Consider the following 144,179-nt stretch of genomic DNA (forward strand, 5'->3'; position numbering starts at 1 on the left):
ATTAAGACTTATATTAATATCGTTTAACCAATTTTTAGCATTTATATCGAAGAATGACATGGTGCCCAATCGTGTTAAAATCTGGGATGTGAACCCTTTGACAAAAAAAAGGGTCCAGGTCCGGGTGCAGGACTAAAATCTAAAAAGGACCCGGGTCCAGGGTTCGGGGAACATAAAAATAATGACTCAAAATAAGATTTCTTTTCATTCATTTATTATTATACTTCAATATATACATATTCATAATTTACAAATTAAATAATTTATATTTTAAAGGTTTAATTCATTCGCACAATCTTAATATCTTCTAAAATATCATCCTTGAAATTTCCACATAAATTAGACAATATAAATTTCAAAGATGAAAATTCAAGTTCTACCCTTACCTAAAATAGTTATCTTATTGTACCTGTGTCGCCGGTACATCCATGAAGATTCTAGATAAGATATATAATTCTGAATATATTAAAGAATTTTCTTCCCAGAATTTTAAAATATTTGTATCCTTATTTATTCTCTTAACTTCTAAAAGCATTTCTATTAAAGATGCAATAGGCATTTTTTGATCCTCCTTTCTATCTGATGATAATTTGATTTTTTTTTCTCTATCTAAAAGTAAAATTTCAAGATAATCAATGTTGCTTCATTATTATTATTATCTAGATGGTCTTTAGCCATTTATTTTGCTCAATACTCAATAAAACTTAATATCGAAGGCCTAAATATATAGAAGCATATATAACACTATTTTGCAAATATTGTTGCTCTCGAATTTTCATGTTTTCTAATATTTCGTATAAAAGGGACTGTAAACTTTCTTAATCTAATCGGCACTTAATCCATATGCCATAAAAATCAAATTAATCTTAATATTGTATTTTTAAAGGAACTAATACACTAGTAGGGTCCTTTATTTGCCACCAATCATCTTCCGACAAAATGACTTCACATGTTCCTATAATGAAATCATTACAGATATCTTTCAAACTTAATAATCGTTCTAGCATCATACAAATTGAGGACCAACGTGTTGTGCATAATCATTTAAATTAAAATATTAATCAAAGTATTTCTAGGAATGTGTTTTGATACTGCTTAAACAATATTAGCATATTAATAAATTTACATAATAAAATATTATTACCTACACTATAAAAAAATTTATATCAATTTCTAAATAAAAATGGAACTTCAGGAAGAAAATTGAAAGAAAAACTCGAAGATAATAAATGATTACACAAAAAAAGTTAATAAAATATATATTTTTTGCTCTCAATTTCATTAAAACCATAGGAAAAGAAATAAGATAGATCTCATGGTACCCCAATGAAGGATTTTACCTTCTTCAGCAGATTTTCGGAAATCTGCCGGTCCTATTTTTTAAGCATTCACTCATCTCTAGGGTGATATGTACCTTTTTTTTAAATAATTTTTTTTCTTCTCAGTTCTTTTTTATGTTATAGATTTATACATATATGTTTTTTTAAATTTATTTTTAATATATGCTTATTTGTTTTTTTAATATATATTTAAATTTAATAAAATTGAATTCCTAAAAAAAATATTTTTATAAAAATTTTTGACACCTAGAACCCTCCACTTTTAAAAAGGGTCTAGGTCAGTGTTCGGGTACAACCAAAATATGAGGGTTCAAGGTCTGGGTTCACATCCCTGGTTAAAATATTGAAATGTCAGTTAAAAAACGTTGTTTAGAAAACTTTTAATAAATTATTATGTGATATTCTTCATTATGATTAAATTTAGAAAGTTTTAAACGAAAAATCATCCTAAAAGCACTTTCCGTGTGTAATTATATTTTGATTTTTTTCATTCACATATGCCGTTTTTGTTAATAAACGGTCTTTTTCTAAATTATAAATGTTAAGATCAGATTAAATAGTTTGGCATTTTTTAAACATATTAAGGATATATAATCTTCGCAAAATTCCAGCGAAAGTTAGACTTTATATAAATATTTTATTTAGAATTCAACCCTTGAGTGATAAGGTGAAAAATAAATAATGCAAGTGGTTGTGTGTATATTTTAGCTCCATTTTAAAACTTCTATATCTGATTCAAACTCTATTAAGCTTTGATTAGACATTTATATTAAACTTAAATAAATTATAAATACTGTAATGAGATCCGATGAGCCATAATGATAGAACCGTAATCTTTCTGATAAGTTTTAAAATAAAATATGGTAATGTTAGAAATCGTGTAAACCGGACCAAAAATTAGGCCTTTCATGTTACTAGGGATATTATTCAGAAAGCCCAAAGATATGCGATTAATGGATCCAAGGGGTGTTGAAGGTTTTGACAAATGTACTATTAACGCCTTTAATCAAAAGATACTTGATCAGCATTATAACTAAATGATTTGTCTCTTACTTTCCGGTAAAACATGCATCTTTTAACAAGGAGGCACCATTTACTAGAAAGAAAGAATATATCTCGACATGTCATTTATAATATGTTATATATTTAAGTAAATATATTTAATGTGATAAATTTTTTTTAGAGAATTGGACTAAAAATGGATCTAATAAAAAGATTAAACCTAATTAAAACTTAAGGAATATCATTGAAAGAGATACGCCCTATTACTACGATATAATATGGAATCTTATTAATAGTCGAATTCTGTGGAGTTGTCATAAATTCAATGCGTAACAGAATAAAAGCTGTTATTAGTGCGAAAAGGGATGCAAGCAAATAATAAAATAATGATCAACATAAATTGCAAATCATAAAAAAAATAGGACAAAAATTATGAAATATTTTATTTAATTTTCTTACAAAGTTTTAATAAATAAAAATAATTCTTTCAAATTAAATTTTATTGTAATTTAAAATTCATCCAAAAATCATCAATGGGGGAATATTATAATAATGGGTAATATAATAACCTTTTAGACCATAACAACCCTTTGCTAATTTATAGAACATTTAAAACTACCCTCAATGCGTTCTTTAATAAAAATGACGTGATCTCTTATAGAGCCTAACTTCAAACAGCCATAGTAAAACGGGAATATTGATAAATCCTATGAAAATGACAATAAATAGCTTTAAAGCTTGAGTGTTAATAATTATAAGAATTATCCATATATAATATTTTTATATCATTATCACTGTAAACATAATTTTCATAGAAATTTAACTAAATCATCTTCATTTTTTTTATATAAAAGATAAATAAAAAAGTAAACAAGGTTAAAATAGTATAAATTAAGTATGAATCAAGTTCAATTTTTCAGGAAATCTTTGATTTTCAAAAATCTTCGAACTGCGTTAGTGTGCCCGTCTTTGTAAAGATAGTTGACTCCTCTAGGGAAATTAAATTCTTGTTTCTTGACTTCTAAAATTATATGGTAATAATAAAAGCAAGTCGGAAAAAACAGTTTAATATAATTTTAAATGGCTTTTATTTATTTCTCCAGCATTTAATTCGAAATTTCCACCATTTAAAAAAATATTTCAGTATAATAACAATTTTTTTAGTATTTTTTTAATTTTACCAATTTAAAAATAATCTCAGTATCTTCGGGTTAAGACGAACGCGAGACAAGGAGAATGTGACCCCCCCCCCTCCCCATGAAAATGTTTTCATCATACTTTTTATATTGATATCCAGACGAAATCGGCTTTCATTTCTTTTAAATTGATAAAACCTTCCTTCTGGAAGTAAAATAAACGAATTGTTTTGTCGTTATCATAAAACATGAAGAAACATCATTTTCTATTTTATTTTTTATAGCGCGGTCCAGTTCAGTGTTTAAAAAAATAAATTTTAGATGGGGCTCGAGCCGATTTGAAAGATTTCATTACTAACTTAAGCCAAATGGTTCATAACCCCCCCCCTCCTACCGTCATGTACACTACAATTTTTTAAAGAACTAAAAAATAAGTTAAGGATTATTAATAAAATACATTTATATTTCAATGGTGTTAAAATATAAGCAGTGCTTAAACGTGAGGAAATATTAGGGGCCTGTCGATCCATAAATTTTTCATCAATTTGATCTGATACCGATATTTTATTGGTTTTTATTTAATATCTATTATTTTCGAACCAATATCATAAAAATATCAATATTTTCTATTTTTAAAAAAAATCAACAAACTTTCACAAACGATTAAATTATGTTTTTTAATCTTCAGAAGTTAATATTTGCAATGTTTATGAGTCAATGTAATGATGTTAAACAGCTCCATTTAGCGATTTTTAAAAAGGGCCAAATCAAGATTTTGCCAATATATCATTACCTAAGCCTCTAAGTTCGCCAATAGAAGTTCAAACCTTTCTTTTATCTATGGACAAAATCAATAAACTTGGGTGTTTTACTTTTGGCCAAATTCTTGAGTTAATTATTTTTAAAAAGGCAAATCGAGCTATTTAACACTCTGAATGCGACTCGTTAGATATTTTAAAATCCTTTACTTGTTGCGGATAATATAACAAAGAGTAGTACAACATTTTTAACTACCTTTTTAAACAATACTACAAAAAAATTTATTTTTGTTACTTTCATAATTTATTATTAATAACCTAAAACCAAAAAAATATCGGATCGGATAGGTTTTTTAAAAAATGTTGTCCCGTATCTTTTTATAAAAGCTAAATATCGGGGCCGCAAATATTTAATATAGGCATAGCCCTAGAAAATATTAGTATCAAGGATTTCTGCAAACCAATTCCCAGCGATAATATTTATTAAGATTTAATTTTATTAAAACGGAATTTTTTTTATTTTGCATTCAATCTAGTGGTTATGGAGTGAGTGGAAAGTTTTAGTTATGTGAACCAAGCAGATTTTTTATTTTATTACAAAAAGGTTAAATGAAAAGATATGTATAAAAAATATGAAAAGTTTTGTTCCTTTAATAAGTTAAACTCTAATCCAATATTATCATTTTCATTGGTGATGTTTTATGTTCAGCCATATGATGAGATGAGAATTCTAAATCTATTACAATGATATTTATATATTATTTAGCTTCTAGTGGAAATAAATGTGAAGACAATACTGTATTGGACTAACTATTCTTTTATTTTACCTAACCGTTTACTGTATAATTCATCTCACTTTCTGAATTTATTGATTTAATATAAGTATCTTAATATTTACCATCCCATCGATGCATAAACAAAAGGTTAAAACTGAGTCGAAAGTAGATTAAAAAACACTGCCATTTAAAATATTTAAACGTTAGCCTATTTTTAAGAGGGGGTGCCTACTCATAGTAGGGGGTCTCCGCGCCATTAGTTCAGGGAGAATGGGAGCACTGTACCCAATATCTAACTTATATTACCGTAATAAGCAAAGGCCTTATTCCGTAATTTAGGAAACGAAAAACATTATTAATTATTATTATTCTAACCCTAACCCACATCCTGTCTTAGTTTGCGATGCATTCAAATATTTTTGCGGTACTCAGTAAGCGGTAATACATATACATTCAATATTTCACAGTAATGCAATGCGCAAACACATAACCTCTGTATTAAAAAAAATTTTAGCCGGAAAAAGAAAAATATTAGATATCTCAGTTAACACACACGGTATGGATAAAATATTAATATACCTTTTTTGTTTAATAAAGTATCCACATTTTTCGATTGGCAATTTTCTTTAGCTTTCTTACCAATTTTAGTGAAAAAATTGTCAAAGGTATTCTTGAAGAAATAAAAATTATCATAATATATACAATTGAAAATCTCATATTTAGTGAGATGTAGAGGATAGAGGAAAGTAAAAGAAATGGAATACTGAGGGTGATTTGTTGTAAAACATTTCAACAATGGACAAAAGCATGAGATCTCAACATATTTATACAATAATTGTTGAATGGAAAATAATTTTATACTATTTTGTCCATTGTTGAAATATATTACAACAAATCGTACACGCACTTTAAATAACTTTATAAGATAAGCCGCCAAAATATTAAAATAGATTAAATTGGTTTTATTGTATGATTTAAAAAAATTTAAAGATTACAAATGGAGTAAATTTTTAAACTAAATTCAGGATCTTATTAATATGAAAAATTGAGATATTACTTAAATAAATAAAGACTAACCCCCTTCCCCCTTTATAAGAGAATTATAAATTAATTACTATATTTCTTGGTAATGGAAAAAAATCTCAACGGAAAAAAGGCTGCGTAGACAAAATGTGAAGAAAAATATCTGTAAGAAATGTCTTTGGAAAATAAATCTACAGGGTGGTCCGATTTAAGTGACACCTTTTTTCCCATCAGTATTTAAGATTTTTCGTCAAATTTTACAAAATGATAAAATAACTCGTTTTTAAAAATGGTGCAAAGTTTTATAAATTTTTCTTAATAGGTTAAGAAAACATGCAACTTTATTTAAAAATAATTTAAAAAACTAATTATTTAGATACCAAAAAAAATGGTATTTGATAAAGATTATTTAAGTTTAAACTCTAAGACACTACATTATGGTGCTAAACAATTATTTCAGGAATTCCCAAATAAAAATTGGTCTCTTCCACGACTCAATCGGCTCATTAGCAAAATTGATACCATGTGATCAGCAGAGAAAGGGTATGACGGGAAGTGCTAAAACTAGAACAAATATTAAATTTGTTGATACCCTTGTAACGAGTATGAAGACCAACCGGGTACTCACAAGACGATTTTTCAAATGTCTAGAAATTGGTTATCACAAGCTTCAGTGAATCAAATTATTAGTAAACATTAGCGGCTAAAATGTTTATAAGGAAAAATGTCTATCTTACAACTGCGAATAAATTTGCTCGTTTGATTTCTGCTAATAAAATTTTGGGTAAATTCAATCCAGGGTTGATTCATTTTATTTAGTTTGCCAATGAAAAGCTATTTACTGCGACTTCACCCTTTCATTTGTAGAATGATAGGTTTATGTTACATCTGCCACAAGAAAGAGAAGTCAGTGCTACTCGAGTACTCAAGTGGCATTCAAGCTTTTCAAAATCTGTCACGATTTCGATTTGTGTTTCATATTTTAGTAGCACTCAAATTTTTGTATTGATCTAGGTGTTAAGATAAACTGATCTTGTAACTGAGATATCTTATTTATCGCCCACATTAAAAAAATTGTCTTACGAGATATTTCAGCTGGATTAAGCACCCTTAAACCCATAATTTGCTAGAACACGAGACATCGGACTTGATTCGTCCATCGTCATGGCCTCCAAACAGCTCTGACTTCAACAGTGAATTATGTTATTTAGGGTATTCTGGAGGAACGTGTGTACCATACCACAATTATTGATACTAACCACCTTAAGGCAAAACCGGAATGGAAAATTTTCGATCTTGCTATTAAGGATCTGTAAAAGTAGGCCCGGCCCGTACCCGTCCTAAGGGCTTCGGTTAGATCGGGCCAAATATTTTTTAAAAAATTCGGGCCGGGTCTGGTTGGGCCTTAGAATTTTTTTAAATATATCTAAATTTATCAATTTTATGTTGAATTTTTTATTTAAAATAGAAATATGTGATTTTATTTATAGAAGCTGTAAACATTTCTAAAAAAACGAACGCGTTCGCGTTCAACGTTTATAGACAAAAATCGAACGCATTCACTTTCAAAAAAGGAACGCGTTACGTTCGTTCAAAATTTTATGATAAATTTTTTTTTATATTTAATTAAATTATTTTAACACAATATATTAGCCATGTTAAAAAATAATAGTTTTATTTTGATAATATAATTATAAATATAATATAATAAAGTGAATAAAAAGATATTTTTATTTATAAAAAATTTTTCTTATAAAATTTTAATAACAATTGTTTTTCAAAATTTTCATCTGATAGGCAAACACTTAGCAGTTAATACGACACCTAGCTATACTAAAAACGCACTCTACATGGGCAGATGAGAGGATTGCAGTATTATACTTAATAAACAACTCTTTTAACGTGGGAAAACATTTATTACTTTGTCCTTGCTTCAAAAAATTGAGATAAGTTATCCTCCTCCAATCCATCTTTTACTTACTCGAAATTAATTGCATTATCATTTCTAGGGTTGTCAATGCATTTTTTCATCAATAACGCTATAAGTTTATTTTTTATATGTTCGTTCTGAGGAAGTTTTATCTATGGTCATTGAAGCTTGAATATTGGATGTATGTTGCAGAAAGAACATATTGTTTTTCGTATATATGTTCAAATCTTTAAAAAAAATACAATATATGCAATTAATTTGATAGTAATAGGTTTAATATTTTTATTAATCCCACTTAAGCGTCTATCAATAGTTGACCATAATTTAGGCCACTAATTTTTTTAAATTTTAAAATAACTATATCGTTATAGTTGGGGTCAAATAACCTAAATGCATTTTTTTTTAATTTAATAATTTACTTATATTATATAAAATAATTAATATTACAATCAAATGTCGTTTTAAATTGGAACTTGAAGATTTTGAAACTATATAATACTTTTTGGGCACATTTTACATTTGGTTAGTATTGAATTAGTTCCTTCAATATAGGATGTTACTGTAAAATATTTATCATATTTGGGCCATGATAAGGTTAATTCATCTAATTTTGAATTTTCAGAATCAGATAATGAAATAATAATCCCATGCTTATAAAAATCGAAAATTAAAATATAAACAATAATATTCAAATTAATTAACTATAATAATGGTGTGTTAAAAAAACTGAAATGTGAAAAGGAAAAACAGTTGATTATAAAATATAAGACATTTTTCTTAAAAATTTGGATTAATATTAAATTTTTCATATAAATAAAAATAAAAGGTGTTTTTAAAATTGAACGAACGTTAAATTCGCACGCGTTAAAAAGGAACGCGTTCATGTTCAAAGTGCGTCAAAAATAAAAGGAACGCCGTTCACCATTTTTTCCAAAAAGACGAACTTCGTTACAACACTAATAGAAACTAGACGCCATATGACATATATCTTTTATTTTGAGTAATTATAATATTTTAAAAGATTTAATTTTTATATTTAAATAAATTGGGGCCGTAACGGGCCGGTAAAATATTTTTAAAAAAAATTTAGGTTCGGGCCGGCAAAACTTTTTGAAAAAAAATTCGGGTTGGGGATGGGCTTGAAAAATTAGACCCGATGCAGATCACTACTTGCAATCATAAACAGTGCTATACGAAAATGGAGAAATCGTTTTCGCACGATGAGGCCACTTTGAGAATACTTTGATGTGATTTTTTGTAATAAAGTTCATTATTTTTTATATTAAATCTAAACTTTAATAAATAGGTAATTGTTTTGTTTTTTAATTTTTATATAAGGTTATATATATTCTAAAACAAAAATTCACAAAACTTTGAAAAATTGTTAAGAATGAGTTAATTTATCACTCTGTAAAATTTCGTAAAAAAATAGGAAAAACTGACGGAGTTATGATTAAATAGGGTGTCATTTCAATCGAATCTATTTAAAAAAGAAAATATAATAAGAAGTGCGATAAAAAACACTTGAGAGATAAGGAGTGGGGCGGGGATTAAATAATTTAATATTTTTAACAACGCGTAGAAAAGATTTTCAAGATATACAAATTTATTTTCCAAAGACTTATATTCCTATAGATATTTTCAGTATTTTTTTTATTATGGAAATTTTCTTTCCGCTGCTTTTCCTCCTTTATATTTTCCGCAATTTTGTCAGTTGAGTTTTTCCCAAAAGCTTTTTTTCTGTTCATTTTATTGGTCGTTTATCTTTACACCTTTTAAAAATGTTGAAGGGTACTAAAGGAATCTCACAAAATTTTTCTAAAATATAATTTTTTATAAAAATCGGCTTATAGTTTTACAAGTATATTCAAAATTTAATAGTATATAATAAATGGTGTCTCATACCAAACGTTTCTTGGTTTGCTTGTCTTTTTTATTACGAATCCTCGTAATAATGTCAGTAGACGCTTTAATATCTTCAATATTTGGAGTGTGAGAATTTTTGCAAAAAGACCTTTTAAACATTTATCATAAAAAATTTAAAAATAAATCAATATTATTATAAGTGATTCAAATGCTTTTGGTATAAAATAGAAAATTTAATAAAGAATTTTTTTATCCAAACTTCATAATCTCAGAATTAGGCCTTTTTTCTTCATTGAATTTTGTGTCAGTCTGGTTAAGATTATTAGATGAGTATTTATTCTCCAACATTTTCAATTTAGTTATGTTTATCTTGATGATAAAATATTTCAAGTACTATAAATATAAAATCTTTAAGAATTTTAAGTCATGCGAAGAATGTAAAGATTTTCTTGTAAAGCACATATGTGCTAAAGCCCTGCTCTCAATGGTCGGATTTCGACCTTGGGTTTAAAATTTAATTTGGACTGGACCAAACTTGGACCTGAACGAAATTTTAATATTTTGTTATCTTGACATTTTTTTATAAATATTCATTTTCAAGAATAATATAAATTACTCTTTATTTCCCTTCAACGTTTAAAATTTTTCTGCCTTTGTTGAAATATGGTATTTTCCAACAGTCCAATAAAAAAAATTACCTATCTCGAATCTAAAATTTAGGAACTTGAAGATAAATACTCCGATTGATAACGTCGGACAATTTTTATTGGATCAGGTATGAACTTAAAAACTGTCTGATATAGGGCTTTAATATAGACCATTCATCTTAAACCAAAATAATACTTCCATTTTAGGTGTAAATTTAAAATTAATTTTTAAATATTATGAATTGTGAGATATGAATTTACCAAATAATGATAAAAAGTTTAACAATTACATTTGATTGCCTACTCCAAAAATTGTAAGGATTATAAAAATTAATAAACTTGTTGTTGGACGATTTGTTTGGTACCGTAAGAGAGATTAGTCTTCACACAATGCGATACTTGTGATACAATGCCATTATTATTAGCTCCAGTGACAGAGGTGTATCCTTCAAAATAAGCTATTTCTTTGATATTCCTGATAGATATGGTAAAAGAAATCTTTATTAAATTTTGTAATTTTTATTATTATTTTCTTCTCTCCTGTCTATACTCATATTTTTTCTATATTTCGCTCCTTATTAAAATATTACATAAACTTAAATGTGTGCATAATTTACTAACGGATCAAGCACATAATCATAGCTGTAAGCGACCATTTGATTTTCATCATCATCTTGCAATCCTGCTTTATGCCCCATTCTATTAAAAATTCTGTCTTGCCTGTAATTCAAATCGTATTGTACCATTATTTGGCACAATTCATTCATAATCTTCTTTTCGTTGAGGTTATAAAGCTGGAAATTGACCTTATTTTAAGTCATTAAAAATTATTATGAAAAAAATGTAATAATTTTATATAATTAATTTAAATTAAACCTACAATGGTAAGGTAGGGAACGGGAGTGGTGAGGGTGAGCCATAGCTTCCCCTCCCCCCATTTTATAACTTTTATATCTCACTAAAATTTTTATATTTAGCTTTTGATATTTTAGACATTAATTAAGTTAATCATAAGCTAATTATAAATATAAAAAATCATGAAAATTAAGATCGTGTTGGAAATAGAAAAAAATTACCTTAAATACTACATTTCATTACAATATTCATAAATTATTTTAAGGAAGTATTAGAATCGGTTGGTCCAAAATCGGATCGGCAAAAATAAGTCCAGAACCAATCCTAAATATAGGCGGATTATTTGCCGCTACTAACCCCTTCTTAAAATATTTTTATGATAACTCATTTAACAAAAATTGGCTATGCATTAAAAATTATATATCTATCTTGTGCCAATACACACTAATTTACATTTATAATCAGGCCCTTTTAATAATGGCAAAAATATCGGTACAACCTTAAGTGAGCACAAATTGAGCGTTTGGGTTTTGTAGAAGCCAATAAAAATGAATTGATTTAAATCACCAAGATTTTTTTAAAAACTCACTGATTTAAATCAATATTTAAATATGATTTTACATATCACATTAATCAAATTATTAAATAGAGATAGACTTAGATTAGCAATTTAAATTAAATAACCAAATTGCACTAGTAATCATCAATTGTTAGAGAAAAACAATTTAATTACTTGAGCTTATTTTCTATCTATTTCAATATTTTACATAGTAAAAAAAATCTGATCCTAATCGTAATATAGTGAAAAATTATTTAATATTATGAATAAATTAATTTGAAATGTTCAAAAGTTTATTTTGCCATAATAAAAATTAATATGTTTATATAAATAGGAAATACAAATTGTTGTTTATGAGTAAATAACGTAAAAGTTTTGAATTAAAAATATATCTGTGATAAAATTTTATAAAAATTACAAAATACTACATAAAAAATATACATATTTATACATCCATGTTGTTCTTATTGATTGGCTTAATGGTGGGGGTGGAGATTATCATTCTCATTTGTAGTATCATTTAAAATATTGATGACTAAAACATTTTCCTGAGAATCCTGATTTTTAAAATTTGGTGCTTGGGTAATATTGTCGTATGTGGACAAATTTACCTTAATATTTATACTTAGAATAAATGTATTTATTCTTAAAATATAATATAATTCATAAAAATGATAATTTTAGCCTGTTAAATTATATTTTGAGCATATCATATTAATATAGTGCATTTTTTTGGGCTTCATGATAATTTTTGCATCGATAAACTCGATGTATTCTTTAAAATACGAATAACATATGATTCCGAAAATGAGTACCTAATTTTAGATATGCAACTTGGACACTTATACTTAATAACATTATTATGAAATTCGTAACTAAGTTAGTCGAGCTAGAAGGAAATAATAAATGTTTTCTAACGCCAAACGCTAATTAGCATGGTATCATTTGAAATACTTTATTTATGTCTAAAATGCTCAATTTGTGCACACTAATACTCTCTCTCTCTTTTCTTTCCTTCCTGTCATGTATTAAGATATAAATAATTTAAAGATTAACCTTATATTTTTATTTAAATATATATGAAATCGTGAAATCCTTTTGAATATAGAGAATTCTTATACTAGTTTTTAATTAATACAAATTCGAGTCCAGATTTACAAAAAAATAATATGTTTTATTGCAATTACAATATACAACACTTCCTTCTTGGCATCATCATAAAAAACATTAACTATTTACCTGTCTCAAATTAGGAGTAATTATGTCTAACAAGGCAGGAGTAATATCTAAACATGCGTTATCGAAATCGAGATGAAACTTGACTTTGGTAGAACAATGTTTTAGGAATGATTTAATCAAGTTGACCATTTTATAAGTTCTTTGAGATGCCTAAAAAAGAAACGTATAATTAAGAATACTTTTGTCTTAAAAATTTTTTTTTTATCTATCCTCTTTTCATTCCTATCATTATGATTTATGACAACAAGAAATTTTATCTGCAAAATAAAACTAAGTGTGATTATCCCGGCAAGTAAAACAATTGTAAGCTTTTAAATTGCGAACTTCAGGCTGAATCCATAAAAATAATTTGCATGAGTTGTGAAAATTAAATAAATGAAAAAATACAACAAAAAAATTATTATAATATAATTTAAAGAAACAATAAAATAACAAGTGAAAGAAGGCGTGATGTAAATGGAAAAAAGAATAAAACAAAGATTATCAAAATCAGATTGATGAATATATCTTTACATTACACCAAGCCCTTCTTTTACCACCATTGATTTCAAATCCAATGACAACCAGTTATTTGATGCCCAACAAGTGGACCCAGAGTATTACCTCATATTCCAACTACTAACTTAGATTATCCCAAATTTTTAACATTCAATTTTACACCTACTATTTCACAAATTCCAAAAGCTGCTCTCAAACTAATTTACCATGTCTACATCAATCCCTTAACAAAATTATATAAAATCCAGAAGATCGAAATGGGAAATATTGTGATTTTTCCCAAATTTAGTATTGTCAAACCCGCCAAAGGGTAATTCACACCTACCAGACAATTAAGAAAAGGATTGAAAGCTTTGACATTAATTTTGAAATCACCCCACATCATCGATACTACCAATAAATCTTCAAGTAACCCCTCACATAAACTAATATATAATAAGATCAATAATTTCAATCTCAAAGGAGCCATCCGAGCTCTTGAAAATGAAAACTCTTTGGCAAATGACAAAGCATAAGAAACCAACTTTTAGAAAAACATCTAAACCCAAATTATCCGCCCCCTCCAGATACTGCCCATAATAAATGCAAGTTTATATATCTTCAGGATAAGTCTTAATAGCTGCCAAATCTTTCCCAAGAGATTCAGTTCCAGGCCTTGGTTACTTCCGTCCATCATTTGTTACCTACCTCTTAGATTTAGACACTTCTGAATTCTTACTCAATTCATTATCAAAAAATTTTAATTTAAATATCAATGAAAATTGCTATATAATCTTGCCCCATTAATCTTTGATCGATTAATGAAAAATCTGAAAACCAAAGGTCGAAAAAGCTATTAGAATTATCTACCGTGGAGTCATTTCAAAAATTATTTGTAATGGCCTTAAATCATATCTTCAATCTAGCCCCTTATCAAGTTGGGTTTAGAGTGAAAGGTAGCTGCAAAGATACAATTCACTGTGGTTGATTAGTTTTGTCCAACCTCAAATCAGAATTTATTGTAAAACTTGACATATTTATAATTCATTTAATAGGAATAATGTGATCGATATCTTCTTAAAAACTTTCCCTGATTATCATAATCATATCCATCTCAGCTACGGCATCCCTTCTTTACTTGGGTTCAACGATCATTATTAAATCGGTGAGGAACCTTCAGTAGAATCCATTAGGACACTTGATTTTTTGTTATACACTTAAGCACCTTATTGGTGGCATTGCTCTTTTATGCAAACTCAATCTGCACGTTTGGTATCCAGACGATTGTACGATTTCGGGACATTTCATTAATTCAGCAATGCCTTGATATAATTAATAAACATTTTGATCTAATCAATTTATCCTAATACGACAAACATCCTTACAAGATTTCATTATATTAGGAGCCCTGTTAGGAGGTTCAGATTTCAAATTTTTAAATAATTACTTACTGTCATTATTCCTCAAACTACTAGTTTTAAATAAATTACCATTTAATCCTCAAAAATGCCCCTTTAATTTAGCAAATTCAATATTGTTTAAAAATCTCAGGTGCTTCCGCGTTAGAATCGCTTTTAAATATGAACAAAACATTTTAAGAATGATGCAAATATTAAGTTGATTTTAATTTCCAGCTTGAGACAACTCTTCCTTGCAAATCGGGAGGCTTCGGACTGAGATCTGTGATAACTATTGCCCTTGTTTCTTTCATATCTTTTACAAAATCCGTAAAACATATCATTTCCCAAATCATTTCAATTGATAATAATAGTATGATGGAAGCATTACATTGCTGAAACATCAATGCCTTACCAAATATACCTCAACAAAAAAGACTAATATCTAGGATTGGTATCTCGTTCCTTGGCTTACCTCAACTTGAGCGATGATCACCAATACAAATCCCTCCTCAGGACACTTAATTTTAACAACTCCAGCCATGGATGGCTTGATTCCTACCCCAGATCTTAAAAAAAATAAACTTATAAATGACGTCTCTTTTTGTGCAATCAGTTTGCGCCTGGACATATCATTTTAAACCAATGCACAAAGTTGGGCAGGTCCTAAAAGAATCTAGATACAGATTCTTCATAAAAAAATGGATCTTAGATATTAGTATCTTATCCAAAATATCAAAAAGATACAAGATAAAAGATACTTGTATCTCTTGCCAAATGAGGGTATCTTAAATACAAGATACTTTTATAAAATTATCATTACCAATTTAGAATAGTATATAAAATACATTGATTAAGAACATAACATAAGCATATAATAAGAATTATTTATAATAATTAATAGAATATATAATGATTAGTTAATTATAATAATCCGGCAAATTATTATTAGTTTAGCCCATTCATAGCATAGTCAGGGAAGGGAGACTAGTATTTATAAGGTGAGTTGAAATTTTGCAAAAGAATTTTTAAAATAGATTAAATTAAATCCTTATTTTTTAAGATATTAAATTTTTAAATAATTTATTATTAAAGCCTTTGCCGTTTCAGGGCATTTAACATTGTGCCAAAACTAAATAACCTTTCAACTGGAGCTGATTAAGACATTGCAGTTAGAGATCTGCAAAGTTAGGCCCGGCCCTAAAATGGTTCGGGCCGGGCCTAATATTTTAAAAAAAATTCGGACCGGGTCGGGTCGGACCTTGGAAACTTCTTTAAATATATCTAAATTTATCAATTTTATATTGAATTTTTTATGTAAAATATAAATATTTGATTTTATATATTGAAACTAAACGACATATACATATGTCTTTTATTTTGAGTAATTATATCTAATTTAAATAAATTCGGGCCAGGTCGGGTCTGTAATTTTTTTTTAAAAAATTTCGGGTTAGGGCCAGGCCGGCAAAACTTTTTTAAAAAAAATTTCGGGCCAGGCCGGTCTTAAAAAATTAGGCCCGATGCAGATCACTAATTGCAGTATTATATTTTTAAAAAAATTTCTAAATGGAAGGATAATAATTAAGAATTTCTAATGTATTTAGACGGTCTTTAAAATAATTTAAAACTCCAGCTCAATGTTATTTATATTGAACTCAGCAACATTTGTCTCACCAAAAGAAAAATGATCATCATTTTCTGTATTAGATATTAAATCCTGGTGGTATAGTTTGAAGTAGATTATATACTACTGATACTAATTTGGGACTGCTTTTAATAATATAAAAGCATTTTTTTATCATTCGACAATTCATAAGTTCTTAAAATATAGATGTGATAATAATGCCAAAAAGTTTCATCATATTCATCAACATAAGAAAAAAAAATCCCAAATTTTGCCCATACTATTTTGGACAAATTTTAATAAAGGTAGAAAATATTGCAATTTAAATTTTTAAGTTTACATTAGTCCCTTTTAACCAAAAATAGTAAGGGCACTAATTCCATACTACTCTGCCCTTCTAGTTTGTCGGACAATTAATTGTTTCAAATAATAATTAAAATGCGATTTATATTTTAACAGTTAAGTCATACTATCGTATGGCTATTCTATTTGATTATGCATGGAAATTTTAGCTGATTACCACCCCTGTTATTTCCCTTTTCATTAAGAAAATTTGGACCTTCCACTTATGCCCCATAATTTTATACATTTTCCCATTACTCTATTTTATTTTGTATAATTATTGGTTTTATTTTATTAATGGCATTAATGAAGCTGATATACCGGGTTGAATTATTTTTTTATAGTGGTAATTTGCTGGTTTTCTTCTTTACTCTTTTAGATACAACTTATATTGGGTATAAATGCCTAAATGGTATCTCTAATTTAAAAAAATAATAATATATAATTATATTGTAACATAAAATTATCATATAAATAATATACTAGTTTAACAAAATTTGTATGAACCCTTTATCATTTTTTTGTTTGTACAGGTTTGGTTAAACTTATATTACCTTTTTTGATTTAAATTATCCAAAAAAATTTACATCTAAAATTTTAAGATTGGGATTTGATTCAGGGGAACTTATTCCCATAATTTTCCTTTCACTACCTTCTTCACTACCGTGAGTGTTAATCATCCTACAAATTAAAAAATATCACATAAAATTGGTAATTATATTATTTCGAGTTACATTTAATTTATATATAAAATATATTTTTTATTTATTTAGTTTTGATGTTGTAAATTTTTATCTATCTATTTTAATCAAATAATTTTGGTTGTGGAAAAAAATAAGGTTATAATCTGTGATATGTAAATTTTTTAAACATGAATATTAAAAAGAATCTGTATCATTCTTTTCTGAATAAATACAGATACTAGTATCTTATTAAAAATGTCAAAAAAATACTGAGTACAAGATACAAAGGATTCTGTAGGATGTGTATTAAATTGTTTTTTATTATTTTTTGTAAAATGTTTATTTCTATTATTATTATATATTTTGAGATTAATTTGAATAATAAAGGCTGATTTTTAATTTTTTACATTACAAAATAAAAGAATAAGAAAAACTCGTTTACTATTAAAATACATTACATAAATGGCGCAGTCTATAAAAAGTCTAACGGATTCAAACCTGTTACAAAGATTGGTACAACTTATTTCAAGAATTTAAAAACACAACCAAATTTAACATCATCACAAGAAAAATCTCTGTTATTAACAATAGGGTGTGATACGTACAAAATACTGGTAAATTTATGTACACCTGATAGTCCGGGAAATAAAGAGGTATTAGAAATACATAATATTTTAATGAAGCATTTCCATCCTAAACCTAATATAATAGTAGAGAGATATAATTTTTATCAATATAATCAACAAAATGATGAAAAACTAATAGACTATATACAAAATCTAAGAAAATTAGCAACGACTTGTGATTTTGGTGAATATTTAAATACTGCATTAAGAGATAAATTTATATTCGGAATAAAAAATCCAAAAATTTTACAAAGATTACTATCCGAAGACGATATAGACATAAATAAAGCTATTCAGATAGCTACTGCAGTAGAAACAGCAATAAAAAATACAAAATGATGAAACTAAAATCGATCATTTAGAAGAGAAACATAATGAAAATATAAATAAAATTAAAAAAGTTAATAATGATAATGATAAACAAACAAAATCATATAATACTAATGATAATGATAAACAATTAAAATCAGATAATAATTATAATGCGAGCTACAAAAAACCAAATCTGACACTCCTGTGGCGGAAACCACAGAAGGGAAAATTGTTTTTTCAAGAATGCCACTTGTTATAAATGCAACAAAATTGGGCACATTGCTCGAGTCTGTAGAAAAGAAATAGTGAATTTTATTAATAATAAAACAAACGAATATAATCCAGAATTTTGGGTGGATGTCAAAATAAACAACAGCGATATAAGAATGGAATTGGATACTGGAGCTGGAGTCTATAATTAACGAAATAGATTGGGAAAATAAACTTAATCATCATGAATTAACGAATTGCATGCTAAAACTTAAAAGTTATACAGGAACCAATATACCACTATTAGGTCAAACTGTAGTAAAAGTACAATATAAAGGGCGAACATTAGAACTACCTCTCATAATTACAAAAGGATATACCAAAAATCTAATTGGAAGAAATTGGATAATTAAATTTCCCAAAATGACTGAATTAACTGAAAGGACCCTACAAATAAATATTATTAATATACAAAATAAATTTCCTCAATTATTTACCAAAGAATTAGGCTGCTTGAAAGATTATAAGGCACAAATATATATGAAAAACGAGAAACCAATTTTCTGTAAATCACGTCCCGTACCATACACATTAAAAGATAAAGTTGAAGAAGATTTAGATAAATTGCAAAAAATAGGAGTACTAGAGAAAATCAATCATTCACTTTATGCATCCCATAGTAATTGTTCAAAAGAAAAATAAAACATTAAGAATTTGCAGGGATTTTAAAAAAACTATAAATCAAAATATAAATATTGATTCATATCCAATACCAAGAATCCAAGATTTATTAGCCAATTTGGGAAAAGGAGAGGAATTTTCAATATTGGATCTCTCAGATGTCTATTTTCAAATTAAAGTGGAGGAAGAGTCTCAAAAATATCCTGTAATCAATACGCATAGAGGATTATTTAAATATACAAGAGTACCCTTTGGTATATCGTCTTCTCCAGCAATATTTCAACGAGCCATCGAGAATTTATTAAAAGGTTTTGAAGGAGTAGCTTGTTATTTAGATGATATTATAATAACCGGGAAAAATAGAGAGAAACACGAAAAATTTAAAAAAGGTACTAAAATGTCTAGATGAAAATGGAATCAAGCTAAAAATAGAAAAATGTAAATTTTTCAAACAAAATGTCGAATACTTAGGACAAAATATTTCAAAAAACGAAATTACAACTACCGAAAAAAATACTGAGGCAGTAAAAAATGCACCAGAACCAACAAATTTGAAACAATTACAGTCATTTCTAGGGTCAGCAACATACTATTCAAAATTTTCGAACGGGGAAACAAAAAGGAGAAGTTTGAATACCACAATCAAAAATTTCAGACAAAGTTTGGTCGCGCCTTTACAATTAAAGAAAAAAAATGGGAAGAAGCCATTATTAAAGGCATACTCGGATCACAACGTTATGAAGTAAGTATAACGGGTAATACGATTATACGTCATACGGATCAATTAAAGAAAAGAACCGAAAATGTATTAATTGAAGAATACGAATTAGAAGAGAGTACTGAAGTAGAAGAGAAAACCGAAGAGATATTATATATTTTGAGATTAATCTGAATAATAAAGGCTGATTTTTGATTTTTTACATTACAAAATAAAAGAATAAGAAAAACTCGTTTACTATTAATATACATTACACTGTATCTTAGATACAAGTATTCACTGTACTGAACTTTGCCAATACACTTGCAACAAATGTAATCAGGTCACAGACTGATTTTGCCACCATGCACTCTATTGTAAATTCATATCAAATATTAATCGACACAACAAAATAAACATACTTATTGCTAGATTTCTCAGTAAGGCAAATCTCCCGGGAATTCTTGAACATACATTCTGCATAGATAAAAAACGTCCTGACTGCAAAACTATAGTCCCCTTTGTATCAGCCAAGCCCTTGGTCATGGATTTTATTTGCATAGGCCCCCTTGCCCCTTCTATTAAAATATATGACCAACTTTTCAGGGTTGAGTCATTAATATGACAAATATATTCCTACCTTATGGGTAATAACCACTTTGTCCCCATCGTAGCTATATCATGCTCTGGGAAGCTGCATTGAATCTTTCCAAAACGGTTTCGAAATCCATAATAAAAACACATATCTCTAAATATTGATATCACAAAAATTCGGTCTAATTATTTTTAATTTAAAAAGTATTGGCCCAATTCATTCACTTAGCATTCTCCTTTTTAATTTTTATGTTTTTTTTTTAAATTTAATAAATTTGTTCTTTTTTAAATATTTTTCATGTATTTTAATATAGATTTATATGTAAATTTTTAAAATAAAAAATGATTTTTAATAAAAGCACTACCTGAAAGTTTTTTTGTGGAAAAGCCGAAATTTGCGTGAATGATTGCGCGCCAGAATAGGCTATATTATGTGAGCGGAAATTTATCGCGAAAATGACGTTCAGGTAATTCAAATAACCGTAAAGCGAATATGTTTGATAAGAATTAACGAATTTTTGCAAAATTTCGTGAAAACTTGTCAACCAATCTAAGGCGTTTGTTATCTAAAATTAATTTTTATAATTTTTTAAAGCTGTTTTATTTTATTTTATAAGATTTAAAAATTTTAGATATAATATTATTTAATTATTGAGAGAAAATAAAAATTTCTCAATAAGTTTATAGACGTTTTCATAAAATATTGAATTTCACAAGAATAAAAAAAGTAAACCGTGAGCTGAAAAGAAAATAAATATGTTTAATGGTTACCTTATGTTTAATAGAAAATTTAAAAATCAATTATTCGTAGGTATTTATTAAACTATTTCCTCCCCCATTAAATATCAAATATCTCTGTAAAAAATAAATCCAATTATATTAAATGGTATAATATATATAAAATCCTTTGAACTAGAACTAAATATAAATAAAACCTTTTTCATAAATATATCGCTCGTCAAGGAAGGCAACCGCAAATAATTTTCGAACAAGTTCACGCTCATTTTGTCCATACTAAGCGTGTTATAAGATAGTTTCAAAATTTTGGTCAGATCTCTTCAAACAAAATAAATAAAAGGTGATGAAATATTTTTTTGAGTTTTTGTTTCTTAAAAATTCCCACTTTTTTCCTTTCCTTTAATTAAAAATTCTTTCATTTCTATTTTTCATTATCTTAATTGAAAGTTTAAAAAAATTCTTTTTTTGATCCACAACATTATAAGTATAATTTAATATTTATAAACATTTTTCTATCCGATAATAATAAAATAGGAAAAAAATGAATAAATCATGTAAAAGAATTTTTTTTATATTATTTCTAGTTTTTGATTTTAATTTACTCGCTTAGTTTATTGTTATGTCCATCCTTTTCATCGTAAAAGAATACAGTTTTCAGCAAGTAGTCATTGTTAAAAGTTTTATCCTTTAGGAAACTCCAACAATTATTTAAGCTTATTTGTTCTAGGCCAAAATCATCCATGGCTGGAGAAATCCTGTTCATAACATCGTCAAGAGTTATAGTAATTGCAGAACCTCCTTGGGACTTTTTATGAGCTGTGATAAACTACAATATGTAAGTAATTAGTAGGTAAGAGCAATAAATGTATTTAAATGGGTGGGAGTGGGGGGGGGGGGGGTTGAAATAATTTTTTTATATAAATAAGATGACATCTAAACCATAAAACTTCAAGTCAAAAGTTAAAAAATACATTATTTAGAAAGAATAAAATATATGCATTTTACAAAAATTTTATTTTTTATATATAATTTACTGTTGTAAATGAATGTGTTCGAAGTGATTATTAGTATATAAAATTCGTTTTTTGTGAAAAAAATAGTAAACAGTGTTAATTTAATTTTAGATGAATTTTGAAAGTAAATGCATTCCTTTTTTTTGAAAAACGCATTCGTTTTTTACGATTATTTAATTTTAAAAGTTTGTTATTTTTTTTAAAAAATAAGTTTTTATAAATATTTTTCAGCAGGTTTTCCTTCCAGGCTAGTGTCTAATTTACACTCCAATGAAAAGTATGTTATCCTTAATTATAAAAGAGGGAAAAAAATGTAAGCCTGGTTTGTAATATTTATATTAATTTAATTATTAAAATTTCAATCATTTTAGTGATAGAAGATTTTTAATTGTTTTTTATAAACAATAATTATTCGATTTTGTAAAGGGAATATATAATTTATAAAATGAAAAGATAAATTTTTTTTTGAAGAAATTAATAAAATAAAAATTTTTTGTAAAATCTTTAAAAAAAATGTTTCTTTTTATATTTTGAAAATTAATCATAAATTTTATTAATAATCTTAATTTGGATAATCTTGTTATTTTTTTTGGTCTTTTCTTTTGGACTTCGGTATTTAGTTCCCGATTATACTTCTTAAATAAATAGATTAACGGCTTATGATCCGTGTAAATTATAAATCTTTTATCGATCAAATACTCACGACATTTGAATCCAAAGATAACCGCTAGGGCTTCTTGTTCAATAACAGAATATCTAGTTTCCACTTCTCGGAAAACTCTCGAAAAAAATATGATGGGTCTTTCCACACCATCAATTAAATGTAATAATGCACCTCCAACACCTTTGTTAGATGTATCAACAGCTCATATGATTTATAAATCATTGAAAACATACTAAAATCGGTTCCTCACCAATTTTTTCTTTTAAAATTTCAAAAGCTTTTTGTTGTAATTTTCCACTCAAAATGAACACCTTTTTTTAATAAATCATACAATTGAGATGCCACTTTTATAAAATTCTCCACAAAACGATGATAATAATTTATCATACCCAAAAATGATTGCAACTCCGCTTTATTGGTTGGCGGATTCATATGTGTTATATTTTTTAAATTTTTCTCAAGAGGTATCACCTCCATTCCATTTACTTGATGTCCTAAGTAGATAACTTCTGTTACCTCAAGAACACTTTTTTCTTTACAGGCCCTCAGACCTTTATCACGAATTCGCTTGAAAACCTCTTCCAAACGCTGATTATGTTGCTCTTGTATCAAACAATAATACCATGGGATCGACTCAAACGATGGATCAAGAAAATAACGACTAACTTTCTACCATAGATCAACAGATTCAAGCATGGAAAATTTGATGCTCAATGGCGAAGATGAGGAACCAGGAACATCGAGTATAAAAGAATATTGTTGTAATATACGTACATAGCAATAAATCATTAAAGATATTTGTATATATTAAATTTTTGTAGGGAATGTCACTGGCCCATAAAGGGGTGACATGTCCTAGTTTGTAATATTTATATTAATTTAATTATTAAAACGTCAATCATTTTAGTGATAGAAGATTTTAAATTGTTTTTTATTATATAAACAATAATTATCGTTGATCTATGGGAGAAAGGTAGTTATCGCTTGAGTCGATCCAATGGTGTTATTTTTTGATACATCATTTCTTTCATCTTGTTTGTTCAACTCTCGTACCTTGAAAGATGGTATTGAATCATTGGAATTTATGAAATTTAGATAATGGGGGAGGGGGAGGGGTATAAAGGGTCAGAAATTATCTTGATTTCTATTTAACACTTCGAACTCTATTTTATATTAAATTCATATCAAGATGCCACCATTTTAATATTTCCTGAACAAGAAATAAAATATTTAACCTGTAAGCAATTAATACAAGATCTAATATCGTTTTCCAAAAGTAAGGCCAAGGTGTGTAATATTTTATCTCCTTCTAAGCCAATTTTCTCCTCCTGGCATATCTAAAATAAACAATCGGGGTTAAATATGATAAAACGAAAATGTTAGATATTACAGAGCTAAAGAGTGTGGTCTAAGACACCAGATTTAAATCTAGTTCAAAACAAGACCTTTTTATTTGACTATTAAATGTGGCGCTTGACTATATGTAAAGGAAATTTTTAAATGATCACAAAATCACTTCAAAAAAATAGAAGGTTTGATTTAAGTATTTATTGATCTGAGATAAAAGGAAATTTTGATAAGAAATAAAATATTGTAAAAAAAATAACTTTTTTTAATCGATTGGTGAGTCTGAAACTGGATATGGATTTAACGTTGATGATGTAAGAATGTTGCCTCAACGCTTTAAGAGCGGGGGTGTATCTTTGGGAAATTTATATTATGAAAATAAAATTGTAACAATTATCTTCTTTATTTAGTCCTTTTATTCCTTCTTCCTCCCATTTCTCTTGTCTCGCAAAAATAATAACTTTTTTATATAAACTTACATATCATTAGCCAAGCATATGACAGGCCTATTCAAAGATAAATTTTTTCGTCCTTTCTTGTCACTCCTAGTAGAATCTTGAGATGATTTTACCAAATCGATCAAAGTGTCAATCGCTGACTAAAAGTTTTATTTAAAAATTTTTTTTTAAACATTTGACTCATTGGCGGAAAACAATTAACTAAATATAGAAATGGTTGGTTGGATGTTTTTAACGCATATAATTAAAATAAACTAGTAAATTAATAATAGAATCACCAATAAAAGGTTTAAAGGACTTATTAGGGCTTCTTGGAGCTGTACTCACATTATATTTTTAAAGAATAACTATTTCACAAATATCTTCTGGACAATTGAATATAAGACCCAACAAAATACGAAAAAAATGTTACGATTTTATAAGTATAATTCCTGATAAGTAACTTTATCAACCCAACCTACATTCGAATATAAGACTACACTAATGACAATTAGGTAAAAAAAAAAATAATTTTATCTTGTTTACACTGGAAGCCCCGTCAATTTCGTCTAAAATAAGGCATTTAGGTTTTTTATGAGTCAAACTGTCATTACCTTTATCCTGGTAAATATTTTTGATAGAGTGCGTTTGTAACACGTTTTGAATGACGTCCCTAAAAGAATGCTCGTTCCGTTCATCGCTTTAGGTAAATTTAAAAAGAAAAACTGTGTAATGTTAAAATTTTAGAGATCGGCATCCATGAAAGATTCCAAAGGCCCAAAATAATTTTGCGTTTTGTTAAACTGGTCAATTTGAGCCGATTTTTTAAAAAACGGCTACAATATTTTACCAAGCCTCTTAATTTCGTTAATAACCTTTGTGCCATCTATGAGCAAAATCTACAGGCTTACGTATGATTATGATTAATATTTTTAAATATATTTACATGAATATTCTATTTTCAATTTTTTTTTAAACTGAAAGTAAAAACGAGTGGTTAAAATATGTATGAATCCTTTTTTTAGCAATAAATTTAATCATTTATATAAAAATTCAAAAAATCGGGGTATTTACCTAGCGTTGACCTCAATAGCATCGTAACCGGAATGTTTGGTGATAATTTGAGCAAGAGTAGTTTTACCTAGTCCAGGCGGTCCCCATATTAAAGCTATCTATTTTTTTAAAAAAATAACATTTAAAAAGAATAGTAAAATTAACCTCTTGATTTTTTTATAAATTCGATCAGTTGTTAAAATGCTCGAATTATATTGCATTTACTATAGAAACAACCTTCCTTATTTTAGAGATAAACATAATTAATTGATAAAAATATTAATTGTATTTAGTACATATCATTTGATATAGTTGTGAAAAAAAATCATGAAAAAATTTGTAATGCTTAATACCCCTCGCTATCTAAGAATTGACGTGCTTCTACTAGAAAATTTTGAGCAAGAGTATATACATTTTGACTAGTTAAAAGGGTTGATTGAAAATAAAATATATCATAATTTATTGAAAAATTATATAAATATCACTACTGGAAATCAGATAATAGTAGTGCTGTAAACATTTTTAAAAAAATCGAACGCGTTCACGTTCAAATTCAAAAAAAGGAACGCGTTCAAGTTCATGAACGCGTTCATACGTTCAAAATTTTATGATAAATTTTTTTTTAAATTTAATTTAATATAAATAAATGCCTTATATTTTTCAACACAATATATTAGCCATGATAAAAAATAATAGTTTTATTTTGATAATATAATTATAAATACAATATAATAGAGCGATAAAAAAATAAATTTATAAAAAAATTTTCTTATTAATTTTTAATAATAATTGCTTTTCAAAATTTTCATCTGATAGGCATGAACGCTTGTCAGTTAATACAGCGTTAGCTATACTAAAAACTCGCTCAACAGGGGCAGATGAAGGGATTGCGGTGTTATACTTGATAAACAATTCTTTTAAAAGGGGGAATTTATTAAAAACATTTAATGTTTTATCCATTGTTTCAAAAAATTGAGCTATGTTATCATCCTCCAATCTGCCCTATTCTTCCTCGTCAAAAAAAAGGATATCTCGGAATTGATTTTAAAACAGTGAAATATTTTTGATATTTGGGCCATGGTAATTCTAATTCATCTAATATTGAATTTTGATTTTCAGAATCTGATGATGAAATATTTATATCCATGCAAATGCTAATCTATTAAATTAAAATATAAAATATTCAAATTAATAAACTTTAATCTTATCTTCTCTAGCAGTAGCACTATGGTACGTTAATTGCAATATGAAAAAGGAAAAAGTAAAAACAGCTGATTAAAAAATATAAGACTTTTTTGTTAAAAAATTGGATTAAATATTAATTTTTCAAATAAATAAAAATATAAGACTTTTTTGTTAAAAAATGCGGATTAATATTAATTTTTCAAATAAAAAATAAAAAGTGTTTTTAAAATTGAACGAACGTAAAATTGAACGCGTTCATCAAAGAAAAGGAACGCGTTCATCAAAGAAAAGGAACGCGTTCACGTTCAAAGTTCGTCAAAAAAAAGGAACGCCGTTCATCACCTTTTTTCAAAAAAACGAACTTCGTTCACGAACGCGTTCATTTTGAACGCGTTCGTTTACAACACTAGATAATAGTAAGTAAGAATAGGCTCTTGTTACCTAACAAATACGATTAGAAGTTAGAATATACAAGGTTTCCTATTCAAAAAAATTAGGAAAATGTCAGATAAAAAAAGGAAAAAGTTCAATTAAAAAAGTAAAAAGATCAAATCAAAAAAGGAAAAGGTTATCAAATAAAAGAAATATCAATAGTAATAATGAATGGCAGTTTAGATTATTCATATTTGATAAGAAAATCTCCTGTTGATATCTTTAAATTATTCACCAACGATAAAATTGTAATGTTATCTAATAGCAAGATATATGAAACCTAAAAAAAGGAACGATTCTTATAAGAGCAAAACACTACAATTCTAAGTTAATATGAAACTTGAATGTTAAAGAGTATTATTTTCCTAAATAGTGATGAACATATTAATCAAGGAAGGATATTAGACTAAATAAAATACTTTGTATAAATATACTAAGCAAAATCGACATCTCAAGTATTAACTTTAAATTCACACCAGAAATAAAATTTGAATTAAAATATAATTCGTGTAATGATTTTACCAACTTTCTGTATTGGCTTGCCTTTTTCATCCAATCCCTTATTTCGAAAGAAGAAAATGTATAAATAAAAATTTATATACATGTATTAGAGATCTGCAAAGCCCGGTCCAGCCCAAGAACTGTAGATTTATAATTAGATCATATCAATAAATTTTTAATTTTTTGGGGAATTTACGGTATTCAAAGATTTAGCATTTTAGTTATACAGCTCTTAAAATATAAAAAATAAGCATATTTTAATTATATCAAAATATTAGCTTGAAATTTAAAAAAATATCTCAAAATCTTAATCCCAGGGCTGGCCTATCAGAGATTTACGAGGGCCCATCATTTTTTATCAAATAATTGCCCGGTATATTAATTTTTTTTTGATCGGGTTGTGCAGATCTTTTATATATTTAGCCAAGACATCGCCCTAGATCAATATAAAAAATTTTGTCATTTTACAAAATCAATTTTTTCTTCGCTTTTATTATAATTCTGATATCCCGCTTGATTTTGATTGGTCGGGGTTAAGAGACACTTATTGCTTTTTTTATATTCATTCATTTGTGTTGCCTTTCTTTTCATGTTACTCTTGTGTTTAGAAACTTCGAATATTATAAAAGGAGATATAAAATATAAATAAATTATTAAGAATTAATTTTAATCAGATTAAGCAAATACCTCGGATATTTCCATCATATCTTTCAACCCCGAAAACGTATTCGTCCCAACTTTTTATCCAAGTCATCAAATTCCGATTCAGAGTCTATAAAATTTATTTTTTGATCGATTAAATTGAAAAGCTCAAGGTTAGATTTTTAATGGGTAACCCTAAAATTAATAGGCATTTTTTTAATATATGGTGAATTCCATGACAAATCAACAAAAAAATCACGATCTTCAAATTTTTCTAAAATTTTTACTAGAGTTTGCATATATTCTAACTTAAAAAATTTTTTAACCTCCAACTCTAAACAGTGGCTGAAATACGGGTCTCTAAAGGTAGAAAAAAAATGGGGCATTTTAGGAAGAATTCTCTCCTTTAATTTTAAATATCTTTGGATATATAATTGAGCTAAAAGCGTCATTTAAATTTTTTAATAGCAAAGTTATAATATGTTAAAAAATGTTAAATGTCAAAAACCGAAATATAAATCCAGAAATGGTCATAAAATTAAATAGTTATTTTTTTTTAAAGAATTAATAAATGTGCTTCGAATTGGGCCGATCATAAGGGTATGAGATATGGCATTTTAATCATTAACCTATTGTAAATATTCTTAATATATATTTGATATTAATAAATAATTGTAATAAAAGTCAAAAGTTATCAAATATCATTTTAATCATTAACCTATTGTAAATATTCTTAATAAATATTTGATATTAATAAATAATTGTAATAAAAGTCAAAAGTTATCAAATATTTTATGTTTACTGTGGAATTTTTATAATTTTTTTTAAGGGGTAAGGGGGACTTTGGCTAGATAAATTAAATTCTCTTCATAAAATTAATTAAAAAATACAAATCAATTTATGATTATTATTTATTAAAGACAAAATTTAATTTTTATATAATGGAAATTCAATAATCTTAACAAAATGAAATAATTTTTAATTTAATTTTCCCTAAGTGGAATAAAAGCTGTATTCCGGAAATGGGTTTGACCTTTTTAACATATTTTTTCATTTATCATTTTTTACATATGAGTAATTAATTTCAGTGATATTTGCAATATAAAAATTAAATGAGTTTAATGTGTATAATATTTGATTCTCATATGAATACTGAAGGTAGCCCTTTATGCTAACCTTTTGGTAATGTAATAAAATGGGCTATTACGAAAAAATGTCATTCTTTTTAATTCCAGTTTAGAAAAAAAGAATTGGTCTTAAATCCTAAAATTTTATATCAATATGAGTTTCTTTAAATTTAGAATATAATTCAGAATGATACAAAATTTTCTTTTTCAATTGATTTTCTCTTTTAACCTTTATTGATATAAAACGGTTTTTACCAGGCATCATACGACTCTTTTATTTGGAATTAAGAAAATTTTCAAATAATATCCATAAAATAGTCTCGAAAAACACTTCCAGCCTTTATAATATTAGGATTGGATAAAACACCCTTGACCAATTTCTTTGCTACACTTGCCATGAATTCAGTCGAAATATCTTCTTGTGTTTAAGGTCAAAGAATTTTTATAAAACCGTTAATATCTGAATTTTTTAATCACGAGAATGTGTTGTTTAAAATTTATTTTCAATTGCTTAATTATTTCACATTCATCATTATTAGATTATCTACTGAAAAAATTTTCATAACATATTTCTTAATTTTTTATGTTAAATAATGCAAATTTTATCGTTAATGATTTATTCTGGTTAATCATCCAAGGAAGTATTCTTAGGCATTCACAACGTATATGTTTATCCAAATTGTGCGAATTTTAGGAACGAAATAAATTACTTACAACAGCCCCCCCCCCACACCTTATAATCTTTTTTTTAAATCCGACCTGCAGGCCCGGCCCTAAGCCCGGGTAAGGCCTTGTATTAATTTATTAAATATACACGGGTAAGGCCTAAAAAAAATTTTAACCCAGGCTGGCCCGGACATAAAAAATTTTTTTTAGAAATACCCAAGCCTAGCCGAATATTTCAAAAAGCTATTATTATCTATAAAAATAAAAAATAAGTATTATATATTTTAAAAAAATCCAAGCATTTATCAATATTACGAATTTTTACAATTGACTAATGATTAAAATGCCTTATCTCCTCTACCTGTGCTCGGCCCAATTTAAAATTTTGCAAATTCATTAATTAACTCTGTAGCTATTCATAAAAAAATTTGAGAGAAAAAAAAATACCGATTTGATTTTATAACTATTTCCGGGTTTTGACATTTAAAATTTTTTAACAATATTTAACATTATATAACAAAGCCTACCATTAGGCTATATATAAAATGAAAGGGAGAAATTTTGTCCAAAATGCCCCATTTTTTGACCTTTAGTTGTCCTTATCTCAATCGTTGTTTGGAGTTGGAGGCTAAAAATATTTCTTCTTAGCTATCATATATGCAAACTCTAGTAAAAATTTTATAAAAATTTGAGGGAGTCGGGTTGAAACTCATGTTCATTTGTCAAGGAATTCACCATATATATATATATACATATACCAATTAATAATTCTGACAAATAATGTCGAGCCAAGCCTGAGTAAAGAGTTATGTCGATAAAATGGGTTGATTTCTAATAAATATTTAATTATAAATTTGTTTTTCTGCTGGTTCATTCTTTGATGGAATCATCTTGGAGGATGAAAGAGAACGGTTGAATATGATATTAAGTTTTCCTAATATAAAAAAGCAATTTAAAACGTAACACCTTGTAAATTTTATCACCTACTAGTGGTGAAAAATTTTAGAGTTGCCATTTTAAATAAATACAACGGGTGTAGGTTAAACACTGAATTATCTGACTTTACATATTTTTATTTCAAAACCATTTAGACCGTTATAAAATACTTAACAAGTTTATAAAATAAAGGTAAAATATTTTATATCAACTTACAATGATTATTTTTAGGTGAATATTATATCTACAGCTAGACCTGTGCGCCGACGAAACAATCGGTGGTCGGTGCGAGTTCTAAATATCTAATCGGCAGTCCGTGGCGTGCCGTTTTATAGCCGCCGTCAACATATATGGCGTAAATCAGCATACCGACATAAATTTTTATAATAAATATATTTTTTAAATTACCTAATTTTAAATTAAAAATAAATCTGTGCATTTTTTAATCTTTATTGAAAAGAAAACTAATTATCAATTCAAACTCAATTGTACAATTTTAGTTATCATGTATAAAACTAATTTTATTTAATAGCCGGACACAAAGATGATCTCCTTGAATTTAAAATCAAACAAGCAGTTCAGAAGACCCTTCACTAGATGTGTTAGATGACGGAATACAAGGAATTTACTTTGGCTAGCATGGAAAGATTGAAAGTTCGCTCCTTTTTCCTCTCCAGATTTAGAACATCCATATCCTTTCTCTTAATTTGTGCTTAATGTAGAATGTTTATTTGCTAACCTTGTCAAATAATTTGTATAATTTCCTATTGATTTCCTATCATCATACTCTATAAATTCTAGATGTTTAATAATAAATTCCGACTACGTGCAATTTTGCTCTGATATTTTGTCAGAATTTTTTAAATCTTGGACATAGAAGAGAAGTCAACATTTAGATAATTTTAGAAATAAAGAGTAAATTAAATAAATTAAGGTACCTATTACTTGAAGATCGCAAACAGGAGATCGTAAAGCAAGTTTTTTGAACACATTTTTCTTAAGTGAAACAATTTTTTGAACTATAATTATCGTCTACTATTAATTCAATATAGGTTCACTTTGTGATGATAGATGTTAAGGTAATCAACATTAAATTTAAATTAAGTTTTTTTTGGAAGTACCATACAAAATATACCATCTATTTAACCTTCATACCAATCATCCATTTTTAAAATGGTCGTACTAATCACCGATCTATTTGTCATGGAATTATCCTAGGAAATTTTTAAATGGAAAACATGCCAGAGTATAAAGGAAGGGGATGGCAAAAAAATAATTTAATGATATACCCACATTTGCAAATTTTAAACTATTTAAAAATTAGATTGCTAATGATATACAGCAGATAATTTTTAAGAATTCCATTTAAAAATTAAAAAAATAAATTTTTAATATAACAACGATTTTTGTTCAATTTTTTAAATGTAAGTTTGTCATCTTTTGTTATACAATAAATTTGATAAATGAGCTTAAAATAAAGTATAATGAAAATAATGATCTCCTCTTACCAATAGAAATTCAACTGTTTCTTAAAATTTCGAAAGAAAAATTAACAGTTCCTCTAAGAGATACGATTCATAGTTTGAGATAATGCTTTCCAGTTCTTTTCAAAACATTATTAATTAGATTTATATTAACCCCTGATATGCTTCCGAGTATAATTAATACATTCTATATCGTCGGTTGAGAAATTTAATTTTAATGTTCTAAATTCAGTGTCACTATTGTAATTATCATTATAGGAATCGCCGATTTGAAAACGGCTATTCAGGGTTTGGATCAGTGTTATTAAGATCTAGCATATCCGATGTTATATGAATTGTAATTAGGCATTCGCTTTAATGGCATCATACAATTATAGTAGCAATGTTATCCAATCATTGAATAATAATGTATAAAATGTGGAAATTATTCTTAAAAATTTATGCGTCACCTATGGGATGTTGTTATGAATATCGGCGACGCGTAGATTTGATAAAAAATATCGGAGACGGCCAACAATAGTTAGCGCACAAGTCTATCAATAGCTAAATATTTTATTAAATTTTTTTGTATTAAATGAAATATTATCTTCATCTATCATTTAAAATAAAGAAGATAAATTTAAAAGTTATTAGATATTATTTCATATTTGCTAAAAAACGAACCGTTAAAATGCCGAATAGGTATATTTTTTTCAAGAAACCAAAGATTCTTTTAAATGAAGGTTAAAATTTTTTTTATAAATCAGAGTCATAAAAAAAAATTTTTACATCCGGGCAAGGCTGTAATTTTTTCTTACAAAAATAAACTTAGACAGGACCTAAAAAAATTTTTTTGTAAAAACTATTAGGGGCCGGCCTAAAGATTTAAAATCTTGTCGGGGGAAATTTTTATTGAAAAATAATCCAAGCCGCAAATTTTTTTTACAAGGGCTGGGCTATGCAATTTATACCTCTGCAGAACACTATTATAAATATAAACCTTAATTTAGTAGATTTTTTAAAAACGGCGAAATCTAGATTTTAGCTAAGAAAATATTATCTAAATCTTAAATCTCTATCAGCCTTTATTTCATCCCGTCTAGCCGCTAGGTTATCATCAATATGTACCTACTTCTGCAGATCATGACCTATCTCAAGCCCTTACTTTTTGAGACAATAACAGCCTCCCACCTCTACCGTCCAGTATTCAAAAAAACTGGGATGCTCCCTTGATTGCCCTTTCCATTGAATGCATATTTTCGAACAGGCACTTCGAAGATAACTCAATTAATTTAATGTTAAATGCAAACTCTGGCTTGAATAATTGGAAGCCATATCCATTGCTCTTCGCTTTGGCTGTAATGCAGCTTTAGCCTCCATTTGTGTCGAGTGTAGTCAGTCTATGGAACTAAATACTGCAAGTTCTCCCAAGACCCCGTCATTAATCTAGTGTTATTAAAAGCTACTTATAAAAGTAGCGCGCTATGGCAACCGCTATTTTATAAAAAATTAGCGCGCTATTAGCTATTTTTTATGTACTTTAGAGATCCTTTTAAAAAAATTTAGAAATAAAAAATATGTCTAAAATTTTAAATATATATATAATTTATTTATTTTTTTATTGCAAGTTGCAACTCAATAATTATATATTTCCTGTCATAAATGATACTTATTTTAATAGAAATGTCAATCAATTTTTATAAATATATATATATTAGTTTTTAATTAATGAAATGTCAGTCATTTCTGAAAAATAGGTTGTTAATTTTTTGTGAAAAATAAATCATTATTTTTTTTACTTGGTAATTTTTTCATGATATTTTTTGTAATGATAAAAACTATGAAATTTAATAAAAAAGTGTTTCCTTATTTTATATTTCCGAATTTAACTCTTTAATTCAGTAGTGTGTCTTTTTGAGTTTATTTTTATATTAGAATTTAGTCTCTTTTTTTTGTATAATTAATATTAAGTATTTTTTTTAATCAAAACTTTCGTTTAATAAGATAATTGTTTTTTTTGTCATTGGTGACCGAGACTACCAGGATTGTTTCGATTCCAGGGTTATTCGGTATTTCAAGGTAAAAGAAAATATTTTATTTTATATTTTGTATCTCGCCTCAGAACACAACGCAATCACCTTTTTGTGTAAATTTTTAGAAATTTAACACGGTCGTTTGAAAGTAATATAAACATATAATGAGATGGGCTTTATATTTAATTTTGATATTGAGCCTAGCGTATTTGATAAAATTTCGGAGTATCCGAGTGTTACTTATCAAAGTTTGTATCAAATGGTTGATAAATTTGATGTAAATAATGCCGTAGTGACAATTTTATTGTTGGTCCTACTGTATGTGTTACATATTATGATAAAATTTTTGTTTGGAAAATGTACGCTGGTTGCGACCAAGGTATATGGTAATTAGAAATTAGACACTCCGGTGTCGGCTGATTGTTGGAAAAAGATTTCGGTCTTGGAAAGTAGTTTAAATGGAATTTTAAATGAAATCAAGAACGGCAGACCTGAAAAGGTGGAAACGATGAAAGATAATAATGATGATCGTTTGGATAGTGTGGAGAGATCTTTAGTTATCCTCCAGGAATTGAAAGAATTAAAAGAAGTGATTAAGATTATCTATCAAGATATAAATACGTTGGTGATTACGAATAGTAATATTAATAAAGGACAAATACGTGGGCCGACATGGACAAATGAAAAAAATATTTCCATTGGAAAAAATGGCTTTTCAGGTCATAAGAAATTTTTAGAAGATTTGAAATGTACCCGCTGTGGGTATGTGGGTCACAAGGTAGAGACCTGCGTAGTCAAAGAACAAAATTTTCGTGAAGGTTTTCCGTTAAAGAAACTGGCATTAGAAAATTCTAATGTTAGAAAAATTTCTGGTACTAACACGAATAAATTTGATGTTTTACGACCGAATTATGGCAAATCCCGTTTGTGTTTTAAATGTAACAAACCGGGACATGTAGCCATAAACTGTATAAAAAATTGACTATATGATTGCAAATATAATCGTAGGTAGGAGATCGGGATGGAAAAATGATAATAAAGTAAATAACCATGCTGAAATGAGATATAATTCTCGTAAAAGCCGGGTTTATAACCGAAATTTTTTTATTCATGATGATAAAAATAATAAAGATTCTAATGATTTTAAATGGGAGGAATATCCTAGGGGTATTGTTAAATATTCCGATGAAAGGAATATTAATACTTTCAGATGGGAAAAATATCCCAGTTATTTGGCAAAAAGAAAAATGAATATGGTTACGGAACCACTAAATTCCTAGTTGAATTTATGTTCAAATGAGAATTCTCATGAAACTGATGTTTCAAATGAGATTAATATTGATCAGTCAATTAAAACATATGATATTTTAATGACTGAGAGATTAGTCGAACCTCGTCCTTGTCCAAGAGTTATCGTAAGAGTTGACTCGAGGGATATTGACATGTTGTTCGACACAGGGGCTAGCATTTCTATAATGTCTCGAAGAAATTATGTTAAGTATTGGCCTAAAGGTAAGCTTGAGAAAGAATCTATGTGTGTCAGACAATTTGATGGGTCTGAGATAATAGTTTTGGGAAAAACTAAATTGGGCGTAATTCTTCATGATACCACATTTTTCCTAGATTTATGGGTAGTAAAGAAAGATGTGGAAACCATCATGGGGTGGGATTGGATTGTTCAGTTAGGTCCTTTCAGTAATTATTGGAATATTTTTGCCCTACATAATGGTTCGGCCATAATTAACCCGAAGGACCAAAATATTGCTTATAACGCTCGAAAAAATATCCGTGAAATAGAAGGGAAGAATTTAACCATAAAACAAAATGATTCAACCCATAATTCTGATAGGTATGTAAAGTCCACGGAATTAATGGTTGAAAACAACATTAGCATTGATAAAACCCCAGTGGTGGCTATTGGTATTCCTGAATTACATAAAATGAGGGAAAATATATCTCGTTTAATGAAGAAGTATGAAATAATTTTCGAAGACAAATTAGGTTGTCTTAATGATTATCAAGTAGATATAAAATTAAGGGAAGGATTTGCACCTATTTTCCTAGCGTGTCGTCGAGTCCCTTTTGAATGGAAAAAGGAAATTGACGAAGAATTGGATCAATGGGTTAAAGATGGTATCATTGTTCCAGTGGAATATAGTGTATGGGCAACCCCGTTGGTACCGGTTAAGAAATCAAATGGTAAATTGAGACTATGTGCTGATTTCAGAGTAACCGTTAATCGATGGGTAGTAGAGGTTAAATATCCTTTACCCAGAATTGAGGAAATTTTGGCCCAGTTGAAGGGAGCGAAATATTTTTCGAAGGTTGATTTTTCGTCAGCCTATTTACAATTACCTTTGAGGGAGGAGATTCGTAAATTATTGACGATTACGACTCCCAAAGGGTTGTTGGCTTTTTGTAGATTACCATTTGGGTTGAGTGTGTCAGCGCCTATTTTTCAGCGCACCATGGCGTCCGTTTTCCAGGGACTAGAGGGTGTATTTTATTACATGGATGATGTGCTAATTACAGGGATAACGCCTGAGCAGCATAACCATCGTCTGGAGGAAGTTTTTAAAAGAATTCATGGTAAAGGCTTGAGAGCCAGCCAAGAAAAAAGCATTTTGGGTGTAATGGAGGTCGAATATTTAGGCCATCAAATAAATGGGATTGAGGTGAAGCCATTGCAAAAAAATTTGAAAAATATATTAAATTTGAAGCAGCCCAATAATAAGGCTGAAGTGCAGTCCTTTTTGGGTATGGTAAATTACTATCATCGTTTTATAGAGGATTTTGCAAAGGTAGCTGCCCCGTTATATGAGTTATTAAAAAAAGGCGTTCATTTCGATTGGAAAGTAGAGCAACAAGAAGCATTTGAAATTTTAAAGGGAAAAATTGGGGAAGAGCCAATTTTAGTCTGTTTCAACAATGATTTAGAAATTATTTTAGCGGTTGATGCCTCCAACAAAGGTGTTGGAGGAGCCTTATTACATGTAATGGTCATATCGAACCCCGGTTCAATATGACCCGACCCTTTTCCCATTTGGTTGCCCGATTGTCAAACAATCGGGCCCAAACCTTTTGTCCCACGGCAAACCGTGCCCCTAATTTTACTTCCATTGAGATAATAGTTTTCTTCTTTGGTTTTAAGAAATCCAAAGGACCCCGTGTTCGCCTACCTAAAAATAACTCGACAGGCGTAACTCCCTCTCGATTACGAGAATTGAGGTAATATAATTGAGACATGTAAGCCTCCTCTTTATGGGTTCCAGCCTTTTTGATCCAATTTTTAACAATGGCTACCATCCTCTCAGCTTGTCCATTCGAGCTGGGATGATAGGGTGGAGCTAGAATGTGTTCTGTCTGTGACTCAACACAAAACTGTTTAAAATCTTCACTGACAAAGGCGGGACCCCCGTCAGACACTATTTTGTCCGGAAAACCGAGCCGAGCATATAATTCTCTTAATTTCTTCACAACAATTTTTGTGGTGTATCCATGTACTAATGCATATTCTATCCATTTAGAATATGAGTCTACCACTAAAAAATATGTCTTTTTATCAAGATCAAAGAAATCGATGTGGATACGTTCCCAAGGCTTCCTTGATTTAGGCCAAACTTGCCCTACCTCTTTACGGGGCATAGGAGCACAGGCATTACAAGGAACGCATTTCCTGGTAATCCGTTCAATATCCTTGCCCATACCAGGCCACCATACATATTCTCGAGCCCAAGACTTCATCTTGTCTCGACCTTGATGACCGGCGTGCAATAATTTCATAATTTTACTCCGTAATTTATAAGGAATTACGGAATGACAAAAAAACAATTATCTTATTAAACGAAAGTTTTGATTAAAAAAAATACTTAAAATTAATTATACAAAAAAAAGAGACTAAATTCTAATATAAAAATAAACTCAAAAAGACACACTACTGAATTAAAGAGTTAAATTCGGAATTATAAAATAAGGAAACACTTTTTTATTAAATTTCATAGTTTTTATCATTACAAAAAATATCATGAAAAAATTACCAAGTAAAAAAAATAATGATTTCTTTTTCACAAAAAATTAACAACCTATTTTTCAGAAATGACTGACATTTCATTAATTAAAAACTAATATATATATATTTATAAAAATTGATTGACATTTCTATTAAAATAAGTATCATTTATGACATGCCACCCCTTTATGGGCTGTGGCACGCCTAACAACAAAAAAAAGTATAAATTTAACAGAGGTCGGGCTGCAGCGTATATTTTGTGGAGTCCTCATGAGAGTAATTGATTCTCCCACAACTCCATATCATCTATACGTGGAGCCTCTGCAGAAAAGGCGGACGTCGTCGGCGTAGGCCCTTGAATACTATCGACCGCTCTTTGAAGAATGTTGTCAATTGGGGGGTTTGAGGTGCTGCTGGAGCTACCGCTGGAGGTGCCAATTAGAGCACCCCGGTTGGCCGACGGAGCTTGTCGCATAGGAGCAAATGGAGCTGGCCCTCGCGTTGAGTCCTCCACTCTCCTTCGATACTGCCTGGTCGATCGTCCAATGGTATTGTCATATTATCATTTTTCCATCGCATAGTTTTTTTTTTATTATCTCCTGTTGCATCTGATATCCACATATTCAAGACTGTAAGACACATGGAAACTACCAGTCGCTTAGTAGATCTGGGATCCTGCTACATTCAGATCACTTTGATACCCAAGAATACCGGCATGACGATACCAGCCCCGATGTTACAAGATAATTCGATGATGTCTGTGGGTCCCCGTACAAAGAAATGCTTCCATTGTCGTAGCAATGACCATATTCGAAGTCAGTGCCCGAGCTTAGGAAGAGATGGACGATCGCCTCTAGCCCCTATCAATGACAATACCATTGGACGATCGACCAGGCAGTATCGAAGGAGAGTGGAGGACTCAACGCGAGGGCCAGCTCCATTTGCTCCTATGCGACAAGCTCCGTCGGCCAACCGGGGTGCTCTAATTGGCACCTCCAGCGGTAGCTCCAGCAGCACCTCAAACCCCCCAATTGACAACATTCTTCAAAGAGCGGTCGATAGTATTCAAGGGCCTACGCCGACGACGTCCGCCTTTTCTGCAGAGGCTCCACGTATAGATGATATGGAGTTGTGGGAGAATCAATTACTCTCATGAGGACTCCACAAAATATACGCTGCAGCCCGACCTCTGTTAAATTTATACTTTTTTTTGTTGTTAGGCGTGCCACAGCCCATAAAGGGGTGGCATGTCATAAATGATACTTATTTTAATAGAAATGTCAATCAATTTTTATAAATATATATATATTAGTTTTTAATTAATGAAATGTCAGTCATTTCTGAAAAATAGGTTGTTAATTTTTTGTGAAAAAGAAATCATTATTTTTTTTACTTGGTAATTTTTTCATGATATTTTTTGTAATGATAAAAACTATGAAATTTAATAAAAAAGTGTTTCCTTATTTTATAATTCCGAATTTAACTCTTTAATTCAGTAGTGTGTCTTTTTGAGTTTATTTTTATATTAGAATTTAGTCTCTTTTTTTTGTATAATTAATATTAAGTATTTTTTTTAATCAAAACTTTCGTTTAATAAGATAATTGTTTTTTTTGTCATTTCCATACTGTCATCCCCAAGTCTAAAGCAAGGATCAGAAAGTATATGATATGGATAAATAATCGTTTAACACTAGCATGCAATGCAGTATTAAATTAAATATACATATTTTATTTCATTTGAGTATTTTTAGATTTAAAAAAATGCGTCTAAAGCATTTTTAATAGTATCATTAATTATTTCAAAAAATCACCTATAAGTAGATGGTGTTTTTGATCTGGATAGGGCCAATTTAAAACTATAAAATAATTAGAATAAAAATTATGTAGGGGAGTAGTGGATGGCCATGTTTGTCAACTGGCCAGGCCACCACCCTTTAACTTTTTATCTATAAAACCAATTTCTCTCAAAATTGGTTATAATGTGAAAGGATTGAAATAATTATGTTTTAGTATGTTTTGATAAAATTTATATAAATGAGTGGTTAATTTTAAGCATGTCTGACATCCATATAATAATTTATAAAATATTAACATTAAATAGATGAGTTGATGATAAAATAAAATGTTAATATTAATTATTTATTCTAATTTTTAAATTATAATATAATTCTTGAATAATATCTTATGGTCAGTTGAAACATACCATGTATTGACTGAGCTAGAAAAACTTTCACATAAACTCAAGCTCAAAAACTTTTATAGATACAGCTTTGACTTAAATTTTATTTTAAGAATAAGGATTTAGCTACACATTCTAAATCGCGAAAAATTTGGAATCTTGCTTATATCTCATAAAAAAAATTAAAATTAATATTGAAAATAATATTAATAGATGCTAGGAAAAAGGCTTGCATTTGAGTTTTTAAAAATCGCTAAAAATGGAGGAAATATTATCATTGTTCTTAGAATTAGGAAAAACGCATCTATTAATATTTATTTCAAACTTAAAAAATTTTCTAATAGATATAAGAGAGATTCACAATTTATTTGTTTTTAGCGATTTTTTTAGTGATTTAATGGGAACCAAATTTGTTTGATATATTACTCTTAAATATTTCCTAGTTTAAGCCGCTAGTCTTGTTTGATGATAGAACCTTCTGGTACATCTTACAATGAAATTTATACCATTTTTTTTTTAATCGAAATTAAAATATTTTGCGAATTCAGGAAGGAAATTAGATTTTTTCAAGGAAATTACTTTGTCGATATGATCAGTAGCAAAAATCATCAATATCAATCTCTATTGTCGACATTTTAAATTATTTTGAAAACTATGTTTATAATGCAGATTTTTAAATAAAAATTTAAATTTCAAAATTAAATTAAATAAAATGATTAGTGCTACGTCGCTACTCTAAATTAGTAGCGAGCTATCGATACTGAAAAAAGTAGCGCACTATAACACTACAAATACACCATTAACATTCTCTTAGCTGCCCTCAAAGAAGTTAATATCCCATCCACTCTTGAACCAGTGGGTCTTTCTAATGATGATGCCATATGCCATCATGGTATATCCCTTATCCCCTGGAAGAATAGTCTCTCACTGATCTGGGACTGCACTTGTATCGATTTTGCAGCGAAGACTAATATCTCATTTTTTCTGTCATCGAAAAGGCCGAAGTCTTATAAAAATTAATATGCTGCCTCACAACACAGTCTTAATACCTATAGTTACCAACACCTTATGCAAGTTCGGAAATGAAGTCCTTAATTTTATCAAAACCTTAGGGAAACAAAGGAGACAGATTACAGACTAAGAAGGATTCTACCATTGTCAGCAGATTTTACTTGAAATCTGTTGATCAAATTTTCTAAACTCCTCTCGGGTGATATGTACCATCCTTTTAAATGTTTTATATATAAAAATTTATATATATTTATTTCCCATATAATTCTTATTTGTTAATTTTAAAATGAAACCTGTTTTTTTAAACAAATAATTTATTACAAAAAGTATATCAACAAATAAAAAAATTAATTCTAAAAACAATTTTTTATTAATTAAATTATATAGATAATTATTATAAAATGTAGGGTCTAAGGTGCTAAATACTTATTTTTTTAAAAAAAGATAAGGGGATAAGGAAGAGTGGGGTGGGTAATAAAATATATATATAATAAAAAATTACCGTATTTTGAAAATTTTGATCTGGCACCTCTGTGCACATGATATAGTTTACCTTCATTTATTTTGCAATTAAATTTATTTAAGAATTCCAATATTTTTATATAAATTTATTTCAACTCTTTGGTTGGCCCAATCTATAAATGTTTTATCAGTCTGGGCAATTAATTAAATAAAATGCACAATAATTTCAACTATCTGGGCAACTAGTATAAAAATTGTAATGGACAGATAAAAAAAAGGAAATTTAATAATACTGATATTTAAAACATAGTCCTCTTGACTTCCCCCCCCCCTTTCTCACCTAAGCCAATGAATCTGAGGCCCCTTGGATGACTAAAATATAATTCAATTATAAAATAAATGACCATGAGCAGGGTTGCCATGTCTCCCCCCATCTGTGGGAGTCTCCCACAATTTTTTAGTTTACCCACATACATCTCACTCCCACAAAACTCCCACAATTAGAAATCTCCCACAAAAAGCTCCCACAATTTTTTAATTTCTCCCACAATTTTTTTTTTTAGCATTTTAATGTTTTTAATATATAAATAATAATTTTAAGAGACAGTATTTGATTATTTTTATATTTTTAAAATAAATTTTAAATATTTATTCGAAAAATATGTCTAGTTCTTTTATTTTATTTTTCCGCTCTAAAATATATTTTTTATAAAATTCTCCACTCGACATTTTCAAAATTTTTGTGTTAGAAAGAATAGAAGTTAGAACAGTATGTATAATTATTATAAATATATTTTAAATTACTTAATATATTTTATATCGTTATCTAGAATTGCAGTGCTCCACTCGACATTTTCAAAATTTTTGTGTTAGAAGAATAGAACTTTTAGAAGTGGATATTATTCTGATCTCTAATTCTTTTAAATAAAGTTAGTGGATGAATAATATTGATTAAATAATATTTTTCACTACTTACTTTTATATTATTCCATAAAGTATATGCAAAAGATTATAAATATAATTGATATATTATTCAACAATAGCTCAGTTATAACAAAGGACAATCTACCAAATATTATCATTTTAAAAATATGCGTACCATCATGCAAAATTCATATGCTATCTGTCATCACAATGTGGGTCGAATCTTTTCCCCATAATATTTAACGACTCCAAAATAAGTGCTAACTTTACTTGCGGTAGGACAAAAATGAGCAAGGCTATCACAAATATGTTAGGACCTGAATCCAAGAGGTCAATTCTAGACGATTTGAAAGAAGGAAATCCATATGCTATTTTAACAGATTCATCAAATAAGGGAAATATTAAAACATTTCCCTTGATCCTTCGCTATTTCAACAAGAATAAGGGCATTTCTATAAAACTATTGAAATTTTTTTCATCCGATAGTGAAAAATTCAACGATATAGCTAACCACATAATGGTAAATATAGCTGATTCAGGGTTATCAATGAGTTGCATGTCAGCTTTCTGCGCTGATAATGCCTCTGTTAATTTTGGCAAAAATCAAGGTGTATTTACCGAATTGAGGCAGCACAATAATGAATTAATACCAATTGGCTGTATATGCCATATACTGCATAATTCTTGCAAGAAGGCAATGAATGTACTATCTGTAGATGTCGAAGTAATTGTGATGAAATATTTTAACGAATTTAGTTCATCAACTAAAAGAGTCACTGAATTAAAAGAATTGGTGGAGTGGTCTGATTTGGAATGGTGTGAGTTGTTGCGATATGTACCTATCAGGTGGTTATTATTAATACCTGACATCGAGAGAATTTTAAAATTTTACGAACCCTTAAAGAAATACTTCTTAAATAAAGATTTTAAAAGCTGTCCTAAAATTTTGAAAAATTTTTTCGAGGATGAAATGTCAGAAGCATATTTGGGATTAGTTTCACATGTAGGAAATCTACTTCATGTAGTTAATATTCAGTTGCAATCAAAAGATTCTTTATTGAAAAAGACAAAATCATGCTACAGCTCTGTTCATCTCTACAGTTAAAAATAGATAATAAATTTTATGGCGCTATTGCTAAAAATATTATATTAAAATGTTCTATAATACTCTAATTAATACATTTTTAAATGAAGCAGATATTTTTATTAAGACAATTTTAGAATATTTACAATCAAAATTTGATTTTAATAACTTCTATTTACAAATGTTTAAATATTATGACCTTGGAACAGAAACCATCATTTGATGGTTTTTGTAATTTAATAAATATATTAAAATTACCGATAGACATTGAAGCCTTGTTTGAAGAGATTGTAATTTTTCCATTTTTTATATTTCGCCAGAATACTTAAAGTTAGATGGTCTAAAAGCAGAGGAGAAATGGGTGGAATTTTTTCGTAATAACGATAAATCCCCATGCTTGGAAAAAATTTGCGAGTATTTTTTCTCCTTACCTCATTCTAATGCCTAATCGGAGCGCATTTTTAGCCTGATGAGGACTGCCTGGAGAAAGGAGAGAAATCGAATTGCTTTAACAACATTAGAAGCCGAGTTAATGGTTAAAAAAATTATAAAATGTCATGCCAGGAATTTTATAAATATCTTAATAACGACGGTAAACGTTTAGTTCCATTATTTAAATCTCAAATAAAATATAATTAACTATAACTATTTGACTTTCTATATTTTATAAAATCTTATTTATACATTTGCATAAAATCAAATAAATTTATTTTTTACATTGTTAAATTAATATTTTGAATATTTTGGCAAATCATAAAAATAAAGAAGCATTACAATCTCCTCAAACATGACATAATATTAAATCTTATTAAATTACGATAATAGTAATAATATTCTTACTTTGGTATTTCTGCAGCATAATTTAGTGAACTTTAAATTATATTCTTCTGATTGCAACTGCATATTAACAGCATATAGTAGATTTCCTATATGTAAAATTCCTAAATATACTTCTGCCATTTATTTTTGAAAATTTTTTTCAAAATATTAGGACAGCTTTTATAATCTATTTATTTTTTAAAGGTTTGTAAAATTTTAAAATTCTACGATGGCGTGTATTAGGAGGAACCTGTCAACCAACATTATGCTGACTCAATTCTGTAAATACACTCTGGTTTTTGCCAAATTCACTGAGGAATTATCAGATCAGAAAGCTGCCATGCAATTCATTGGTAATGCCAAATCTGCCATATGGATATTTCATATGTGGAGAAATTTTTTTTAATAGTTTTATTGAAATGACATTAATTTTGTTGAAATAGGGGAGGATCAAGGGAAATGTTTTGATATCTCCTTATTAGATACATCTGTTAGAATTGCATATGTTTGCACATCTTTCAAATCGTCAAGAATTGACCTTCTGGATTTATATCCTAAAACATTGATGATAGCCTTGCTCATTAGTGTTCTACAAAGTATACTTTTTATTTATATTAGTCGTTAAATATTATGGGGAAAGATTCTACCAACATTGTGATGTTAAGTAGCTCTCTTAATATTATACTGCATACCATTTCCGCAACTGTAGTTGCATCTGTATTATTTCTTATTTTTAAAGAATATTTTTGTTTTGCAATAGATGTTGATAGACTGCCCTGTACTGATTTATGCTTTGAAGATTTTTGATGCTTCAAAATATCATATTCCCTTCCCCCATTGTATTAACTAAATACTGTAGAACAACTTCCCCGCACTGATTATAATTATTTTTTACATTGTAAATTTAAAATTGTTTGTTTTTTTATAAAATCTTATTTATACATTAGCATAAAATATATTTTTTTACATTGTAAAAATTACAATTTTTTTATAAAATTTTATCTTGTTATTCTTTTGTATTTAAAAAAGATTGTTGGTTATTATTTTTAAACAAAATTAATATATTATAATAAATCAATATGTTATTTTAATAATAAAGATAGTATTTAAGAAATTTTGTGTCGTACTATAATTACCTATTTTGAAAAATAGCTGCATATTTTATTTTGAAAAATAGTTACCTATTTTATTTTGAAAAAGAGTTGGATATTTTATTTTGAAAAATAGTTGGCTATTTTATTTTGAAAAAGAGTTGGATATTTTATTTTGAAAAATAGTTGGCTATTTTATTTTGAAAAATAGTTGGCTATTTTATTTTGAAAAATAGTTGGCTATTTTATTTTGAAAAATAGTTGGCTATTTTATTTTGAAAAATAGTTGGCTATTTTAATTTGAAAAATAATTACCTATTTTATATTTATAAAAAATAATAAGCGGATAACTAAGTCGGGCTTTTGCCGGCCGTTTTTTAGCAATTTTCATATTTCTCCCACAATTTTTATATTACTCCCACAAAATACCGAATTTCTCCCACAATTTGAAAATTTTGCCTTTGAGAATTCAAGATATCATTGCATTTGCACCCCTTCCCCCATATTTCCATGTTAGAGGTAGAGCCCTGTAATTTATCCTAAAGTCTGGTTCATCAGGGGTTGGGCATGGGCCTAAAAATTAAAATATTTGTCTAAATCTTAATTTATGATTGGATCTGACTAATGTTATTAAAGAACTTGATTTGATCTGATTTTTAAGAATGACTAACTCAATATTTTATTCAAAAAAATATAACTAAAGCCTGAAGATTTGCTCATAAATGGCAGAGAAGCTTAGTAAAATCTTGTGGTTTAGGCAATAATTTTCTATCTAAAATATCGTGTTAGCTATTTTTTCAAATCAAGTATGATAAAACAATTAGTGTTTTTTTACTATATTCATCTTTATAAAATGCTTTAATTTATTTTTTAATTAAAATAAAATTTTGGGCCAGGTCTGTTATAAAATAAAAATACAGGCTCAGGTGTGACTTGGAATTACAAAATATTATATTAATGGCTAAGCTAGGTTCAGGAAAAAAATTTAAATTGAAGAGATTTGGTAAACATTGATCTATAAAGAATTTATTGGTTATATTGAAATCTTAAAAGTTGTTTTGGAAAAAGAGAAATTAATTTATATCAACCTCTTCCGTCAGGAGCTCTATATATTTCCTTGCCCTATATTTGTCTGTCCATAACTTATGGTCCTGATTAATATGCTCAGAATTTGGAGAAATTTCCTTATAATTTTTTAATGAACTATAGAAATTTTACATATTATTAAATTCTGTAATATACCTTGTGGCTTTTACATTTAGTGAATTTGATAATTCATTTTTCTTAGACACAATATGCTATTATTTTTAGCATAAATTAAATAATACCTCTATTATATTCTGTGATTCAATATATAATTCTTTATACGTTTTGAGCAATAATTTCTGTGGCTGATCAACTGGCAACTGTGTTTGAATATTATTTATATTATTCTTAATATCTTGAATTTAAATTAGATTTGCAAATCATGTGAATATTTACCTAAATATATTCTTCTACCATTATTAGATGTGATTGAAAAGATGCTTGGTAATATGACTTCTTTCCCACTTAATATTAGGATATTATTTATTATGAAAATATATGTGGTATACCATGCAATTTTAGAGTTAGTTAATGATTTTATATATGTTTTATTTGCTATAAATCAAAAAATTTTGTAAAAGTCCATAGAAATTAAGATACATAATACATACCTGAATTTATCTCATTTATATTAGATAATTCTGAAAATCTTTTTTTGAAATCAATTATACATTCTTTACTCGTTGATAATTCCATGTGTTTTATATAAACTTAAATTTTACCGCTAAATAGACTTAATTAAATATAATGCCGCGTAAACGGTGACATCTCACATCAATCACATAAAATATGTGAAAATGATATTAGAATTCTCGACGCAACATCTAAATATTGTAGAGTCTTCCTCTCAAATATTTTGACATTTAAATATTTTTGTCACAATTGAAAAATTTGTCATTGGAAATCAAAACCTAAATAGAAAAAGAAATATATACTAAAATTATAGTTGAATCCTTTATTAAATAATAATCAATATAATTAAATACAAAGTGAAAAACATAATCAAAATAAAAGAAAATTAAAATTAATATAAGAAAAGAAAAGAAAAATAAGTAAATTTTAGTTAAAATAATAATAATCTTTTTTCGCATCATAATTTCTCCATTATATATCCTTTTTCTTTAATCAACATTTACATAGTCTCCCTAGCGAAGAATAAAAAGTTCTACATCCCACTTGTTAAAACTGTTAAAGTATGAAAAAATCTACAAATATCGCGTGTTTTTTTCTCATTTACATAGACGGGGATATTTTAATAAAACATTATTTTTGTTTACGATTTGCATAATGCATTTTTTTGTAAAGAAAAACTGCAACAATTTTTATTTATTAAAATTTTATTTTTAGATTCTTTCAATCATTTTATAAGTTGAATTAAAATTTTTACTTACATATCTTAAAATTATTTATCTTCCTGATGCTATTCGCCTAATTTTTTTATCGAAATTATTTTGTTCAATATTTCTAAATAATGCCTAATTATTCCCTTTGTCTCATAAATTATGATGGACACTTTATAATTTTTATTTTTTACTTCATACTTTTGTTGGGCAGCGAAATTAGCATACATAGTATCCAGTAGATAAATTTATTTAATTGTTGTAAAGATTGTATTGGGGCAGGAAACGTAATATATCGATTTGGTGCCATGTAAATTATTATAAATTAGATTTAGGAGGCGGTTAGTATCGATACTGTATTGACATAAACTTACATCATACATTTATATCAAACGGTTTTGGCGATAATTTTAAAATTTATTCCATCTTCTTCTTGATCCAGTTTGAAAAACTTTTATTTTCTTAAATAAGATAATCTTTTATTTTTCGAAAATAGACAGATATAAAAAATAATTTAGTTTTCCTATAATAATAAAATATTTACATTGTTTATTTGATTAAATATATTAAATCGAGTATTTTACATTTTATCTTATATCTAACATAATGATCTTACATTAAGTTTTTTATTTTTTATTTTATAAGAAATTAGAAATATAAAAAACCATTTTGTTTCCACTTAAATTATTGGAATTTTTAAAATAAAATAAGTAAATTGTTTTCCACGATAACCATTATTATGAAAAAATCCGTAAACACTCTCGGTTCATTTGTTGTGATAGACTAATACTAATATAAACCTAATGACATATGTAATTGTATAAACCATTAGTTGAAAAGTTAGATTGAGGAATAAAAGCGTATATATTAAATTATAAATGAAATTTTATTTTACCACTTCTAAAAAAATTGGTTAATGAAAATATTGATAATATTTTGTCAAATTTAACTCAATCATATTGTAATTAAACTCTGATTCCCAACGATTTGTAATCCATCCCCATTTTTGTGATTTATCATAATTTATAATTCCTTGCCCTTTGTGAATCACAACCCTTCACCTCGCAGGCGGAAAACTGAGCTTGGTAAATGGTAGTTGAATTATAATTTCATAATTAATTTTGATTTTTTAATTTATATTTCTAAATCAGTTTTATAAATCTAATTTATCAATATAAAATACCGCCAATAGGAATAGGAATCGAAGAAAATTTTGGGACCGATTAAAACCCCGGAATTTTACTAGATAATAATATTCTAGAATTACCTATCCCAATTTTCAAAACAATCGAATAAATTTATTATCTACAATTATAAATTGTTGAAGAAAATTTCGATAATTTTGACCTACTAGAAAAGTTTACGTTTAGTAAACTTGATTCAACTAAATCGATTAATCATACATAAGAATGTTTCCCAAAAAATAGCTGATAGGATAGTCATAATTAATTTTAAAATTTATATCGCTCAGAAGAAATCCCTCATTTATCAATTGATTATATTATCACTTGATGCGAAGATATCCTGACAACAAAACACCAAGCTAATAAATCCTCTTCATGCATTTATTTTAATCTAAATATACTCAAATGAACATTCCTGATAGTATATCAACTCCTGTTTTTAAAAGCCCTATTTTTTAAAAACGGCCCGATCAAGATTTTAGCCAAAATAATATTGTGTAAGCCACAAAATTTAGCAAGTAGATATCCAAGCCTTTCTACTAGCTATGAGCACAATCTCCAGGCCTACATAATATTATTTTGGTCATAACCTTAATCGGGCCGTTTTTAAAGATCGACCCGAATCGGGCTTTTTAACAATACTGAACTCAAGGATTGACCATCTCGGGGACATTTTTATATTGGTGAAATATATTTAAAGTTAAAGAGTATGCATAGACGTTGCGGGGGAGAGCTAATCCCCCTAAGAAATTTACCTGTTTTCAAAATTTCTAGTAAAAAAAAACTAAATTATTTTTTTATAAATTTGTAATATAACCAAAGAACAATAAATAGACCTAAAGGCCTCTAAATTGGGAAAAAATATGCCTAATACTCCTCCCTCCTACCATATTCCTGGCTACGCCTTTGCGAAGATTTTCAACAATTTATGTAATAGATGTCATGCTTTATTCATGCAGCTTGAATGGAGTTTGGACCCAGATAAGTTTGGGAGAAAAAAAGAGCTGATACAAGTTATAGTTTAAAAGCTCCTAAAATGTAAAAAATAGAAAAAGCACTTTTTTGAGATAAAAATAATTTAAATATAAAACAAAACCTTTATTTTTTTTGATAAAGCTAAAATTAGAATTTTATTTATTACATAAATTAAATTTCAGGAAAGTAAAAATATTATGGTATTTAAAATAAATATATATTTTCTTTCATAATAATTTCTAATAACAATAATAATTAATAAATGAGATTTCGATTATAAAAAAATTATATATGAGAGAAAAGATTAAATGGAAGTCTTTTATTATAAATTACCAACAAGTAATGATTCAATTTACGAATCTAAATTATATAGAAGTTAAGTATTAATAATAAAAATTTTAATTTTTTCCACCGAGATGTATTGTTATAAATATTTTTTTTATAAAATGATAAAACTCTATTAATTTGTATATAATAAATTTCAAAAAATATATATTAATCGTTATGGTGATTCTTTATACAATAACTCTTGCTTCGGTTTCAAAAGACGAAAACTATTGGATCGCTTAATCAAAACCCCATTATTAAAACTGGAATTGCATAAAATTTTGTCTAATAAATTGTCGCCTATGACGTTAGCATCACAAACATCCACATCAGCGCAGCCATGTGCGGAATTACAGTCTAAAAGTAAACCATTGATTATAAGTTGAGCCCTGTGCGAATGTACAAATTTGTGCTTGATTGAGCGTAACATTTTGGCTAATGCCAACCCATTTTTATTTATCTTGAGCGTCGACTCAAATTTTGATAGCAATCTCTCGTTATAGCGATAGTCCGACGTTTCCTTTCCTAGATTTGGATGACTATCTTCGGGGTGAATGTTGTCTAAATAAATTCTACAACTATTGTTTAAAGCTTTATCATTAGTACAAGGGATTTCGATAAGAATATGTTTATCAAGGTTGGAATTATTATCGTTATTGGTATTACGGGTCTCAATATGACATGTTATATCTTGGATTGGTTCAAAAATATTGTGAGTGGAAGATATCGGGTGAGGGGCGAAGAATTGGGAATTTCGTTTATTATTGTGGTGGTGGTGAGATAAACCGTGAAATGAGAAAGGGTGGCAGAGCGATCTGTGGTGGGGAGGTGATAAGGTAGAATTTGGGGAATCGTTGGAATTATTATTGTTTATATTTTGCAAGGCGTATAGTCTAGTATCTTTGTTATTTCGTATAAATTTTATATCCTTATTGGTATCATGGAAATTCGCCAATATTCGAGTATTTTTTTTTTCGACAGGCTTATGCAGGTCTCGAGTCCAGGGAATGTCGCGGAAAAACGTCGAATTTCTATTTGCGTTTGTTTTATTCTTATTTTTAGTAATATCAATTTTATCACCACCTTTTATTTTAAGCTTGCATTGTTCTTTGTTGCCATAATTAGCCCTTTTATCGTTAGATAAAACGGGAGATAATTTGAAGGAATTTAATACACAATCATTGATAGCAGATAAAGATTTAGAAATATCACAGTATCTAGCAGCTAAAATAAGCGATGGTTTTTTATATACTGGATTGTTGTCGTCGGTTATCGAACTTTTGTCACGATCAGTATCTGGAACCTTAATCTTTGGCTTATCGTAATGCAATTTGTCCCATTCGAGTGTTTTTAAGGGCGAACCAATCCCACCAATCTTATTATTATGGCCTTCTTTTGTCGTCAAACACCAATCTACTATTTTACCTATCTCTCGATAGGTTTTGTTAGATCTTTGGACTTTGTCATCTAAAGCCCCTTTAAAATCAGAACTGGGAATAATATTCAAAATGTGATTTGAACGATGATTGTGGAGTGTATTGACTTGTGACATTATAATTTTATCACTTAGATAATTAGCGCTACAATCAGTATTGGTATGGTAATTGATTTTGAAATTGTTGATATTATCAATATCATGATGAATATTTTTATAGTTGGTATAACAATCTAATTTATTATTAAGAAAAGTGTCATTATAAATTGATGGTATCAAGCCATTCCGATGAATTTGGTTTGAGTGAGATGGGATCGGATTGATTCTCAAAAAATCTTTAGTTAGTTGATAATTTTCTAGGGGAGTAAAATGGTTAAAATCATTCGTTTGTTTCGTAATATGGCGTTGATCATCCTTGTTTCCTATTTCCTTGTACGAACGATTGACTGAATTTATTTAAAAAAAACATCATTTAAAAGATTATTAAAGCTATTATATTACGAGACAAATTAAATAATTATATTTGTTTTAAACATAATGAGGCCTCTATAACTACTGGCGGTTTTACCATAAATAATGTTAGAGGTTGGTTAAGCAAATTAAGTGCTATGCTTCATCGGGGTACTTAGCAAATTTTTAATGTTCGTTTTTTAATTTTGAAAGACCTGCATTTAACGGAATCGTATAAACAGATATAGACTACTTTTACATCTCAGTAAATTTCAAAATATTTTCATCAAAAATTTTAAAATTAATATAAAAATGGCAAAATTATTTGGTGTAGGCCCTCTACTAAACATGCTGGAATCTAATTTTTGCAAAAGCAGGAAAATTAAAAGTCGCGAGCTATAAATGATTAAGGTGTTAAAAATTTGCTAAAAACTCAAATTTTCCTTAAACCCTTATGAACATATAATATTTCATTTTGACTATGCCAATTAATGGATCTTTCATTTAAATAATTAATTATTTTGAAGAATTCAAATTGGGTATTTATCAAGTTTAGCCGATAAATAGTACTATTAATATTAGATTGAAATGTATAATTTATAAAATATCTTATGTATTACTTTTGTAGTAATCGTTGTTATAAATGTTGCTCTGGCAAAAATTTTCGAATTTACACATCAAATTGTCACAAAATATTTCGGTAGTGTAAGAATCATTCACGTGATTATAATTAATCCCATGAGATGAATGGGACAGGTAAAGTTTTAATTCGAATAATTTAGGTTTAATATGAGATACGTTTAGATAAGAATTCAATAATGACTGGTAATCTAATTGAGTATCGCTTAAGGGGGTAAAGCGATCCACGGTATTAAACATTTCGAAATCATCGGTCTGCTGTTGTTTATTAAAAAGTTTAGTAGAAAGTTGATCATAATTTTGGATCATGGGTGGGGGGACGCTTTTATTCCTTTTTTTCTTAATACTACTTCCGCATAATTTGCTGTTCGAACTTCTGAAGTCCAGGGTATTGTAATTATTGCAATTATAAATGTCACGATGGTTATATGGTGTATTTCTGTGTTGACAAGAGGAGGAATCGTTAAAATCCGCAATTCTGTCTTCATTTTGAAGTAAGTAAGGATCGACGGGAAATTGAATAGGCAAAGGTCGGTGGTTCTGGTGAAATAATGGTATTCTAACTATATATTATAAAAATAAAAAGGTTAGAATTTGAATTTATGTCTTTTACGCGTTTAAAAATAATATTTTGAATCTAAAATTTTAATAATTTTACAAAAACTAAATTTTTATATATAAAAAATTTACGATTTCAAAACTGATAAGAATATATACCTAAAACTAATTACTCATAATTCGATTTGATTTTATTCTCATTATAAATATCAAATAAATTACTTAATAATATTTGAGAAAAATTATCTACTACTGGTAATGGTTATAAACTTATAATTAATTATTATAAGGGAAATATTTAATTTTTTTTGAAAAAAAAAAGAAAGAAAACCTTAAACAATAATCTAATCTTCACTCAATTCCGATCATAATGGGGATACAAAAAAGCCTTGTAATAAAATATTAGGTGAATAGATAGGGTATTCCCATTTTTAAATTAATAAAAAATAACCCATAATCTTGAATGTCATTAGATTTACCAATAGAATTTTCGGGCAAATCGATATCCATTATAACTAAAGGCGAAAAATGGGACGATTCGTATGCTATTATAATAGGTGTTCTATTTTATTTTTAAAGTTAACATACAAATTATATTATTCGTTTTACATTTATAAAATATAATAGTAAAATGACATTAAAATGGTGGAAATGCTATTTTATTTTTGAACATACCTTTTATGGACACTTTGATCCGTATTAGAAGTAATATTTCCATTACTATTCTGAATATAAAAATCTTGGGGAAGGTATATGCCACCGAAGGTTATGGGTGATAGTGGTTTGCCGTTAATATCATTGAGGTAATCCGGGCTCACCACTATTATCGTCCGGTTCAATATATTGGCCATAACGTAGATATGTATTTCCTCGAGGCTTAAATAGGTGTGCGTATTTTGAAGATTTCCGTGATTGCTCCCAAAATTCCTTTCGCTATTGACGTCGCCTTTTTTGAGGGTGCATGGTATGGGAGCTGACTGATTTAATATAGCGGACCATTCCCGATCCCACTCGTCTGGGCACAAGGATAGACCATACTTTTGTATTTTCGTTTTGAATTTTTTTATTAAATTAAAAGTTTGGAACCGAAAACAGAACCCTCAAATCCGCGTCAAATTTAAGAACACGAACCCACTTTTCAAAATTGTAGGCACCATACGAAATTTTTTTCCCATTTTTGCTACATTTTAAAGTTTAAAAAAATGATCATTCTGTGAATTATAGAAAGCTATATTTAGCTACACCAATGACCTATTAAATATATCTAACCCTGCCAAGCATAAAATATATTTCGTAGTTACAAACAAGAGATGATGGGTACTTAATGAACGGTGAATGAATTTAAATCGAAAAATGATAAATGATGATAGCCGTTATGTTCGCTTGTTTATTCAATATCATCCCAAAGATAAAAAAATAATAATAAATGAATGGCGTGCTATAATTTGAGAAATAAATTTGGATTTAAAAATATTCATCGATATATATAAATTGAAACATTTTTATTTCAATTTTTATTAAAAAAATCGAATAAAATTTATGGAAACATAATATACTAGAATAAAAATAGAAATGATAAATATTTAAGGTTTTAAAGGGTATTTAAGATTCTAAGAAGGTTTCAAAAAAAAAAGAATGATATAATAAGGCTTGATAGTGTGCAAATTAAAACTGTTCCGAACGGATAACAAATTTTCATCATTCCTCTGAACAGATATCACATCTATATGCATTTAAAATTATTATTGATAAAATTAAATAATCATATACAGAATATATCATTAAATGATTATAAAAAATTGATTGATAATAATAAAACATTTATAAAATTTTTATCATCAAGACACCCTTGTTCATCTGTAAATTTTTAGCCACATTAATCTCTTTACCGGGACATTTGATGTCAGAGTGGTTGTTATATTTAATGAATAATAACTTTATATTAATAAAATCATTAAATATATTAAAATCCCAACATTTTTAAAAAAATTATTAAAATTTGTGTCAAAATTATCCCTATTTATATCTAGAGGGTGCCCAAAAAAAATATAATATTAAATTTCTTGATTTTTTTCAGAGATTGTATAGAAATATTGATCTAAAAGTTATGATATATATATTTTAAATTAATATAAATAAAATAAATTGTGATATAAAATTTACCATGTTGTCGTTATCCATTGGGTAAAATAAAATTTGTCTGGTTTATTTTTGTAATAAAATTAACTCGGACATATTATTAAATAAATTTAATAAAAATAGTACTAATAATATTAAATTTGGTGAAATAAAATGTATACATTAACTAATTAAGTTAAAAAGGCGTTAATTAATTGTAAAATACTGCAGTTCAAATTAAGTTAGAAGAAAAATTTGAAATAAATGTGAACTTGTTGATTCAATAGCATCTGCCTATATTTCCATCTCCTTTGAAAAGGACCACCAGGAAACATTAATTCTTAAAATATTTTTTAATAAAAAATAATTATAGCTAGAATATTAGATTCGAATGGTCTATATCCAAGCATCCTATTCATAAAATTTTCATCATTTTATAGAATGATAATATGAATTATATAGTGGTAAGCTAAAAAAAATCCCTAAAAAACAAAAATGAATATCCCCTAGTTTAATAAACTGGTAGTTATTCGAGCATATTAATTATCATTTATTTGAAGCTTCTTGAGCCGTAAAATTATAATAATTCTACCTATATTATTTTTTTTAAATGCTATATAAAAATGCCGATAAAATACATTTTATTTAAATTTAATTTCATAGGAATTTGATGAGGCTTTTTTAACTTATAAACTAAATTCTTTTTTCTAATAAAAATATTTAAAACATCCATTTCCTCAATTTCGATAAAAATTATCAAGTCTCTTAGTTTATTGGACTGAAAAATTCGCTATCACAAATCAAAAAATCCGATCAAACGCTTAATATTCACAAACGTCAGCGACCTGTAGAGGTCAAAACTTCTGGCCAGGATATTTAATAAATTCCGGGCCAAGATTATTTTTAAAAAAATTTTCCGGCCAGAATTTTTATATTTTCATCAATTTTCGGCTTATTCCAGAAATTTAAAAATTTTATTATTTAAATTATTTTAGCTGTATATGACAAATTGGTTCAATGGGGGAAATATTAAACGTTTCATTATATGATTTAATTTATAGTAAGTGGGATTTGTTCGGTGGTACGAAATTAATCGCTAGCGAAATCACAGCTGATTCATCACAGCTATAATTATTGATATACCAGAGCTGCATTATGTTACCTTACCTAAACAATAAAAACCAAAAATTATTAAGTGGTATATGAAAGATTTTCGAAGCAGTATCAAATCGAATCTCGAAAAAAGAACCTAGAAAAGATTAACATTTTAATGGCTAAATAACACGTTTATAATTTAAAGATATTATAAAAAATCTACCTCCAGGTTTCCTAAAAATGAAGGAATAATAAGAAAATATATTTAAAAAATAGGGTCTAAAAAGGGCTGGAAAGAACCCGATCAACTAAATATACCTCAGGGTAAAAAGTATTTGACAGATATACTGCCTAAAGGTGTTTTATATTTCCAAGGAAACAGGTTAAATCTATATGTTATACCTATATATGCCTGGGCCCCTATATCACACAAACGGTGACAGTTCTTCCTTCTAAAGTTAAAAACATTAGTCTCTTATGTACTACAGTGAAAGGGGGGATATTTTTTACCAGATGTTAAAACAAAATAAATTGATATTATTATATTTTTATTTTAATCATACTTAAACATTAATCTATGTTAAAAAAATATTAAACAACTTTTTTAAAAAATGCCACTTGAAGTTTGTACAATTTAAAAAAAATTAATTTTACATAAAAAGTGTATTTACAATATTTTTTATATATTTTCATATTTAATTTAATTTAATTAGTTATCGATGTATAATATCTCATAACTTTAATAATTCTCCTCTACCCAATTACTTCTGAAATTATTCCTTGCCCATCTCAGATGAGAATGAGATGGAAAATTATGAATCATATTCTAACATTTCAACTAATAATTCTTTAGCTACCATTAATGAAAATACAAATCATCCTCTCCTCCATTATTCCTAAACCCAAAAGAACATATCATTGTTGGAACAAAGAAAAGATTGACATGGTAATGAAGATTTTAGCTATGCCAGAGGAGGAATAGATGAAGATTAAGGACATAGCGAAATTTGTTAATAGGTCGAAGGCCTCGATTCATAAAATAAAACGGGATACATTCCCATAAATTATTGGTGATCCCTTAAAGAATTCACTCTGAAACAAAGAGGGAGAAAAATAAAGGACACATCAAACATTGAGAGACAAATTACTATTTGGAGCTGGGCTATCGTAAACTACTAATTGACTAAAGTAATCTAATTATATAATAAATTACGATTAACTTTTAATATTTTAATTGAATAGGAACTACTTAGCAAGAAATTTGGGATGACTATGAACTACCATAAATATTTCATATTTTATATAATCAATATTCATGTATTAGTGTAATTTCTTATATATTTCTTATTATAATATGTAATATATGAATTGAATAAAATATTTAATAATTTATATCTCAAATATGATAAAATAGAGTGGGAGAAAAAAAACTATATTCAGAAATAAAAGATTTTGACTAAGATCTAATAACTAAGATGAATATTTTATCATTATTTTTAAAATTATTCTATATAAAATATCTTTAACTAGGTAAAAGAAAATATGTGATGACAAAACTTTTTATATTTTTTTATAAAAATTTTTTTTTAAGTGTGACATTTAAAAAAGTTGTTTAATATTTTTGTAACATAGATTAATGTTTAAGTATGATTAAAATAAAAATATAATAATATCATTTTATTTTGTTTTAACATCTGGTAAAAAATATCCCCCCTTTCACTATAGGAATTAGAAGACTTGTGTACTATCGAATTATTGAAGGACCCCACAATGGGTGTTCTTCCTAGTTTATCTTAGGCAATTAATATTAATCCATCCAGGTGGCAATTATCATCGCTCCGATTCACAAATGTCATAAAGTATAAATCTTTAATACCAATTTACTGGTAGTCTTCGATAACCAATTTACAGAAAAATCATACATATGATTATAAAAGTTTGTAAAGTACGGTAAGATATCATAAAAAAACAGGAATTGGAAGACTTATATACTATCGAATTATTGCCTATAATGGGTTGCTCTTCCTCGATTATCTTAGGCAATTAATATCAATCTTTTCAGATGCAATTATCACCATGGATAATGATCCGATTCACAAATGTCATCTTATCGATGGCTTTAAAAAAGAATAGAATATCTTCCATCATACTCGCCATAACTCAATCCTATTGAAACTTTGGGATTATGAAAACTAAATATCGATCGATAAATCTACGATCAAAAACGAGAGCTTAAATGATAAATAATATTAATCTGATATTAGATCGGTACATACCGTTAGAGAACTGTACGGGCTGTCCGTAGCCCGACCCGACCCCCGACCTGAAAATAAATAATAATATTAATATCTTAAATAGTCAGTATAATTTATAATATTAATTATAAAATCATATTATTTAATATTTATCACATTTTAGGATTAAAATGTCAATCATATTAACATGTCATGTCATTATTAATTATTATTTTATAAACCTAACAACCGGATACCAAACTATTTTATCACTAAATTGTGTGTTTCCCGTGAATTACAAGATAAGACATATTTTATGTACTAAAGATAAGTTTTATTTATTATTTATTATTTAGCTAGCCTATACATTGTCTTTTTTAACATTTGTTTTAAAAAATTTCCATATAAAATTTAAGATTGGGATTTGATCAGGGGAACTTATTTCTATAATTTAAATTTCACTACCATAAATGTTAATCATCCTAGAAATTAAAAAATATTATATAAAATTGGTAATGATATTCTAAGTTACATTTATATATAAACTATAATCTTTACTTATTTCGTTTTGGTATTATTATTTTTTTATCTATCTACCTTAATATGAGTTGTAAATTTTCCAGCTAATTTTGGTTGTCAATATTTTAAAATATGGCAGAAAAAAATTAGGAAATTAATACAAGATTCTCAAAGAAATTAAGATGTATACTGTGATATGTAAAATTTAAAACATGAATATTAAAAAGAATCTGAACTGTATCTTTTGTCAAGAAAATGAAAAAGATACAAGATTCTTTTCAGAATTAAGGATCTTAGATACATATATTAGTATCTCATTAAAAATGTCAAAATATACTGAGTACAAGATATAATGGGATCTTGTATCATGTATCTTAGATACAAGTATTCGCAGTACTACCCAACTCTGTTTATTTCAATCTAATTGATTAAAGTCATTTTAAATATTTTTTTTAGATTTTAGACACAGCCATATTAAAAAAATTATCTCAATGGATGCAAAATTAAAAAGAATTGGTGAAAAGATTAAGACAAAAGAGTATGAAGTAAGGGAGAATCTTAATGGAAAATCCGATGTATGGAAGAAATTTTCATTTATATATGATGAAAATAAAGAAAAGCTTAATTATGTCATTTGTATTATATGCAAATTTATTTATGTATATAATTCAATAACAACAGGTTAGATATTTATACATAAAATATGATCTTATTAAATTATTTTAGGCACAAATCAACTTAAAAGACATAAATGTGTATATACAAATACAAGTACAACAGCAGAGAGTAAAAAGACACAATTAACAATTGATAGTCTTTTTGGTACTGATCCGAAAAAACTCAAAAGTTGTACAAAATTGAAAAAAGAGTGCACAAAGGTGCTTACTATGTTTTGTGGACGTGATTTGAGATCATTTTATACAATTCATGGGGAAGGCTTTGTTGATTGTTGCCAATATTTTGCCAAAATTGGTTCAATATATGGAAATATTGATGTTAAAAGCATCATTCCAAATCCTACGACAATTTCTAGAAATTTAGTAGATACTGCTGATGGTATCCGCAATAAATTATTTCCTATATTAAACTCATATATGAAAAAGGGTCGATGTGCTGGTAACAAATTTATGAAAATATGGTTAAATTATTAATAATTTTTTATAGCCACCACAGACCTTTGGACTGATGATTATAAAAAAATATCATATGTAACTCTAACAATTCATTTTATAAATGATTCCTGGAAACTAAATAAAATTGTATTGTTTACATGCAAATTTGAAGAGGAAAAAAAGACAGGGGAAAATATCAAAAAGGAAATTATTAGAAATTTCACCTTGTTAGGTATTGATTTCATTAAAAATATTTATAAAAATCCATGTATTCTTTGTATCAGGATACAGCAGGGCCTATTTATCGGAAATTCCAATTATTACCGACCAAGGAGCTAATATGATTATCTTTATTTATATATCATAATTATTCACTTTGTGATAATTTTGATAATGATATTGATGAGGTCAATATAATATAATATGTTCATTATATTTTTATATATTTATTAACTTTTATATCATATCTATATTCGCATAAATGATGCTTATTGTATTATATAATCGTTATAATTTTTAAATTCGCTTGTATATTAATCGTTTTATAATATTTTTTACAAATTTAATAAAATGCAACTTAATATATATCTTGAATAGATTATGGCCGTCAAATAAACTTTTATTTAAGGTGGCTGAACTGAATAAATAAACATAAATTTTTTTTTGGTTATTATAATATTAAAACTAAAATTGCAAAATTTTATTCGGGCTCGGGTCGGGTCGGACTAAAAAATGTGTGCTCGGGCTCGGGTTGCGAAAAAATTACTTTGCAGTTCTCTAATCTTGATTATAAACGTGTTATTAATGGCTAAAATATCAATAACTTTTCTTTCGATGTCCGAGAAATCTTTTTTGTTACAGCCTTTTTTGTAAATTGAATATTCCTAATGAGCCCCCTATATATTCAAGAAAAGCTTCCTGTCTTAATTTATTCACTGAAGATATAGACATATCAATATGGTTAGCAATATCTGTTATCTTATTTTATCTAATTCAAGTATTGAAAGAATTTTCAGATACTCAATTTTGTCTTTATTATTTGTATTTTTTATTTGCAACTATTGAAGAGTAACTTAATAGAATCTATAGGGAATAACTCCCTTTGCTTGCACTCACTAAAAAAATAAATAACGAGATAATATTAAACTAATAAACCTATTTTAGGTTTATATCATTGCAATTATATCCCAAAATATAGAAAATATCTGTGCCAATCTCTGAAAGATGTAGATTATAATGTAAACATAAGCTTCAAATCAACTATAATGTAAATGTATATGTACTGCCAAATAAAAGAGATAGACTACCTTTCCCGAGCATAATCATAACTTTCAGGAATCCTTATGATAACCTTTCATCTAAGTCCCATTTCAGAATCAAGAAAGGAGTTAAACAGGGTTGTGCCATTTCTCCTATTCTCTGAACAAAGTGCAAAATGATACACTAGTTTCCACTTATATATTGGGACATGGTTTAGACAAAAACTGCCACTAGCAGAGACCTTCATGGGCCTAATAAATTTTTTAGCGGGCCTGGGTATCAAGAGAAAATTTTAAATGGGTTTAAACCTAAAAAAATTCAAACTTATTTAAACCAGTTCCTAAATTTAAATTAATAATAATAAATTTAAGCATTGCAAACAAAATTCCAAATACACTGAAATATTGTTTATTTTCTTTGAATAAAATTACATGAGCTTGGGAAAAATTTTTGAAACTTATTATGGCTTGAGAATTTTTTCAAATATGGCAGGAACTATAAATAATTTTACTGTGGGCTTTCCGGGCCTGATTAAAAAATCAAGGCCCATGAAGGTTTCTTCACCAAGGGAATAGGATGATATCTTATGTCGATGACAGTTATTATTAGGATAGATTTAAAGAAGAACTAAATAGGACTAAACAACTATTCTTTTCTAGCGCCACATACACCAATAATAGGAAATTTTGTAAAGGATCTGAGGAAATCAAGAGAGTGACGAACGTTAAATACCTTGGACAACAAAGGTAGTTGCAAGGAGAAACTGAAAATCAGGATACAAAATGAGAGGGTAGTCTTTTATAAATAGCGTAAACTCTGAAGTTAGGGAGATATCTGTTGTGATAGTTGAATAAAATTTTGCAAAGAATTCACATATCAAATGCGAATAGTAAAATTTAGATTTTGTATTGCATTAAAATTATGATATTATTACATTTAAATGGTATTTTAGGGAAAATTGTCTATTTATTATTTTATATATAGACTATTAAAAGATATTTTTTTATAGTTGTTTATGCAAATTAGAGATGATTTTATTCGCGAAAAAAGTATGATTATTATTATTACATTCATTATATATATTTTTTAATTTGTGTAATTTTAGTTTTTAAGATACTATTACTTTTTATTGTTTTTAATTTATGATTTTACTGCTTTTAATTTTGTTACATTATGAAATAAAGGGTAATGTGATTTTATTACAAAGGTATTTAATTTTATATATAATTATTTTTATTATAAGTTATTAATTTGATTTAAATATGATTGTCAAACCTCTATTTTATTATAAGCTCAAAAATCACGAATGAAAATAGTATTCAAATCAATCAAGCATTACACATTATATATTCAAATTTACACTTAAAATAGGCCAAATCTCCCAGAAAATAACTTTAAAAAATCAGAGGTTCTTGTCTTATTAATCCAATTGTCTCTATACAACAGATCTTCAAATAAGAGTTTTCGAACTGTTATACGTATAGGTGCATGTGAGTTGCCCACTAAAATGTAAAGGGCGGGCCTCTTATATTAAGTTTTCCCAAAAATGTAAATATCCAGTTTGAAGGAAATAAAGAATATACCTAGCATAGTTCTGTTGTATCGACAAAATTAGATATGATGCGCTTTTATCACGTATTTTATATTAAATTCACAACTGACCTCTTATTTATTTAATGAGTAAAATGAACAGTATGTGTCTATGGCTTCTAAAATTATTAAACAAAAAACTCCATAAAAAAAATAATTGATATATTATATAAAACTTTATTAATTTATTTTCAATTTTTATTCGGATGCTTTTATATGGCATTCTAGTTCTAGACGAATTTTGAATTTTTTTAATTGTTAATTTTATTTTCAAATCTCTTCATAGACTCATTCACTCATTATTTCAAAAAAATATCATGGCATATATACAAATAAATAATACCATTATTAGAAATATTTTTGGATTGATCGTCATTGTCATTTAAAAGGGTTTGGAATAATAGTTTCCTGAGCTCGAGTGCATTGTCCTCGTGACCATATAGGGCTAATTTTAGGCATTAAAGGATAGATGAAAAAAATAACATAAAAGAAATAGGAAGATATACAGTATCGAAGAGTTTTTTTTTAATAAATAAATAATGAGGGTTTTTATTTTGATGATTAACAACTAAGATTTTTCGTAAGGTGTAGAATTTAAGAACCATGTTAATATACCAACGATTTAATAAGAAAGTGGCATTCGGTCCAGAATTTAATTTAGGACTTCGAACCCGTAAAATATTTTAGCCAGCTTCGGGTTTAAAACCATATAAAAGATCTCGGTTCGGTTTTATAAACGTCAATTAACATTTTTTAATGTTAATTTTTTTAAAAAAATAAAGGGTTATTTTAATATAATATTTTATTCAATTATAACCAAAGCGAATGATCATAAGTATTGAATATCTTTATTATAATACAGAGACCTGCAAATCGATTTTTTCCTAGCACGAGCCCGCCTGAAACCAGGTATAAATTTTTTACACCTAGATCTGATCCGTGCGGGACTATATTTTACTGAATTACCGCCGGCCCGGCTCCGGGTTTGAAAGACCTTGCAGGGTTCTAATAGAAAATTCAATAATATTAATTTATTTTATTCATCAATATTAAAATTGATTCAATCGCACAATCCGAACATATTCCAACAATTCCTCATTAAGGAAAAATTAGTATGAACCCGAACCGAACCTTTTCCAAACATGAATTCGGGTGATTCAGGTTTGAATTCAAGAAAAATGTCATCTGCGCCCGGTACAGCTTCAGGTTCGAAGCCTTGATTTAAACTGCTAAATAAAATAACGTTTTTAAAAAAAAATAATATAAAGAAACAATCATTTTAATCTATACAGAATGTATAACTAAATATTACAATACCCGTTTAAAAGATTATCGAATTTTAAATGACATTAATTAACAAATAAATGTTAAAAAGACCAATATAAATAAATGTTTATATTTTTAAAAGAAAGGGGAGGGGGGGGGGGGGGGGGGGGGCTTTATAATTTTTAAGTCATTAATTTCTCATATAGTGCCGATTCGTATAATTTATTTTGAAGGCTAAATTGCGAATGTCAATTCCAAAGTTTAAAAACCTTTATTTTTTTAAATTTACGGAATAAATTATATAAAAACAACACTTTTAATTATTAACATGAAAATAAACTATTTGAAAATCATATATCATTTTTTTTATATTTATAAATCAATATTTTTTTTCTCTAATACATTCATTTTTCGTATTCATGCGTTTCTTTGTTCTAGTACTACAATCTTTCATTTGACTTTCTTAATTTCTTTCCTTTTATTTTACTTCTTTCTCTCTATACCTAGAACAAATTATTCGTAATTGTTACGTATTTTTCCAATATGAATAACAAAATCGCAAATAAGAAAAATATATTATTCATCAAATAATATTTATCTTATATTCTATCAATTTATACGCAAACATTCGAAAATATTCAAAATATTTGAAATTATTCGTAAAGATTTCACATATATTCTTTGCGGAACCTTATCATTTATTTTTTTAATTTTTATTTCCATATCTATAAATAGCTTTTTTAAATGTTAATAATTCATTTTTTTTTAAATATATTTTTAAGGATTTTAATTTTCGAATCGAATAATTTTTAGGAATTCAATAACATGAATACGAATCAAATACAAATAATGCAAATATTTGATTCGTATTTTTGTATCCTATTCCTATCATTTGTTCATTCTGGAATAGGATGACAAATAAATTTATATACCTAATGATATGGCATGTAGTAAACAGTTCCCGTCCCTCGTCGTATTAATTACCCATAGTTTTGATGATGGATGATTCTCGTTTTGATCCTTAGAAGTCCACCAGTTTAAATTGCCTTATTTTTTTTGTTATAACATATTTTAAATAATAATATATATCAATGGTAGAGCATTAGAGACAATCTAACCGCCATTTATAAAAAATTTAGAATTTTATCAATTAATTGATATATTTTAAAGTTATATATCTAGTATAATCAGAGGAAAAATAGTGTTTAGAAAATTTTTATTGATGGCCTACTCTCAATTTATTTTGTGAAAAGTCTAATAAGGATATTAACTAAAGATCTGCAAAAGTAAGCCGGCCCAATTTTTTTTTAAAAAGATTAGCTTATCGGTGGATCATGCCTAATATTATAATTAAGTTCATGATTGCAAAGATTATGAATTATTTTAAAATTTTGATATTGAATTGCTGCACCATCAGAAAAATAAAAATTTTATATTTTGAAATATTTATTTTAAATCCATCATTTTAGTTTGGAATAAATAAACGGTACCATTGTGTTTTGAACATGATGACAGCATCCTATAGTTAATATTTTTGGTCATAATATTTTCACGATAATACATTAGGGATGACAGCATCCTATAGTTATTTTTGGTCATAATATTTTCACGAATACACTAAGGATGAAAGAACCCATTTGTTTCGGGAAAAACAAATGATGTTTTTGAAAGAAAGTTATTGCTACAATTTTAATATTTTATTGCAAATTCTTAATTTACACAATCATTTAAATAATACAATAAATTTAACAATACAAATAATAGAAAATAAAGTAGGGATGTACCGATATTTTTTATCGAATTGTGCCGAAATTTCACCTAATATCGGTTATCGGCCGATATTATAAAATCATTCCAATAAAATAGTATCTTAATTTTAAAAAAATTTATTTCCAATTCCATAATATTTGTTTACTACTTATTATGTAAATAGATTAATTTAATACATAAATAAGTGATTTATCAATAAAAATATTTTATATACTTTTAGATTCATAAATATAAACTATAAATGATCATTAAATATATTTAAATGACTCATGTTATGGTATAGTTAAATGATAGATTTTATACTATTAAAAAGATGAATTTATGCTTAAGAGCAGCATCATTAATATATTTCTCGTGAAATATGGATGTTGTAGGAAATGTGATACTTATGAAGAATGTAATTTTTTTTTACCAAATTTTATCGTTAATTGTTAATGATTTATTCTGGCTGATCAATTAAATTTCTGGGATCTTTATGATGTAAATTTTTATCTAAGCTGAATGGATTACAACTAGTGGCCATTTTAAAACGGCTAACTCAATATTTTAGGTAGGAAAATCTAATTGATGTACAAATCTTTGTACCATCTATGAGCCAAATCTTATAGGTTTGCATAAATATTTTTGTGAATAAAATAGTGAGTTAGCCGTTTCTACAAATGGCTCAAATCGAGCCGTTTAGCAACACCGAGTTAAAATTTTAAACATATAAATAGTTGCTCATTTTTTTAATTATAATAGCAATTTCTATAAAAATAAAAAAATAATGCCAATATGAAAAACTATCTGAAAAAAAGGGTAAAATTGAGTATTTTAGAAGAATTCAATATATTACATTTACATAAACAATATCCACCCGCTAATTTTTCAAATCTTTTAGATACATAAAAATAATAAAAATATTTGAAAGATTTGGGCTTAAATATTTTACAATTAATGATTTATCAAATATTTGTTAAGAAATGTTACAATGACTAATGATTCAAGTGCCATATTTCGTAAACCTATACTTGGTCTAACTTGATCTTTATTAATTAATCTAATACCCATTTATAAAAATAATTGAAAAAAATGTTGATTTGATTTTATGATCATTTATTTTTAATTTAAACTATATAAACAATATCGAACATTATTTCACTTTAAAGACTACCATTAAATTATATCGAAAAATTTAAATGATGCTTCTATCTTAATCCAAAGATATATAAAATTAAAGGGAATGCATTTTGCCCAAAATACCACCTATTTTCGACCTCTAGAGGCCCTATCTCATCTGCTATTTGGAATTTGTGGCTAAAATTGTATCTTTTTTTTAAGAAAACATATCCAACCTCTGTAAAAATTTTACAAAATCTGAGGGGGTTGGGTTGAAATTAGGGCTGTGTCGATATTAAATATCGGATCGGCGTCAATATTTAGCGTTTCCCGATAATGTCGGATAGGGCCGATACCTGTGAAAAACCCGATTCGATCTTTTTACTTTTTTTTTATTATTATTTTAAGTTATGTATATTTATATTACATTATTATAATATTTTCTGAATAATTTTTTTTAAACAATGCAATGCAAATGCACAAAACCCTCTAAATAGATTTATAATATTTTTAAAGTTTTTTTTTATAAAAATAGAAAGGAACACCCAAAGTTTTATTTATTTTAAATCTTTTTAAATAATAAAGCCAATTTTATTATTTATACTTTAAATAAAGGAATTTTTTTAAATATGGTATCTGATGAATTATGGAAATATTCTACAAAAGACAAAGATAATTTTGCAAAATACATTATCTACGGAATCATCTGAGTCTGCCTTCAGTACGGCAGGAGATATAGATAGTCCATATTGTAGAAGCTTATTGGCAAAAAATCTAGAGCTCATATTTATTTTTAAAAATCTAATATATTATAATTTTATATATTAAATATTACAAATTTATAATTCATACCAACATAAAATGGATATATTATAACATATATATATTTACATATTTTTTAATTAGTCTTAATTGTAAAAATAAAAAAATTAAATTAAATGCATAATTCGATTTTTTCATAAAAAATATTAATTTCTTAATTACATTTGGTTCAATGAAATCAGTAAAAATCAGGGATGTGAACCCGAACCCTAGTATTCTGGCTGAACCCGAATCAGGACCCATTTTAAAAATGGAGGGTCCAAGGGTTCTAGGTGTCATAAAAAATTTTAAAAATAAAAATATTTTTTTAAAAAATAATATAAATTTTTAAAATTTTATTAACTTTTTTTGTAGAATCATTTATTTTATCTTAGCGTTTTTCTTACAATTTTCTTCCTGAACTTCCATTTTATTTAGAGATTGATATCATAAATTATTTTCCAGTGTAATAATATTTTATTATGTAAATTTATTAATATGCTATGTTATAGAAATACGTTAATTATTTTGAAAGTGAATTATTTTATAATACAAGTAATAATATTTTAATTTAAATGATAATGCACAACACGTTGGTCCTCTTTGTATGATGCTTGAACGATTATTAAGCTTGAAAGATCTCTGTAATGATTTTATTATAGGAGCATGTGAAGTGATTTTGTCGGAAGATAATTGGTGCCAAATAAAGGACCTTACTAGTGTATTAGTTCCTTTAAAATAACAATATTAAGATCACAATCAGAACAATTATGTTTATTTGATTTTAAGGCATATGGATTAGATGCCGATTAGATTTAGAAAATTTTACAGTCCTTTTTATATGAAATATTAGATAACATGAAAATTCGAGAGCAACAATATTTGCAAAATAGTGTTGTATACGCTTCTATATATTTAGGCCCTCGATATCAAGTTTTATTGAGTATTGGCTAAAGACCATCTTAAGGATTTATGGCATAAGCAAAACTCCATTATTTACAATATATTGGACTTGGAGGCTACGACAATACCTATTGTAATGATAATAAAAATAATGATAGCAACATTGATGATCTTAAAATTTTACTTTTAGATAGAGAAGAAAAAAATCAAATTATCATCAGATAGAAAGGAGGATCAAAATATGCTTATTGCATCTTTAATAGTAAAGTTCTCAGAAGTTAAGAGAATAAATAAGGATATATATATTTTAAAATTCTGGGGAGAAAATTCTGGGATATATCCTGAATTATATATCTTATCTAGAATCTTCATGGCTGTACTGGCGACACAAGTACAATAATTTTATAAAGATAACTATCTATTTTAGGTAAGGGTAGAACATGAATTTTATCTTTGAAATTATATTGTCTACTTTATGTGGATTATTTCATTTTTAAATATTTCATATGTATTAAGAATATGTATATATTGAAGTATATTAATAAATGAATGAAAAAAAAATCATATTTTGAGTCATTATTTATATGTTCCCTGAATCCGGGTCTTTTCAAATTTTATTCCTGTATCCGAACCCGGGCCTGGGCCCTTATTTTTTGTCGAAGGGTTCACATTCCTGGTATAAATATCGAATCGGTTTGAAGCAATATCGCAAAATATCGGAACGTATCGGTGAATAATATGTGGATCGGCACAGCCCTAGTTGAAATGAAACTCATGATTTGTCATTAAAATCATCATATATATTTGAAAGAATCTGCCAGATATGTAGGAGGAAGATAAAAGTGTGATACATGTCTAATTATAATTTTTGAAGAATTATCAGAAATGAAATATTTATATCTATTATTTTCATTAAAATATAGGTCAGATTTATCACACAAACCATGCATATTAAAATATAGGTCAGATTTATCACACAAACCATGCATATTAATAACCCCTTCCTTCATAGTTTTGGGAAAAAATTAACTTGCCTAACTATTGGTTTAAAAATGGTGATCTATCAACCTCCCCATTGTTATTGATTGGTTTGTTGGATCGTTTATTGATTATGATTATTCTGATTTAAAATTTTTAAAATAATAAAATATGCAATATTTAAATTTATTTTAAAATCATTTTTAATAAATATTAGCTCACCTAGGCCCTCATCCATAAAATTATTTGCAAACCCCCACTATGGCACCCTACGATTCAGCCCAATGATGGAGCCTAAAAAATGAAACAGGGCTTCTCAAAACTGATTTTTAAATTTTGATTTTTTTTTAATTTCAAGCTAATGTTTGGATTTTGACAGGCTTGTTAATCGATCCTTTTAAAAAGATAGAATCCCGATCACGATCTTTTCAAAAAAAAGAGAATCGAAATCCAGGATCGACCTTTTTTTTAAAAAAAAGGAACGCGATCATGATCACGAACCTGTATTAATTTCTGATGGAAATTTCTGATTGATGCGAAATTAACTAATATAAAAATAAATTAAATATGGTATAAATTTATTGTAATTGAATAATATAATATAAGTATAACAATTAAAATATATTTATTTATAATTAAAATTAGTTTTTAATAATAAAATTTTTTCGAAGTTATTATCATTTAAAATCCATGTCTTTCATTAAGCACATGTTTAGAGCTTTACTAAACAAGCGCCCAAGGTGTGTTAGATTCAATAAATATTTTTTTTAAACATAGGTATTAAAAATATTCATTGAATCATCATTTGAATAAAAAAATTATTAATAGAACGAGCATTTTGTGAAGAATTTTTTTCCAAAAAAGTATCTATTTCATCCACACATTTTGAAGCATCTGCATGTGGTTGATCCTTCATATTTTCCAAATGCGCAATTAACCTTTCTTTTACCAATAGATTTTGTGGCAGATTAATATAAGGCCAGTTTAGCTTAAATTTTGAGTGAATAATTGCTGCTAATATGTTACTATCATCATAAAGTGAAGGAAATCTATATTAAGAAATGATAATTAATTTATTATTAAATAAGTGTTCATTAGGGGTTTACCGATACCACTTTTTGGAGGCCGATCCGATCCGATATTTCAGATATTAAATTGATATCGGCTGATAATCGTCCGATATCATATCTAATTTTGTATTCTGCAAAGTTACCGGTTTTAATTTTTAATATACTTTTTATTAGTACAACATCTATAATTTTACTATACCATAACATATGTCATTTAAATATATTATAATGGTCAGTTATAGTTTATATTCAATTCAATTGCTATTATTTATATAATAAGTAATAACATTAATCTATTTACATAATTAGTAATAAAAAAATATATTATGAAATTTGAAATTAATATTTAAAATTAATATATCGAAGATTTCTTATTATATTAGAGATATGTCGGCGGTGATGGGGACTGTTAATATCACTAGCATCACTAAAAACAGATACTGAAGAGATTAATGAACACTTTTTTAAACAGAATGCGAAAAAAAATAACTATATTGCAGAATGTTTATTAACTAATTATTTCTATTAAAAAAATTAAACATAAAAATGTATTTCGATTTTATTTATAAAAATAAATGGTTTTTTAGATATAACTTTTTTTAAATTTTGTTAAAAGCGCCATTTTATAATCGGAAAATTTTATAATATTTGCCGATATCAGATATTTTAAAATGAGCGAAATATCGGCCCGATCCGATCCGATATAAAATATCGGTACATCCCTAGTGTTCATTCAAATAAATCTATGCAAAACTTAGCACTCTCAAATTTAACAGTCAGGCCTGGCCAATCATCTCTATCGTATTTATGATCATATCATAAATATTGATTAAAATTAATATTATATAATATTGATTAAAATTAATTTTATATTTAGTTGAGGTTTGAACTACTAATCCTTGAAGAAGATATTTTGTTCTTACATAAATAGCATTTTGCACTGATCTTGTATAGTTACTTCCATCCATTTCACATAAAGTAAAATACTTATGTAAATTATGAAATGGTAAAAGATTCTCATTCTCTTTAAGAAATTGTTGATATATAAAATATAGTGGAATGGAAGTTGATAAAATATGATGTAGATAGATATTTTTTTTAAAAAATAATATTTTAATTTAATTTTCACAATTTTTATTATATTTATTGTTTTTAAGTAAAAAATTAATTTTTAAAATGATTGGGATCGAATGTTAAAAAAAATGATCTCAATCACGATCCTCAATTTAAGTCAGGATCATAAATGTGCAAAAATTGACAAATTTAGGATCAAATCCAGGATAGGCAATCTTTTGATTCGATCCCTTAACAACTTTGAATTTTGATTAATAATATTTTAAAAAAAATTACAATGTGCTTATTTCTTTATATTTTAAGAGCTTAACAAAAATACTAAATCTAAAACAATATAGTATATTCACTATAAATTAAACAAATTATCTATAATATGATCCAAAAACATTGCAGATATCAAACAAAATTGATTATAAAGAGGTTGTTGTAAAAATATAGTCCTAAAGAGGAGATATAAGTGCCTTAAATGACATTCAAGTAAAGGGATATTATAGATATTAAAAATTCTGTAAAAATAAATTAGTCTAAGGCATATTTTTATAAAATAGAGGTACAATTAACTTTTCATAAAATTTTAAAAGACTGGGCCTGGCAAATATTTTAAGAAAAATTTAATGGGCCATGTTGGACTGTACAAAAAATTAGGAGTAATCTGGGCAATTTGTGTAAAAGTTCTTAATAGGCCAAAATGAGCCAGGCCAAGTTTCACAAATCTCCAATATAGGCTAAATATATAAATTTCCAAAAATAGAAAATTTAGTAAATAATTCTTTTATCCTCTCCCTCGGCATACTTAAGTTTAAAAATTATCATAAATCATCTTCATCTCTTAAAATATTCAAAATTCTGGACAAGTATCAAAAAATATTATTATTAATTATATAGAAGAAAATATATTATATTCATCATTAATTTTAAAAAAACCTGATATTTCTAATGCTCTTTCCATGGATCTATCAATCACATGATTATGGAAAAAATCAATGAACATATTATATAGATATTGCATATCATCTGTAATGGCTGTAAATCTATGTACATATTTCCCCAAAATATTGATTGCATAAATATAGGGTATAACCAAAAGAGAGTCATCTTGATCATACAAGTTAATATTGCATTTATTAATATCTCTATTATTGATATCCAATAAACATTTATCTGAGTTTAAAATTTTAGTATTAATTTCCATTTTACTACACTTTTCTTTAATATCAATATTAATTTTATCACTTATCTTGTCTTGGGAATTAATTATCATGGAATTTTTATTATCTAATATTTTTTTACAATTGACAACAGTGCGACCAGCTTGAAGAGCTAATGTACCTAGTTATATATTATAAAAATAATAAAATAAACATCAATAATTAACAATAGTTTTGATATAAGTTCTATATTAAATTAATTTTTAATTAACAAGAATTAAATAGACATATATATTAGTGATCTGCATCGAATATAATTTTTCAAGCCCAGCCCGATCCAAAATTTTTTAAATATAAAAATTAATTTTTATAATTATTCAAAATAAAAGACATGTTATATCATTTAGTTTCAATAAATAAAATAAAATATTTTTATTTTACATAAAAAATTCAATATAAAATTGAGAAATTAGGATATATTTAAAATAAATTCCAAAGTCCGACCCGACGGAGCCTGAATTTTTAAAAAAATATTAGGCCAGGCCTGGCCCAAACCTGATTATTTTAAATAGAATTAGGCCCAAGCCTGCTGGGCCTAATTTTGCAGATCCCTAATATATATAATAATTTACTTTTATCATTTGCATATATAAAATTTCTCTTAATTTCATTACAATTTTTCAAATACCATAAACAATCTTTATTATTTTCATAAGGAATTTTCCTTCTAACAACATTATTACTATTCTCCATCATATATTTTCTATTTTCTTCATTATCCAAAAAATCTAATATATTGTTAGCTTTAAAATTTATGGGATTTTTAATATTGTTATAGGAATAATGGACATCGGTATAGCATTCTTGAGGTAGATCTATTTTAATTGTATGAGATATGTTTGGAATGTTTTTTTGGGAAGATAAATCACAATCGGTATTTACATTAGCCATAAAGACTAATATAAGATCTATACATAATTGTCATATTTTTTATCAAGGGCAAATCATATTTGAATGCACAATTATTATTTTAGTTTTAATATCTGGTTATATTTCTATTGTATAGTTTAACTAAATATTCTAAAATTCTATAGATCTGCGAAAATCAAATGATTATTAACCTGTCGTGTAACTATCACTAATATTGACATCACATATAGGGTTGAAAGTGTTTTATTTGATTTTACCTTCAAAACAAAGACCGCTAAGTGGTATACAAAATAGGTTTGAACTTTAAAGTGCTTAAAAATAAAATACGAATACCTCATTTATGTAATAGAAGATTATAGTTTAAATGAATATTTTTTTAAAAAATTGTTATAAACCTATTTTAATTTCATATAAAAATCCAAAGAAATTTTTGAAAAATAAAAGTAAGAATTTTTAAAAAAATTTTCGTTAGCGATTCTATTCTTTTTTCTATATGTAGTCACCAACCGGAAAACGAAATATATAAAATATTTCTTTGAAGAGACACATTAGTTTACAAATCCCAAAATAATTAATAAAATATTAATTTATTAGAATTAAGAAAATATAAATTTTAAATTTTTTTTTTCTAATAATACTTTAATGCTTTATTTTGTATATGTTAATAATTAAAATTACAACAACTACAATGCGTATTTTAATTTAATAGTAGGAATAATAATTTATAATTACAACAACTACAATGCGTATTTTAATTTAATAGTAGGAAAAATAATTTACATAATAATTTAATTTTGTGAGAAAATTTTAAAAGTGTATTTTGTTTTAGTGTCGAGTTTGGGTATTTCGAAATCGATATATTTATTTATATAAATATAGAAACGATAACAATAGATTAAAATATTAATAGATATAAATTTATATTAAATTTAATTGATTGGTTTTCCTAAATAACCGCGTTTCAAAAAATCTGGTATATATTTATAAAAGTTTGTAAAATCGTATGGCATATACCAATTTAATATCGAAGTAACATTATTTACGAAATGAACTCTAAGGCCTGGCCTTAGATTCATACTCCTATATTTGTTTTTAATGGCCCCGAAAAAGTTTTTAATAGGATTTAGTTGAGGACGAAAATCATTGACTGTCTATGTGAAATGGTGCACAAAATCTAAAACTTCAGACAAGTTTATTTTTATATATCTAAAAAATTCAAAATAAAAAGTTAAAATATAAATTTCGATCTTTATATATGTTATAAAATTTGAATATGAAAAATATAATAAAATATCTTTTTCGCGAAATTAAGTAAGAAATAAAACATCTTTTTGGTGAAATTAAGGAAGTAATGAAATGTTATATTAGCGAGGTTGAATTAAGTAGGGAATAAAATGATATCGTCGCTATATAAGTACTAAAATAGTTTAACAAAAAATAATAATATAGAAATACTATTTCATAACATTCTCTCTCTTCTACGAAGCTTTCCCCATAATTTCATGTAAGCTGTCATTGAGAGCTCGTTGTCCAAGTGGTTTATCGTTTTGGCTGTTCACGTTGTTACATCAGTCATATTCGTTATCGTTGGCTTGTCTACTTTGTTTATGATGTACCTTGGTTTGTCGAAATCGTTTTTGAGTTTATAAGTAAATTTGTCCAAATCTTTTTTGATTGTACGTTGGTTTGTCAAATCGTTAGCTTGTTTTCCTTGTCATAAGTTGTTTTCATCAATCTGAATTTCGCCTAGTTTGCTAGCTTGTCGAATTCCCTTGCTATTATTACCAATTTTCAATTGTTATCATCATCAATCAGTTATGAATAATTAGGAATCAAATTGATCGAATTGGATATTAGAATAAATAAATTATCGGATTTATGGAATAGAATCATATTGAATAAATTAAATAATCGAATGCTAGAATGATAAATCAATAATATTATTTATTTTTAATGTTTAATTTATTTTCGCGCTTTAGTGTTAAAATAGTAAATCTTGATCCTGTATCAATTTGCATAGTGGTGGTAATATTAATTAATTTCAGAGTAGCCATATAAGCACTCTCATTATCATTGTAATCATTTAGTGTTGACAATAAAATCATTATCATTGTCATTAGCGGTATCGACTTTGTCTTCAACAATTTCTTCAATGTTCTTATTGCAATTATTGTTGTTATATCGATTTTGGTCATCGTATTGGATCTGTTTTCTCTAATTATTATCATGCTAAATAATGTTTTACCATAGTTATTCGAATTATTATCATGGTGCCTATAATTGTTAATCTGGTAGGACGATAATTATTATTATAATAGCCTCTAAAATTGGTGTTATGACCTCTAAAATTATTGTTATAATCTCTAGAATTACTGTTAAAACCTCTAAAGTTATTGTTATAGCTTCTAAAGTTATTGTTATAATTTCTATTCCTATCATTATAATTATTGTCATGTCTGTCATCGTAATTTGGTCTAAAATTGTTTCTAAAATTATCAATATAGTCAAATTAATTATATATATTGTAATTATTATTCTCATTCCAACAATTATATCTAGGGAAAAGATAATCAAAGGTTTTTTGATGTAAAAATCTAAACGTGTTGTTACTAGTAGAATCAATTCTTATGTTTATTATCAACAGTATTTCTAGTATCAATACCTATATTTTTATTAATCTTTTTATCATTGTTCACATAATTTATAATATCATTATCTGGTTTAATATTAATGCCTTCAAATTTTTTTCCTAATAGTAACATTTTATCTAAAGTTAAATTATCATCCTTATATTTATTTAATCTATGTTTAATATTATCATTTAAATTAAATATCCTAATTTTCTCTTTTATACGGTCATTATTACTGAAGCCAAGTGGCATCAAGGGCGAGATGATATTGTTTCATTTGAAAGAATCACCTGTTGTACAAGAGGTTAATCACATGGGCAGAGTCAAAAATAGCTAAGTAACCGCAAAACCCTTTCAGGACTCTCATGCACATGGTGAATCTCTCATCAAGCAATCCCAGTTTATCAATGACAATCGCCCCGGACAACATTTCGAAGAACGTTACGATTTACGCTGCGACTATTGGGGTGACAAACGATTTGATGAACGTTACAAGATACGCTACGATAACGGCCGCGACAAGCAATTCGATGGACGGCACAGCAACTTCCACGACAATCGTTTTGATCAAAGCTACGATAATTGTCACTATAACCGCAACCGTTTCGATAATCGCAATGATAACTACTACGACGATCGATACAACAATAGCGGTACAACGTCTATGGCAATCGCTACGACTATCATTGTGATCTGATCGACGGGATGACTGCTATAGAGGTGATAACCGAACCAACTATTCCCGTCGTGGTCAGCACAGACTCAATCCTCAAAATATTAATGGTTTTCCAAAATATTAGTCGAGGCCCAACCAGTACAAAAATGACAATAATACTTACAATAGATCTTCTGATTACAAAGATCTATGACAACGACTCAAACACAGACCTTAAAGAATATAATCTGCAGAATTTGGAAATGTACAATATGGGGGTCAAGGATACCACATATGACGCGTACAACGTGACAGTAAGCATCAACAACATACCCACGTTGATGCAAGTTGACACCGGTACCAGGTACAGTATACTTCCGAAGTTGACAGATAAGACTGTAGGCATAACCGCGATACGTAATACGGATATGAGACTCACTGGTTATGACGGCAGCGCTATCAAGATATTAGGTCTTGCCAATGTGAATGTTAAGTAGGAAGGAAACTCACATACACTGGAGGCCATTGTAGTGGATTGTGATAAGATCCCCCTGCTAGGACGTGTGTGGCTCCACACTTTCAACAACATTTTAAAAACGTTCTTAGTGGGTAATGTAGAGAATGATCTCGAGAAGATAATCTCGACAACAAAAAATGACCTCGATTCAACTTACTCCTACAAACCCAAAATGGTCAGAGAAGAGAAAGTTCACTTGAAGCCCGATGCTGTGCCTAAAATCATACCTTCAAGGAGAATTCCGTTTGCCAAGATCTATGCAACGACTCAGAAATTGGATTGCTGGCTGAAGTACGACAAAATAAACCTTGCTCGAAAGGAATCTAGATGTCCGATGCCATGCACAAGCGATACCGGTTCAAAGGCATTTTAGCGGTTCGGTTCAGGTTCGGCTAGAAATTTTTTAGCGGTTTAGATTAGGTTCGATAAAAATTACCGGCTTAATGGTTCGGTTTGAATCCCTGAAATAAAATGTATTTAGAGTCCTTACTTTCTATTCTGAAAGCTGCGTATTATAATTACCTAAATTTTATTTTATTCAATTGGTTTAAATCTCTTAATTAATTTATCAGCTCTCCATGAGTTAATTTACCTAGCTTGTAAAGCCTTTGATAAAAATGAAATCTTTCGCCTTTGTTAATTTTAAATTTACGGGCTCGCATGTGTCACAAATTCTTTTAACAACCAATCTCATAGGTCTCATGGCAAATGACTATAGAGCTCGTGCGAGACTCGCTTCAGCTCAATGCTGACCATAATCGTTTCCAACCCTTAGATCTCTACTCACATACATTCGAGTGAAATATTTAGAATATACTGAATTTGTAATAAACGCGTTATGCTCAAGCGTTACGTTATTTAAAGCTATCGAAATATAAGCTATTCTTCTAGCAATATTTAATAACATATATCTTGGCGTAGCCAGGAGGGGGGGGGGAGATAAAATCCCCCCACCTTCAGAAATTTATCACTTTTTTGAATATCATTTTAAGCTAATAAAAAATATTCCCCTTAGACCTCCTTCCACTCCCTGACCCCCAAAATGTATGCATATATCTTAAACAATAATTTGAAAGAATGAATGTAAAATTTAATATTTTTTTATAAAACTATTCATCATAATTTATACATTTTTGGAAAAAAGCATTTATATATAAAAAAGGTGATTATAATTATTAATAATAGATTTATAAAATTACTAAATAATATAATATATCAAATATAATTTTTTTATAAAGTGAGTTGTTTTAATTTATTTATATTAATAAAAGAAAAATATAATTATAAAACTTTGATAAAATTAAATCATAAAAATAAAAAAATTAAAGCATAATACAACAAACAATGGAATATTATATGTCGTAGATTTACAGTATATCTAATTTTATCAATTTTCATATGACAATCAAGTAATTTTTACCACTTTAGCTAATTATATATTTTACTATAAAATATTGATAAGGACATCAGAAAATATCTTTTAAAGACATTGTGGGATGAAAATATAAAGATTTATTTTTAAGTATTTAAAATAGATGGCGATAAATAATTGAATGCAAATTGTTGCTATATTTATTATCAAGAGCATTGATTAGTAAAATTTGTTAAATTATTAACAGTAATATATTCTCTAACTGTCAAATATGTCTATAAAAGTGGAATTTTACCTAGTATTTTGTAACTAATTCTATATAATAGAGGAATATCAACTATATGTATACTTTTTATAAATAAATTTCTTATACTTGTTTGGAATAAATTATTACCATTTATATTAATGTATATACAAGTAATTTAATATATTTTATATAATAAAAATATATTTCATATTTATTCCAAGCTATTTTTTTAATTAAAATTAACCTCCTATCTTGTAAAAAAAATTAATGACTATATATAGACTAAGGTAACCCAGGGCGAAGCCCCCAGTTATTTTTTAATTCCATTTCCCCTTGTGAAAATCCTGGCTACGCCTATGTATCTTCTTCTTTAAAGCAAATTTTAAATTATTCACTATAACTATTGTAATTTTATCATACTTGTTTAAATAACATATTAATAGTTAATATATTTTTGATATAACATGAAAAAAAAAATATATTGACCTGTTAAAGAATAATGTAAAGGAAATTTCCCTCTGTTTCCCCAATTTTTCCGGGAAATTTTCCTCAATTATCCTTGGAAATTTACATCCCTAATTATAGATATGTTATGAAGGAAAATAAATTTCTAGAAAATAAGAATTCGGTATTAGCAGGCAATTTATAATTATTAATTAATGAAAATACAATATTGCTAAACATATAATGTTATATAGGTTAAACGCGTCGAATATTTAGTACATATCATAAATTCTTTTTATAATTCTGACAAATCAATAATTTTATAGAAAAAGCCAATTTTATAATCAATTGGGATTATGAATATAAATTAAATCAAATTTCAAAAATGGTTTTTTTAAACTATTATTTTTTTTATTAGACAGATTGTTTACATTTAATTTTTATATATATTAATTAATAGATATTTAACTTTCATATAATGTCCATTTGTTATAATTTCGTTATATCGACAATTTATATCAAGGTAAGTTATAATAATAGTAAAAAAATATAATAGTAAATCACAATTATATAAAGTCATTAATTCTTACTATTTTTTTTGATTCCCTTTTAGTGTTAACATTATAATAGGCAACAAAATGGCGAAAGTCTATACTATGCATAGGATGTTCAATTACGGGGTTTCGGATATTGAAAAAATAAAGCTGAGATGTATTTTACTATATTTATGGCTAATCGTTGGCGTAGGTAGAATCCCTCATTGGGATCCTCGGTCCTAGCAGAGATCTGTTTTCCTAGCTCTTTAAAGAAGTCTAGGGCATGAGAGCCGAACGACGTTAAAGTAGTGGCGATTAATGTTAGGAATGTATAATTGGCGGGAAGAGATGGCGAATATTTAGCTAGTTTATTCACCTCGGCATCTAGTATGGCATCTCTATTTATATTGGAAGGGCAAGAGGATCGATGTATGAGAAATCCCAAGTTAGGAATTCCCCCCTCTTCCAAGGGATCATAGTCGAACCATCGGGCCGCTTACCATCGGAATTGTAAAGGCCAGTAGGTTCGAGGGTTGATGGGATGCCGGCGGATTATTTTAAGGCCCTTGCAATGGTATCATTGCATTTTGAATGCCTAATGAATCTGCCTTTACAGCGCTTGCAGTGTAGAGAGTGACAGCCTATGGAGTTGACCGAAGTTTGACAGAGGATACAGTTATAAGGTATTACCATATCGCAATTCAGTCTAAGACCGATGGCGTGATGTAGCTCATCATTGCTTAGGAGCTGGTCAAGGTTTTGGGATGGAAAGGCATCAAGAAATTCGTATCCACTACCTTCGGAAATGGAGAAGAGTAGAGAATGGTCCTCTGGTTGGCTCTTCGATTTAAGGAATGCAACGTAGAGGTTTATCCCAATCCTTCTGTAATGCCGACGATGGAGGATCGACTAATGAGAGGGACTTCCATAGATCAATTGCCTGTAGGAGTAAGGGGTAAGGATGTTTTGTTAGTGTTTGAATGATGGGCTCGCAGGACAAGAGAGAGGAAATGAACGCACTAACAGAAAGTAGGGAAAAAGATTTTTGATATGAAATGAACATTTGGTTATTATATTCCATCTTTTATTAGAAAAATATGTCTATAAATTAAATATGGCCCATTTTTTCTGTGCATGAAAGAGTTAAATTAATTTTTAAACATTTGGAGGGTGATCAGGTTAAATAAATAGGAGGGTGGATTTAAATAAAAAACCATGGGTGGGTGAGCAAGCGGATTAATAAAAAAAATGGATGGATAGGTATTCGGTTTTAAATCCACCCATTGCAGACCTCTATTCCCAATTTTCGATTTTTTGAATATTAAAATTATTCATTTTAAAATGTTTGATATATAATGATGTTCATACTATTATATTAAAGCAAATGAAAACTTATGTGTTTAGTACAACTTGATAAATAAAAGGTAATAATTTATTATCTTGTCTAAATCCAATATAACAATGAAAGAATGTAATGCTGAATACCAAATGACAGATTTCATTTTAAGTTTAGCTGGTTTTAAAAAGATTTAGAGAAAAGCTAAAATTTATAAGGTAACAAATTTTTTACTTTATTGATATATGATCTTTCTTTCAAATATCTTAGCCAATTATTAAAATTTTATTTCAAAATCAATCAAATATTTATAAGGTAACAAATTAATTGTTAGATTATTCATTTATGATCTTTCTTTCAATTATCTTAGCCAATTATAAAAATTATATTTCTAAATCAATCAAATATTTATAATTAATTATGCAACCTTGATATATCATATATTGTAATTGTTGAAATATATATTATATATATATATGATAGTCATGTGTTATTTTGTTTATGAGATTCTAAAATCAATTAATTATTTATATGTAAATGTATTTTTTATAAATAATGAAAAATATTACAATGAAAATTTTTAAATATAATATGAGATTCAAGAAAATTATTTAAGTGCTTTACTACTCCTAATACATTATTGAATCTTCATTGTTGATTTTCACATTTTAAAATAAAATAAAAGTTTAAAAAGAGGGCCCTCTAATAAGCAATAAATAATAACTAAAAGTGGAATATTTTTTATATTTGGAAGATTAAGAGGAATGTGTAGTTTGAATATGCAATGATTTAAACATACATATGATAAAGGTCACTTGATTATTGTATTGTTACACCACCTTTTGAAATTGATTGAGCAAAATTGACAAATAATAAATATCATATTAAACAATCACATATTTAAATAAAATTTAACAAATGCAATATTTTTTTTTAAAAAAAAATTAATTTGAAAAATTAGTTATAAGCCTTTAATGAAAAATAAAAAATGTAGCCAAAACATTTTTTTAAATTTTTTTCATAACTTTAATGCTAGTCTTTTTTTAAATTTTATAACTTTTGAAATAAGTTATGGGACAAGCTTAATAAGAACATTTTAAATTAATTTCTGTGTTTTAAAAAAAAAATACATAATCCTAACTTAATTTTACCAAAAAGAAATGTACAATATGATATAATTCAGTAATGCTTATAAGTATATTATAATATATGACTATGATTGAGTGAGATTCACAAAAATAACATTATATAATTATTTTTGGAAAATGGTTTAAAATATAGGAAAATTTAATAATTTAAAACATTGTCATGTATCATACTGTATAAATAAACTCTATCATTTCTTTTAGCATTAGGTTTTTTATACTGCCTATGAGCATAATAAGCCATTACCAAAAATGAAAATAATAGTACAGAGGGAAATATTGAGCCCAAAATTATGTATACTATTTGAATTTTGCGATTCAAATTACCTGTTGATGGAACATGTTCCACATGTAGGACACACGTGCTTATCAATAATTTTTCCTGATATCCATCCATGTCAAAATCTTGCTGCCTGAAGCATAAATATTTACCAGAATCCTCTAATTTTGCTTTTTTTATTGTCATTTTAGTTCCTTCTTCCAAGAATACTAATCTTGATTTAATACTTTTATCCAAAAATTTCCATTTAACTTTGATTCCATTATTTAATAAATTCAGATTTGTCAAATTATTGATATTTCCATTATAATAAAATGTACTATTATTGGATACATTTCTGGTTTCAAAATTATTTATTAAATTTGTAATATTCTTTTTATCAAAGTTTGGAATAATATCTTGAAATATTTTTACCAGTGATCCTAATTTTTTAAAAATGGAATGTGTTTTTTTTCCTAAATGGCATTCACAGGTAGCATTATCGCCAAAAAAAGCATATACATTGATTCTAGGACTTGATAATAAATAGTTATCAAAACATTCATCCTCATAAAATTTCAATAATGTTTCATTCAATAGATTACTTCTGTATAAGGAATGCAAATTAAATAGTTTATCACAATCTAAAGATATTATTTGATTTAGCTTTTTATTGTGCAAAATTTCATCATCTTGATGCAAATTGGCAGGTTGGGGTAAAGAATTGAGAATATTTTTTGCAAATCCTTGTTCATAAATTAAACAATATAAGAGAAAATTCAATTTAAATTTTATCATTGTAATTTCTTTTTTGTTGTCCTATAAGTTTATGAAAATGTTTCATCTTAACAATCGCAAAAAATTTATCTAGTTTTAGCTAAAATCATATGAATGACAACAGTCATGTGTCACGTGTTTTTATATATAGATAAGCATAGAGTAATCTAGTGTTGTTAATCGACTGTCGAGTCGACTTAGTCGAAAACTGACTCTAAGTTTTGGGTCGTAAAAATCGACCCAAACTGACTTGAGTTATGAATTCGAGTCGTGAACTCAAGTCGCCTCAAGTCATGAACTCAAGTCGGGAACTCAAGTCGTGAACTCAAGTCTATATACTTGAGTCGACTAGAGGACGAATATTTTTATAAACTTGAGTCGTCGACTAGAAGACGAATATTTCAAATTAATTATTAATAATTAAGATTTGTTCTGTTTTTTACATTTTTTTATTTTAGACTTCCAACTTGAGATTTAAATAGGAATTATATACTTTAGTCAACTAGAGGACGAATAGTTCTATGAACTTGATTCGACTAGAGGACGAATATTTCAAATTAGTTATTATTAATTAAGATATTTGTTGTTTATTACTTTTTTTATTTTAGACTTCCAACTTGAGTTGCAAATAGGAATTATATACTTGAGTCGACTAGAGGACAAATAGTTATACTTATATGAACGTGAGTCGACTAGAGGACGAATATTTCAAATTTTATTAATTAAGATATTTGTGATCTATTTTTTACATTTATTTACTGTAGACTTTAAACTAGAGATCATGAATACGAAATATATAATTGAGTCGACTAGAGGACGAATATTTCATATTTATTATTATTAATTAATTCATTTATTTGCTCTGTTTTTACACAGGATAATTATAATGACCAATATTGTTTGTTAGCTGTTTTAATTTTCCACCTATTAAAATAAGCTTAAAATTTTAATGTAATGTGCAGATACACATGGTATGTGTACCTGGACCATCTGCTAAAACACACTTTTTAGGTCGAAGACCACCTGCTAAAACACAGTTTTTAGGTCGTAAGAAAGCAAATCTACTCTTAGGAGACAGATCAATACAAATATTTTTAAAAATTTCTAAAGCACAATTTATGTATAATAATTTTCGAGGGAGGTCAAATAACTACCTCTTCCTGCAGGTGCTCATCAGGGGCGTCGCTAGCCTTTACAATATCAGGAGGCTCAACTAAAAAAATTTTATGAGGGGCCGCCACCCCATGCCCCCTAATTAGCGGGCCTTCGGCCCGCTTTTGCCCGTTTTATATTAATATATTATACTTTAAAAAATTTGTTAACTCTAAACAATTATTCTGATTTTCATATTTTGCCATTTATTATATTATGCATACAAAATAAACTGGCATACAAATACTTAAAAAAATATAAGACATTTCTCAATAAAATTTTTTAATACAAAATCTATTTATTACATTATAAAATATTTTCGATTGCTGATATAAAAAAAATTGCGTCTAAAGAATTACAAGTTATAAAAAAGATTTATTAATTCATACATATGCCTCAATTGATAATAGTTTTTAAAAACCACATAATGCAATAATCAATGATATTATATCATTGGCAATAATATAATTCATAGCAACTTACATTGACAAAAGGTTATCAAACTAATATAACTCTCTGTTACAGGCGTGTACGCATACGCAGGAATTTGGTCTGGAAAGGGGGGGGGGGATAATAAAATTTTTTAAGAAATATTATTGTTATTTAAAAATATTAAGCATAAATTTATTAGGACTAATAACTATTTATAATGCACAATTTTAAATTAATGTGAATTATAAAAAAAATTATATATATAACTATAAAATAAATGTGAATTAAAAAATATTAAACGGATATAATTGGCGACATTGAAAAACTATAAAATTAATGTGAATTATAAAATATAAAGTGAATATAATCATCATATGAATCACTTAAATGATCCAAAATAGAAATTTGAATTTTTTGAGCCAAAATTTATATATAAAGTATAAAAAATTTAAATTTTGGAAATATAAATTAATACACAAAAAGTTTCTTAGGAATAATTGTATTTTGTATGTTATATATTTACAATGTAAAATCCAATCTTCGTTGGGATTGTGCTAATTTTTTAATTATCTCATCCTTGCGGCGTTAAATGTCTATGAATATTCAAATGATTTAACCAGTGGCGTAGCTACGGGGGGTGGTTTTCAGGTTTGAACCCCTCCCAGAGCTAAATCTTTTTTCTAGATTATACGTTCAAAAGACTTAAAAGTGACTTTATATTAAATAAATTCCATTAATATATATATTTTTCTAGTTTTGATGTTTGTGGAAGGATATTATATTACTATTGAAATTATTCTGGATAGTATTAATATAAAGTCATTGAGAATAATCTACTAAATTATAATAACATATTATTGGTGCATTTAAAAAATATATTTATTATATATTAAAGAAGATATGGTTAGGATTTGTAAGATTAACCCGGCCTTTGTATGGACCGCCTCTAAGAAAAATTCTTAGCTACGCCAAACCATTCAATCTACTTTCAGAAGTTGTACTTTTGATGGTTTGTTTTTCAGAGACTGGCAGACCCGACCCTCGGGCCGGGCCGTATTTTAATTTTTTTAAATATACTCGGGCCGAGCCCTATTTTTTAAAAAAACACACGGGCTGGGCCTGAAAATTCTTTTAAAAAAAATATCCAGGTCGGGCGGTATATTTTAAAACCAAATATTTGAAATCGCCATTATTAGCTATAAAAGTAAAAAAATAAATATAATTTCGGGAGAGGCCTTAAAATTTATTTTTAAAATTCTAATTTAGTGATATTGGCCTTTATGATTGACATGTTAAGATTTAATTGATTTTTTTTAGTGATATTGACATACATGATTTAATTGGGAGTTCGTTTAAATCAGATTTATGTAGAGTGTTCAAGATCAATTGTAAATATTGCTGGCCTACAAAGTAATTGTATATTATTATTGAATTATTTATATATATTTGATAGCATTATAACAACGATTAATTTATAAGATTATTATACCAATACTCAACTTTGCAAAGTAGTAAATAATATATCTTTCTAATATCTTAATTTAATTAATTTTAGATAAAGTATATTAAAACATAGCCAATTGCTGGCCTACAAAGTAATTGTATATTATTGAATTATTTATATATATTTGATAGCATTATAACAACGATTAACTTATAAACTGGCATAAAAACCTATTATTCTACCAATACTCAACTTTGCAAAGTAAATGATTGTAAATTTTTCTAATAATAAATTTTAGCAATTTTAATAGAATATTTATTTATTTTGAGTATACCTACTAATTTTTTATTTCAATTAAGCTATTTAAATCTTTGCTAACTTAAAAAAATATTGTGGACCTGATAATTTTTCATTCCAATTAAGTTTATTTAAATATTTGCTAACTTAAAAAATATTGCAAATTTTTTCTATATGTTAAATTTCAGTATTGCAAACAAAATGATTACCTAAATACACTGAAATATTCTTTATTTTATTGTAATTAAGTTTATTTAAATCTTTGCTTTAAAAAAATATTGCAAATTTACAATAAATTAAATTTTTGGATATGGTTAGTGTTGTTAATCGACTGAGTCGAAAACTGAGTCAAGTTTTGGGTCAAAAAAATCGACCCAAACTGACTTGAGTTATAAACTCAGGTCATGAACTCAAGACTCGAGTCATCAACTCAAGTCGACTCAAGTCATCAACTCGCCATCGAGAAATTAGTAATATTTTTATAAATTGATATTAATTTGTAAATTATTAGTTATGCCTCTTAATCCTAATGTACCAGCTGCAATTGACAAAGTGTGCCTGTTTATTGAGAAAGGTATAAATTTGTATTATTATTTAATTTGCATATTTTTTATATAATGAATTTACAGTTATGACTGTAATTTCCATGAAAGATGATGCAAATCTTTTTCCTCCCACCAGGGTTAAGATATTAAACGATGAAACGAAGATGGCATAGCTTGGTAGCCATCGAGAAAATAGTAATATTTTTATAAATTGATATAATTTGTTTTTTAAATTATTAGTTATGCCTTCTAATCCTAATATACCAGCTGTAATTGACAAAGTAGGACTGTTTATTGAGAAAGGTATTAATATGTTATGTATTATTATTTAATTATGCATATTTTTTAAATAATGAATTGGCAGTAGAGACTGTAATTTAAGAAAGATGATGTAAATCTTTTTCTTCCCACCAACAGAATTTGGAAAATTTATCATTCTGAACGCTTTCATTTTGCGATCAAGAAAAGATATCCAAAATATGATAATAGTGTAATGGGAGATAATTTTTCTACCGAGCGGATTATCGGTGATGGAAATTGTCTCTTCAGGTATATATATTTAAAATAAATTATTGTTAATCATTATTGTAGATGTATAAGCAAAGAAGTTTGTGATGACGAATGCCACTACGATTTTCTGAGACAGCAATGCATTCTCTTTATGAGAAGCAAGGATATTGTTGAGCAGATGGATTGGTTTTTGGGAAAACCTGTTGACAAATATTTGGAGAGAACAGGCATGGCTCAAAATGCAACTTATGGAACAGAGGTGGAGATAGTTGCATTGGCAACTATGCTTCAAGCAAACATAATTATTCACAGAGTTGGGCAGTACAGCGAATACTTGTATCTAAGATACAAGATACAAGATCCTTTTGTATCTTGTACTCAGTATCTTTTTGACATTTTTAATAAGATACTAGTGACTGTTACTAAGATCCTTTATTTTAAAAAGAATCTTGTATCTTTTTCATTTTCTTGACAAAAGATACAGATACAGATTCTTTTTAATATTCATGTTTAAAACATTTACATATCACAGAATATAACTTTATTTTCTTCGTGGAATCATGTATTATTTTCCTTATTTTTTTCCCGCTTATTTTAAATATATCGATAACCAAAATTAGCTGAAAATTTTACAGTTCACAAAGATAGAAAGATTAAAAATAACAACACCAAAACTAGATAAGTGAAGAATATATATTTTATATGTAATATTTTTTTAATTTGTAGAATGATTAACAATAACAATCATGAAGAAGTTAGTGAAGATGAAATTATGGAAATAGGTTCTCCTGAATCAAATCCGAATCTTAAAATTCTAGATGGAAAATTTTTTAAAGTTATTCTAGTGGAAAAAGACAAGGTTCAAGCTGAATGCCAAATTTGCCCAAGTAAAAATTTTTTAAAAGGCTCAACAAATTCCTCAACAAATTTTGTTAAGCACATTAAGGTAGGTATATTTTTTATTATATATAATTATTGACATAATAATACCCCCTTAAGTCCCTCTTAGATAATTGTTATTTAAAGGATTTTTATAGAAGATGTTGATTATCAAATTAAAATAATTTTGGATATATATTTGTTTTATATAATTATTTTAGCAAGTTCTCTTATTATAGGAAATATATAAGCAACAATTGATATATAAGATGAGATATTTTTCTTGCAAAATCATTACTTATAAATATAAAATATGTAAAATGGTGTACATTTATATTACTCATAACAATTTTTCTTTTATACATTTTAAATTGATTAAATTTTGTATATAAATACTCTAATATAATTGTACTTATATTATAAATAAATAAAAGTAACTAATAAAGTTAAATTCTACCATAAAGTTCTCTTATTATAGAAAATATTTAAGCAACAATTGATATATAACATTAGATAATTTTAAATGGCTCTTAATAAAATAATTATAATAAAGTAGTAATGATTTTGCAAGATATATTTTAAAAAAATCTGAAAGAGATTCAAATGATATTTATAAAATGATAAATTAACTAAATATGATATTACAAACACAGAATAATATATTAGAAAATAAAACTAATTTAAAAAATACATAAATATCATAATTCACAAACAAGTAATGATAAATACTTATTAAAGATAATGAATAAAATAAAACTAAACTAGTATATATATTTTTTTTATTAGAGATGTCATTTAGGCATATATACTGAATACAAGCTATATTTAAAACAGCACAGAAAAAAATCAGCAAATTATAATATCATAAAAATATGATTCAACCTAGTATATCAGAATCCTTTAATGCAATTAATAAAATAAAACCGACAATTACCCAAAATAAAATTGATAAATTGATATGTGCATTTATTGTCAAGGGTTTACACCCTTTGAGCCTAGTTGAACAGCCTGAATTTGTTACAATGATGGAAGGTTAGATAATTTATATATAGATAAATATTGATATGATACTCTAGATATTCTTAGTAACATTGGATCATTTAAAAATTTTTCGAGGAGGTATTTGCAGAGAAGAATAGAAGAAATTTTTGAAAATCATGTACATACTTTAAAAAGTACTTTAAAAGTTCAATCATATATATGCACCACGACAGATTTGTGGTCTACAAAAACCCGTAGCTTTATGGGAATAACAGCTCACTGGGTAATATTAATATCTTATTTAATTTTTTTTAATAAATTATTTTTAAAGATAACACGAGAAACCCTTGAAAGGAAATCAAGAGCCTTGGCATGTAGAAGAATGCCCGGCACCCATTCATTTGATAAAATTGCTGAATTATTGGAAGAAGTCTATAGAGAGTATGGAATTTCTGATAAACTAATTGCTACCGTCACAGATAATGCATCCAATTTTGTCAAGTCATTTAATGAATATGGTGTGAAATTAAATGTTCTTGACAATGATTTTGAGGATGAGAATGATCTATTAGAGTTTAATAAAATCAATGATGGTTAGTAAAATCTTTATCTTTAGATGATATAAACAAAATAATATTACCCAGGCACATCAGGTGTGCCTGCCACACTTTGTCCTTAATAGCAACTAAAGATATTATTTCATCAATATCGAGCTCAAAGAATCTTGAAGGATTCATTATGGAGTAATGGGGAAATGTACAAAATTATGGAATGCATGTGGAAGGCCCAAATCTTCTGAAAAGATAAGGGAGATAACAGGTGGTTATTACCTAAAGGTTCCATGCGTAACGAGGTGGAACAGTTCGTATGATAGTATCACTTCAATTACTAAAATATAGATCAAATTTAAAATTATTATTTGAATCAATTGATTGTCCTATTTTAAAAGAAATAGATATTGTATATATGGAAGAATATTGTAAAGTTTTAGGCCCAGTAGCAATTGCATTAGACAAACTACAAGGGCAGAGTAGTACATTTTATGGGGAATTAGTGCCCATATTATTTGTAATTAAAAGGGACTTGGGTAAACTTGAACATTCAAGTTTACAATATTGTCTCCCTTTATTAAAAGCTGTTCAAAATGCTATGGGGAAAAGATTTGGAAATTTTTTTTATTATGATAATAAATATAATGAGGCGTTTTTGGCATCATTATCACATCCATATTTTAAGAATCTATGGATTGAATCTGATGATAAAAAAAAATATTTTCAAAAGATATTACTAAACGAAGCATTAGAGCTAGCACAAATAGTATACCATCAAGCTCAGGATGTATCACCAATAGATATAATATCTAATAAAGAAAATGATGATTATTTTTCTTTTAGTGATACAAACGTTGTTGAATTCAATAATACAAACAACGTTGAGCTTGAGGTTTTAAATTATAATAAAGACCGGCGAAAAACACTCGAAATGCTTAAATTTTATCCTTTAATTAAGGAAATTTTTTTAAAATATAATACTGCCATACCCTCATCAGCTCCTGTTGAGAGGTTATTTAGTTTTGGCACAATGTTAAATACGCCAAAACGACAAAGACTTAATGATAAATTATTTGAAAAATTGATTATTTTAAAAAATAATTTGATTTAATTTTTTTATTTATTTGCAAATTTTCAACTCCCAATAAATATACTACTCTCCCTTCCGTGTTTATGTTATTAATGGGCAAAAACTAATATTAAAATGCCTATTATTATATTATAATAAATATTCATTCTTATATGCGTATGTTATGTTTTTCACAAATAAATAATAAAAACTCTATTTATAAACTATTTTAATTTAATTGGTAATGAAAATTTAAAAGTATCTTGTATTTAAGATACTCTAATTTAGCAAAAGATATAAGTATCTTTTATCTTGTATCTTTTTGATATTTTGAAAAAGATACTAGTATCTGTATCTAAGATTCATTTTTTTATAAAGAATCTGTATCTAGATTCTTTTTCCGGAGGACCTGCCCAACTCTGATTATCCATACTATTTATAAATGGGCATATTACACGCCAATTAAAAAATTAAGTTACTTCAAAAAAATATTTGAATATATATTTAAGAAATTATCGCGAACATTTTGACCGCATAATAAATTTTAATTAATCTTTTAATCGCTAATTAATCTTATTTATATCGTATATCTTATTTAAATCGCATATCTATTTATATCGCACATCTTTATAACGCATGTCTTATTTATATTGTATGTCTTGTTTATATCGCATATCTTTATAACGCATGTCTTATTTATAGTGAACTTCCCAATCTTTCCAGGCTTGCCAAAAAAATTCTTTGCATTCGGGCGACTAGCACACCTAGTGAAAGAGTTTTTTCTACCGCTGGATTGACGTTATATTCAAGGAAATCATCATTATGTCCCAAAAATTTAAATAAAATAATTTTTATATATGATAATTATAAAATTACGAAATCGATTTTGGATATAATAAGTTTTCTATTAAATGAATATTAAAAAATATGCCGAGATATCTGTAGAATAGTGTATATTTATTAATTATTTTTAAAAAATTAATAAGCAATTAAAAAAATTTATCCTATAAAAATTTATAAATGCGCTGATTTACGCCGATTTTATCGGCGGCTAAAAATCGGCACGCCGCCGGCCGTCGATTAGATTTTTTAAAAATTGCGCCAGCCGCCGATATTTCGTCGGCGCACAGGTCTAGTTATATGATAATGAATTTTAAAAAATATTAAAAAATTATTATTATAGTTTCATTTTATTACATACAAAATAAAGTTAATATTGACTAAAAAACATTTATTTGAATTTGACAATATTTGACCGGTTAAATAAACAACACTGAAAAAAATTATGCTTGGCAATATTACTCAATCCAAAATAATTAACAATAAATTAACGACAGAAAACTGTGGAAAAATTAATTATTCTTTACTATCTTTAGAAAGTAACAAATAAAATAACGTAATTAATTTTGTTTTTATATTATTTTAAAATATGGAATAACATTTATAAAAGTCTCAACTTTTGTCTTTTCGGACTCAAATAAAATTAATAGACCTGCAGGCCCGGCCCGTATACCCGGGCCGTATTTTAATTTCTTTAAATATACCCGGCCTGGCCTGATTTTTTTTAAAAAAAATATCCGGGCCGGGCCTAAAAATTTTTTAAAAAAATATGCGGGCCGGGCCTTAAATTTTAAAACCAAATATTTGAAATCGCCATTATTAGCTATAAAAATCAAAAATAAATATAATATTTAAAAAAAATCCGGGCCGCAAATAATTTCTGAAAAAAAAATTCGGGCCGGGCTAAAAAAAATTTTTAAAAAAAATCCGGGCCTGGCCGTGAAAATGGTACCTCTGCAGGTCTCTGATATATATAATAAAATAATTAAAAGTACATGAATGATAAAATAAAATAGAAAAAATAAAAGTAATAGTCTTGTACAAAGATGATGTTTAGCCAAACAAATTAATTAAAATAATATAATACTATTAATGATAATATAAATATTCAAAATAATAATAATATTTTGACACTCATAACAAACCTACATATAGTAAGAGCATAATTATACAAAATTTGAGGTAATATATATTTTTTAAATATCGAATTAAGTATCAATTTTTGCTGAAATTTAAGATCAAATCAAATGATTAATATAGATGTATTTTTAATGAATTATAGTGAATAGTATAGTATATTATTAAATATATCTCACTTATATTATCGGCATCAGTTAAACGTGCCTTTTTTAAATAAAAGCTGTGTTTGATGCTAAACGATCCCCTGTTTATCTGATCAGAATTCTGAAAAACAATTATTGAAAAAAATGTATAAAAAATAATTAAAAATTAATGTAATAAAATTATAAATTATTACATTTTTATACAATTTGATAAATTTTTTAATACAATGTATTTCCATTTCTATCAGGATAAGAAAGTGTAGCAAGTATTTCTTATTTTGTTGAATAGTAAATAAAACCCTAATGTCAGAATATAGAAAAAGCAAAAGATAGAAGCTAAATTTGATAATGTATTTAAGGGTTCACTTAGATTTATTAATATACTGAGTTGTTCAGGTAAATTCTTTATTTAAACTATACCAAAATAAAGTTTAAAACACGGAATAGATCAGCAAAATATATAATTTAAAATGTTTTCTTCTGAATTTTATAGGGAGATGTAGATATAAATACTAACATCTTTAGAATTTTGTCTTGATATCATAATTAGCTAAAATAATTTGAATTATATCATGGCAATCGTGCATCACGAATTTAAAAAAGAATATATCTCAGTCCTTCCAACTATTGCATTCGCAATGTTGACTTCAACATATTGACTCCACATTAATAAATTGCGTTATATGATTTAGAAAATAGCCATCGTTATTTTGTTTGCGCGATTTTGGCTTCGCGATAACTTAACTGTAAAATCTTAGTTATTATTAATTCGCGATAAAAATTTTGCTCCGCGAAGTTCGCGATAAAAATTTCGCTCCGCTGAGTTCGCAATATTGGGTTCAGTATTAAAATTGCAATATTGTCATCTCGGAACCAAATGTGGATTCTCGATTAAAGGTTCAATAAGAAATCATTTTGCCAAAATAAACATGTGCTATTTCGTTGTATTGACATGGAGCCCAGTTTATTATTCCATATCTCTGACTCACCTTTGACAATGAAAATTATATCCTCATATTTATTTTCTATGCCTTAAAAACTGCGCTTAAATGTGTCTCTTTTTAAATATTTTTTCCCCAATTATAGTTTAGAGTTCTAGAAGACAATCCAGAATTGGTAAGACACCTTAGGCTAAAAAGTTCCCCGTCCCTTGTCATAAATAACATTTATATATATAATAGAAAAGTATTATTATTGTTTCAATAGGTTCTATTACACAACAATGAACATTATTAATGTAATTAATTTTAATTTATAAATGAAATGATATATTTATATTTTAGATTTTAAAGTTCGCATTCAATATGAATGTGCGATATAGGATAAATGATATGATATCGATTATCGGAAAATTTAATTCTTAATACAAAAAATGCCATTTAGAGGATTACAATTAAGAGTTCTGTGAATGATATCCAAATTGATCGCAGCTGGAGCCGTAATTGGGATATGCATTGTAACCATAATCGCTTGCAAAACTAGACAACACATGAACAAAAAGAATCCAGTAAATTTCCATTATTTCTTACACAAATTAATAATTCATAATTGCACCATAAATTTGGCCTAATTTAAAATTTTACATCCCTTGCTACTAGACATCTAGAACGAATTTTCCTTCGTTATTTAGTAAATATTATTTTTAACAGGGTGACCAAATGTTTTCAATCTATAATATATTTAATTAATCAAGCCTTAATCTCATTATTTAAGATTTATTGAGTAAAGTGAGACAACAAATAGGGACGAGGGAAATTATTCATATTTATTTGTTTACTCTAATAGTCGCTGATGGATTCGATGTTCAACACATGCAATAATATAATATATAAAAAAGGTAAGGATGTAGTTGAATTGTTTTTTTATAAATATAAAAATAATATTTAAAAAACATGTCTTGCTTTGAATAAATATAAGATTACAAATTAATTTTTGTAATATATTATTTTAACCCTCAATAGCTCACCTTTGTCTTCCGCTAGCATCCCATATATATACTTACCCCTCCGTTAAGCATTATCGCCCAAAAAAGGGGGACCAATTTTATTGGATAAGACTATCGAAAATACTTTTGTTTATAGCTGGAAAACATTTAGTGTGCTGTGTTAATAGTAACTTATTAAACTGTTTAGAGGATACCTATGGTTTTTTGTTTTGCCATAAATCAAACCAAAAATTTTCTTCTAAAAAAATAGTTATTTGATATCATATTTGATATATTTGTAATATCTTTATATGCTAATAATAATTACATCATATTAACTCGATTAAGTTGAACTTCAAATAATTGGAAGAGAATGTATGAATCATCATTATATAAGGGTTTAAGATATAAATAATTTTTAATTCACATAATAAGAGGCAATTTAAGTATAATTTTACCGATTCTTTAAATAAAAAGAACATATAACATAATTATTCATAAAAACCAAAACATAAACATAGATTATATTAATTAATCTTTAATAAAATTTGATATTTATAAAATTCACTTCTGTGACAAATTTTAGCTGCTTGATTGTTTTTAAAATATAGTCATTTTGTTATATAATAAATATTTATATTATATAATTAATTGAGTAAAAAAATTTAATATTACTTTTTTTGGTATTACACTTTAATTCAGTGAAACATATTTAAAAATAAACCTTCGGATAAAAGATTTAGTTAACAATACCTGATATAAACTTAAAAGCGCCTCGAAAAAACGTTGAAAAACTATCAAACCCCTGGGATCCCATTCCCTCACAAAATTTAGAAATTTACAGCCATGTGGTATCTATTTAATCTTACTGATTATCCAAACTAAGGCCATTTTGTGTTATAGTTAAAATAATATTAGTAAATTAATAGTTATGCGTAATTTCGAAAAAAGGTAACTGAGGTTTTGGGATAAGGATGAGCATATTTGCCTTAAAAATGCTGACTTTAAAAAAAATGTAGCTTCGATATAGCTACAAGCAATCATGGGGAAAAAATCTAACTTAGTTATAGCTTCAAATATTTATAATTAGCTATAAGCTACATTTTAAAATTTGTGCTATTCTTACTTTTAACCTAACATTAATATCCAAATTTATTCTCTCATGTAAAAATTAGATCTATTAAGCTACTTTTTTAAAATAAAAACCCCAATATATGTTTAATTTTAATTTTTTCTATTTAAAATAAAAATTTATTACACAATTATTCCTTAAAGATATATTTTAGAATATAAGATTATACTAATAAAAAATTATCAATATACATCTATATGTTCTAAGGATTATTTTAATTATTTGAATAACCTCTATAATCTAATAAATATTGGTGAATATGAAAGAATTTACATTATTTTATATATTTTTATGTTCAAGACAAAATTAAACGTACGAAAATTCAATGTAGTCATTTCGGCGCTTGTAAACTCGATGCAAAGATAATAGGGCAGTCATTTTTGGAGGTCATTTGTACGCAGAGATAGGACAAAAAAATAAATTAACACTAACAGGATAACAATTTTGAAAAAATCACTCCAATAAACTTTTCTGAGAAATTTCGCAGGAGTAATAAAAAAATAAATATAATAATATTTAATTAACAAAAATAGAACAATTTTTTAAAAAAATTTTGAAAGATCTTATTTTTCTGGAATTGCATTCTAGTTTGCATAGGCTATACATAATCTGTGAATTTAACACTATTTCGCTGTAAAATTTGGTTTATTTTTAAATTTATATAATATAAATAAATATAAATTAAAGCTAGTTCAGAAGTTTAGGCCAAAATTGTTTCATATTTACACGATAGTATATACTCTATAATCATTGCCTGAGAGTTAGATTATTCCATTGTATTTGCAGGAGAGTAATTTTAAAAATTTTGTTTCTAATTTTAATATGATTGTATAACCATATATTGCTATAATATAACTTATAGTATAAATTTTTTAGATTTTTTTATGTAAATAGAATAGTATATTTTAAAATAAATGATCTTTGTAAAAAAGTCATTTTTGACAAAAAATGGATATGGAATAATCTAATTATCAAGCGATTACATGTTGATATGATTCCAGCAAAATCGGGTTAAAATTAAAAAACAAGCTATATAAAATTTAAAGATTTACTAAAAATTCAGATGTGGTTAAACCCTTACTACTTATATACCCAAAATATATTCAGAAATAATTAACTATTCGGCCCGGTTCCTCAGATCTCTGATTAATAAAGTTTGCTTTTATAATGGAAGTTTTACAAATATTGATTGTATTTCTCTAGATATTATTTTAATCATGATTAGTTAAGCTAGTGCCAAAGGAGCTTGAACTCAGACCATGATTGCATCGTTAAAAAATCTTCATCCATTTTTTATCTTTGGTGATTTTGTAGATTACTTATTTATACCAAATTTCACGATGTATTTTTAAAATGCAAATAACCAAGTAATTTATGTTAGAAATATTTATATAATTATAAAAAATTATGTTAAATTATTTATATTTTAGCCAATTAACAAAAGCCATACAATGTTTTTCAAATATATAATTTTTATCATTTTTAGTCATGGAAAACATTTGTATTCTTTGCATAATTTTCTCGTAATAGTTATTTTTACATGATTGTGGTCTCATTTAATTACTTATAAAAAGAAATCAATGATTTTTGAATTTTTTTGATATAACACTAATAAAATACAATGCGTTCGAATTCTGTATGGGGAAAATAAGTAAATAGAACCTTTTTTTATTAAAGAAAAAAGACTCAAACTAGAATCAGAACAAATTTTTATCTAAAAAAAATTGTTTTTTCCATAGACCATAATACGATTCTTTTTCTCTCTTCTTGACTTATTACCAATTATTTAAGAAATCAAGGCTTATAAGCAAATATCTAAAATACTAAAGAGTGGAAGAATTATACTTGAAGGTAAAAATCAAAAAAATATATTATTTATTCGTATCATATTATATTCATTTTAACAAAAGTCATTACTGAATTTTGCACCAATTTATTGCCACTATTAATTGTTAAAAATAAAAATATTAAGTTGGAACTTACAAAACTATCATTAAATAAAAATTTTATATTAACCGCCTATGAGGTAAGAAATTAATTTTTTTATAAAGATACATACCAGAAAATGACCAGAGCCCCCCCCCCCCTCCCCACCACCCTCCACTACCTGAAAAATCTTATCTAATCTATTTTCATTTTAATAGTGTTTAGTTTATATTTTTTAAATTGATTTTTTTTTAAAATAAGTAATAAGACGCAATTATATAAGATAAATATTACAATAAAATTGTGTAAATACCTGAAAACCATAAAATGGGCGAGGCGTTCTGTTTAAATATTGTTAAAAATTTGTTTCTCTAGACTTGGCTTATTCTTTTGTACACTAAGGATTACTTTAGTAAGTAAATATTTTGGAATTAACCTGCCGTGGAGATAAGTTTTTTTAAAATATATAAGTCGCTTATATTTTTCATAAAAACCAATTTTCTTATTTTTTTTCTATATTGTATCTAGATACAAAAATGTAGTCTCTTCTTTAGATATACTTTCATAAAAATTATTCAGATACTTTTTTGAGGTATCTGATTTTAGATACTTTTTATACATTTTGATATAATTTTGTTTTACGTTTACTATTTGAATTAAACATTTAATAATGTCCTAGTTTATTACAAAAACTAACCAGATAAATTTTATTTTACGCAATGGTCGACGATGGTAATTTTTATTATAATTTCTTTTATTTATATTAATTTAAAAAATATATAGCATAATTTTTAGATCAATATTTCTAGATAATCTCTGAAAATAAATCAAATAATTTAATATCATATTTTTCTGGACACCACTTATATGATATAAATATGGATATATGACACTCATCAAGTTTTGAATAATTTTTTTAAAAATGATTGTCCGAATTTTAATATATTTTTATTTAATGATCATCCCAATATGTTGTTATTCATTATATCACAACCACTTCCGTCAAGTGCCCGGTAGAAAGTTTAGTGTGGCTAAAAATTTACAAATAAACGGGGGTGCCTTAATGATAAAATTTTGAGATTATTAAAATATAACAAGAATCATTTTAATTATGTATTTATATATCAGATATAATATCAGCTTAAGATTTTTTTTAGCTCATATCAGAATTTGAAATTTAATGAATCATAAGTTAAGCACTATGCACACCTTACATAAGTATAATAAAAAAATGAATCTGTATATAGATATGTTTTTGGAAGATGTATCTGTATCTAGATCCATTTAAAATATCTTTTATTTTGAACAAGTTGTCAGCCTCGTAATAGTTTTATATGGAGAAAACTCTATAAATTTGAATATTTGAAATATTAGGAAACGCTTCCATTAGCCTATTCTCGGCTGTGCAGGTGGGGAGGCGAGCAGGGCATCGTCCCAAGCAGCCGAAATTAGACAATTTTAGGGGCCGCCAAATTTGTAATTTTATTCGATTATTTTTAGCCCTTAGAAAGAATTTTTTGTATATACTACTACAAGGCTTATTCTTTTTTTTATAAAAAAATCCATGTATGAGAAAAAAGGTTTGGCATGTCTAGCCATATGTATTATAACAAAAATTTTGATTTATATTTAGTAAAAAGAAATCAGTTATCTTTTAGATAAGAAATTTGATTTTTATATTGAAATTTTCCTTTTTTCTATTTATATAAAATCTTTAAAAACAATTTTATTAAAATTTCCATTAGCAAAGGAATCGATAAGGAAAAAATATAATAAATTTATTTTTTAAACGATTTCTATTAAATGATTTTTTATTGATATTTGGTCTATTTTCTCGTATAGGTTTTGTTTTAATATTTTCAATTAATAGGTATGACTTATGAGGAACATTTTGGATATTCTGATTAGTCTGTTTTAAAATAAAAAGGTTTACACCATAGTCTTTACTTAATACATAGACCTTTCGAGTGGTACACTTTGAATTATTCTAATCTATATTGAGTTAATATTTTAATTTAAATTCTACTATTAAATGTTTTATTAAATATAAACTATATAATATGCTAGTTTAAGACCCTTAAAAAATGACAAATTAAATTAATATTCAAATACTGTTTAGTGATGAATTGTCAGGAGCCATATAATCTTTTCTTTCATTACCAAGAAATTTTTAAAATGGGAAGATGAAAAAAATTTGATTCAGGGGCTGAGTACGAAAAAGAAAGAAGTACGAAAAAGAAAAAGTACGAAGATGAATTTATTAATTCTCAAAAAGGGGGTATTTAAAACAAAAATGAAAATGTGGCCTCAAGCCTCACACGTGTAATGCCAGAAATATTCGATATCCATTTCGATGATAATCACATTGATATTCTTATGGCCAATCATGATGATCCCACAGAAGTGGCTGGTTCACATATTTCTCTATCTCATGCTATATGGGAATCCACAACAGAATACAACATAGCTAACAATAGTTCCTCGAAAAATTTTAACACAAACTGTGATGATAGAGTCGAACGGTCATTATGGATAATTGATGATCAACGAATGATTTTAGTAGAAAAAGGTCTTCAACGAATTGAGAATTTTAATTTTCCACTAAACCAAAATAGTAGACATTTTTCTGTTTCATTCTATTTGAAATAACCAATTATTCTATTGTCGTTGGCTAGTGTACTCGATAAAAAAAATGCAATATATTATTTTTGCTGTAAGCATTTTTAAAATTCGACAAACAAATTTTCAAACAAAGGCTATAATGACCCTAAATAATTCTTTGCAAAAAATTATCAAATAAGTTAAGATAAATTATGTTTTTTTAAGGTGGCATCAAATTATTTTTTGCCCTGGGTCGCTTTCGACACGACGCTGAACTATTATACTATAAATAACGTTCCAATTTTTTTATAAGAGTGTTACGCCTCAGTAGTATTTGTGTATGATATATTAAATAAGGTTTTTAGTTAGAATAAATTTAATTAATTCACTTTCCAACGAATCTTGCTCTCTAATCAAAATATTTGTTTTATTAGAATGAATTTGCAAATCAGCTACAGATGCCTTCAAAGCCGATATATCGAGAATAAAGCCATATATTTAAATGTTGAAGTAGTTTCATAATAACATCATAACTGGGAAAACTCAATTTAAATTTTTTTCCTCTGAATTATATATAGGTTAATCCATAAAATAAATGTCAGAGTTTTCGTTCGTTTTATCAGCTTGGAAGAATATTTCTCCTAAACTCATTTTTAACTCATCAGTAAGTTCTTTTGTGGCAAGTAAAAAATCCTTAAAACTATTATCCATAAATCGCGATCTATTTATGTTCCTTTTAATAAGTGTCACCGCGTTATTTAAGTCGATAATGACGCTTTGCTTCATGTGTCAGAACATAACCAAAAGTATAAGAACCAAAAATTGGACAAAGAAACCGCTTCTACACTTTGATTTTTTTGTTGTCTCTGAAGCATCCACTAAAGTGAAGTCATAAATATTATCATTTTTAACTTCATATCATGTCTCTTTTTTACTTTCAAATTTGCATTCCCATTGAGTTTTATGGTTTCCATGTAAAACAATTAAAGTTTAAATATCAATATTCTTTATTTTAATATTAACTAATTGCAGTGATTATTTGAAAGAAAATCTTTAAAAAAAATCTTTTAATTTTGCGGCCTTTAAAATCTAGTTGCCATCTCCTAAGCACGGTCCTGATTTCCAGATGCTTCATATTTTTTGTTGCAGAGTATAAAATTAGCTGATCTTATCGTATTATTACATACAATTTTAAAATTTGGAGAAAAAAAATATAGATTTTATAATAATAAAAATAATATATCATTTTCATATAAATTTTTATAAAAAGGAAATTTTCTTTCTTTCTTTCTTTCTTTCTTTCTTACTTTCTTTCTATCTTTCTTTCTTTCTTAGAATTATTATGGGGCAGACAACTTGTACAATTTTATTTTCCTTTTCCGTATCGGGCAGGTGCGAAATACCCTAAATTATTGACTGGTAAACTATGGCCATGTTAAATCCTAATGAATAATACATATTGAACTATAAAAAAAGATTATAACCTCTTTAAATACGCACATTGGCCAGGACTTTATTTTAAAAATCTGTCCTCCTTGAATAAAATTAAGCAATATTGCATTGTTATAAAATCCTAAGAAATATTTTAATAACAATTTAAAGATAGAATTTTTAAAAATATATTTAAGGCTAATTTTATAAGTTTTAGGCAAAAGGGAAAAAAACATGAGAAATATTAACAATTTACAAATAATAACTATAAAAAAAAACAAAATTGTATTAGAGTACAAGTACTGGTAAGAAAAAGAAACGCAAGAAGATCAAGAAAAGAATTAACAAACCTCAAGGGGATGTTGCTGGAGGAGGAACCGATGTTGCTGGATCAGCGACTACTGGAACCATTGGGGGTATAGAACAAAAGTCTGCTTCCCAGGGAAAAAGAAAGGTTAAAAAGAAGAAAAGAAAGGAAAAAGTTGAATGATTATCTACTAGCGCATTTTAACTTGAATGTTTATTCTACTAGAAACTATTATATTATTTTTTATATACGATAATTTAGAGCTCTATATTTTAGAATTTGTGATATAAAGTATTATTATGTATATTGTTAAATTAACTGAGACAATTTATAAATGAAAGTTTGAAATGTTTTATTAATTTGATAAAATATTATTAAATTAAATAAATTTCAACCCAAAAATAGCTTTTTTCTACCTCCTCCAAAAAATAGAGCTGAAGATTCAAATATAATAATTTAATTTGCCATCCCGATTATAGAAGAGTTTTAAAAAAATCTAGTTTATTCATCTTTTCTTTGCAGTCCTTAAGAGAATAAATAAATTTGGAAGGAAGAATGATGATAAAGTAAATGATAGGGCAAAATAAAAGATTAATCGCTCCAATTTTATATTTCGTTATTTAGATTAATGTCTTCATCGCCGGCACCAACTACTAGAAAGTTACTAATATAAATATACCCATAAAATAAATTTATAATTATATGGTAAATCATTTACTTTTGGCTACACCTAGCTAATTTAAATGATATTATTGGAGCTGTCATTCTGGTAGATATGGCTAAATTCAGGAGCGTCACTAGTCTTTACAATCTCAGGGGGTTCAAAAAAATTTAAAAAAAAAATTTTCAAAATTACCTGCCTTTTTTTTTAGTTAACATGAACAAAATTACATTGGGTATAAAACAAACAAAATTTTGAGGGGGCTCTTCAAATTTTTTAGGGGGCTCAAGCCCATGCCTCCTTCTCTCCAGTGACCCTACTGGCTAAATTCTTTATATTCCATACGAATTCATGTAAAATATAGTTGGTATAATGAGAAAAGTTAGAGAATATTTTTTATTTTAAAATAGTATCTGATTGCTCTAGGAACTTGACTGATTTGTCGCTGAAACGTTCAGTAAGTTATATGATAACCATATCTAAAACAGAATAAACCATGGAATACTTCCTTCCTCCCTCCCTCCCTCCCTGATTTCAATAAATTGAAAATTGAAACGATATTTCTTTATAATGTTATGTTTTTATACATTGAAAATATATTTTCGAATTTTCAAATGCAGGCTAGACAGTTATGTTGAATAAATAAGGATTAATTACGTCTGGAGAAGCATAAAGAAGAAAGAATCCCACTAATTTTCTACATATTTAATTTATTTTATAAATGTAATTTATGTTATGTCCAATGAATCGTAAATAGACATTCTTTATTCAACTCCATTTTTAAAAAAAAATATATTCATTATAATTTTATTTTTTGTCTCATTTCAATTTTGATATTATTTATTACCTAATCAATAGTAGTTTGCAATGTATAACCTTAATATTTTAATAAAATTACCATTATTTGCTCCTTTTCTGCCAAAAAATTGACTTTAGACAAATTAAAATTCTTTATATTTTTAATAAATTTATTCGAAAAATATTTTAATTTTTATGATTATTTTACAACTATTATATAACACAGCTTCACAAAAGGCAACGATGATATTTTCCTCAAAATTGAAAGGATTTCTATTTAAAAGGTTGATATTTGAAAACTAATATTTAAAAAAAAAACTTAATGGCTTGAATTATTAAAATTGAATTACTATTTTCATTTTTTTAAAATTATATCGCAGAGAAAAATAAATACTTTTCTAACAATGAAATTTTATTTTATCCGGCATCTATCAGTTCTCACGAAATTTAATTTGATAATTTTATTAATTAAACTAATATTTCTTGGGAAGTCAAGCGGGATTCCTGATAATGTGCCTTTATTAGAAAATAGGACTCTATACGATCTTATAAGAAACAAATTTCAAGCCCAGGAGACGCATAATTTTTCCATTAACATTACTCATTTGATAAGCATATCTAAACAAAAAATACCTTATGTAAGTTTTAAATGTTTAAATTGTAAATTTAATTATGATATAACTCTTGATCTACAAAGCCAATGAGATTTATGCATATGCATAGTATAACCCCCCCCCCCCCCTCCCCATGATAAATATTTTAAAAAGCATTCATAACTTTTTTGATATAATTTTTTAAAACTTAAATTATTTTTTTTTAATTTAAAAAAAATCTGATTTTCTAATTGTATTTCAGGATGATTAGAGTATACTTATCCTCGGAATTTCAGACAAGCCCTGAGATTAGTGTTATTAAGCTCGATGATTTGAGTTGATTTTTAAAAACGGCTAACCAACATTTTAGTCAGAAAAATATTGCCTGACCCTCGAGATTTCGCTGATTGATTTTCGAACCTTTGCATTTAGGAGAGAAATCTCCAAGCTGCTTGATATTTTCTTGGATAAAATATTAAGCTGGCCGTTATTGAAAATTTCCCTAAGTTGAGTCGTTTAACAACACTACCTGAGATGTTTACATTTTTAATTATATGAAAAATCCATACATCAAAAATTAATATATCAAAGGTTCACTATAAAATTGTTTGAAATTCACAGAGGTACGGTATATGGAAAATTCAGAATTATTAATTATTTAGGGGTGCTAAATATAGTTTATTTTTTTCAATTTATTCTACCCCTGTCAACTGTCCAACGACATCCTTATTTAAGATAAAAATGTTTCTGGCAGATATGATCATATAGTTTGTAAATTATATACAAATATATTTATAGCATTGCTTGTAGATTTTTAACATATATGTAGTGTGTCCTTATTAGTTTTAACTATAAATAAATCGTATATACTAAGGTACCTTGGGTAAAATTGGTATTCGATTTAACCTACTAAAAACTTAAGTTAAAAAGAGACACTAAAATGTACACTTAAAAATATATCTAATATGGAAAAAGGGACGATAAATTATACATAAAATTATTTTGTTAAAATAAATATAATTTTTATCAAACAGAGAACCGGAACAAAGGCACTTTTGCGTTTCTGCTCCGTTTACATTCTGGTCACAAAATTATATACCATTTCCTTCCATTTCGGAACGTGTCGGAAAGCGTTCCTAAAAAATATCTTAAACCAATTTAGGATTAATTAAGACATTTTCTAAAAACCTATCATTTATATTTGGGCGGTGGGTTTTAATACATATTTGAGTGTCAATATATACCTCTCCAGACTAAAACTTTTGTTATTCAATATTAAATTGATAATAAAACAGTTACAATTATTTCAAATATGATTTAAAATTTTTTTTATAAATCTAACAATCATAAAATTATGATTGGTAGATTTTAATAATAAATATAAAGCTTATTACGAAATTTAAATTTTAATAACAGAATTATGAATTATGCACACCATTTATAAGTATAATAAAATTGCATCTGTATCTAGATACATTTGGAAGAAAATATTGGTATCTAGATCCCTTTCTATTATATGTGCCTGTATCTATATCCATTTGAAAAGTATTTTTAGCAACTATGATAATTATACATCAAGCAGTTGCAGTATTTTGGTTTCGCAAGCATACTATCACCAGCTTTACTAAACATGATTAAATAACATAATTGCTTGTAATACTTTTTAGAATGCAAATATTTTCCAAATTTAACACAAAATATATTTCTCTTATTAAATTTTTAGTCAATTATTTCAAAATATTTCTTATATACAGATGCACACTACTAAAATCAATATAAGGAAAAAAAATTTCTTAGCATTCTTAATTTAAAATTGGAATTTACTGATTTGCTATGCCTCACGGTTCAACTCTCCCCGGTCTTCCATACTTATTTCATATTCTACCTTTATTTTTATTGATGTAGCCTTTTAGTGTCCTTTTAACTTATTTAGTGCTCATTTTAAATCTAAATTACTGTCTTGTAATAGATATCGAATTTAACATAGTCAAAAAGATTTATTATGTTTAAATAATATTTATTAAAAATAATTAATAAAATTAAAACGAACACATTTGTTTAAAATGGCATATTTTGACATGTTAATTTTAAGAGCAACGAAGAGGATTTCAATAAAAACCTAGACGAACTTAAAGGGCTCATAAATGATAATGTTAGCCACCAGTATTTAGGACCAACGGATTGGGATGGGACAGTTCCATATATATACAGCAAATTTGTTCCTACTGCCTCTATAGATTCAGATTGCATTGTTGAAATTGAAGTTAAAAAGGTATAAATTTAAAAAATACAATATATATCACCCTAAATCAAATCAGATTACATTGCCATTAATTAAATTTTATAACGAATATATTTCAATATAAAATTTTATATAGATAGAATAATGTGTTAAAATCTCTTAATTTATAGGGGTTAATTTGCCCTATATATTATGGGTAAAATAAAAAAAAATAGATTATATCGATATTTATTAAAGATATTAAAATTTTAACAAATATAAATCAAAATGAGCGCCATTATAAAATCATGAATCATGGCCACTCCTTAAACATTTAGATTTTTCAGATAAGTTAAAGATTTGTATTATCTTCGGCTTTTATTATTTTACCATTGTTTTGTGTTTATATATATTTTTAAATTAACTAAATAATGTGGGTGATCCAACTCCTTCGAAACAAAAATAAAATTATATAAAAATGGGGATCCTATGACAGAAATTCTTAAAATATTTATGATAAGTGAACAAGCTCTTATGATGTCATATATAGATCCTTGTTAAATTATATACGCAAATACAATAAATAATAATTAAATAAAATATACGGATATTTTTCTTAAACAAAATAGCATATGTATAGATTGACCTATATATATATTACAAAATATACTTATTATTAAGAATCATAAATGCTTAATCATTACATTTACTCATATTCAAGTTTTCCTTGATTTGCCCACATATCCAATAAATGTAATCAGCGGTTCCCGCAAGCTCATTTTATTTTCCAACAAGACAATGCACCATATGCTATATTAAAATAAAATCTTACTTTTTTTATTAGACACGGGTTAGCTTTACTTAAATGGCCTGGAACAAGACCAAATTTAATTCAAGTAAAAAATGTCAAGGTTTTAAATAAAAAAGAGGATAAATCTAAAATAAAATGGGATAAGACCTGAAAAATTTGAAGAGCCCCCTGAAGCAAAATTCTTTTTTAATGGTTCCTTAATATCCCTTTGAACCAAAAAATAAATTTTTTGATTGCCCCCTAAACGATTTCTTTTATTATTCTATTAAGTAATATATAGATTTAATTTTATTATTTAAAAATTAATAAGACTTTCTAAATTTTTATTAAATGAATACTATTTTAATTATTAGATTAGATTAATACATATAAATTATATTCACCATGTCAGCTTGCAATCAAATTCTGTGTTAAAAATAGAATATCAATATCACACAATAAATATTAATTTAGCATTAACAGTTAAAGCTTAATTGACTTTTATTATTTAAATTAGTATATAACCCAGGCGCGTAACCAATGGGGGGAAGGGGGGGGGGAAATCCCTTCCCATCGCAAATTTATAAATATCATTTTAAGCTAATATAAATTTTACTCCCCCACGCCCCCCCCCAATTAAAATTTTACAAATATTTGAATATTAATTTTTTAACATAAAACTTATTTTTTATAAATTTTTATAAAATTTCCTTTCCTTGTGAGTACATTTACATTATTCAAAAATATTAATAAAAAATGGAGAAATTTTTTGTCAAAGACAAAGATATTGAAATCAAACGGTATATAGTTTAATATTAAATATATTATTTTATGAAATTCAAAATTATTAGTTAGTGAGTTAAAATTAATAAGTATTTTTAATAATATTTTAATTATTAATAAATATCTAATTTTATATTTTACATTTTTCTTTAGAACAGAAGACAGCGTCTACATGAGCCGGAGGGGTAGGAACAGTTTGCATCCTATTTTTTTGAGTGGGTAGGGGGTAAGCTGCTTTAATGGGGATAGGATAAAATTTTTTGGGGGTTATCTATTAAATTTTCAGATGAAATAGGACAAAATTTATTGCTGTAAAAATTATACTTTTATTATAGTATTATTATAATACAATTCATCGACCAAATCTATATATTGCAAACAATCATACACATTGTTTTCCAAATAAACTATCCTTTTAAATGTAATTTAAAAGGTTTAGATAATTTAGCAAGCTTATAATGCCATAATAATTAATTCATTGTAAATATGGAGGTTTTAATTGAATTTATTATATAAAAAATAAATTCTTTATATTCACAAAATATAGATAGTTGTTAGTAGAGACAGATTAATTTAAGTTATCCTTTATAAATTCTTTAAAAAGAGTATCAATAAATAAATAGGTGAAAATAATGAGAAAGAGACACCGCCGCCGAAGGCGGCTATTTTTTAGGGAGGTAGGCAAAGGTTTTTGAAGGGGGTTTGCATCATTGAAAATCCTGTCATGTAGACGCTGACAGAAGATATACTAAATTTAAATATATCTGTGCATGTTGACTCAATTTCCCGATATTTTGAAGTTATTTTATATTCTTGCATGTTTGCCTATTACAACATGCACGAATGAAAGGACATTTTCAAACTTGAGAAGGCTGAAGACATTTTTATGAAGTACTACTTCAGAATCTCGGTTAAATAGATTAGCTATGTTAAATATTCATAGAGATTTAGTTCCAACGACGAACGAAATTCTAGATGAATTGGCAACATCCACACTAAAATTAAAAATTACATTATAGTTATAGTGTTTAATAAACTTTTTGATAATATTGTATTTGATAGAAGTTATAAAAACGTTTTTAAATTATTTTCTAGTCAATATTTTATACACTGTGCACAATTAAAAAAAAATTTATTCTACTTATATTGTATGAGAATTTAAGCTGAGGCTAGTTTTTAAAGCAAATTTTAAAATAAAATGACATTAAACTTTATTTTAACTTTACATTTAAAAAAACTTTATTAAATATAACACACCTAACTTAAAATAATAAAAAATAGGCTTTTAATATCGATATGCACAAATTAGTAAATAAAAGTTAAAAATAGATATATAATTATTATTAAATTATGAATGATTTAATAGGATAGCTAAAACAGAAGGCCAGCTAAAGGAGTTTGGGGGGGGGAGCCCCCTCATAAGAAAATCCTGGATACGCCACCGATATAACCCTAATTATTAATATAAACATTTATTAATTGAAAATTAACAAATTTAATATTGTAATTAGCCGAGTTCAAAATCACTAATCAACTATATTATTCATTTTTAAATTTAATTGTCATGTCTCTTCCTAAAAATATTTTCATAAGTATAAGATATTTTTTTATAAAAATTAAGTAGACGAATAGTTAGTGTTGTTAAACTGCTCAATTTGAGCCGTTTCTTTAAATCAGCTAACTCAATATTTTAGCCAGAAAAGTATTGCTCAAGCCTTCAGGCTTAGTTAATTGATACCTTTGTGCTATCTATGACCAAAATCTTCAGGCTTGTGTAAAATATTTTGGCTAAAATATTGAGTTAGCCTTTTTTATCGGCTCAAATCGAGCCGTGTAACAACACTACATATAGTTTATAAATCCTATATTATATATAATTGATTATAAAATATTAGGATGCCACGTCAGACGTATTTGACAGTTATATAATATCAGTTAATATTTTAATAAATTTTACTAATAAATGCTTTTTATAATAAATATAAGTAGCAATTTGCATTCAATTATTTAACGCCATCTATTTATTTAAAATATTATTTTAATTAAACATTTTATTATTCATCCCACAATGAATGTAATAAATTAGATATATTTTCTCTCTTTTTTAGTTTTTAGGAAAGCTATTTTTTTCTTCTTTGAAAAACCGTTTTGTTTGAATTAAATTTTTAATACGAATATATTTTTGATATTATTACAAACTACTATTATTTTATGATATAATATACCAACTAGAGGTGGTGCGACAATAATATATAAAACCTTAATTGCTTGCATGATATCACTCTGGTTTTTATTTTATAGTTACAAAATGTTTCATTACTAATTTATCTAACATAATAAATTCTGATATGGGTTACCATCGTGAGTGTCATTCATGGCTATGACATTTAACCAGCATCTATTATTAGTGTGGCTATGTAATTTAAGATTATTACTACAGCTGCTGAGAGCATATCATATTTTAGATAAGCAATAATGTTCAACTATGTAGTCGTTTATTTATATATCATTAAAAATGGAAGATAATCTTTTATAAATTTAATATCTCACAATAATATTCTCGATTACTTATCTAGCTTCCATCATGTCATCTAAGAGGAAGCTCTACCCACCATATAGGTTTATGATTTGGATTGGTCCTTTATATTCTCTTTCATGAATTGTTGATTTGATAAGGACTATAATTTTTTCCTATTAGTCCATTCTCATTGTCTAAAATGGTAACAGAGAGTTATATCAGTTTCATGACCTTTTGTCAATGTAACTTGCTAAGAATTATATAGCCTTATGTGATTTTTCCATTATCAATTGAGGCATATGTATGAATTAATTAAACTTTTTTATCACTTGTAATCCTTTAGAAGCAAAATTTTTTTATATCAGCGAAAATATTTTATACTGTAATAAATAGATTTTGTATTAAAAAATATTTTATTTAGAAATGTCTTGTATTGTTTTAATTATTTATATGCTAGTTTATTTTGTATGCATAATATGATAAATGGAAAAATATGAAATTCATAATAATTGTTCCAACTTAGCAAATCTTAAGTATTATATATTAGTATAAAACCCAGCCAAAAGCAGGGCAAAAGAAGGCAGAAGTAGAGGTCTGTATTGGGCGGGGTTTCGGCCCGCCCGCGCACGCCAATCTAAGTGGGCGGGCGGATGGGCGGATAAAATATTTTTCGAAATGGGCAGGCGGGCGGATTAAAGAAAATTTGAAACTATGGGTGGGCTGGGCGGGCGGGTTAAGAATTTGAACAATGGGCGGTGGGGTTAAGGAAATTGAAAATAAACTAAAAAAAAATATTGTTTAAATGAACTATATCATTATTTCTTTTTTTATTGTACCAATCGTTTTTTTTAAGTGGAGAACATTTACCTATGTAATAAACACAACAATAAAACTTTTTTCTTAGAATAAATAAATATTTTTGTCTATTAAAAATTTCCTTTTATGGGAATGTAATAAAACTTTTCTCTTAAAATCTCCTTTTTTGGGTTTGCAATCTGCATTGTATTATTTTATTTTAGTAATAATTGTTTATCTTTATTATTTTCATAAATATTCAATTTGATCAAATATATTGTCCATAATTTACATTGATTATTTTTATACCTATATTAATTTCCTAAATTATAAACTTTTTGTAGAGTAATGAAATATTTTTATTAGATGCTTAAAAAAATGAAAGAATGACCATAATTAAATTTTATAAGCGGGCTTGGGTTAAAAATTTTTTATAAATAATGGGAGGGCAGGTAAAAAATTTTAGACTAATGGGCGGGTGGGTAAGAAATTTTAGACAAATGGGCGGGGCGGGCGGGTATATATTTTTTTGAAAACTATAGGCGGGCTGGGAGGGGGGGTTAAATTTTTTTAAAACATTGGATGGGCGGGCTTTTGGTCCAAAAACCCGCCCAATGCAGACCCCTAGGCAGAAGGCCCGCAAATTAGGGGGTATCTTTGCCCCCCATTAAATTTTTTTTTAGTTGAGCCCCTGATATTGTAAAGGCTAGCGACGCCCCTGCGAAAGGCGTGAAACCTTAATTAAAACTCTCTCTAAAAGAATCAAGCTCAACATTAGCGTTAAGGGCGAGATAACTAAGTATTAGCTTTAAAGGCAACATAATTAAGTAGAGGGAAATTATTTCTATTTAAATTTTTTACTATCATACATGTTTTTGTAAGTTTGGGTCATCTTGTTTAAACTATATAAATTTGATTTACTAATTGAATGACATAATTTGACTCTCTTCTTTTACTAAACTATATTATGCTATTTATATCTAACAGTATATTAATAACTGAAAAACAGGAAGCCTTTATATATAAGAGCAGATATAGCTTATTTTATATGAATGACATCTCTATAAATGATATGTATTATTTTAAAGTGATGTAAATAAAGATTTATCGCAGTAATAGTTTAATGAGATTTTATCAGAATTCTTTAACATATTAAGTTAAAATAATTTTCAATCCTTATATCATTTATTATATTCAAACATAATTATAATTTATTTTTTAAAATAAAGGTTATAACGAAACCAGGAAAATGTTTAATTAGTAAGGGTAAAATACAACCTTTGTGCGGAGCGGGTAAATATTTAGGATTTTCTAAAAAATGTCTTAACTTGAAAACAAGAACAGCGGTCAACGATGTATGAAAGAAAATGATTTATTAAAAATGTAATATTTTTTAAATTTGTAAATATAAAAATTTCTATTCAGTTTAAAAGTCAAAACATTAAAAAAATATAATTATTTAAAAATATTAATGAAATATAATTATTTAGAAGGTGTAAATATGTACTAGCTGTTTAATTATTAATTAAGAATTGGGGAGGGGGGTATTTATTTATCAGGCTATCAAAGTAGCCTATAATATAAAGTCCTACATGGCCCCTGCGCCCGAGCCTAGCCCTGTCCATACCCCAAAAAATATTATTACTGTCATTCCTTCTATTTTGCCTTTTTTGCCTTATTGAATATCATATTTATAGAATGAATTTTTTTAAAAAAAAGAAGTATTTAAAAAAGAGATGTTTTATATCATATTTTGTAGAATAGAATAGAATAGGTAAACATTATATTATAAAAATTAAAAGTAGGGCCAAAAGCCGGATTTTTATCACCATAATGGGGAAGAAGGAGGGGTGCAAGGCTCAAAAATGTTGTCAAAATAGGCAGTGATATGATAATCATAATTAATTTAAGAACAACATTTGTCAGGCACAATAATATTTGCTTGTAAATATGCCATATTGTTATCATTATAATAAGATAAAATCATTATAATATAATGGGAATTAATAAAATAGCTATAAAAAAATAAGCTTGTTTCAAACATTTTCTGTGATTTATGTTTTTTGAAAATTTGTCATATTGTAATAATTATACGTATATTCGTACCGTAATAAAATCTCTTTTTCTATCAAACATTTAATATATATATCTATTTTTTATCTAAGAATTAGAATGTAAACAAAGAAAGGCGAAATAAAATAAAAAGTACATATTAAAAGAACTAGTTAACTAAGTATTTTTTACAAAATAAAATTAAGAATAAGAGGTCAAATTATTAAACATTCTCCTTCTTCTAAAAAAAGCCTTCCCATAATATCTTCTAAGCTGTCATAGATAGTAAATCGTTCTAATAGTTTATCATTTTAGTTATCAAGTTGTTGCATAAGTCATCGTAATCGTTGGCTTGTCCCAATCGTCGGTTTGTTTAAATCGAGTTTGCACGTTGGTTTGTTTAAATCGTAAGCTTAATATCCGTATCGTAAGTTTAATATCCTTATCGTAAGTTTAATATCCATATCGTAAGTTTAATATCCTTATCGTAAGTTGTCTTCATAAATCATGATTTTGTCATGTAGCTTGCTTGTAGTACTCAGTCGTTATTATTATCAATTTTCAAAATTGTTATTATCATCAGTCAGTCACGAATAATTAGAAATAATAATTCATCAAGTTGGATATAAGAATAAACGAAGAATGATAAATCAATAAGATTGTTATATAAAATTTTTAGCATTTTCATTTTTGCGTTTTAGTGTAAGCGTTTTAGTATTTAATTTACTTTATGCGTTTTAATATTTAATTTATTTTAATATTTTAAGTTATGTAGTCTTTTAAGTTATGTAGTCTTTTAAATAAGCAGGTTTTTGTTTAATTCGCATTGGTCTAGAAATCGGTGTTACGTTATTTTTATCAGTAGTTTTTATATTTCTGTCCACACTTCCCTCCTTAAAAGAATCCTTAGAATTAGAGTCATAATTAATAAGTGTGATAAAACAATTTCTTATTCTTAATTGATCTAAGTGTCTCCTCAAAATACCTTTATCTATCTTAATTTGGAACTTATTGTCACTTTCTTTGTGTGTGACCATGCTTTACACCATTTGTCATCACCTTTTACTTTGTACCAAACAAAATCTCCTACTTAAAGGTTCTATTTCGTGGTAAAGTAACGTTGATTTTGTTCTCCTTCTCTTCCAACGGTTTTAATAGGTCCCATATAACTCTAATATCTCGATTGAACATTCTATTGGAAGGTGTAACTCCTGTAGTGTCATTACGCGTGTTTTTGTAAATAAAAATTTGCCAAGTGCAATGTCTAAGTCAATTTTGATATTCCTTTTCATATGTATTTTGAACGTTCTCACCATGCGTTATACCTGGCCATTGGATTGCTGGTGATATGTGGACGTGAGTACATGTTTGATACCATAATCATTGCAAAATTTATCAAAATCATTACTTGTGAAGTTAGTGCCTTTATCAGTTACTATAGTTTCAGGTATTCCATATAGCGAAATAGTTTTAAAAATTTCTTTTAAAGTGTCGTAATATTTTTAACAGGAACAATAATTGGAAATTTGCTATAGGCATCGACTATTATCAACCAATTTCTTGTTAAAAACGGACCCACATAATCTATGTGTATCCTTTCAAATGGTTTGGTTGCCGAAACCCATGGTTTTTGTATGCTTTTAGGATTGTCTCACAACTTTTCACTTCCATGTCTATGTCATTATTTATACCAGACTACCACATATAATCTTTGGCTAAGGATTTGATTTTTCCTGCTCCCAAATGATCTTCATATAATGACTGTAGTACATTTTTTTTCTCATAGAAGACGGAATTATTATTTTGTTGCTTTTGTAAAGACAATCCTTAATTATACTTAATTCCAATTTAATGTTTTTATAGATATTATTCTTTATAGGCATGTTGTTCTTAATCATTTATGACTTGTTTTAACTCAATATCTTTGAAAGTTTTATCACGTATTTGATTAAAATTGATAGGTAAATCCCCAAGTCATTTATAATTATGATATTTTCAACAACTTCATCATGACATTCTTGTGGCAATCTCGAGAGACAATCAGGAACAACATTATATGGATAGGAACAACATTATATATACCGGCTTTATACTTTATATTAAAATCATATCCTCCTAATGTTATATTCCACTTCTGGAGTCTTAAGGACATAGTACTATTGTCCTTGAGACCCTTGGTAAAGATGTGAACAAGAGGTTTTTGGTCAGTAATAATTGTAAATTTTGTGCCGATTAAGTATTCCTGGAACCTCTTTATAGCGAACATAATAGCGAGAGCCTCACTCTCAATGTTGGTATTATTCATTTCGAATTTTAATAAGGTTCTCGACGTGAAAGCTATTGATTTTTCTTTGCTATCTTTTTCAGTATGAAATAATACAGCTCCTAAACCACATTTAGATGCGTCAGTGGCAATTCCTATAGGTAATTCAGGATTATAATAAGTCAATGCAGGACAAAGACTAATCTACTTTTTTAGATCATTAAAACTTCTAGTGTTCTAAGTTTCAAGCCCATTTTTCTTTGTTGACTATATAGAGGATCGACTATTTCAGCAAAATGTTCAAAAATTTTCTAAAGTAGCCAGCCATTCCCAGAAATGTTGATAATTCAGCAGCAGATTTTGGTTCTGTCATTTTAATTATTGCTTCAATTTTGTCGTGATTAGCATGAATCCCCTTGGCGACAATATCATAACCCAGGAACCTCACTTTATTTTTAAAGAACACACTTTTGTTGAAGTTAGGTACTAACCCAAATGATGATATTCGATCAAACACTTTTTTTTATGTTGTTTAGGTGAGCTTCTTCTTTTTTTCCGGTTATAAGTAAATCATCAATATAAAATATGACATCTTTCATGTCACGGAAGATTTGTCCATGATCTGTTGGAAGATTGCAGATGAGGTCTTTAGCCCAAAAGGAAGTCTAGTAAATCAGTAATATCCCTTGTGCGTAGATATAGTTAAAATATTTCTGCAACTTTTATCAATCGGGACCTGTAAGAAAGCATTTTTAAAATCAATCTTCATAAATTTATTTCCTTCTGAAAGTTTAGCTATTAGATCGTTAATTTGTGGAAGTGAGTATATGACATCTTCTAGAGCTAGGTATACGGTGGCCTTAAAATCAGCGCAAAGCCTAATGCTCCCATCATCTTTGTAGGCGGCGGTAATAGGACTTGCCCATCGAACATCAATCACCAGCTCAATAATTTCATCATGTATCCATTTTTTAAGTTCCTTGCCCACAAGATCAATTTTTGAATAAGGTATACGTCTGGGTGGTATAATTTTAGGTTGGGTATCTCTTCTTAAATGTAACTTGACACTTGCTTTATTAATTGGTTAGTTAGTCAATTTGGATTCGAATTTTTTAAATAATTTTTTAATTTGATCTTCGTAATTTGTGTCAATATTTGCTTTAAATTTATTTAAAATATTTTTGAAGGCCTTAATCCATGTACGTCACAACAAGGCATTTTTTCTTGACTCAACGACTACCGCTTGTAAATATTTTGAGATATCTTCATAAGTCACTTTAACTTGCGTAATACCGATGATCTTAATCAAATTCCCGTCATAGGCTGCAAGTTGTAACTCGGATCTTTTAACATCTCTAATACAAAGTTTTTTAGCCAATTCATGAAATGGTGAATTCGGAACCCGTGTCGACTTGCATGGTTTTTATAATATCATTTACTTTTAAAGTAGTCATAAATGCCGTATTTTTATCATTAAGCATGACCCCAGATAAATTATTAATGTTAAAATCGTTATCATCTTTATTTTTTGTAGAGTCGATTTTCTCTTCAACAATTTCTTCAATGTTCATATTATGGTCGTTGTTGTTATACTGTATTTGCTTTCTCTGATTGTTGTCGCTTCCTCTATAATTATTTGAATTGTTATTATAGGATTGGTAATTATTGCGATTTCGATCACCATATTGATCTGTTTCCTCTGATTATTATCATACCATGTATTATTTCTACCGTAGTTAGATTGATTATTATTGTTGTAGCGATAGTTGTTGTAGTTATAGTTATTATAATTATCATGGTATCTAAAATTATTATTACCGTAATTCCTATCATAGTAACTAAAATAATTATTATCGTAATTCCTATTTCTATAGCTATTAATAATTATTATTATCGTAATTCCTATTTCTATAGCTATTAATAATTATTATCTCTATTATCATAATTTTGTCTAAAATTATTTCTAAAATTATTATTAGGTCTAAAATAATTATTATTATCATTCCTGCAATTATATTTAGGAAAAATGTTATCGGAAGAGCTTTGGTTAACTATATCTTTGTGCTCATTGTTTTTAATGTTAAAGTTTTTATCTTTATAGGACTTTTTATCCTAATTAACACAACTTATATTTTTAGTATCTGATTTATTATTAATGCTATATAATCTACTTCCTATCTCCACCATTTCATTTAAGGTTAAATTAATATTTTTATTTAATTCATATTTTATTTTGTCTTTTAAGACAGATGTTCTTAACTTTTCTTTTATCCTATTTTCATCAAAAAAATAACATTTTTTATTTAATTTGGACAGCCTAACATACCATTCTAGAAAATTTTCGTTAGGATTTTGGTATGCTAAATTAAATTTGTATAAATATTTTTATCCTGTATTGGTAAAAGGTATCTTAGTTTTTTAACGCTATATTAAGGTCTAAAATCTAGGTATTTGAACAAATAAATTTAACATTGTCAAACACAGCATCAGATAATAATACAAGTAAAGTATTTACTTTAACGGAGTCCGATGTTGTGCTGGTCAAAAAGTAGTCAAGTACCCTTTCTATGTAAACCTCAGTCAGTGGTCAGGTATAGAAGATACAAATACAATATACTTCTCAAAATTCACAAAGAGTCTTATATTTTAGATGTTTGTATTTGGGATCTTTTTCAACCCTGAATCTATTTAAATAACATATATCTTGGATGCGCTCTCATTTTTCTTGTATAACAGCCTCACAATCTTTTCTACCACTAATTCAACCCCAATTTAATTTTTTCTCGAAATTATGGACCACATTTTACCAATTTTTGCTTCAAGTTCGTTTAAATATTCAAAATTTTGAAGAATTTTTAATCTGTTACATGTTAATACGGTGGATTCTTATCCAGAGGGTTTGAGCCAATGAGCAGATTAGATAAATCTTTGTGTGAGTAAGAAAGGCACTTACGACGGATCGTAATGCACTTAGCACACTTTGGCAAAAATTGTCTTAAGTGTTGATATTGTTGGAAACATATGATGGCTAGCTAATATTAAGAAAACTATTTTATTAAATTAAATTGAAGAATTACATTGTGTTACTATATGTCAGCGTCTACATGACAGGATTTTCACTGGATGCAAACCCCCTTCAAAAACCTTTGCATACCCCCCTAAAAAATCCCCACCGCCTTCGACGGCGATGTCTCTTTATCATTATTTTCACCTATTTATTTATTGATACTCTTTTCAAATAATTTATAAAGGATAATTAAAATTAATCTATCTCTACTACCAACTATCGATATTTTGTGAATATAAAGAATTTATTTTTTAGATAATAAATTTAATTAAAACCTCCATTACAATGAATTAATTATTATGGCATTATCAGCTTGCTGAAATATCTAAACCTTTTAAATTATATTTAAAAGGATAGTTTATTTGGAAAACAATGTGTATGATTGTTTGCAATATATAGATTGGTCGATGAATTGTATTATAATAATACTATAATAAAAGTATTAATTTTTACAGCAATAAACTTTGTCTTATTTCATCTCAAAATTTAATAGATAACCCCCCAAAAAAATTTATCCTACCCCCATTAAAGCAGCTTACCCCCTACCCCCTCAAAAAAATAGGATGCAAACTGTTCCTACCCCTATCGCTCATGTAGACGCTGCTATATGTGCAAAATTTCTATTTTATATAATATTATTTTAGAATATAAATTTGAATATAAAATAAAATGAAATAAGTTAGTAAATATCGCGATATATTTTATAAAAGGTTATAAGTATAAATCGTGATATATTTTATAAAAGGTTATAAGTATAAATCGCGATATATTTAAAGGTCATTCGAATATTATAAATTATTTTAATAAATATTATAATATATTTAAATTTATTATAATTATTATTTAAATATATTTTCATTTAATATATAAATTTATTTTCATTTAATATTTAAATTTATTTTTATTTTATTTTAATTAATATTAAAATATTATTTTTTTAAACATCTATAACAGATATAAAGCTCTAAATTTATCTGTATTCTTTGCGGATTAAAAAACACAATTTTTAGCATAATATTTTATATTGATAACATCTTCAATTTACAAAATCACTTATTTAAAAAAGTTTTTGTTTGATAACATATTTATTTTGTTATAATTTATGATAAAGGAAATTTTTTTAACAAGTTCGGCTATATTCTTATGGGAACCCATTTAGTTTTTTAAAACTAGGTATTTTATATTATAGGCGAATTTTAGTATTTTAATTTACGTGATACGTGATTTCAGCGCTAAGCCCTCTAGTGTTGACAAGCAACAGAGCTAGCTAGGTTTTTCTCATAATCCATGGAATTGGATATTTTTAGGGGGAAAGAAAAAATGTGGAGCCCTTCACACTTTTGTAGGCAAGCCGCAAGTATTTGTATGAGAGACAATCTGAAATTTCTAAAGATTTCTAATGGTGCAGACTTCAAGAATATAATTTTTAAGTCAATTTATTGATATTTAAATTTAAAAAATATAATTATCACATAACTCAAAATAGTTTCCTATATATATTGACAATTTAATTTCAATGTCGTTTATAATAAATTGATCTTTTTAAAGTTAAAATATAAAATTGAACATTCGTTTTTTAAGTAAATTGATTTATATAATATAAAATTTAATATTAGTTTATAAGCAAATTGATTTTTTAAAATATAAAAGTTGTTTTTAACAAAAAGAAAGAAACAATTCTTATTACATTTGAAATATTTTAAGTTACGCCATAAATAGCTTAAGGATGTAAAAAAAAACAATTTTTTAAAGTTAAGATAAAATACATGAGTGTCACTGTTTAACATTTCACACTTTTTTTTTTATTTCTTATTTGCCCTCTGTCTATAATTTTTGTCGTTTGTCATTCTTGCTCGTTAACCCCTTCGTTGATCTTTTTTTTGTTGTACGTTTTATCAATTTAGTTCCACACACAAAAAAAACTAATTTTGTTTTAAAATAAGGAAGAGAAAAAAAATTTATTATCAAATTTAATTCATTATAAAATTTTCAAATTTTCTAGGCAACACACTATTTCTAACTGGTCTTTGAACGTTGCGATTCTGATCATTCACTTGTACATTTTGGTTTCTTGGTTCATCACCTCCCCTAAAATTCAATGTATAAGGTGATGCATTATTATTAACATTCGCTTTAAAAACTGTTGCACCATTAGAAGAAGGTTCAACATTAGTTGATCTTTTTTTTATTTGGTCCAAGTGTCTTTTTATAATTTTGTTCCCAGTATCTATCTCATACAACAAATTTCCGTTTTTGCGCATTATTGTACCTTTTTCCCAATTATTATCCTTAAAAGTTTTATACCATATGCTGTCTCCTATTTCTATATCCCTATCTATTGATATCTTGCGATTTAGTATATGATCTCTTTCATCCCTCGGTTTTATCAACTCCTATTTTGTCCTAATCATTCTGGAGAACATTACTTCGCTTGGTATTTTGTTGGTCGTTGCGTTGGGTGTATTACGATAATTAAAAAGAAACTTTTCTAGAGCTATGTCTACGTCTATTTTATTATTATTTTCCATATTCCTTTTCATATTCATTTTCATTGATCTAATCATAAGCTCACATTGGCCATTGGACTGTTGGTGGTGAGGTGCGGTGAGTAAGTTTTCGATTTCGTGATCTTCGCAAAATTTCTTAAATAATTTACTGGTAAAGTTAATTCCATTATCACTGACTATTCTATTAGGTATACTTATTATTTTCATCAATTCTTTAATCGTTGATTCCGTAGTTGTGTTTATTCTCCTAATAATAGGAAATTTGCTGAAGGCGTCAACACATACCATAAAATTATTATCTTTGAACTCTGCAAAGTCTATGTGTACGCGCTCGAATACTTTCGTTGCTGTTTCCCATGGGTTTTGAATATTATGAGGATTGTCTGCGTATTTATTGCAAGCATCGCAATTCTTTACCTCCTGATCTATTTCTGCATTTAAACCAGGCCACCACAGATGCTCTCTCGCTAATGATTTTGTTTTTCCAGCACCGAGATGCCCATTATGCAACTCTTGTAAAATCTCTTTTCTCATACCTTTCGGTATTATGATCCTATTCTCTTTAAAAAGGCAACCTTTGATTAAACTCAATTCCAATACCATATTTTTATACGTTTTGTTCTTTATCTGCTCATGATTCCTTATATCGTTGATTACTTCCATTAGTTCTTGATCAATATTAGTTTCTTTAACTATTCTTTTAAAATTTATTGGTGTGTCCCAAAAATTGTCATCAATTATTTCGTCATCTAACTTTTGTACCATCTCTTCTGTATTCATTAGTGGTAATCTGGACAAACAGTCTGGTACAATATTTTGTTTCCCGGGTCTGTGAACTATCGTAAAGTCATGCGCTCCCATAGCCAAGTTCCATTTTTGGAGTCGAATTGATATGGAAGAATTGTCCTTGAGTCCCTTCGTAAATATATACACGAGTGGCTTGAGGTCGGTAATTATTACAAATCTTGTGCCTATTAAATACTCCTGGAATTTTTTAACCGCGTAAATTACCGACAAAGCTTCTCTTTCGATATTGGTATAATTTAACTCTGATTTCAATAGTGCTCTTGACGCGAAAGCGATGGGTTTTTTTTGCCATCACCCTCAATATGAAATAAGACTGCGCCTAAACCTTTCTTTGAAGCATCAGTTGCAATGCCCACTGGTAGATCCGGGTTATAAAAATTTAACGTAGGCGGAGTGCTTATGAGTTTTTTTAGGTAATCAAAGCTTTCTTGATGTGTACTATCCCATGACCACTTGTCTTTATTTACTATTTTGTATAAGGGATCGGCGATGTCAGCAAAATTGCACAAAAATTTTCGATAATAGCTCGCCATCCCCAAAAAAGTCGCCAACTCTTCTTTTGTCTTAGGTTCCGGCATATTAGAAATAGCCTTTATTTTATCTGCGTTCGGATGGATTCCATTGTCATCTATATCGTGACCTAGAAACCGTAGTTTTTTCTTCAAAAATATACTTTTTGTGAAGTTTGGTGTAAGCCCATACTTTGATATTTTGTCAAATACCATTTTTATGTTGTTCACGTGAGTTTCATCGTCCTCCCCAGTAATCAATAAGTCATCAATATAAAACACGACGTCTTTCATGTTCCCGAAAATATTGTCCATAGTTTGTTGAAATATTGCTGACGAAGTTTTTAATCCAAACGGAAGTCTTGTAAACCTGAAATAGCCTTTATGAGTTGAAATAGTGAGAAAATCTCTTGATTCTTTGTGTATTGGAACTTGAAGAAATGCATTTTTAAAGTCGATCTTTGTAAATTTCTTGCCTTTCGATAACTTTGCTATAAGGTCATTGATGCGTAAAATTGGGTACTTGAAATCCTCTAACGCAGGATTTAAAAAGCTCTTATTTGGGTGCGGATTTTAGCCGTTATAAATATTTATGTTAAGCATTCGAGAATTTGGCGAATAGTTGTGTCAGAGCATTTCTGTCAGCTACGTGCAAAATCACTACTCTAGGCTTTACATAAATATAAATGTTATTTTGGTTATAATCTTAATCGACCCCACATGGGACTTTATAACGACACTGCGACCCAACCCCAAAAAAGTTTAATTTTAAAACTTCCCCACTCCAAAAAAAAAGAAATCAAAAAAAATAATTTTTTTTTTTTCATATATATAAACCTTTAAAATTACTTTGTCCTATATTATAATTTGCCTTGGCATCTCCTTTTTCCTGTTTCGAGAGAAACTTAATGTCACCATTAAATTGTAGTATGTAATGTTTAAAATTTGTATTTAAAAATTTTATTTATCCAATACGTTTTTCTTTGTAATTTTTTATATTTTTTTTAAAATATAAATTCAAAAAAATTTATATATATTTTAAAAAAAAAATTTATAATTTCATTATTTTTTATTATTATTTGCGATTTTTGAAATTTTTATAGATTTATAAAAATTATTACATATATATCATTGATTTATGAAATTTCTAAAGATTTCTAATGGTGCAGACTTCAAGAATATAATTTTTAAGTCAATCTATTGATATTTAAATTTAAAAAATATAATTATCACATAACTCAAAATAGTTTCCTATATATATTGACAATTTAATTTCAATGTCGTTTATAATAAATTGATCTTTTTAAAGTTAAAATATAAAATTGAACATTCGTTTTTTAAGTAAATTGATTTATATAATATAAAATATAAAATTTAATATTAGGTTATAAGCAAATTGATTTTTTAAAATATAAAAGTTGTTTTTAACAAAAAATAATTTAAGTTACGCTATAAATAGCTTAAGGATGTAAAAAAAAACAATTTTTTAAAGTTAAGATAAAATACATGAGTGCCACTGTTTAACACAATCCAACTATTGTTATTTAAACCCATAGGTTAAAAAAAGGAGAGTTTGGCAAATCAAAAGCCTATACCCGGACACTTAAACTAATTTAAATACTTTAACGGTGAAAGGTGGCTGATTTCAAGTTTAAAATTTTTAGTGTAAATCTTAAATGATTACTATCGCTATTGAGAGATTTAATGTTCTTATCAATTGAATTTCGATTTATCCTAAAACAAAATTTATAATATATTATTTAACTTCTGGTAAAATAAGATGTTCAATTTTAATATTCTAGTTCAATTAGTATGGCTGAAAAAGTTCGGTAATAGCTTTTTAATCTTGATTCCATCCATTATTTGCATTTGTAACATTACATGCACCGGAAAAGAAACCATTTGTAAAAAAATAGCAGAATTTTTGAAAAATCAAAAAAATATTTATTTTAATGAATTTCTTTATACGCATTTTAGTTAATATTAATTTTCTAAAAATATTCGATGGCAATTTGTAATTTCATTTTCCTATAATACATTTTATTCAAATCCCAAATTATTTGTAAGATGAGAAGATCTATAGAGACTTTAAAATTGCAATATGTAAAGGTTTTGGAGTTGTAAAGATTACAAAAAAGTGGATGTTTCTTTTTAAATTAGTGGGTTCATTAGCCAACATTTATTTAAAATATAAATGGAATGTTTTACTTTTCGATTCTATAAATTTTCTTATTATTGAAGTCATTTTATGTAAAAATGTAAATAATATAAAATTAGTAATAATTAGAAATTTAAATTTTAAATAATAACCAATTTTATAAACATTGAGTCAAATATGGCGGGTAATTCAAAGTTGAGGAGTACACGTTTTAGTAAAAATAAAACAAGCTTGAACAATAATGAACAAGAACAATATTGCGCTATATGTTTAGATTTGATTTATAAACCAGTTACATTTCCTTGTGGACATGCTTTATGTTTAAATTGCTTTGAAAAAGCAATTGAAGAAAATATATCATTTTGCCCATCATGTAGAAAATCGCATATATCGTGGATAAGACGTTACACTATTGACAATGAATTTATTGGTAAAAAAAAAGTAAAATACCCTCAATACAAAAAAAATATTCAAAACAAAACGCCCAGTAAGTAATAATTTTTATTATATATATATATATATATATATGAATTTTAAGAATGCCCACATAGAAAAACAAACCCAGGTGAAATAGGAAATGAATACAAACAAGAAGTATATAAAGTAAAATATTCTTTGTATATAATAAATTTATTTTATTTTGAAGATTCAAACTGAGTATAAAGAAAAACAACAGTTAGAAGAACTACAAAGTTATGAAATGATTCAACAAATTTTAGCAGAAGATGCCATAATTTTTAAAAAAAATAAAAGATTTATTCTAAAAAATGAAACAAAAAGTTTGGGGATTGTATCAAATGATGTTAGCAATAAAAAAACTTATAATTTAAGATCCAAACAAATGTAAATTTGTGTATTTTTATGCATATAAATTTTGCATTTTAAATGTATTTAAAATTATGATTTATAAAAGTTAGAGTAATATATAGTCAAATAATAAATTATATTTATCTATGTGATAAAGTTATGACTATTAATTATAATTTATATAATAAAATAGTATGAATTATTAGTCTGAAGTTTTATTATAAGTATAAATGATGATTAATCTATTATAGTGAATGTTTTATTGAATAATATTTATAATTAATTATAATAACAGTCATATATGCCCTATAGATCCAATTTGGGAATAAATTATATACTGCGAAGACTTATTTGATAGAGAATTCTAGTTATTTTTTATAGTTTAAATTAGGATGGTAATGGTTAAATCAAGATGTTAATAATAACCATGATAATCAGTTTGTATTTTAAATAAAATTTTATGTTTACTTATCCTGGAATTATTATTTTTTGGTACATTAAACTCAAAACTATTTTTATTTTTGTTTGAATTCAGGGAGATTCTAAAAATATTTAATTATTTCTCCCCTCTTTAATGAATATTTACTTAATATTTTGTTGATACTAAATATTTATATTTGACAAAAAAGACATGAATAGTGCAGACATTGAGTGTTTCAAATGCAAATAATGCATTTCAAATGGCATTGTACAAATTGGTCAAATTAATGTTGTGTATTTGCATCCATTTTATATAACACAAACTAGTTATTTTTCATAACTTTTTTTATAATAGTTAAAATTTTGAATTGAGAAAAATGGATACTACTTCTAAAATGTAAGAATTATAAATTATGGGATTTTTTTTACATCCCAGAGCTACAAATTAGATGAATAATTGTTGGCTCTTATAAAAAGATGCATCTCCAAACAGGTAAAATTTATTCTTTAAAGTTTAATATATTATCCAGATAATTTTATTATTATTGATGAAGGGCAAGATGGATTTAGTATACCTATTCCTTAAATCAGAAATTTTAAAATTTTTCTCACTAATGATGAAAAATTTAAACAATGAACAACCACCAATACAAATTGCTGAGACAATGTTTAATAGCATAAGTGAAAAAATTATTTATAAATATATTTTCATTGGTGATTTTATGTATTTGTATTTTAATTTTTATATTCCTAAATTAAGTTTTCATTTATTATTCTAGCGCCCAAACTTATTGTTAGATTGGTAATTAAAGTTTTCATTTATTAATCTAGTGTCCAAATTTATTATTAATGATTGAAAAATTAAATCTATAAAAATAAATATATTTAATTTTAATAAAAAATTTTATATTTATGTAGGGGAGACTAAGGCTAATCTGCACAATTTTTGTCAAATTCATAGGTCTGAAAATAATTATTGTATTTGAATTTACAAATTACCATGAGATAGCCCAAACACCTACCTAACCTTATACCTTGGCTAATTTTTTAAAATATTTTATACTTTTATTTGATTGATTCTAGTAAAAGTGAGTTTTTGAGCCAACAAACCCCAAACTCGGGACTTGTAGATTCAATTATTTTGTTAAGTCTCCCATAGGATAATTAATATTATACCATTATTTTCATGTAAAATGTTTTATTGATATAAGTATACCATTTACATAAGAATAACTCATATAAGTGACAAAATATGACATTATTTGAATTATAAAAATGTGTAATATTTTTAATAATGCATTAACTTATAGAATTGATAGTCAATGAATACTTATCTTATATTATTATATAAATATAGTATAATATATCGCATTTGTAAGCATAACTTGATTGATCCAACTAACCCTGATTCTATCCCCTAGTTACTAATATAATTAATACCTTCTAAAAATATATTTAAACATGATGTATGAATATGATCATGAAACTTTCTGAAATGCGAAAAGACGGTTTTTAATTTTATATAATGTCAATCTTGTTATTTTTAATTTCTTCAGATTTTAATACCACCTAATAATATGGTATAAAATATTTTTCGGGTCAAATAAACATCACAATGCTATTACATAATTAAATTTAAATTTCTAAACATCTGGTTTTTAAATAAAATCCGCTAAACTGACGAGCCCTGCCTAGCCCTGGTCTACCTTATTATTTATAGTAATATAAAAATTATATCTTCGATAAATAACTCATTAACTAGACGATATTTTTTGTCAAATAAATTCTAGATTTTAAATTATAGAGTTGTCAGAAAAATGATTTCAAAATTTTAACAGAATTTTATTTTAACCATTTATTTATTAAGTAATAATATAAATTTTAACAATAATCAATTATATAATTTGATAAAATCAACATATTAAATATATATATAACAATGAAGAGTTTAAAGTTTATTTCTTAAAATTCTTGATTTATTTTTTGATTCATTGTTTTGTCTGCAGATAGAGAATAATTAAGGCCAGGTTTGACATTGTATCTTTTAAATATAAATAAACTAAAATATTTATTGTACGTGTGTCATCAACACAAGCAGCTATTCCTTTTCCTTATATAGATATTATGTTCCTTCTTTTATTTTTTAGTAATTAATATAATGCCAACATATTTTCTTGTTCCTAGCTAATAAACCCCATTTTTTTTTTTGCAAAATTAAAAAATTTTAAAACGCCGCCTCAATTTAACCATGGGATGCGTTACCTTTTGTTCATAAAAAAATTACGGCGAACGCAAATATTCAATTCGTGCGCACTATAATGTAATAAAATAAATGTACGTTTTTATTAATAACTTTGTCTCAAGACTTATCTACCATTTCAGTGTGGATAAATGCTACTTTTGAAAATCGCTTCCACTATTTGGCAAAATAGTTCGCTATTTTTAACACTAATTTATATAAAAATTTAATATATTTGTTATATATCTTATTTATTGTCCATAAAATTATTTCAAGTTCAAACATGTAAAAATATGAAAAATGCATTATTTATTTTATTGCATATTAAAATAATCGCTGTATTATCATCTACAAATCCAGAGCAGGAATCAGTTATAAGTTTGTTTTACTAAATAATTATTGTGGCACTTGATGGCAATTTTCAGTTTTATTAGAAAAATATTTATTTGAGTGTTTTATATTTTAAAATGAGTTAAGACGATTTATTAGTTAATATATCTTCGTTGGGTAATTAACGTTACTAATACCTATTTAACCACTTTCCAATTAAGTTAATAAAAGATCAAAACAAAATACTTTATCTCAACAATGCGCTGTTGTTCAGATAAAGACTTCTGACTGATCTAATATCAAAGACTCTTTCGTTTCTTAAATATTAAAAATTCTTGCCATTTACTTATTTGAGTGAAATATCTTAGAACCAAATTAATGTAATCATATTGATAAATAAAGGATTATAGACAGGAAATTGGCTGTATCAATTATAAAATTATTATTACTATGAGTTAATTTTTGACACCTGGTTATGATACTGTAAGATTAATCATTCTAGTTTCGATGATTTATTGGATATAACCTCTTCAAGGACACCAATATTATCGAGAGATTTTTCAAACTCTAAAAATTTCGGATGTGGATCTAAATTTAAAGCTGTATATAATGTTATTATTAAAATTATGAATATTATCTATATTTTTTTAAGTGAAAGCTGCTTGATTTATTGAAAGATATTGTCCTTTCCTATTTTTTGCATCTAATATTAAATCCCAATTAATTTTTTTTATAAAGTTCAAAATATTTTATAAATTTGGGGAAAGGTATAATTTCATAATATAATTTTTTAGTAAAATTTTGTGGTTATCATCTGTCTCAAAATTATCTTCCATGTCTATCTAAACGGCATTTTTTATTTTATATAACTTGAAATCAGATTTATAAAGCATTTATAAGTTTCAATTGGTATAATATAAAATTAATTATAAAATGTTTTTATTTTTTTATAGTATATATTTATATGTAAGATTTTTTTTAAAAACTCGCTACCGCCATCACTATTTCTTTTTAAAGTAACGCGCTACTAGCTACGTTACTAGAAAAAGGTAGCGCCCTGGTGCGCGCTATTTTAACAACTTTAGAATATTTATATAATTTATAAGCTTCAAAAATAGGATGAACCTACTCAAAAAATCTAATCGGAACCCCCTGTGGGGTAAATATAGGAAACCAAATCTTGGAACCTCTTCTAAAATGTATAGGAAACCAGAAGTCTATTTTAAAATTTCCAATAACCTGTTCTAAAACAAAAGTGAAAGTAATTAATATATATTGTTTAAAATGTTGTCCGATTCATTTTAGAGTTTATTTATTAATTTAACTTATTTTAAAGATTGCCTTATCATTTTGGAAATAGAACATACTTTTAAAAATTTTAGGAAGAACAAATTTTTAATAAACATTTTACCAGGTTTCAAACTGTAAAAAAATTAGAAAAAAATTAATTACTATTTTTAAAGATGAGATTTAGATAAATATTAATTTTTTATGCTGTGATTCTCCAGAAAACCCGAAACTACACTAAAAATAAAAATGAACTAAAAAATTATTTTTAAACTTTTTTTTGAAGCAGTCCAGATCTATTTTATAATGTTTAAAAGTTAATAATCTTAATTTTAGAAAAAAAATCAGTATTAAATCTCATCTGTATTGTTTAAATTCAATATATAATTAAAAAGGAATATTCTAAAAAAATATATATATCATGAATTTCTTTTTATTTGTATAATTTTAAATCTGCTAATAATATATTATAAACATCGATAATATAAATTTTATTTGATATCAGATATATTGTCTTGTTACCAGAAAATTAATTAATCTAACCAACCACAATTATTAATGTTTTTTTAATCAACAATATCTACAATAATAAAGATAATATAAAATAGGTTATTTATAATAAAAAGTATATGTTACAAATTCTTCCACCTTTTTGAAGCGAATACTACTCAGTATATACCATCCTTAATAATTTTCTAAAATTTAGTAATATATATATGCAGAAACATTTATTATTTATTATCAATGCTGTATGGATATATATTTTGTCAATTTCTACAAACTTTGCTGCTATATCGCTGGATCAAAATTTCAATATGCCTAAAATTAATCGATATATTAAGGTTAAAAAAAGAAGCCTTTTAAACAGTTTTCTACATAATTTCAAAGGTAACCCCATTACAAATATCTCAATAAATCCCCTAATAACTTTAGATTCAACTAAACCCTATCTGGTTATATTGCCTGCAGCGGATACTAATTCCAAAAATGAGTTATTTGATACAGCCTATGTGAATGAAAAAGTAGCCAAAGATCCTCTCAAGGGCTTAAATACATTCCATCTAAGCGAAGAAATGAATAACGAGGGAGTAAGGCGGTTAATTCCGAACGAAAAATGGTATGCAGATAATGTAGCTAAGGAAAAAGCTTTGATACCTTCAAAAATTACCGCTAATAAAATAACGGAGAAAAGGTATGGTCTTTTATCTGAAAATAACTTAGTTACCACTAAGTATAAAAGGGTTTATCAAAATGTTGATAATATAAGCAAAGGGAGACGAAATGGTTCTAATAACTTGCTTAAGGATATGAATAATCGTTATAAGCATCGGAAATTTGCGAGTAATACTCAGTTTAATTCAAAAGTGCGCAAAAATTTTAATAAGCGAAAAAAATCAAAAAATCATAAAAAACATCGTAAGAAAAAAAAATATAGATGGAACTCTAAAGCTAATATAGTTGAATATACTCCTCAAAACATTTATTATTACATGGTACCTATGGTGTCTTATCCTTTCCAATATATAACCCAACTTATGACAACACCTTGTACCACAAATCTTGTAGCCACACCTTGTATCCCAAATCTTGTAGCCACAACTTGTACGACAAATCTTGTAGCTCATGTCGGAAACTCTAGTAAATATCAAGCGACATCGACAAATTTTTCACATTCTAGTTTCGAAAATCTAATCGAAGATAATGAAGATACAATTAATCAAACCGATAATATTCGATTACTGATAAATAAGGAGAATATTGCATCATTTCTCGTACAATTAGGCCATTTATTAACGGGCGAAATTAATATTCTAAAAAATGCCACCAATCTGTTTGGAATTAAATCTCATAACGGGACGAATCTACAAAATTATGGCATATTCAAGAATTTTTATGACAAGCGAGAATTGATTCATGCTTTGTTAATTGAGAATAAAGCCATGATTGAAGAATTACTTAAGTTAGAAAAAGACAACTATAGCCAGGAAAGAATTGATAAATTATATAATAAATACAAGAAGAGGCTAAAATGGAAAAGAAAATTGCGAAAATTGGCCAAGGAAAAATCTCACATAATAAAGAAAATACGGTTCATAGAAAAACTCAAAAACCGTAATGATCTCGCCAACGAAAATATTAAAGAATTATTAGACGATGATTATAGATCGGATCTTAAAAGGCTTCTTTCAGTAAACTTGGGTAATGATGATAAAGAGACATCTATTAACCAACATAATATATCCTTTTCTCGTAAAAAGATAAAAGTTATAGAATCGATTGGTAATTCCAACTCAGTTACAATTTCTAATGAGGATTCAGCATTTTCAAATCTTTACACACGTTTTCTGTATACAACAACTACGATGAAAAGATTTACTCAATCAATCTTTCCTGAATGGATTCATATTTACAATCAACAACTATTTTCTCCATCTCCTGGTTCATTTATAGTTGACGATGATGCAAAATTAAATCAAAACAATGGTTTAGACAATAAACCAGAGTTTCCAGAATTAGGGAAAAAAAAGCGCATCAAATACGTCAATATTAGAGATATTAATTCTGTTTCCATATCTAAATCGCCACTCAAAAGTGTAGATAAAATACCTTTTAAAAATATATTACATAAATCATCGAAATTATTTGATAAAAAACGCAATACACATGCTATCAGACTAAAAAAGCGAGACCAATATATAGGCGATAACAGTTACAACTTAAGAAAAATTGAGCCAGATGGTATAGACGATGATCCCATATTAGTTGACTCTAACAACCTAGCTGGTATTCATACTGTTTTCACTGAACCATTTTTTCACAAATGGAATAGGCATCCTAAGGAAGATGTGAAAAACCGGGAAAGAGGAGAGATTGATAAAATAGACGATTCTCTTGTCCTGGTAAGAGAATTGGTAACAAACCCTTTTAGAAATACTTTGGATATTATTAATAAGAAAGATATTAGGGCCGAAGAGTTCAAGCAAATCGCCTTATTGAAAGAATCGATACGTAAACTAGAAAATAAGTTGAAAAGTATATTGATAATTTGAACATATTTGATGTATCTAAAATAGAGATCAGCAATGCCCGGCTTGGTGTCTGGCTTTCCTGGTAACGACTGAAATGATTTTATTTGGATCGGGCGGGGCAAAAAGATAACGAGCCGGGTCGGAAGATGAGATGTTTGATAAAATATTTTATTTTGCTTATAATATAATGACTAAGTGACCTGCTGCTACTATGATTATTCATTCATAAATCTTGGTTTCTTTTTGCTTTTCCAACATTTTGTATATATTGCTATAATAAAATCAAAAAACCAAAATCCTTATTATTATTGGTTATTTCAGGATATATTTCTGGATTTTAAAAAACAGGTCGGTACTAGCCCTCACAATCTTAGTAAAAAAAGTGGAACTGGACTGGGTACAAATTTGGAAGGGCCGGATCGGTCATTAAAATTGTGCAATTTGTAGACCTATAATCAAAAATGCAAATTAAAAATAATAATGAAATTTGGAAGTGCCGGATCGGTCATTTAAATTTTGCAATTTGTAGACCTATATTCACAATTTTTTTTTTTTTCTCTCTAGCTTTCACCTTTTTTGGTGGTAAGCTCCTTTAACATCTCTCTCCACTTTATGTTATTCATACAATCTCTTTTATCTATTTTATACTTCTTTATATTGGCTCTAACTTTATGGCCCCATTGAAGTTTTGGCCTTCCTCTTTTACGTTTGCCCATCACTTCCAAACTTTCAACTTTATTTCCTATGTAGTTCATAGGCCTTCTCATTGTGTGCCCATACCACCTAAGTCTGTTTACCATTAACTTAGTCTTAATGGGCACTACCTTTAAACTATTTAGTATTCTTGTACTGCGCACCTTATACTTTCTTGTTACCCCAGCAATCATCCTCATCATTCTCATCTCCATAGTTTGTAGACTTCTCTCGTCTGATTCTTTGGTTGGCCATGTTTCCGAACTATATAGAATAGTTGGTTGTACTATGGAACTGTAAATTTTTCCCTTTAATTTGTGTGGGAGCCTATAATCACAAATACAAATTAAAAATAATAATGTAATAGTTATGGTGTGAAATTTTAAATAATTTTACAATTTTCATTTTTATCTGCATAGTTAACCAATTAAATATTTTTTCGATATGTGAATTTTGGCATTTTAAGCATATATAGAAATTATTTATATTTATCTATAAATTTTTCTTAATTAAATCTATTAATTTATTTATTATTTTTTGTATCTATTTCCATTATTATATGTTATTTATAAGATAGCAATGTCAAGGCTATGGCTTTGAGAACTGCTGACAATATAAATGATAACCTATTTGAACCTTCAGCTGGCAATCGAGGACCAATGATAAAATCAATCCACGAGGAAAACAAAATAACACCTTCAAATCTTTCCAATATATTTTACCCACCAAATTCTAATGTTTATCTCACAGCTTGGTCATTAGAAAATTCTAAATCTTACACATCACCATTTAAATTGAACAATGATGCATATAGATTAAAGACACTACAAATATCTCCTCCTTCATTCTATACCAATAAAATTTGGAATTCTTACCCTGAAGTCACCTCTTTTGAGGGTTACTCTAATATCCCTATTTACGGCGATAGAACAATAAGTGCCAAATTGCCAGATATAATTAAAGATTCAAGACTTGCTGGACCCATTATAGTACCCTCCAAAGAGCCTTCGTTTTCTAATACTAATGAAGGTAAATACTTTACAATACCTACCATCATACATAAAATCCAAACTACATCTAATTCATCACCACCTAACATTCAGACAAAATTAAATGTAACTATTAGCAAATATTCCATAAATGATTTTAAACCTGATTATGAAAAAGTGACAAAAGAAAATATCACCGATAATATATCATCTTTACAATTAGCCAAATCCGCCAGCGAAAAACAAAGGTTTTTTAGAGAAATGGGTATAGACTTGTCGGACCTATTCGTGGATTTAGCAGAATATTTCAAGAATAATTTCACAGCCAAGAATATTGTTAACTACAAAACTTTGAATGAGAAAGTTTTTTACAACAAATTAAACTCCTCCCAAAATCCGTTTAACCTAGCCTCACCGATTCCTTCACCTTTAAAGTACATAAATCAAGCCCGAAATATTATACAGGTTCTAAAAAATCCTCTAAAAACAGGTATTAAATCTTACTTGCATTCAGACATAGTTAAAGGAAGTCATTTCATGAATATGAGGGATGATGATATACACCATAAAAATGAAAACGGTTTAAATTTGAATGGTGATTTCTTTAAAAATGAAATGAACAACCAACAAGGCTTAAGTAGTGGTATCATTTCAGATTATATCCATACTACCACTTTAAAAGAACCATCGCTAAATTATATGAGTCAAAAATACTCTATTCCACATATGAACCATTACATACAATTACCCAACGGAAATAATTCTTTCGGGAATTACGCTGATCAAGTTAAACCCTTTTATTATAACCAGCAGAGTTATAATTTCACGAATCTAGCTTATCAACAAATACCGAATGTTATAACGGTTCAACAAATGAGACCCATATTCAATGAGAGGGATTATATGGCTAAATTAACTATTATACCTTCTGGAAAAGAAATAAAGGAATCCACCAATTCAATGTTTGCTTATCCGCAAGAATCTACTTTAAAAATGTATAACAATCATCTACTTTTTGAGGACTCTTCCCCATCCCTCTCTATATGCGTGCAATTGCCTTTATCCCCCATGGATTTGTTAAAACTTGACAAGACACTCAATAATTCCTCTAACTACGATAATGCTATAAACACTGATAAACTACTGAAAGAACCCTTTTTGACTCGTTCTGACATTAGGCGTATATTGTATGCCTTGGCATCGGCAGAATTGACTTCTAAAAAGTTACAGGAAAATGAAATTTTAGAACCGGAATTCGACAGAAAGGAAGAGAAGGTTATATATGGAAATAATTAGCATTTTTTAAACTAATTAATAAAATTATTAAAGTTATGGTCTTTTTTATCTTAAATAATCAATATTAATAGATTTGTTTACTCAGTCATTTAAAAAATATCTTGTGGCATTTTTACATGATGTAAAGGTGTACTTATTAACTAAAATGAACTTTAATTTAAATAGAAATTAAGTTGAAAGGATACTAACACGTGTCACACAATATGTAGAAGTTTTAAGATTTTTTTTAAAAATTTCATTTTAAACTTATTAATTAATACAAAATCTTTTTAAATGATGTTTATATTTATTAAAAAAATTTAAAATTTTATTATATAAATCTTCAGGTTATATTGTCTAAGATCGAGCCACCGTTAGATCAGAGGCTAATGGCCGAAAGTAATAAGGGTCATTTCATAGATCTAGAAAACAAGGGTATATTAGATCCTCCATTATCATCCTATGATGCAGACCTCAACTTACTGGATACCATTTTAAGAGCTAACAGAGTAAATTTCATGATTCACTTATAAATTTAATATTTTTCTTTATATTTTTTATATGGTTTATAATTATATTTCTTATTTTAATTTTTAAATGTTTTGTTTCGTTTTTATACAAATATATACTAATATTAGAGACATTGCAGAGAGAGATAAACGTTTATAAACTATTAATACGATTTGATATATTATTAAATGCTATTTAGACTCAAAATAACGATTGTTATAATATAAATGATCTGAAAAGGAAGATATATATTATATTTTAAAAAATATTTTGATTTCTTATAAAAATTTTGTGAAGGAGTATAAAATATTTGGAACTAAATTAACGAAAACATTGAGCGATTACTCACTTTTATTTTGGATAATCAGTTTATCTCAAATATTTTAGCTAAGGAAACAGATCTTTTTAAAAATTTTATTTTGCATCAAAAAATTGAAAATATGAGTGATTTTTTAGGTATTCTTCTAAAGCAAGAATTGATGATTCCCAAATGATGTTGTTTATTTATCATGAGTTAGGGATGTAAATTTCCCGGGAAACTATAATTAAAGGAAATTTGGGGTAAAAATGGAAAATAACGAGAAAATAGGGAAATAACGGGAAAAAAACGGGAAATTTCCTTGAAAAAATAATTTTACAGGTCAATATTGATTTTTTTGATCTTTTATAAAACATATAGACTATAAATATTTTATAAACAAGTGTGATATAATTTCAATTATTTCATTTGTTATCTTCATTTGAAACTATTCCATATCTCAAAAATTAAGCAATTTATCGTTTGCCTCGCAACATCTAAATCTAGGCATCTAGTCGGGTTATAACATATGAGCAGGGTAATGTATATCCCGGCAACAAAAAAATTTTCCGTTTTTTAATAAATTGTTTGATCTCTATAATTTAGTTCGTAAGAGATCTCTCTGATATGAATAAATGCTTGAGGAACGTCAGATAAGTTTGTTTTGTCCGTAAAGACTTCCTCTATTTATAAAGAAATGACTTTATAAAATTGTATAGACGTGTAAGATCATTTAAAAAACTTCATTATCGGGAAGATTAAGTCTCTTATCTATATAAAAAGATAGAGTATTGCAGCAAATTATTTTTATTTTTCAATTGACAATTATCAAAGCTATACGGTCCAAAGAGTTGGGTGGGCTAGGCAACTTTAATGAAACTATCCTATTTTTATCTTTAAATAATTGTTTCTCTTAAATTTGTAAAAGAATGTTGAATTTTTCATATTTTATAATAATTGTGGTTTTTGCTAATAAAAAAATTGGCAATATTTTATTTGTGATCCTTTTAAAGCAAATTAAGTACCAATGAATTCGATAATTATATATTTATTTCTCACAAGTGTCCAGGCTTTCTTCATTACTTGCATTATTTATTAAGATGTTTACTTTCCTACTTTAATACATTAACTAGATATATATTCTCCCGTATTCATATTAGTCTCTGTTTCAATTAATTTATATAAAATGGGACTTGGGGTTGTGCTATAATAAAATTTACAATACATTCCACTCTTATATTTTGCGAAATTATCAATATATTTTAATAAATTATTTTTCAGAAATTTATAATATTAATTAGTTGAATCAAAATTAGAATAGGAAGTTGCCCTACCATATCCTATATCTCTTTAACCGTTAATCCTACTTCTTATCCTATTTCAGTGAATTAATTTAAATATATTTCAGTCAATAAAAAATTTCCTTCCGATGAACATTACTATTATTATATTATCGAAAATGAATATACATACAGAAATAAAACAATTATGATATATGAAACAAGTGGAAAAAATGATTTTCTAAAATATGATAAAAATCCTGATTGTTTGATCAAATAACATAAAATAAAAAATTGGGTAAACTAGAGAGATCCTCTATGTTACACCCCCTCCCAGCATGACAAAGTCATACAGCCTCCCATATGTTACACCCCCCCCCCCCCCTCTCAGCATGACAAAGTCAGATAATTACAGCCTTATATTATAGTTCAATAACCAATTTTGCAATTATTTTAGGTAATTTTTTTAAATTTATAAACACAGTCCGACCTAAATCCACATCCTTCTACTGTTGAGACTAAAGTGCATTTTTGGACCAGTAGGGATGGGAAAGGTTACTCAACTAAAAATCACAAACATCATCGTCACCACAAAACCAAATTTAGGATCAAAAGATTGTCAAGGGGGAATAGGTTTAAAAGATACACAGAACCTGAGATTTGTCTCAAGTATAGCAGCGTTATAAAGTACAGAGATTGTATAGGTATATATTTTGATTATTGTATTATTGCATTTCTTAACGTAACCATAAAATTGTTCTGAGCTTAGTTATATAACTGAATCTTAAACTAAAAATTTGGCATGAATATATATCTAATCTTTCTATGCAAATATAATTAAAAGAATAAAAAAATTTTAATATTAATTTCGCGCCCGAATCGAAAAAGAGTAAAATTTAGGAATATCCGACAATAATCCTTTCTAAATTAGCTTCGAAGTTAGCTAATCTTTTAATAGTTATATACTACAAATTATTAAAATTCGAGAGAAAACTTATTATTTAAATCAAGATTTACTAAACCTTTGTTATTCATGACTATTCCCGTTATTTTACATTCATATTACCTGCCTCTCAAATAAAACTAACACAAGCTAATTCATATGGGATCTTTATTAATTTGATTTGTAGGTTCACTGATTTTAATTAGACATAAATATTGTTGAATGAACCAACGATTTCACATATCTTAATATTTTTACGTCTTCATATCATTTTATGTTAGTTAAGAAGTTAATAAAATGCAAATATCTTGACGCGATTATAAGTATATTAATATCAAACGTGCGGAGTTTGAGATAAATTAATAAATTTAATTTTTTTGGAACTCTAAATCATAGGCGTAGCCAGGATTTTGCTGAGAAGTGGCTATTAGGTAAGATTTCCCCCTGAACATTTTTTTGAAGGGGGGTGGCTATTAGGTAAGATTTCCCCCTGAACATTTTTTTGAAGGTCTTTAGGTATTTATTACAGGCCTTTGGCTGTATTAGATTTTTATAAAAATAATTTTAGGATTTCACTTTTTTATGAAAATACTTATTTCTAAAAATTTGAATTATAGTCGTTATTTTAAAAAATAATTAACTTTTACTAATTCCTTCAGATTCTTGTTTATGGTAATATATTGGCCGGGTCTAAAAAATTTTTTAAAAAAATACCCGGTTTATAAAGATTATTTCTATTATTTTTAGTTAAATTAAAGAGAAAAGAATGAAAAATCAATTTTATATATATTTTAACAAGGGGAAGAATTATTAGGCAAAATATTTAGAGCTAAAATGGCAGGAGATTCTATGATGTCAGACGATATTGTAACTACCACGCCTTTAGAGAGTTGGATTAATGTCGATGATTTGACCCGTATATTGATGTGCTTTGTGAAATTTACACCTAGCGAATACCATAATGATAAAGGTAATCTATTTGACTATAACTCAACTCAAGGAATGTTTAACTGAAGGAGATCTTTTAATCCAATGACATATATATATAATTATAAGTAACTGAGGGGAGGGATTAAGTTAAAGAGACATATGTTACCCTATTTTTATTTTTTTGTTTAAGTAAATTACTAATTTTCCTGACAACAAGATATGTTAGTAAACCTAAGCCTTGCAAATGTTTCATACACCATTTACACCTTTAATTAATATAATATTTATCATAAAATATATATTTCTTAGAGTACTATTTGTAATTAAATTGATTCATTTTCACATTTATTTACAGCCAAAACGTTGACTCCCAGAACAATACCGTATAGAATCTCTCACCCGATTAGGGATTTAGATAGAATTAAAAGGAACAAAGGTGGTGATCAGGATTATTTTTTTTACTATTATACATTCATAAATGCAATACATTATAAAAATATAATTCAAATAACTTTAGTAGGAAATCTTGGGAACTGGTTAATGTTCTCAGCTTTAGCATCTTTAACATACCTTATTTTTAAAATTTGTTATATTTTAAATTAGAATTAGCAATTTGGAGAAGGTCACAAGGCGAAATACCAGAACTCTATGTCTCCATAAACTATTTGCAAAGAAATTTCCTCATTTACGCCTTAAATATAATTGAATAATTAACACGATATTATAAAAGCTATATAATTCATTTAAAAAGGAAGTGAGAAAAATAAGTTAAAGCAGACAGGCAAAATAAGGAGAATTTTTTGCAAATAGTTTGTCCAGATTGAATTCGTATTTCACCTAAAATATTAGCGACCTTAATCTTTAATAGTTATAAATCCAATAGAAATGTTTAAAGATTATCCGTCAAAGGACTGGAAAATTTTTCCACAAATAACATCTTATACATCTCATAAGAAAAACAAGAAATCAAAAAAAAAAGGTAAAATTAAAAATAAATAGTATAACGGTTTGTTGTTCAGGCTTGGTTAGCAAAAAATAATATAGCGGATGGGTTTACGTCTTTAAAAGCCGGTTTGCTCCTTTTTGCAAATGAACGTATTAGAATTATGTAAAAAAAAGGAACATTTTTAAAATTTTATTATTATTTTCTAAAAAATTCTATTGAGCCGTATACAATTAAAATATCTTCAAGATTCTCTTCCGTCAAATAATATCCATAAGGAGAAATAATAAATTATAGGGCTCAGAACATTTGTTAGCGGTGCCATCCAATAACAATATATAAATATGATTATTAATCATATTTAAAGAGTTATAATATCAAGAGGTTCAAACCAGTTTACAGGCATTTTTAGAAATTCAGTTCAGATTCGGGTCATAAATTTTTTTAACGCATCAAATTCGGTTGGGTTGATAAAATAACAGTTAATACCGGTTTAACGGATCGGTTTGGATTCGGTTTAATCCCTGATTTATACCAATAATTAGCATAGATATTTTATACAAAAGTTAGTTTTAAAAAATCAAATAATTTGAATAAGATTAATTAAAGGTAATATAATAAGTTCATAGAAAAGAAACAATATTTTAATTGATATTTTTTATAACTAGACATTTAATCTATATTAAGTTGTCATCATGGCTATATAAATATAAGGCCTTAGACCCTTAAAATAGCTAATATTTTGAAATGACATTTCATAAATAGGATATATAAAACTATTAGTAATATTATCAAATGAAATAGGTCATCACAAAAAGGGAAGAAACATGAAGAGATTAAGGAAAAGTGTGGTAGCCTTTCATAAATATGGTGATCCCAACAAATCAATGCTTCCAGGAGAACGAGAAA

At 26.9% G+C, this 144,179-nt stretch overlaps 3 protein-coding genes and 3 long non-coding RNA genes across 9 annotated transcripts; 3 read left to right on the plus strand and 3 right to left on the minus strand.

Annotated features, from left to right (window-relative positions):
* Positions 1–3,117: 3,117 nt before the first annotated feature.
* On the minus strand, positions 3,118–48,295 carry LOC135926417 (chromosome transmission fidelity protein 18 homolog). The gene is made up of 24 exons (XM_065462291.1): positions 48,291–48,295; positions 48,189–48,234; positions 48,076–48,143; positions 47,922–48,034; positions 47,836–47,876; positions 47,682–47,796; positions 28,835–28,919; positions 28,616–28,758; positions 28,173–28,205; positions 26,051–26,148; positions 25,523–25,676; positions 25,019–25,137; positions 24,800–24,893; positions 24,428–24,529; positions 22,118–22,341; positions 21,713–21,833; positions 21,143–21,343; positions 13,132–13,281; positions 11,100–11,284; positions 10,818–10,953; positions 10,091–10,200; positions 9,871–9,979; positions 5,592–5,682; positions 3,118–3,363 (listed from the first exon to the last, which is right to left on the minus strand). Exons 7-24 carry the CDS (start codon positions 28,899–28,901, stop codon positions 3,251–3,253), a joined length of 2,250 nt encoding a protein of 749 aa, XP_065318363.1. The 5' UTR covers positions 28,902–28,919; positions 47,682–47,796; positions 47,836–47,876; positions 47,922–48,034; positions 48,076–48,143; positions 48,189–48,234; positions 48,291–48,295; the 3' UTR covers positions 3,118–3,250.
* A 3,243-nt stretch (positions 48,296–51,538) lies between these two features.
* On the minus strand, positions 51,539–75,669 carry LOC135926016 (uncharacterized). Of its 4 annotated transcripts, none has more exons than XM_065461656.1 (9): positions 75,298–75,668; positions 74,400–74,804; positions 66,714–66,827; positions 64,859–64,960; positions 56,978–57,045; positions 55,263–55,624; positions 55,067–55,149; positions 54,011–54,592; positions 51,568–53,386 (listed from the first exon to the last, which is right to left on the minus strand). In XM_065461656.1, the coding sequence occupies exons 1-9, from the start codon at positions 75,572–75,574 to the stop codon at positions 51,681–51,683; spliced, it is 3,699 nt and encodes a 1,232-aa protein (XP_065317728.1). In that variant the 5' UTR covers positions 75,575–75,668; the 3' UTR covers positions 51,568–51,680. The 4 variants fall into 4 exon arrangements, with proteins under 4 accessions (XP_065317729.1, XP_065317728.1, XP_065317727.1 ...); XM_065461655.1 differs by having other exon boundaries at positions 75,256–75,668; XM_065461658.1 differs by having other exon boundaries at positions 75,312–75,416.
* A 6,206-nt stretch (positions 75,670–81,875) lies between these two features.
* Positions 81,876–85,575, minus strand: LOC135926328 (uncharacterized). The gene is made up of 2 exons (XM_065462165.1): positions 84,090–85,575; positions 81,876–82,973 (listed from the first exon to the last, which is right to left on the minus strand). Exon 1 carries the CDS (start codon positions 85,490–85,492, stop codon positions 84,578–84,580), a length of 915 nt encoding a protein of 304 aa, XP_065318237.1. The 5' UTR covers positions 85,493–85,575; the 3' UTR covers positions 81,876–82,973; positions 84,090–84,577.
* Positions 85,576–88,610: 3,035 nt separating this feature from the next.
* Positions 88,611–90,271, plus strand: LOC135927229 (uncharacterized). Its single transcript, XR_010572006.1, has 7 exons — positions 88,611–88,650; positions 88,691–88,760; positions 89,308–89,370; positions 89,426–89,536; positions 89,582–89,644; positions 89,706–89,890; positions 89,933–90,271. It is a non-coding gene; the product is annotated as an uncharacterized LOC135927229 (long non-coding RNA).
* A 1,355-nt stretch (positions 90,272–91,626) lies between these two features.
* LOC135926908 (uncharacterized) lies at positions 91,627–92,281 on the plus strand. The gene is made up of 3 exons (XR_010571948.1): positions 91,627–91,762; positions 91,807–91,994; positions 92,043–92,281. It is a non-coding gene; the product is annotated as an uncharacterized LOC135926908 (long non-coding RNA).
* Positions 92,282–106,650: 14,369 nt separating this feature from the next.
* On the plus strand, positions 106,651–115,280 carry LOC135927359 (uncharacterized). The gene is made up of 3 exons (XR_010572060.1): positions 106,651–106,872; positions 108,920–109,099; positions 115,164–115,280. It is a non-coding gene; the product is annotated as an uncharacterized LOC135927359 (long non-coding RNA).
* Positions 115,281–144,179: the final 28,899 nt, after the last annotated feature.

The sequence above is a fragment of the Gordionus sp. m RMFG-2023 genome, chromosome 3, assembly GCF_954871325.1.
Source record: "Gordionus sp. m RMFG-2023 chromosome 3, tfGorSpeb1-WG-v2, whole genome shotgun sequence".
Lineage (NCBI taxonomy): Eukaryota > Metazoa > Nematomorpha > Gordioida > Chordodea > Parachordodidae > Gordionus > Gordionus sp. m RMFG-2023.

What these genes read in the sequence shown, in the direction of transcription:
- LOC135926016 (XM_065461655.1), bottom strand. Translation starts at nt 75,574, where the DNA reads ATGGCTAATGTAAATACCGATTGTGATTTATCTTCCCAAAAAAACATT. An exon ending in TATATATGCAAATGATAAAA is followed by an intron (nt 74,805 to 75,255) that starts GTAAATTATTAT and finishes ATATATAACTAG; the next exon opens with GTACATTAGCTCTTCAAGCT. An exon ending in TTTGCCCGAAAATTCTATTG is followed by an intron (nt 54,593 to 55,066) that starts GTAAATCTAATG and finishes TATAATATATAG; the next exon opens with TTAGAATACCATTATTTCAC.
- LOC135926417 (XM_065462291.1), bottom strand. Translation starts at nt 28,901, where the DNA reads ATGACTTGGATAAAAAGTTGGGACGAATACGTTTTCGGGGTTGAAAGA. An exon ending in AAGGCAAGCCAATACAGAAA is followed by an intron (nt 26,149 to 28,172) that starts GTTGGTAAAATC and finishes TTAAAAAAATAG; the next exon opens with ATAGCTTTAATATGGGGACC. An exon ending in GCGATATATTTATGAAAAAG is followed by an intron (nt 21,344 to 21,712) that starts GTTTTATTTATA and finishes AATTAATTTTAG; the next exon opens with ATAACAAACGCCTTAGATTG.
- LOC135926328 (XM_065462165.1), bottom strand. Translation starts at nt 85,492, where the DNA reads ATGATAAAATTTAAATTGAATTTTCTCTTATATTGTTTAATTTATGAA.